The following is a 143,576-nucleotide window of genomic DNA, read 5'->3' on the forward strand; positions in this document are numbered from 1 at the left end:
CCTATTGTTGCTGAAACAAATTACAGCAACTTTACAGATTTAAAACGGTACACATTTGTTGTCTTATGGTTCTGTAGGTCAGAAATCTCACTAGGCTAAAATCGGGCTGTCTCTTGGGACTGTGTTTTCTTTTAGAGGCTCTAGGGGAGAATCCATTTCCTTTCTTTTCCAGCTTCTAAAGGCCACCTGCATTCTTTGGCTCCTTACTCCTTCATTGGCAAAACCAGCATTGTAGCATCTTCAAATCTCTGTCTCGCTTTCTGACCCTCTTGTCCCTCCTTGTAAAGACACTTGTGGTGATGTTGGGTCCACTCAGATAATCCGGGGTGATCTCCCCCTCTCAGGTTCTTAATTTAGTCACAACCTCAGAAGTCTTGTAACCCAGAAGTCCATGTAAAGTAGAATACTCACGGATTTGGGAAATATGACATGGGCATCTTTGAGAGACCGCGTGAGAGAAGATGGTGCCTTGGGATACTTCATTAGTGATGGAGGTGCTAACTGGTCCAGCCATGGATGCATTCCAAAGGTAGAAGTCTCATTGATCAGATGCGGGGTGTGAGAAAGATTAGTCAAGAACTATTGATTGCAAAGTTGGAATCATCATTTGGAAAGAGGATTCTGGCAATGTGATTCAGTTCAGTTCAGTCGCTCAGTCATGTCCGACTCTTTGTGACCCCATGAATCGCAGCACCCTAGGCCTCCTGGTCCATCACCAACTCCCGGAGTTCACTCAAACTCACGTCCATCGAGTCAGTGATGCCATCCAGCCATCTCATCCTCTGTCGTCCCCTTCTCCTCCTGCCCCCAATCCCTCCCAGCATCAGAGTCTTTTCCAATGAGTCAACTCTTCGCATGAGGTGGCAAAGTACTGGAGTTTCAGCTTCAGCATCATTCCTTCCAAAGAAATCCCAGGGCTGATCTCCTTCAGAATGGACTGGTTGGATCTCCTTGCAGTACAAGGGACTCTCAAGAGTCTTCTCCAACACCACAATTCAAAAGCATCAATTCTTCGGCGCTCAGCTTTCTTCACAGTCCAACTCTCCCATCCATACATGACCACTGGAAAAACCATGTGATTAATGACTGCTAATTTCTTAATTAGGTTTTGCAGTTTTGTTTCTTAATTTGCAATGTCTCATGTAGTAATTTTGCAAGATTTGGGATGGTATTTTCAATTGATTTTGAAATCTCTGAGGGCAGTGATCGTTTCTGGTTTTGCCCTCTGCTTTATCCCTGATGCTTGTCATTATGGTAATCCTTCCGTAAATATTTACTGAATGAGTAGAAGAATGGTAAACCGGAATGTGCTTATTGTATTTACTATGTGTAATGTTGTTTGCAAAACTCTTAATATATATTTATGTAAATAAAATGTATTCATATATGGGTAAGTGGCAGTACTGCACACAATCCGTTATGTTTACATGAACCAACGCGCAGGAGTAGAAATTTTCCTCCTGCTATGCTTACACGATAAGGTCCATAACATCTCTTTATGAAGTCAACAGTGTTTCAGTGTTAATATTTTTCAGTTGCATAAAAAAGTTGTCTTTTACTTTAAAACTAGAATAATTTCCTTAAAACAGCGATACTCACAATTTCAGGTTGTCAGCTGTCTCTGATGGCTCTTCAAAGAGAATACTGACAGGGCTTTATTTTCAACAGAATGGATTAGATCACATTTTTATTCTCTAACCACATTATTGATCAGCCTGGAAGGCAAACCGATATGTATTTAAGACTATCAGATTTTGTCTGTTAAGCATATTTTCTTAGTCATTTATTAATCCATCAGAGTATCAGGGATGCATAGATCCCAGATTGAATTTTATTGTCCAGCAGTTTCTTAGGGTAGGAACTGTACAAGCATCCTTAGCTACCGCTTTTGGTGTTAACCTTGTGTTGACGTGGTTTCTGGGTAAGTAGTTTCCGCGCTCGTAACTTCAGAGCATTAGAAGGAGCCTTCGAGGTCAGCTGTCTACTCTGGAGCCTCTCAGACTTTCAAAACCTGGTTTTAGTAAGCGGCTTGGCCACCCCGTCTCTTCCTGTGACTCCCGGCCCATTTAGGGCATTGAAGATGACCTCCTTTTATATTTGGAAGGAAATGGTGCATATCTATTATGTTTGGGAATTATGAAATATTATAATGCTTAGAGAACTGAGCTTTTAGTAATTTTTGTTTGTAAATATGAGTATATATAAATAAGTGTGAGAACAGTTTCCTTGTACGTCATGAGAGTCCCTGCCATCATGATCATGCATAAAAAATGAAGTGTTTTTGTGTGTATTTAATGTTACTCATTCAGAATCTTACCTTAGATGTTAATTTTTTTGAAGGATTCATACTTTTAAGGAATGAATTTTATAGCGGCATGGTTGATATGCTGCTGCTGCTGCTGCTAAGTCGCTTCAGTTGTGCGACTGCGACCCCATAGACGGCAGCCCACCAGGCTCCCCCGTCCCTGGGATTCTCCAGGCAAGAACACTGGGGTGGGTTGCCATTTCCTTCTCCAATTCATCAAAGTGAAAAGTGAAAGTGAAGTCGCTCAGTCCTGTCCGACTCTTAGCGACCCCACCAGTTTCAGGTGTACAACAGTGATTTGCAGTTTTAAATTATATTTGGCTATATTCCCTGTGCTGTATAGTGTAGCCTTATGACTTATTTATTTTACACACAGTAGCTTGTGCCTCAGAATTCATATTTTTTATCTGATGGTAAAGCAGGGCACTGATCTTCGGGTTTATGTAGTGTTATTGTTTTCCACGTGAAGACAACTAAGAACCTAGAACGTCTCAGGTGTGTTTTAAGGAATCACACTCTCATCTTTGTTTTTCTTTTGGTGGTATAAAATATTTATCATGGTCTGTTCTGTTTTCTTTCTTTCCTAAAAAACCTTAAAATCCTTATCTAGTGTTTGAATTACCTCATTTTCAGTTCCTTTTGTTGTTTGCCCTTAATGAAGTTTCCTCTGAGGTATTGAAATAACTAACTCCTGCAATTTCTTATACACAAATACAAAATAATGCATATTTTTAACATACTTTATCTGCCAGTCACAAGGGATTAAAGTACACTTTTAAAGCAGATAATTAAGACTACTTCCAAAGAGTCTCAGGAATATTTGACTTCTGGATTTCTCAGGAGTCTGTCGATTTCAGCATTTTTTCAGTTTTCTACAGTCCCTAGCACTCGTACCCGCCTCCCTTTCACAGAGTCTATTGTTGGTAATCATTGGTTTTTTTGTTTTTCTCTTAAAACAGCAGCTTCCCTCAACTACAGTACGTACCTACTCTTTTAAAGCACTTGAACTTTTTTTGAAGGTTGGCATAGTCTGTGGTAATGGGGGACTTTTCTGGTTGAACAGTATAGGGAGAAGAAGTGAGGATTGGTATTTACAAATTCTATGGGGCTGAGATATTTTGGAGGAAGGGAAGTAACAATAGAAAACAGTAGAAAAATCAGAATTGAGATTCCAACGGCAACCTTTTCTGACAACAGAATTAGTTTGTGCTGCCATCACTTTCTTGTTCTCTTCTCTCATAGTTAGGTGGCAACTTTCTTTAAATTTTAACTATTATTATTTTTAATAATTCTCACTTGGCATGCAAATCCCATTAAAAAAATTTATTTGGCTGCACCAGCTCTTAGTTGCAGTATGTGGGATCTTTAGTTGTGGTGTGTGGGTTCTAGTTCCCTGACCTGGGATCAAACCCAGGGCTCCTGCATTGGGAACACAGAGTCTTCACCACTAGACCACCAGGGAAGTCCCAAATTTTAACTAATATTAAAAACCCTTTGAAGGAAAGATTCAGTAGTATAACTTACAGAAGACCACAATATGGAGAGAGGGTAGAATCCTATGATAAAGGAAATGACATTAATCACAAATTCAGAAGGATCTGTAGAAAACCTTTTAATATAGGCCATAGCTGCTGACATAGGTGTTACCACACCATAGATGATTAGTGTTACACCAAACCCTGCCCTTATAAAGACAGACTGAGAATTTTTCTGTTGCAAGTACTCTGAAACTGAAAGTCCCCTAAGAGAAGTGGTTCTCCTGGTTCTCCTGGAAGTAGGTGATAAATATTCTTGGGAAGATTTCTCAGAAAGATTGCGAGCATGCCACCTAAGTTATATCACTTAAGTGATGATTATTTATCTACTGGTAAAATGTAACATCTCTGGAAATGAGCACTGTGTTATTACTGTACTATAATAATAGTAGCTTTAAAATATTTCATGTGATTCGCATTGTGGCTGACTTGGGTTATACATAGTTGTAGACTTTGACAATCTATGACAAAGGAAAGAATATATACAATGGAGGGAAAAAAAGTTTCTTCCGTAAGTGGTGCTGGGAAAACTGGACAGTTGCATATAATAGAGTGAAATTAAAACATTCCCTAACACAGTATACAAAAATAAACTCTAAACAGACTAAAGATGCAAGATTGAAAACTATAAAACTCGTAGAAAACATAGGCAGAACGCTCTGACATAAATTTTAGCAATGTTTGTTTGAATCTGTTTCCTAAGGCAAAGGAAACAAGAGCAAACATAAACAAATGGCACCTGTTTAAATCTGAAAGATTCTGCTCAGCAAAGAAAACCACGGACAAAATGAAAACAATGCACTGAATGGGAGAAAATATTTGCAAATAATATGACTGATAAGGGTTAATATCCAAAATACAACAATTCATTATCAAAAAACCCAAACAATCCAATGTAAAAATGAGTGACGGATCTGAATAGACAGTTTTTCAAAGAAGACATACAGGTGGCCAATAGGCACATGAAAAGATGCTCAGCTTTTCTCATTCATCGTCAGAGAAATGCGAATCAGAACCCCAGTGAGAGAGCACCTCTTACCTGTCTGCATGGCTGTCTCCAGGAGGTCTCCGAAGAGCATGTGCTGCTGAGGAACTGGAGAAAAGAGGGCCCTCCTACACCGCTGATGGGAAGGTAAATTGGTGCAGCCTCTGTGGAGAACAGCCTAGCGGCTTCTCAAAGAACTAAGGACTAGCAAATGAGCCAGCATTGCCACTCCTGGGTTTACAGCCTAAGAAAACAAAACCACGCATTTGAAAAGGTACATGCGCCACAACGTTCACTGCAGCGTTATTTACAACAGCCGAAATACGGAAGCAACCAAAGCGGTCACCCACAGGTGGATGGATAAAGTAGACACGGTATGCGCACACACGATGGGATATTACTCAGCCATAAAAAGAATGGCATTTTGCCGTTTACCACAACACGGGTGGACCTGGAGCGTATGAGACGAGGACAAATACTGTATGTTACCACTTACACGTGGCATTAAAAAAAAAAACAGACTAGTGAGTATAACAGGAAAGACGTGAACTCACAGATCCAGACGGCAAGCTAGTGGTTGCCATGGGGAGAAGGAAGCGGGAGGGGGCGATGCAGGAGGAGGGGATTAAGAGGAACAACTGTTATACAACTCACATAAATACAATCTAAAAGGATATATTGTACAGTACAGGGAATATAGCCAAGTTAATAGTAACTGTTAATGGAGTATAATCCATAAACATTTCGAATCACTTTCTACACTCGGAACTAATATTGGAAATCAGTTAAGTGCCTTGTGCGTGCCCGGTTGTCTGACTCTGCAGCCCTGTGGACTATAGCCTGCCAGGCTCTTTGCGTGGAATTCCCCAGGCAAGAATACCACAGAGGGATCTTCCTGACTCGGATTGAACCCTCATCTCTCGTGTCTCCTACATTGTCAGGTGGATTCCTTACCACGAGTGCCACTTGGGAAACCCCAAGGAAATCAGCTATACCTCAGTTTAAAAGAATCACAGACTGAGAAAGTAGAGAAGGCTGAAGGAAAGTTCTTTCTTGCTTAGTGTTTTAGATCGTGGTTAAAAACGAGTGCTGTGGGACATGCGCATACAGAAAGCTGTTCGCGGGTCTCTCCGCGGATGCTTATTTGAACATTTTTGCTGTTTTCTGCCTTGAAGGAGTTGTGGCATGCCTTTTAAGTCAGAGTTACCGCATGTTCCACGCTTCTGTTTTAGTCACTCAGTCATGTCCAACTCTTGTGACCCCGTGGACTTTATCCCTCTAGGTTTCTCTGTCCGTGGGATTTCCCAGGCAGGGACACTGGAGTAGGTTGCATTTCCTGCTCCAGGGGATCTTCCCAACCCAGGGACTGAACCCACGTCTCCTAGGGTGGCAAGTGGGTTCTTTAGCACGGAGCCCCCCGGGAAGCCCCTCCACACTTCTAGGTGAGAGAGTTGGAGGACGCGATGTTTAAGATTTGTGTTGGAAGGTGACAAAAGGCAGTGTGGGAGTCTGAATCCTCTCAGCAGGCTATTTTGATGTAGTTAATGAGTCTTTTTTCTGTTTCTGCCTTGTCTTCTGTTACCTTGCCTTCTGGAAAATTAAAAAAAAAAAAAAAACAAAAAACAACCTTGAGGAAAATTCAATAAAATGTTACCTGATCTCTCTCTTCCTTGGATATTTGAGGCAGCAAAGAGGAATGAGTTTTCCTTTTATTTCAGTTTAAAGTGCCTGAGCAATTTTTCTAGCATAAAGAACCGTGACTCAGAAAGAATTGTGACTAAGACAGCCCCAAATCCAGTGTCTCACTCTCCTGAGAAAAGACTAATGTTGGCATTGATAGTGTTAATGCTTCTTTTAAAAAATGATGTCCATTCTCTATCCAAATTTTTATCTTCATGGCTCCTTAAAGTTTTACTTAAATGCTTGTTTCTCCAGGTAGACATTGATGAGCAGGCAGTCTTTCAAGGACTGGATTCACCTAGGATTCTGTTTGGATTGCTGTAGACTTTAATACATACTGAAATAGTCTTTATATGTCTCTATTCTTTTTGAAACAAGCGTGTTTATGCATGTATTCTCGCGTTTCTCTAGGTCACCTCTGCAGGGATATTTATGGAACCATAGCGCTGATTGCTCTAAGGGGGCATGTGGGAACCAGGGAATGGGGTTTGGAAGAACAAACTTTATTTATTTTTTATGCTTGCAATACCCAGTACCCCTCTGTGTACATATTACTAATTACACTTAAACATAGAAACAGGAAAGGGCTTTTTTCTTTGAAAGGCCTTCTCTTCTCTTCACAGCCGTCTCTGAAGAGAAGATGGGGAAAGGCTGCAAGGTGGTGGTCTGTGGCTTGCTGTCTGTGGGGAAGACGGCAATCTTGGAGCAGCTCCTTTATGGGAACCATACTGTTGGTAAGATTTTTTTCTCTAGTTTCTCTGTAGGCTCTGGGAACTGGTTGGGATCTTTGGTTGGCCGTGATGGCCTAGAGATGGGTGAGGTGTTGTCTAGAGGGGCCGGGAGGGTTGGAGAAGTCGACAGAGACGGAAGGGGGATGTTGGGGCAAGGAGAAAACGGTTCTATATTGTCGACATTCAAGAGTGCTCACACTTACTCTGTTAGAACAGGAGTTATAACAGGCAAGACAATGTTGTCTGTGGTTTCCAGTAGATTATTTACATCATGAATAGCAGTCTTGGAGTCACAGACCCACTGACTTCAGGATACATTGATCTCTCATTCTCATTTCATACACAACTTTCCAATACCGCTGAATGGGTTTTAAGAATGGAAGAGACAGCTGTTTGCTGCAGTATGACCTACTTTTTGAATTGGACTATCTCATTCATTTATCCATTCATTGAGTTAAAAATGTTCTGTACTTCCCCTGTGATCCAGGCTATGATGAGGCCTCTCTGGCTTTAAGGAGGTCACAGACAGAATGAAAGGAGGCTTCTCTTAGGTAGACTCATGGATCTTTGAAATGTTTGTCAGTGGCAAGAACTCTGGAGCACATTTCTATCTTATTTTTATTAACCATTTTGATGAGCTCTGATTCTCTTCTACCCTCCCAAAATAATATTTAACAACTTTAGTTAACTCCACATTCAGTTTTTTTACGATGTCTGTTTCAGAAATTCCGAAAACTTTTTGATTTCCCCAAAACCATAGCTCCTGTCATAAATGCTGCATTAATAGTTGTGAAATTTTTACCCTCAGATTCTAATTTGTACAAAAAAACAAATTATGCCCAAGGGGGAAAAAAGAAGCCCTTTATCCTGTCAAAACCCCCACAGCTTTTGTTTATGTAGGCTGTCTTGTGACATTTTTATTACATTAGAAATTAAAACTGAGGAAAATTTTAAATGTACTACTTAAAGAACAATAAATTTATTACATGCTAAGGGAACACATTTTTATGACAAATAATTATATTTTCAAAAACAATTTAGTGAGATGATTGTTGATTTACGTTTCTGAAAATCGAATGTCCAGCCTAGTAGAAGGCGGCTGGATTATCATGAACGATTGTGTCTGCATTCAGCCTGCTGTCATGTGTTGTTTTAGTTGAAATACATGAAGAACATCTGGCCTCACCCAAGTATGTGGTTGAAAAAGATAGCTTTGCAGATAGTTCAGGATTTGCTTTGGTATTTCACCAAAACTCGGTCATTGATGGTTACGCAGTGTGAACCCTGAAACCACATCAGTGAGCTTGTATTACATTAAAATCACATTGATCTGTCTTGCACATCAAATGGGTTTTTTACCCAAGCATGGTTTTTTATCATGAATGGGTCATTTGGAAAATACTGATTTTCCGAATAACATTTGTTAATGTCATCACCAGTGTCCTTGCTGTTGGGAGGCTATCAAGTTTATGCCAATGGATAGAATTCTCCTTTTTGCTTGAAAGCTCACAAATTTTATCATTAACCACACATACTGTCAGTTATTTTCCTTGGAACGATAGACTCTGCTTATTCATCTTTGAGAAAATGTCTGTCAGATACCCAAAAACCCATGGCTTTTTGTATGTCATTTCTTTAAAAAAAGAAGCCTAGTTCAGCTTGCAGCTCGGACACAAGAACTTTCCCTCCAGTCACATCAGCGATTAAGCGAAATACTTAATGCAGACTTCCCATTAATCACGTAGAATACTGAAAAGATAAAGATACATGCTCAAAGATTGAGATTTAATAAATTGGGTAATTTTTGCTGCTTTATCAAGGATATTCTTAAATGAAATCGACTTTTTCTATTTAAACTGCAGTAGGAGGTGGTGAGGAATGCAGCCACTAACACTGTAGATGCCCCTGCCTGAATTTGTACTAAGCCAACGCTGGTTTTACCCACCGTTACTTTTGCATCATCAGCAAATGTCAACATAGTGCAAAAGGTGAACGCCTTAGTATTGTTGTGAAAGAGGCTTTGCCCGTGTTGTTGTGTTTGGTTGCTCACTCGTGTCTGACCCCTGGCCCGTGTGGGTTCCCTGGAAGGAGGCCTCGAGGGGTCTCTGGCAGACCCCACCTGGAGCTGCTGGCACCGTGGGTGTTCTCAGCTGAGCAGTGTCATGCCCGTGTCTCCTTCCTCTCTCTCTCTTTATGGAGGCTGACGTCTGCCCTGTCGGTCATTTCTTTAGTTTTGTTTATACCTTTCCCTAACTCTTATGCGTGTCCAGATGTTTCTGTTTTCTGTGAGGTCTGCTGTATCAGATAACCCCCCACCACACGCGCACACACATGCACACTTTTTGCTGAGACCTTCTGGGACCCGGCGTCCTCTGGGCCTGTTGCACAGCTATCACCGCAGGACTTCTCTTGGCTTCTTCTCTCTGGGTTTCAGTTCCTGTTTCTAGACCTTTTGTTATCTTTTGTTTACACCCTTCGTCTGCTGGAGCATATCTTCCAGTCCTTTCTTTGGGTGAAAAATGGTTCATGATGAAATGGGGCCTTGGGCGATGACAGCCTCAGACAGCCCTCTGTGCCTGGGCATAGTCGTAACCCTGGGGCATCCAAACTGTTTACTCCTGTCCCTGTGATTCTCTATGCTGGAGACGAGGCTTTGATCCCCGGGTCGGGAAGATCCCCTGGAGAGGGAAATGGCAACGCACCCCAGTGCTCTGGTCTGGAGAATCCCATGGACAGAGGAGCCCCGAGGGCTTCAGTCCATGGGGTCGCAGGGTCACACACGACTGAGCACACACATGCTGAGGTGGTCTTCCTGTGATCACACGCTGTTTTCAAATGCTTTGGCCACACCGCATGGCGTGTGGGGTCTTAGTTCCTGACCAGGGATCGAACCCTCGCCCCCTGCGTTGCAAGCGCTGAGTCTTAAGCCACGGGACCTCCATGGAAGTCCCAGAACTCTTTTTTGGATGCTGGATCTTTTGGACGAACCCACTGATGTTTAAAATTTCTCCTCTCCTGTTTTCTGTCTCTCAGTGTTTGGTTCTGCTTTATGGGAATTTTCCTCACTTTTATTTTTTAGCCCTTATATTCAGTTTTCATTTCTTAGTATCTTGTTCTTATTTCATGAATGCACTCTCTAAGTATAATATTTGGTAGTTTTTGATTTGTTTTCTCCTCTTTGCATAGTCTCTTTCTTTCCAGGCGCTCTTTCCTGCTTTTTGGTTTCTTTCTCAGTGGTCTGGTAACCCTTGGTTGTCTGCTTAGTAATTAACAATGGCGAACTGAAAAGCTAATTTAAAGCTCTGAGCCCGTGGGTAGGATTCGTGACTTTGCTTCATTATAAGGTGACCTGGGTGGGGTGTTTGTCATTAATAGTTAACCTGAGAGGTTAGCATATTTAGGATTTTCAACTTTTTCGGTGGTCAGATTCCCCAGATTCCTCTGCCTAGAGGGTGAAGAGCTGGCCCCAAGTTGAGAGCAGGCTACTGGCTTGCCTGTTTCCACTCTGCCCTCTGTTTGCCATCCTAGCAGCCTCTATTCTGTCCTTTCCAGGAGTGCAGTTTGGTCTCCCGCTGGGACAGGGCAGCGTGGAGTGGGAGTGGGAGAGGCGATCCGGAGAGCTGGCGAGGAGTCTGACTTCACACGGTTTATAGGATGAGAAAATCTCAAAAGGTCTAAGCTTAATGGGAGGAAGGGAAGCAGACTGGCTTTTGGTGGAGAAAACGTTCACCGTGACCAAAGTCTTGGTAGTTTTTGTTTTAACATTTTTTTGTAATCAAAGCCCTGCCAAATTTGTGTCTTCATGGACTTCCTGTCACACTAGTCATGGAAATTCAGAGTGTTCATCTTCTCATCTTAATCTCCTTGTCAGCAAACCGTTGTTGAATACTTGCCATGTACACTGAATGGGTGTTTCTCTCAAGGAAGTGACGGATGAGTTGCAGAGACAAAATGCACACGGATGGAGCAGAGTAAGATGCCTGTAAGGCTGATCATTCCCGGGAGCAGGGGGTTGAAACTGGGGCGCCAGGCGTGAGCTCACTCACTCACTCATTCATTCCACTCAGATGATCTCTGAGGACTTTCTACGTCTGTTAAGTCGATTTGTTGGTCCTCAGAACTAGAGAGAGATTAGCCACAGTCCTGGCTCTGGAGGAGTTTACCCTCCACTTTCTGAGGGGACAGATATGAAAAGATGGACTGGTGAAATGGTCTTACTTGTGTAAGACACAGGAAGCGCAGGATGGAGAATAGAGGATAATCCAAAGAAAACCTACAGAGCTGACATTTCAGCAGAGTCTGGAGAGGATGAGCTGTTGGTAGTGGTTCAGGAGAAGGGCACAAGGCAGGGGAGTGGGAGCAGGTGGTGGGCTGAGCAGAGACCGTAGCAGTCAAGGGGCTGGTTTGGGAGCATATTCACCCATACTTCCATCCGTGTGCACCAGGCTCCCCTGGAGGCCCAGTCGGTAAAGAGTCTACCTGCAATGCGGGAGACCTGGGTTTGATCCCTGGGCTGGGAAGATCCGCTGGAGGAGGAAATGGCAGCCCATTCCAGAATTCTTGCCTGGAGAATCCCATGGACAGAGGAGCCTGGTGGGCTACAGCCCATGGGGTCACACAGAGTCGGACATGACTGAGTGACTAACTTTCACCCATACTTCCTTCATTGAGAGAGAATGCTTGGCACTGAACCGATGGATGGCAATCACCGGACAAATCAGGGAGGAGGTACAGGTGTGGGCGGAAGGGTAACAAGTCTTTGTTAGTGTGAAGGACATGGAAGACGTCACACAAAAGTGCACAGTAGGTACTTGGGAACTAAGGCCTGGTGCTTAGACGCAGACTGGGCATGCACAGTTTTGAGTCCTTTAAGCAGACCCTGGAAATAGTGGAAGTTGTGCAGAGAAAAATCAAGATTACCCAAGTCCTGTCCTTGACTCTGATGAAGGAAACAGGGCCGCTTAGCTGTTGAAACTACTTTAAAAACCAGACTTTAATTACCATTTTAGATGTTAAGTTCTCTGCCTCTTGTAAGTTACTTTTTAAAAACAAGTAATAGTAAACCTCATTGCCAAATTTTTATCTTTTATTCCTATATAGAAATATGTATTATACATATATATATATCTTTTTATCTTTTATTCCTAAGTATTCCTATATGGAAAAAAGAATCTTAACTACTTTTCATTTTAAATAAGTTAGTAAGTGGAAATATGATTCTTTGGTATAGTGAATAAGGAACCTAGAAAGCCAACTTGTATACAACAACAAAATACTCAAAAATTGGTAGAGTTGTCCAAAAACTAATAGCTTTTTTAAAAAATGGAGGTAAAGTTGAGACACCGTTCTTCGTTCCAGATGACTAACGCAGCGATTTCATATTGGTATATACAAAAGTAATTTCCGGGGACTTCCCTGGTGGTCCGGCGGTTGTGACTCCACCTTCTGGCGCAGGGGCTGCGAGTTCCGTCCCTGGCCAGGGAGCTGAGCTTCTGTGCGCTAGGCAGCCGAAAAGCAGAGGCAGTGTGGTAACAGGTGCAGGAAAGGCTTAAAAGAGAATGACTGGCCTCTCGCCCAGGACTGGGGGACTGCGAGACGCTGGAGGACGTGTACATGGCGTCGGTGGAAACGGACCGGGGCGTCAAGGAGCAGCTGCACCTGTACGACACCCGAGGCCTGCAGGAAGGCGTGGAGCTGCCGAAGCACTATTTCTCATTTGCAGACGGCTTTGTTCTTGTGTACAGTGTGAATAACCTTGAATCCTTTCAAAGAGTGGAGCTTCTGAAGAAGGAAATTGATAAGTTCAAAGATAAAAAAGAGGTAAGTGGGGCTGTTAAAAAAAAAAAGCAACTGTGAATTCTGTTTAAATTGTAGCATGGACTTCCGGGCAATTAAAATGTTTTAAAAGCATTCAGTTGTATTCATAATATCTGTAATCGTCATGACTTTTTTTTCTTAGCCCAGGAAATACAGGATTGACTGGGTTCAACCAGGACCAGCACTTGGCTCTGCCTTTGCTTGTTTCCATGTAAAATTGAACTTTAATGACTCCATGTCTCACATACATAGTTCATTTCACATCATTTGGGACCAGTGTTTCCTAGGGCTTTTTATTGTTTCCTTGGATAAATAGGATTGTCTTCAGCCTTGGGAAAAAAAAGGAAAGAAATGGAAAAAATGAATAATTACTGGGTTCTATTGATGTACCACTTGAAAATAAGCTCTTCCTATGGTCTGTGGAGCCCTTGGTGATCTGGCCCGTGTCCGTTCCTCTGTCCCTGTACCCCAGGGCCGCGCCAGGGGCCTGCTTTCTGCACACTTCTTCAGTGGGATGGTCCTGTCCCCTTGGCAGTCCTCCTCAGCCACTGGCTCCCCGCCTGGAGCTCTCTTGTTGCAGGCTTTCTCCTGGTCAAGCACCTTTTCAGTGCTTAGGGAACCATGTCATGAACCTGTTAACACCACTGGATGGTCTTAACCTAATTTTTACATATTTTTGCATGTCAGACTTTTAATTTTGAGATGATTATTGATTCACATGCAATTTTAAGAAACAGCAGAGATCTCTCACCAGTTTCCCCCAGTGCTGGTAACACCCTGCAAAACTATTGTAGAACAGGGCCTCCTGCTGGCTCAGTGGTCAAGAATCTGCCTGAAATGGCAGGAGACACGGGTTTGATCCCTGAGTCGGGAAGATCCCCTGAAGAAGGAAACGGTAAGCCACTCCAGTATTCTCGCCTGCAGAATTTCGTGGAGAGCCTGGTGGGCTGCAAATAACGGGGTCAGAGAGTCAGAAACGACTTAGTGACTAAACGCCAGCAGCAGCATGGTAGATGACACAGCCGAGACCCTGACGCTGACACAGCTGGGGGCCTTCCCAGCACTGCAGGGGTCCCTCAGGAGAAGGAGACGGCAACCCACTCCAGTGCTCTTGCCTAGAGAATCCCAGGGACAGAGGAGCCTGGTGGGCTGCCGTCTGCGGGGTCGCAGACTTAGCATGACGCGACTTAGCATGCATGCAGGCACTGGGGAAGGCGATGGCACACCGCTCCAGTGCTCTTGCCTGGAAAATCCCATGGACGGAGGAGCCTGGTAGGCTGCAGTCCATGGGGACACTGAGGGTCGGACACGCCTGAGCGACTTCACTTTCACTTTTCACTTTAATGCATTGGAGAAGGACATGGCAACCCACTCCAGTGTTCTTGCCTGCAGAATCCCAAGGATGGGGGAGCCTGGTGGGCTGCCGTCTCTGGGGTCGCACAGTCGGAGACGACTGAAGCGACTTGGCAGCAGCGGCAGGACCTCTTGTGTCCACACGCATTCCCTGCCCAGCCCTCCCTCCTTAGTCAGTGGCTCACCTGTTCTCCATTTCTGTAACCTTGTCATTTCAAGAATGCTGACATAGGTGGGACTGTAGTGTGTCACACACTGCTGTGCGGCGGGACCCTGTTTCTCCGATCTGACCCCGCCCCCGCGCCCCGCCGACTCCACTGACCGCCGCAGGTCTGTTCCCCGAGTCTCCTCCTGTGTCAGGTCAGCTGTGTCATACTTTAGATTTCACATGTAAGTGATTTCCTGTGGTATGTGTCTTCTTCAGACTGCAGTTCTAGGTGCATCCATGTTGCTACGGATGGCATTACTTTGTTCTTTTTTATCGTTTATTCCTGCCCGCGCTGGGCCTTGCTGCTGCCGGGTGGCTGTAGTCGCCGCGAGCCGAGCCGCTCTGCAGCTGCGGCGCGCGGCCTGCTCACTGCGCTTCTCCTGCGGAGCCGGCTCGGGCGCGCGGGCGTAGCTGCTCTGTGGCGGGTGGGATTTGCCTGGGTCGGGGGTGGGACGCTTGTCTCCTGCGTGGCAGGCGGGCTGTACCGCCGAGCCGCCAGGGAAGCCCGTCTACAGACTTCTTAGTGACAGCCCTTCTGCCTGGGCGAGGTGGTAGCTCCGTGTAGACGAGTTTGGACAGTTTCCCGGGCTGTGGGCGGCACTGTTCTGGTGAGGGGCTGGGGACACAGGAGACAATGGAAGTCCCTGCTCCCACAGAGCTGCTGGTGGGAGGCGGGCGGCCACGCGGGAAGGCCTCCCTGCGGGGACTGCTCGCTGAGATCCGGGACGTGAGGGGCGCCAGGCCGGCCTCCAGAGGGGCTGCTCCGGGATGCGGGGATGGGGGGTGCTGGCGGGCGGGCGGGAGGCGAGGGTAGCGGCAAAGGGAGGGCAGGGTGTAGCCTGGGTTAGATGACTTATTTTCATGTTTGTTTTTAAGAAAATGAATGTTTGCGCATGGTTCATAAATAAAAAGTGTACATCAAAAGGACTCCAGTGAACTCTGGTTCCCACCTGTCCTCAGCCATCCATTTCTGGCACCCAAGTGTGTTTTTTAATATTTTCCCACCTTCCTAGTCGAGGGGCACCCTTGCAGTCTCTGCATATAAATACAAGCAAATAGAAATGCACATATTTTTTCTTAGTCTTCTCTGTTATGCCTGAGGTGGCTTATTGTTCTACGCCTTGCATTTTTCATGTAATACACCTTGGAGTCCTTCCCTAGGAGGACTCAGGATTCCTTTTTTTTTTTTTAAGCTTGCCTCGTATTCATTGTGTGACTATAGATGTATCATATGTAATTAGCCTCCGGTGGATGGACACGGGTTATCTCGGGTCATGTGCTATTATGAACCATGCTACAGTGAATAATCTTAGACTTTTATTATTTTGTACATACATTTTAGCAGATAGTTGAAGACCCACCAGCACAAGTTAGGAGCTTGAGTCCAGGGTGAAGACGGTGCAGAGTTGCCCGCTGTAGGGAGACAGTGAAAGCGCCCGTTGTGCAGTCTTGACAACCCTGTGCCTAAATGTCTGGATTTCGTGCCTCTTCTAGGTGAAGGGTGTTTTCGTAGCTTCGTTCTTCCTTCATGTGAAGGAAGTTGAACTTCCTTTTGACTTAGTTTTAAACTGACCGCTCTATGCTGACTCTGACCGTGGGGGACAAGGTGCGAAGCCGCGTTTAGTCCCATAGCTCGCTCTCAAGCACACTGACCTTTAGTGGTTAGCACTGAGACCGCGGCGGAGGAGTCTGCACAGGAAGTGGCCTCTGAAGCTGGAGCAAGACAAGGGATGAGGGCTGAGAGACCGGAAGGCAAGTGAAGTCGGCGCTTGAAAAAGGAGGGAGTGACCAGGCTGTTAGATGCTGAAGGCAGATCAACAAAGTCAAGTCGTGTTTAAACGCGGAGCACCTCAAAGTCTGCTGGACCGGCTGTGAGGGAGCTGAGCACAGCAAACAGCTCTTCAAGAGCCTGGAGTCAGAGGGTAGGTGTCCTGTCCCATAGACGGGGCAGGGCTTCCCAGGGGTGCAAGAACCTGGTCAAGAACCCGCCTGCCAGTGCAGGAGACCCGGGTTCGATCCCTGGGTGGGGAAGATCCCCTGGAGAAGGACATGGCAGCCCTCTGCAGCATTCTTGCCTGGAGAACCCCATGGACAGAGGAGCCTGGCAGGCTACCGTCCGTGGGGTCGCAAGAGAGTCAGGACTGAAACGACTTGGCACACAGCGCAGAGGGAGTTGGGGGCTGGAGAAGGATGTTGGGAGGGTTTCTCAGGTGAGACAGTTGTTTGTGTGCGGGATGGCGCAGCGGAGGGGTGCAGCAGCGAGGGGACGGTTGGTGGAGCGACACCTGATCCAGAGGGTGCACGTGGGCTTAGAGGATGCGGAGGGCTGTTAGGTGCGGTGGTGGAAGTACACGGAAGTTCCCTTCCCGTTGCTTCTGGCTTCTGAAGCGTGCCGACGGGTCATCCGCCCGACTGAAGGCATCCCGCCGGGGGGGGGGGGTGGTGGGGGGGGTGGGGCGCGTGGGGTGACCAGGGGCCGCAGAGCGGCGGGGACGGGGCAGGGGCGGCGCGCAGCCGAGGGGACCCCCTCCCCGCCGGCACCGCAGGGCAGGGCCTGTCCCACTGGCCGCAGGGGAGGCCTCTGTGCAGACGCCGGCCGCGGGGGCGTCTGCGGGCAAAGCGCGCCGCCTCTGCAGTCGGGAAGAGCGGGCGACAAGGATCGGCGCAGGTGAAGCTGGGCGGGGGTAGCAGCGGCCGGGAGGGCGGCTCCTGCTGAGAAGCAGGCGTCACAGGCCGGCCAGAGCGCCTCTGAAGGCGGGGCGGCCCAGGGCTCCGGGCTGTGGCCCCGCCGCCTCCCCACCTCCGGCTTGAGTCAGCTTGGCGGGCCTCTCAACACCCGGATGCCGTTTCCTCCCCGCGGCTTTGGCTGCCCTGTGACTGCTGCCTGCGTCGGCCGAGTGTGCCCAGCGTGGCGAGTGTTCCACTGAGAGAAGGCTCGCTCGCCCTGCCTTTAACGCAGTGTTCCCGTCGGGGCACGCGCTCAGCAGGTACTTCAGTGCCTGCCTCAGGCGCTTTGCTGTGATTTGAACGTGAGTGGAGTCAGCTCCCCCGGGTGCAGACCTCTCCTGGCTCCGGGCGCCCTGTTGTGTTTTCAAGGACATCTCACCCATTTCCCAGACAGCAGGTAAGAGCTAAAGTGAAACGCGGGCACGCTCCAGTCAGACTGTTATCTGTACCCCAGGCAGCAATTTCCCGTCTCCCTTCCATTCACACCCCAGGTTATTTCACAGGTTACAGCGTCTCACAGCAGCCGGTTGAGCATTCCTGTTTTTAACAAAATGCACAAAGAAAGCAGTGAGGTGCTGCCCTGCCGTCTTACCACGCAGGTCACGTCTGAGAAGCAGCTCAGATAAAGCGGCTTGTTACACGGCACAGTCTTCCTTCTCCGTTTGGTCTAGGAGCTGACGCTGCAGTGTGTGACCTTTCCCTCCGTCCCTCCTCCAGGTGGCGATCGTTGTTCTAGGGAACAAAATCGACCTTTCGGAGCAGAGACAGGTGGACGCCGAGGTGGCCCAGCAGTGGGCCAGGAGCGAGAAGGTGCGCCTGTGGGAGGTGACAGTCACCGACCGCAAGACCCTCATCGAGCCCTTCACCCTGCTGGCCAGCAAGCTCTCGCAGCCCCAGAGCAAATCCAGCTTCCCTCTGCCCGGCAGGAAGAGCAAAGGCAACTCCAGCTCGGAGAACTAGAGCTTGAGGCGCGCCAGCGCCCTTCAGTCGGGACTGTCTCTAGGTGTCTGTGAACATGTTCAAGCCAGGCCGTTTGCGTCTGCCTTGGTTCCTAGGAAACCTCTGATGCACTTTCACTTATCATCAAGTTACTCGGGCCAAGTTGTATTGCCTGATTTGAAATCATGCATTTGCACCCTCCTTGTTTGAAACTTGTCCCTGAATCGAGCACCTGTGCTATTTACATCACATTGTACTTGAATAAAGCCCGGCTGTATGCAGGTGACTGAGTAGCTCTACTCACCTTTAACCTTTCTCAGAAGCGGTCATCCTGTGTCACTTTATGCAGACTTCTAGTCGTCTCATGTCTAGGACTCTAAAATGACACCTCACATGTGTCCAGATTGGATCACAAACAGTAAACTACTGGAGTACTGAGTTAAGCTAAACTTCATCTGGTGGAGATCTTGCTAAAACAGAACAAAGTGTATGATTTAACTTTGTTGAGGTTGTTTAGCGTGAATTGAGTAGGTGGTGTAAATACGTTCAAACTGGTTCTTCCTTCTTTAGGAAGCTGCTAAACACTAGTAAAGCTTCCACTGTGAACAAGTCACAGTTACCTAACTACTTGGAAGTAAGCAGCAAGCCAGTCAGTCATTTCAACCACGAAAGCAGTTAACTATTGGTTTTAAATGTGAGATAAGTGGCCCAACAACAACAAAATAGTAATTTAAAAGGTCTAGTAAACAGTAGTTATCTTGAATACTTTCAAGATGATGAACTTCAGTGAATTTAAACTCAGTTGGCTGTTAAGTGACTGCAAGGCAAGAACTACGGCATATAAGATACAAAACTTCCATGCTGGCAGCACTGGCCGATTTATAATTAATATTTCTCATCACCTTTTTTTGGTTAAAGAACTATCACTCAGACGGTTAAATCATTCCCTGCCTTCTCTCGTAGTTACTGAGTGTTGAACCTGTAGGGTTTTTTTTTTTTTCCCAACACAGATAAATACTTTTACAATTACTTTAAGCTGAGATGGTAAAGAACCCACCTGTAATGTGGGAGACCTGGGTTCAATCCCTGGATCGGAAAGATCCCCTGGAGACTGGAAAGGCTACCCACTGCAGTATTATTCTTGCCTGGAGAATCCCACAGACAGAGGAGCCTGATGGGACACAGCTCATGGGTCACAGAGAATCAAACTGAGCAACTAAGCACAGCACACAGTATTTATAAGGAATATATGGGGGTGGGGGGCTTTCCCTGGTGGTCCAGTGGTTAAGACTCCATGCTCCTCCATGCAGGGGGCAAGGTTCAAGTTCAGGAACTAAGATCCCTCGTGCCACAGTGTGGCAGAGAGACCCACAAATAACCGTCCTGCAGTTTGCTCCTCTGCTGAACTCAGCCTGGCTCTCTCAGTACGTAACAGGACTGTGTTCCTTCTGAACATGCGGTGAACAGATGCGAACCTCCCCCCTGGCCCCTACAGCTCCTCCTACCCTGGCGGTGGTTGCTTCTCCGTGAGAGCCAATTCTCACGTGGCAATGCTGCGTTGATGCAAATGGAATTCGGACTTGTCACCCCAACAAAACAATGAGCTCTTTGAGGGCAGTGACTATCTTAAATCATTATATATATGGCTTTATATTCTCCCTAAAGAGGGGAGGGGCGTCCCAGGTGGCCCAGTGGCTAAGACTCTGCTCCCGATACATGGGGGATCTGGGTTTGATCCCTGGTCGGGGAACTAGCTCCCATGTAGAACTAAAAGATCCAGAGCAAATGAATATCAAAAAAGTGGATGCTGTCAGTATGGGGACAAACTGACAGGGTGCCTTGAGGACAGCATCACCTCAGGGTATTCCTGCTAAAGGTACACAACCTGAATCAAGTCACAAGGCAACATGAGACAGACTCACATCAAGAGAAAAGTTACCAAAAAACCCAGATCTAGGCTCTTCAGAAATGCCAATGTCAGCAAAGACCACACACAGAGAAAGAACAAAGGAGCTATCGATGATTATCACGCTAAGTGGAGTAAGTCAGAGACCAGCGTGTCACAGACGAACTTACTCACAAAACAGAAACAGGCTCTCAGACTCACAGGCTCTCAGACTCAGAAAACAAACCATGGTTACCAGAGGGGAAAGGTGGGGAAGGAGAAATTAAAAGTTTAGGGTGAACAGATACTCCTACCTATAAAATAGGTAACCAACAAGGACCTACTCTCTTGCACAGGGAATTGTATTCAATACCTTGTATGAGGTTGGTGCCAATGTAACTGTGGTTTTGGACCATGAATTTCAAATCATTATAACTATTCTCAAATACATCTTTATTAATCAAAATAGGAACCAGTACAATCAACACAATTTTGCCCACAAAAAATAACTTTGTTTATTCCCCAGAGCCTAAAAATCTGTGCTTTGGAATTCCGTGAACTCTGGGAAAGCATTTTCTGCCTCCTGCTGGTTGTGAAAGAGTTTTCCCTGCAAAAAGTTGTCAAGATGCTTGAAGTGGTAGTCGGGTGGTGAGAGTTCAGGTGAATATGGCGGAAGAGGCAAGAGTGTGGGCCAGTTTGTTCTACGCGCAGTGAGTATTGGATGGAGAGAATCGGGCCCTCTCTGAGGACCAATGCCAGCTGCAGGCACTGCGGCTTTCAGTGCATCTCACCGATGTGCTGAGCGTACTTCTCAGATGGAGTGGTTTCACCAGGATTCAGAAAGCTGTCGTGGCCAGGCCGGCAGGAGACCGCCGAGCAGTGACCAGGGCCTTTTCTGGTGCAAGTGTGGCTCTGGAAGTGCTCTGCAGCTTCTCCGTCCGGCCACTGAGCTGGTCGCCAGCTGTTGCGTAAAATCCAGTTTTGATGCACGTCACTGTTGCACGGGATTGAGGAATGGTTAGTTTTTGTTTGCAGTCAGCTCACGAGGCACCCACTTACAGAGCCTGTTCACCTTTCCAGTTTGTTTCAAGTGCCGAATCACCACAGGAAGGCTGACGTTGAGTTCTTCGGCAACTTCTTGTGCAGCTGTGAGAGCATCAGCCTTGGCGATCCTCCCAGTTGGCCGTGGTCAGCCCCCGCCGGCCACCCACCATGCTCGTCGTCTTCAAGGCCCTAGTCTCCTTTCTAAGACTTCTTGATCTGCCCTTGCGCTGTGTGTTAGCAGTTCCTGGGCCAGGTGTGTTGTTGATGTTGCAAGTTATCTCTGCTGCTTACAACCCATTTTGAAATCGAGTAAGAAAAATGATTTTATTTTTTGTCTAACATCATTTTGTGAACTTCCTGATGTTCAAGCTGGTTTTAGAAAAGGCAGAGGAACCAGAGATCAAACTGCCAACATCCACTGGATCATGGAAAAAGCAAGAGAGTTCCAGAAAAACATGTATTTCTGCTTTATTGACTATGCCAAAGCCTTTGACTGTGTGGATCACAATAAACTGTGGAAAATTCTGAAGGAGATGGGAATACCAGACCACCTGACCTGCCTCTTGAGAAATCTGTATGCAGGTCAGGAAGCAACAGTTAGAACTGGACATGGAACAACAGACTGGTTCCAAATAGGAAAAGGAGTACGTCAAGGCTGTATATTGTGACTCTGCTTGTTTAACTTCTATGCAGAGTGCATCATGAGAAACGCTGGACTGGAAGAAACACAAGCTAGAATCAAGACTGCCGGGAGAAATATCAATAACCTCAGATATGCAGATGACACCACCCTTATGGCAGAAAGTGAAGAGGAACTAAAAAGCCTCTTGATGAAAGTGAAAGAGGAGAATGAAAAGTTGGCCTAAAGCTCAACATTCAGAAAACGGAGATCATGGCATCTGGTCCCATCACTTCATGGGAAATAGATGGGGAAACAGTGGAAACAGTGTCAGACTTTATTTTTCTGGTCTCCAAAATCACTGCAGATGGTGACTGCAGCCATCAAATTAAAAGACGCTTACTCCTTGGAAGAAAAGTTATGACCAACCTAGATAGCATATTCAAAAGCAGAGACATTACTTTGCCGACTAAGGTCCATCTAGTCAAGGCTATGGTTTTCCCAGTGGTCATGTATGGATGTGAGAGTTGGACTGTGAAGAAGGCTGAGCGCCGAAGAATTGATGCTTTTGAACTGTGGTGTTGGAGAAGACTCTTGATAGTCCCTTGGACTGCAAGGAGATCCAACCAGTCCATTCTGAAGGAGATCAACCCTGGGATTTCTTTGGAAGGAATGATGCTGAAGGTGAAACTCCAGTACTTTGGCCACCTCACGCGAAGAGTTGACTCATTGGAAAAGACTCTGATGCTGGGAGGGATTTGGGGGCAGGAGGAGAAGGGGACGACAGAGGATGAGATGGCTGGATGGCATCACGGACTCGATGGACATGAGTCTGAGTGAACTCCGTGAGTTGGTGATGGGCAGGGAGGCCTGGCGTGCTGTGATTCATGGGGTCGCATACAGTTGGACACGACTGAGTGAACTGAACTGAACATCATTTTGTTAGCAAGTAATAAGTCATTAGCAAACAAAAAAGTAAATTGAGACATGCACATTAGAATGATGTATATAACATAACCACATTTAAGAATGTATCCAGTATCAAATGGCAGAGAACACTGCAAAACCACAGTTATTTCTGCACCAATCGAATTCTACCACCGCATCTACAAATTAGAGAATTCTTTTAAAAGATGGAGCAGAACTCTTATCTTTGGAAGAAAATGACTTAGATTATCTAACCTTTTCTAAGGCACCTCAGTATTTATCCTGCAAGGCTGTTGGATAAATTAAGAGCAACATACCAAGCCCAGTTGGTGCTCGGTAAATGAAACCAAGGTGTTCAGTCTGCATTACCTGTAATTGTTTTAATAGTAAAGATCTAGCAAGAAGAAAAACTACCAAAAAAGGCAAAAGAAAGTCGTGAATGCAGCAGTGTTGGAGGTTGTTTTAATATTGTTTATTAGCACAGTAACAAATGCAGACTTCAGTAGTCCACAACATAGAACCAATCCACTGAGCAACCCTACTCCACGCCGGACAGCTAACAGCTTAAGGTATTTTACTACAGGTTTTCAGAAGTCCTGATTCAAACCTCTCTCTCTCCACAATAAAGTAGATTGGCATATAAAATAAAATACATAACTACTCATTTTCTATATTGGTGTCTTATAGCCACGTGTCCATTTTATGTATGAGATGACAGTCTCTAAAAGCTGTTAAATATCAATGTTCCCTTTCAAGCAGGGAAAACAATTTCCAATTTTTCAAGACAAAAAAGTGTGTAGTCTTGGAAGGACTTTACATAAATGTCCATGTGTAACCTGTACGAAATTAAGCTGTTTTAAATTTACAGTCTACAAGCGACTGTACCCAAATGCCTAGTCCTCTCTGTGCTGCACCTCAGCTAACACTGCAGAGCTAATGACAGGTTTAGAAGTTGCTATTACCAATTCTGTCTACCGCAGCAAGATACCTTAAGTGACAACAAAATCTTAGGAAATAAGACTGAATAATATCTGTTATAGAAATACCCTACTCTTTACCAACTCCCACCCTCCCCCACCCCTTCAAAATCATAAGCAGCTCTCTCTGTGACAGACAATGCTGTGAAGGACTGTGGAGCCCAGTTTACGTGGCATATCTCTTGGTCCACTGTCTGGCCATCCTGTCGTGCTCTGCCCTGTTGGTCATATACTGAGTGGCGATACTTCCCACCAAGGGGTCGGCTGGAAGAGAAGACCGCATGTTACTCCGAGGGAAGGAAAAGGACGTTTCCGTCTTAGCCAGTAGGTCAGTGGCAGCCTGGGAGAATGTGGACAGGTGGCTGTCATCAAGCCCCTCCACCATTCCGGATGCCTCTCCTTCCAGACTCGCCCCTCCCCCCACTGCAGGGTTCGCCCCTCCGTGGCAGGGTTCAGCAGGGTCCGGGAGGCTCGAGGCCCCGACCACCGTCAACACCCAGCTCTGTGCACAGGACCACCCTGTGCTCAGTGGCGCCCAGTCTTGACACTGAGCACAGCGAGGCCCTCGAGGCTCCTGCAGCATCAAACCATTGGCCTCTCCACTATACCCAGAAACGGCCAGAGCTGCCAGGTGGAAACCTGCACTTTCAGTTAAGCAATGCTTCTCTGAAACCTAAACAGAATCTTTAGTAATTCAATTTGTATTTGGCTTATCTAGAAAAAAATTTAGTAACAGGAAATGAAGGTTCAGAAAGCACCACAGTCTGGCCATCACTAAGTATACAGCAGGGAGCCACTGTTCGGTTAGGGGCAGCTGCACAGTGGGCCTGCAGGCAGTGGGCAGGTCAGAGGCAGACACAAGCGTGTCGTTTCAGGAGAACTGTGCGGGAAATATGCGAAGGCGGAACAGAAACACATGAAGGCGGGAATATGACTAAAGATGTGAACCCACGGCAATCTGACGGGAACTCCGCAGATTAAAACTCCTTATTCCCAGAGCACATCAGCTAATGGTGAGTCGGCTGTGTTTCTCAACTAGTAGACAACTGTTGACTAGAAATTCCTCTGAAAAACGATACGTTTTTCTCCTTTGAAAGCGTGTACAAAAATAAAATCTGACCTTTAGAAAATCTTAGTTTAAATGGAAAAAACCACTATTTCCCAGGTGAGGAGGAATAAACCAAGGTAAACAGCCATAAGCTTACCAGGATTACAGTCTGTGAGAAGTGAGCAGATAGAAAGAAGGACTTTAGAAATGGTTAGTGCTGGGCTCCAATTATCTTTCAAAATGTCCAAGCAAATAACTCCTTGACTGTTAATATTACAGTGATAGATTCTTGTCCGAAATGTAACCTAAAAAATAAGGTAGTGTTAAATGAAATTTAAACAGCAAACAATGAAACTTTTTACTATAAAACCTTTTCAATTAAATGGCTCTAATTAAACCTTTTAAAGAAATAGATATTGGTTAAAAAAAAAAAAAGTAACAGCTTAACTTAACAAAGCCAGTAAGTGTTAAGAGACTAATAAAATTGAGATTAGAAAGTATTCACGGATACAATCTCAGGTATTTTCAATCTCATTTAAAAAGTAATCACCAACAAAAAGCAAGGTAACTTCAATTTTTCCTTTTTTTCCTCTTGAACTATAGTTGATTTACAATTTGTGTTAATTTCTGCTTTTCAGCAGTGACTCAATTTTACACACACACACACAAACATATAAACAGTCTTTTTAAAAAAATATTCTTTTCCATTATGTTTTACCCCAGGAAGCTGGATATAGTTCCCTGTATGTTTCTTGAATTCATCTTTAGCAGTTTTAATGTAAATATTTTTGGATAACTACTCGTTTGCTGACCTCTTGTGTTAGCTGGTAGAACTACATGGTCTCAAAGCAAACTTCAGCACCTAATTCAAACGTCGTAGTGGGTACATGAGAGAAGGCAATGGCACCCCACTCCAGTACTCTTGCCTGGAAAATCCCATGGACGGAGGAGCCTGGTGGGCTGTAGTCCCTGGGGTCGCGACTGAGCGACTTCACTTTCACTTTTCACTTTCATGCATTGGAGAAGGAAACAGCAACCCGCTCCAGTGTTCTCGCCTGGAGAATCCCAGGGACGGGGGAGCCTGGTGGGCTGCCCTCTATGGGGTCGCACAGAGTCGGACACGACAGAGGCGACTTAGCAGCAGCAGCAGTGGGTACGTGGAGACAAGCTGCTTAGCAAACACTGATCACACCCCCAAAAGGCTGAAAAGTAGATCCGCAGATGCGGCCTGTTTCTGCTCATTCTGACCTTTACATCAGATCCTGCAGCTGCCTTGCCGGCCTACATCACAGAATCCACTCTAACAGTTTCCGGGGGTGGAGCCAGAAACGCCCAAGGGCCACAGCAGCAAGACAGAGCAGCGTCAGCCGCTCGAGCCTGGGCTGTTTTCTCTCGACTCTAGTTTTCACTGTGAAATACGCCGCATCATCCACAGTGAGCATAACCTGTAACCGTGCCGCTTTCTTAGAGTGACAGGGCTGTCCGTCGAGCCCTTGCGGCTGCAACCGCACCTTTACCCGGCAGCACTCCCCGCCCGGAGGCGGCTCTGCTTCGTACTCTGAAGAGGCCCTTAGCCTCCCAGCGGACAGTGACCGGCAGCCCCCACCTGGGAGGAGAGCCTGCCGGGGTCCGAAGGGCCCGAGGCTCTGTCGGCAGGAGCGTCTCCAGCTGCCGTGCTCTAAACTCGGAGCACTTCGGGGATCTGCATGTCACCCGCGCCCTACAGCCAGGCCAACTGTCCCTGTCCTAGCCCGCGTGTGGAGACTGCGACACTGTTTCCATTGGTTAGAAACTCTTCCTGATGAGTGGGAAACAGGAGATTACCTATGGGCAGATGTGCAGGACTTTAAGCCCCGTGGAAACACACTTACTTAGAAATGCCCTTTGCCAGAAGAGGCAGTCAACCCACAGACGTGTTTTATGTATGTTCAAATGTGCCTAAGAGATTTGTCAGGATCTGCTTTTAGTTGTTAAAACCCCCACTTCAAAAGCCGGATTCATCTTTCACAGGAATATCTGAACTTCAGCGTCAATCGGGGGAGCACCTTACCTTCGGAGGCTTGAAGGGGTACTCCGGTGTGAAGGTGATATCGAGGAAGAACACGCCGCCCTCGTACACGGAGCCTGGGGGCCCGAGGATGGTGGACCTCCACTCGTAGATGTTGTCGCCTTTGGGGCCAGCGCTGCGGACAACACACCGCGGTGAGAGGGCGCCGGCGCTCGGCTCCAGCGGCGCAGCCCGGGAGGGCACGCCGCTGCGCCCGCTCCCGGTAACGTGGGCGCTCCCGGCCTCCCGGCCCCCCCGGTAACGTGGGGCGCTCCCGGCCTCCCCGGTAACGTGGGGCGCTCTCCGCATCCCCGGTAACGTGGACGCTCCTGGCCTTCCCGGTAACGTGGGGCGCTCTCCGCCTCCCCGGTAACATGGGGCGCTCTCCGCCTCCCCGGTAAGGTGGGGCGCTCCCGGCCTCCCCGGTAACGTGGGTGCTCTGCAGAGCACAGCCCTCCGTCCTCCAGACCCGCAGGTGCGGGCCTCCAACAGGCCTCTGCCCAGGAACACCGGGAGGGGTGCCGAAGCCCCGACACCGGCCCGGCTAGGAAGGAGCCAGAAATCCTCTCCTCCATGCACCGCAGGAAACGCAAACCACACTTAAAAGGGAGAAACACCTCTCAGCACACAGAGCTCTGCAGGGCCGTGTCACCTCTGCTGAAAGCATCATTTCTGACCCTCTGACGGGGGCTCTTCGTTTCTCCATAACCTTAAACAGAAAGGAGTCCCACAGATCGCAGTTCTCGGAACAGCGTCAACCATGCACGGGTGGGCGGGGGGCACAACGACCCAGTTACAAGTCATTCGGTTTCGTCTCAGCATGAATCCAATTCCACCAGCGGCTCTCTACATGCCAGATCACTGCTGCTTACACTGTTGGTTACATGCAGTCACGCCGGGATACCTTCTCCACGGACGGCCCTGTCTGATCAGCATCTCTGAATAAAGGCATGTTAATGAAAAGGTAACCAAGACCTCCGAAAGCTTAACACACTAGTCCAAACAGTAAGTGTAACATTCTAGTATTCAGAAAAGAGAAAATACCAGGAGTTTGGGAGTCAGTCTTGGTTCCTGATGTAGAAAGACCTTCCCACAGCATGGGGATGACATGGGAGACGCTGTGGAGGGGTTAACTCGCGTGTTTTCATTTCAGATTCCCAAACCTAACTAACTGCTGCTTTGAGGACAGTAAAGTGTGTTAGCCAAACACAGAAAAAGATCTTCCCTTCGAGACTTGCAGATCCAGTCAACACCCAAAAGACTTTCTACAGAGCAGGCAAATCTCTCTTAAACAAGCGTTCTGCGTGAACTGGACTCGCTCGCTCGCACACGTGCTGAGAGCCCGCGCACCAGGCAGACGCTGAATGCAGGGGGTTCCCATAATGAACAAGACAAGAACTGCTGGTCTTCATCTTGCCCGCTGGTAACTGGTTCGAGGCGGGGCTCAATTCCTTTTAAGAGAAAGAGATGAAGAGGAAGGGAGATGAGAAGAAAAGGAAAAGTCAAAGCCGTCTTGTGGCCCCATACTTTACCCAAACCCACTGGAGACTTTTTCTTTCAGTCTGGAGTTTGGAGAAGGAACCACAGCAACAGAAGCTAGGGGAACAAGCTAAGTTAGGGGAAAAGAAAAGAGAGAAGCTGAGGAAGAAAGCACGGCGCGGCCGGAAAGGAAGGAGAAAACACGGGCAAAGAACAGGGGCCGCGGGGGCGCCAGGGCCCACCCGGTCAGGAGGCAGAGGGGGGGCGCCAGGGCCCACCCGGTCAGGAGGCAGAGGGGGGGGCGCCAGGGCCCACCCGGTCAGGAGGCAGAGAGAGCCCAGACCCCGGACGGAGCGCTGCCGAGCCGTGTGACCTGGAGCAAGTCGCCAGCTTCTCACGGCAACAGTCCGAGAACTAAACACCATCGGGAAGGAGGTGCTGGTGACCACCTCTGCAGAGCAACAAGTCCACAGGGATCGCTCTTTAAACGGCAGCAGTCACCTCTGTTACTAATGACCTGAGTATAACCACTGGCTCACACAGGACGGCCCCTTCATACCTCCTTGGGATGGATAGTCCCAAGAACTATTAAAAACCTGTTTTACGATGGACATGCATGGAAAGAGAGATTGTTTAACACCATCTCTAAGATTAAGTCACACATATGCAGACACCATCTTTGAGTTTTAAAAAGACAACTCTCGACTCTGCAAGACGTCTGACCACAGCTATCACAAGCCGGGATGCAAGGAGTGCCCTTGGCCAGCGCGCTCTCCGGAGACACGGTAACCCCTCCACGTGGAGGGATACGACTCTGCTGCTTCATCTCCTGAGATGAGCACTGGTCCTCAGGCGTCCTGAGTGCCGCCCTGCCTGTAGGTTTGCAGAAAGTCTACAGATCGGGCTGGCGCAGCTGGGACTCCTGTCTAAGCAGATGGAAGGACACCGACACAGAGGCGGCAGCTAAGAAGACGCACCGTCCCCTCCTATCGCGTTCACAATACCTAAGGCTCGAAGGCAAAAGGCTGGCATTCGCGCTAAACCCCCTTCTTCTGTCCAAAACACGACCACACCAACCGCTGTTCACTCAGTTGCATCCCACTCGCTGTGACCCCATGGACTGCAGCCCGCCAAGCTCCTCCGTGCAAGGGATTCCCAGGCAAGAACCCTGGAGGGGGAATTTCCTTCTCCAGGTGCGTAGGGAGCCATGCTGTTTTCCTCACAGTCAGCTTAGCGGTGCTAAGAGACTGAGAAAAAAATAACGGTCAAGTCAGTTTGTCCCACCCTGGTGGGGAAATGCTGGCAAAGGCCCAATCCTGGGGGCCCTTAATACAGAAAAAAGATAGCAGCACAGTGGTCTAACAACATGCCACTACAAGCAGATTTTATGGTGGTTTCTCAATTTCATCACCAAAATCATCTGTGAAACTTTAAAAATGACAGATTCCTGACCTTCATGCCAGGGGTACTACTGAGCTTAGCCCATCCAGAAGGGGAACCAAGACTCCACATATTTAAAAAGCTCTTCTGGCGACCTCAGAGCAGGTGCTTTGCATCTGGGCCCCCTGTACAGGTTACTGGGAGGAGGACAACCGTCCAGAACCTAAGTGTCAATAGTTCACAGCTTGTCACCTGTGATACAGCTAGAAATTCAAATCGAGACTGCTGCCTATTTGTGAGCAGCTTCCAGTTCGGTGTGAACTTTCTGAAAGTTCAGGGAAACGTCTGGAGAGAGAGTTTGAGGGCTTCCCTGGTGGTCCAGTGGCTAAGACTCCAGTCTCTCCAGGCAGGGGACCTAGGTTCGATCCCTGGTCAGGGAACTAGATCCCACATGCTGCAACTCAGACTGGAGCAGCCTAATCAATCAATCAACATTAGAGAGAGAGAGAGTTACAAGCATGTAACATAAACTGGAAGTCCATGGGAAGAGAACTGTTTAATTAACACCGTGTCTATACTAAGAAAATGAAGAATGAAGGTAGGTTATAAGAAAAACTGTCTAAGTGAGGTAGGATCAAAAGTAGTTGAAATCATGAAGCATAAACAAGAGCTGTGGAAAAGAGCAACACAGATCCGTAACCTGTGGGTCCTGAACCAGCGGGCTTGGAAACTACCGTGAAGCATCTGAGAATCTACTGCAAAGACCAAGGACTGCTGCCTGTTACTGCGTGAAGTCACCCAGCTTTCTGTCGTACGCATCTTCCTGATCACAGAACAAAGATTATGGTAAGGGACCTGCAATACTTTTGCCTTTTCCCCCTCTTTCTAATTCTCACTGGAAAAAGTCAGGATCCTACTGGCCTAGAAGGTGCTAGACAGACTCATGGCAAAATTTGAGGGCAGAAGCTTCCAGCTCTCAGAAAGTGAGACTGTTCTGGGGAAGTGTGTCCCAACACCCCACCCTCTTCCTCCATAAAACGACCAACTGGTTTGCCTGCTCAGTCAGCACACACCTTCACCAGCCTCCCGTCCCCTCCCTGCAACAGAAGATACTTTCGGTTGTACAATAAGAAATGTAACTCCAGTTTTAAACACCAATTCAAGTACATGAATCAGTCTAAGGCCTTAGAAGGGATGGAAAGTTCTGAATTGGGAAATGGGAGGTTGAATTTAAGGAATTAAGGGAAGATGGGACCACCACCACCACACGTCCCTGCTCGGTGACTGCAATCTCCGAAAGTGGCTGAGACTCTGCCTTCCAGATTCTGTTCAATTCAGGTTTACTGTAACACAAACACTTTTCAAAATAAAAGCGCACGGTAATTCCCTGGCGGTCCAGTGGTCAGGACCCCTCGACGTCACTGCCAAGGGCCCAGTTTCGCGCTCTGATCGCGGCACTGAGGCCCTGCAGCCACGCAGCGTGGCCAGGGGACACAGAGTGTAATAAACTCTTACCAAGGCCAAAGGAAAGAACTGTGACCTAAATTCTGCTTTTTTCTCTTTGGTCAAAATACACACAGCTTTAGGGCTTCCCTGGTGGGTCGGTGGTAAAGAATCCACCTGTCGGTGCAGGAGACATGGGTTCAATCCCTGATTCAGGAAGACCCCACAAGCTGCGGAGCAACCAAGCCTGAGGCCCAGCCGAGGCACTGCACCGCACGGAGCCCGCGCCCCGCACCCCGGCACGCCGTGCAGCACCAAGGACCCGGCACGCAAACAGAAGCAGAGAGAAAACAAACACAGCTTCAGCAAACACTGCAAGAAAAGCAAGAGGAACCTCTCCTTGTGATGCAGCTTTCTCATTTCTGTAGTAGTTTCTGAGGTCACTCGGATCCAGTGGGGCAGGGGCAGTAAGGACCCCAGCCTTCCCAGAGCGTGTGGGGCAGGGCGGCCACAGGCCCCACGTCTCACCAGCGCTGACCTGGGAGGCACACAGCAAAAGCTATCAGTCGGCGTAACTTCTGTGTAACACTTGGGGTCCTAGTGCGAACAGGACAGAACCTAACTAATGCAACTCATTTACGGTATAATCCTAGGAAATTAATAAAACCAATCTTTAAAACCTGTCATCAGAGCAGCCTTACTATAGAATCTGACGTGCTCTCTGGATTGACTTTTCCAAGAAAACCACACATGTGAATGTTTAAACTTCATTCCAAATGAAACAAAATTTTATTTTCACTTAAAGATGTTTTTCTCCTCCTCACCCATGCCCACACTCAGTATCAATTTGTTAGACTATTCTCCCACGACAACAGTTAAGAAACCAACGTTGCCCTTCAGTTTTCAAAAGCTATATTAGTTTCTTAAAAACAACACCCTGAAAGCAAGGCAAATATTACAATCAATTTTTAAAATTTTTATTGGGAGAGATGATCCCTGCTTACAAACACAGAAATCCCTAACTGAGATGCTATTTTAGACATAATCCTAAAAGACTTAGTTATCTGGTCTCACACCCTAAAAACAGCGAGGGAGCCGAGGCTGGGGGACAGAAAGCCAACAAGCGTGCCGCAGCTGGGGAGCAGGGCGTGGGGGCCACGGGGCAGGCCAGCAGGGGCTCAGGTCAGCCGGCATGGCTCCTTCTTCCCAAAGCCCCCACAGACCCGTGGTGTCGCCCCACAGGACAGTGACCCGTGTTTCAGGAGGACGGGCGCCTGGAGGCAACCACATGCCAGCGAAACTTAAGACTGGACGGGTTGGTCCCCACCTCCCCTCTGCCCCACAGAAGGCATGTGACAGCAACGAGCGAGCATACGGGGCACCGCTGCCGTCACAGCCGCGGAGCCCACGCCCGACGGGAGCCGAGCCCAAGAGCCGCGCTCGGTGTGGGCGACGCCGTCTGAGCAGGGTTCTGCGGGTCGCAGCCAGGACGGGGGCGTCCGCGGGCAGCCCCACGCGCTGTCAGACGCCGCCGCCGTTCCGGACCGCGGGTCTGCTGCTCAGTGCCCGGTACAGAGAGAGCGGGCGCAACGCGGTCCAGGCGGTTATCAATCACAGGTGGGTTTGCAGGAGTTCCTGGCGGTCTAGTGGTTAGGATTTGGGGCTTTCACTGACATGGCCTGGGTTCCACTCCTGGTTGGAAAACTGAGATCCCCCAAAATGAGATTTGCACACGCCCCAGTGTTCTATAGACCCCGACTACTCAAAATGTGGTCCCTGAACAAAAGCAACGTCAGCATCCCCCGGGTGTCTGTTAGAAAAGCAGACTCTGAGGCCCCAGACCTACGGCATCAGAATCTATATCTTAACAGTCCCCAAACGACGCCTGAGCACATCAGAGTCTGAGAAGGTGGCTGTGGGGGAAAACAAACGGCAACGAATTTCAACTCCACTTTCCAATGTTCTGTAACCGATTCAAACGACCTGTCGTGTTATCTAGGTCTCTCCTTCTCCATCTGTACTTCTTTGCAGTAAAAAAAAAAAAAGATCAACCCTGGTGATGCTTAGCTCTGTTCAGTCTGTAAGATCAATAACCAAACACAGAACTGAGAAAGTGCTTACAGGAAGAGACCTGCTATCAAATCTATGTTCCCTACAAACATATGGCTCAAAGTCCATTCTTAACTTACTCTCCTTTTGCTAAGAAATTCAAGATGAATATGAGAGAATAGCAGGAATCTTTTCTCAAGTGACCACAGGGACTCCTCATCCCCCACGATCACTGCCCAAAAGACGTCGGTCCAGGGAATGAGAGCGACCTTCTTGGTGACAGCTACTGAACACACCCAGAGGAATTTTATAAAAACAGACCCTGAAACCATGCTGTTCTGGCGCCCCTCCGGAAAACAGTGACCATCCAGACGCGGGCTCACATGGCGGGGCTGCCTGGGATGCCCTTCAGCACTGTCCCTTGGGAGGAACTTCCAGACCAAGGGCCTACCTAAAGGACTGCCCAGGAGAGCCGGGGTCCATGCAGGAGCTCAAGTCTGTGTACCCAGGCAGCTGCTCTGTAACAGTGAGTCCAAGCAGGGGGCACACTGTCCTACACAGGAAGGAGAACTCACTCAAACAAACATACATGGAAAACAGCACAGGCCACGTCCACCAGGGGAGGGGCCTTCCTGCAAAGCCCCCACGGCTGGCCGCGCCCACACTGAGGACAGAGACCTCCATCTTCCGCAGGAGAGAGCGGACAGCCTCTCAGAGGCACTCGTGACACACTCTTCACGGAGCAGGGGGCTCATCTGGGGCCTGCGGAAGCGGCAGAGCTCATTTTTGAAACGTGTTTCCAATCAGGAAAGACTTGTCTGTGGATTACTTAAACCGCTACAAGCTACGTGGGTGCACAAACTCTCTCACATCAGACTCTTAGGTCTTCTAGAGAGTAATTTCCCACACACCGTACAGGTCTGCAGGCCTGATAGTGATGAACACTGAATTAGCTGGTCAAAATATGTACCACTGTTCAGGATTATATGACAATGCTTCCAAGTCAGGTGAAATAACAAAACCCCACAAAAGCTCCATCTTGCCCAACTGGCCGTCAGCTGCAGTTTTATCTCACAGGCTACTGCTTTAGGAAAAAGCAACATCCAGTCCTTCCGGAAATTCACATTCCAAATTGAAAAAAATCAGACACACACGGAGTAAGGACACAAAGAAAATGATTTTAAGACAAGACTCCAGCAGGGACACTGAAAGAGCTGCAGGCCTCAGAAACCATCGCCCTCAGAGGTCCCTTCCTCTCAATGAGGGGTGGCTGAGTTTTTAGAGCTTTTAGTTAACTGAGCCCAGAATCGGGCTTTAACCTCTGAACTACTGAGTAAAGAGTGGGGGCAGGCATCGAGCATGTGAAATGACGAACTAGCCCCAAACGAAGGGCCTAAAAAAAATCAGACTGCGGAGGATGGGGAGGACAACACACTGGAAGGATTACAGAGAATTAGAAGATCAGCACACCCCGTGTATCAGAGGCTGTGTTCCTATACGGTGTTAAACAGGTAGCTATTCAGAATTAAGGTAGACCAGACAATAGCTCTTTTCTGCAGGAACCAGACAAGCATGACTTAGAACAATTCTGATTTGTTTTGTGTTTCCCAGAGAAATGGTCTGAGCAAGTCAGGCTCTCAGGCCGTTACCCCTCTATTCCCACTGAAGCAGCCGGAGCCAGGGTACCAGCCTTGGAGCCCCGAGTTTTCAGGTGCGGTGTTCACACCAACATCTGTAAAACTGCTATTCGAGTGAGGACTCCTGACCCCTGAACAACACAAATTTCAACTGTGGGGGTCCACTTATGCCCAGAGTTTTTTCAATAGATACATTGGGAAACTTTGGGAGGATCGCTAACAATCTGAAAAACCTCATAGCCTAATTGCATAGCCTAGAAATATCAAAAAAAAGGAACAGGTATGTCACGAAGGCATAAAGCAAATGCAGGTACACATACAATGGGCTTCCTGGGTGGCGCTAGTGGTAAGAACCCCCCTGTCAACACTGGAAGACGTAAGGGACATGGGTGCAATCCCTGGATCAGGAAGATCCCCTGGAGGAGGCAATAGCAACCCACTCCAGTGTTCTTGTCTGGAGAACCCCGTGGACAGAGGAGCCTGGCGGGCTACAGTCCGGAGGGTCGCGAGAGTCAGACACGACTGAGCCCCTTGCACGTGTGTATGTAGTGAGCGCACGAGTGAGCACGCATACAATATACAAACTGTGCTGATCGGCGGTGCTACTGGTGAGGCGTGCTGTCAACAGCAGGCTGTTAGAAGTTCTGGGAGGAATCCAAAGTTGTACTTGGGACCCCCGATCCCTGCACTGTTCAGGGGCTACTGTAACTAGAAACCAGCAATTACTTGGGCTCTCCCTGGGGCAGCGGTGCACAGCCAGCTTGTCCACGGAGACGATAACCGTCCTGCGGGTCAGTGAGAGGCAGCCGGTGGAGCAGAGCCTCCTGTTTACTCTCGGGAGGTGGGGTGGGGGTGAGGCACACCTGTTAATGCTGCGCCCTCCGCACATTCAGTGCTGACCCTTAGCAGCAACAGGGCCACAAGGAGAAGCCACTTACTTACAGGACACCACTATCCTCAAAAAAGAACCTCCCAGGCTCTCCTCGGTTCCAAGAGAAGACTCCAGAACATACCTCTGGCTACAGAGCCCTCACTGAGGTTTCCCACCACTCACACTGGCCGTCTGTGCCACCTCCAAGCTGCAGGCATGCGAGCAGGAAGCTGTGGGCAGGGGGCGTGAGGCCCAGCCTTGCCCTTCCAGAGTCAGAGGAGGACCTGCCTCAACTGGATCACAGCAGCGGACTTTCTGGGTCACTTATTATGTGGTGTGAATTCTACAATTAATTTCATTGTTTAATAAAGCTTTTATTTAATAATTAAGAATTTTCACTGCCCTTGAAAGTACTCCAGTTTGGCTCATCTGTGGTTAATCCACACAGAGGGGATCTGAGACCGCATGCTCGCACCAGGCTGGGGCTGGCCGGCCAGGCTCCCGATTCTTCCCGCACCCCTCAACCCAGGCTCTGAGCAAACGCCCCATGCAGGTGCTGGGCGTCCTCGGTCCAGCCCCTACCGCTTCCCTCAGCACAGCCCCAGGGGGATTTGGAGGATACACGCACCTTCAGCTAGAGCTGGCTCTGACACCATCAGGCAAGAGAGAAGACGGGCAGTATCCTGGGTCCCCTGCGGCAGTCCACAGGCCAGAGCTACCCACAGCCCTGAGCCACCATCTGCCTCTTCCCCTCCGCAGCTCCTGCATTTGCACTGTCGAGCTTTCCTGACAGCAGGATCTGAGGACAGTCAGTGCAGAAGCAGAGAGAGTAACACAGCTGTTGCCTTAAGTCTGACACTGAAGGAATATGCAAATACGTAAAATAGTGCCCCTCATCTAGGCTTTTTGGATTTGGAAAATCAGAGTTGCATGTTAACATGTCCTGGGTTACTTCTAAGTGAACTATTTTTTTTAATGTTTCAGCTCTAATATTGAATGGGATAAAAATCTGTAATCATTAACCACATGAACAAAAGCTCTTGCTTATAATTATTTTTAAAGGTATAACGGGGTCCTGAAACGTCTTTAAAAACTTGAGAACTGCTGGGGAAATTATTTTAAGATCATATTAACACAACTGGCTAACCATTAAAACAAGTGTTTGATCCTTAATTTCATCAGCTATTTAAAACAAACAAAACCGTAGAAGTTTGAACAGGAACTGGAAGAATATATGGTGAGGATTTTCTACCTGAGGGTGGGGCCACATCACGCCAAGCCCTGCACAGAGGCCGCCGGCGCCTCCAGGCGGCCCTCAAGCCTCCTCTCGGTAGGCTCCAAGCGCCCTGCGGTGCCTGAGCGCGGTTCCTCGTGACTGTCACAGGCAGGAGGTATGGCCGGACGCTCCCTGCAGCGAGCTCATCGCACAATCCACAGACCCCGACACTCTTCCCCCAGGCGTCTGGTTCCCACCACTCTGAATGTGGACCAGGGGCAGCCTGCGGGCCTCCCCAAGCTAGCGCCTTTTTAGAGGAGGGGGTCCTGCCCTCCCCCGCTGCCGTCTGACCCCCGCAGAGGCCCTGTGCGGGGGTGGGGGGGGAACCTGGGCAGAGACCGCACAGCAGGCGCAGGGCAGGGGAGGGGGACCCCTGTGCAGAGACCGCATGGCAGGCAGGCGCAAGGGGGGGCAGGGAAACCTGGGCAGAAACCACACAGCAGGCGCGGGGCGGGGAGGGGGGGACCGGACCCCTGGGCAGAGGCAGCACGGCAGGCGGGGAGGTGGGGTGGGGCAGGCAGAGACCGCACGGCAGGCGCGGGGCAGGGGAGGGGGGACCCCTGTGCAGAGACCGCACGGCAGGCACGGGGGGCGGTGGGGGGGGGGGGGCCTGGGCAGAGACCACACGGCAGGCGCAGGCGGCCCGGGCAGCCCCGGCGTGCCGCCCGCCCTCGGTCCCCGACGGGTGGTGGCAGGGAGCCTCAGACGACTCCAGCCCCAGACACACTGCGTGGCGGAGGGGGTTTTGTACCGTTTAGGGTGTTCCTGTCAGGCAGGGATAAACTGCGGGCACACCCTCCAACAGCTGCCTCACCACCGGCTGACGGCTGGGTGGGCTGTGACCCCGGCGCGGCCGAGGCTCTCGCCTGGTGGGCTCTGGCCAGGAGGTGTCCTTCGTGGACAGCCCTTCCTTCCCTGGCTGACTCCCGCCTCTCCTTCCGTTCCTAACACTACAGAAACAGCTTGCGTTCCAATTCTCGAGGGTCTCCTTCTCGGGAACCAAAGCTGAGACGCCAACGAAGGTACACAGGGAAAGACGTGCCTGTGCCGAGAGCAACGCTGAAGGCCTTTCAGAGGAAGAAGCCGCGAGCAGTCTACCCAGGGCGGCGCAGAGGCCGCACTGGACAGGGCTAGGGGCTCGACTCCGGAAAAACGCTCAAAGCACACAGGCACTTCTCAAAAGAAACCCGTGAGGCCAATAAACAGATTCTCAGTCTTATTTAGACTCAAGGAAATGCAAATTCAACATGAGGCACATTCAACCTGTAAGGGCTGGCAAAGATTCAAATGACTCACAGTCTCCGGTGTTAACTGCAGGAGGAACAGGCGCTCTCCTCCACTGTTGTGAACAGTGAGTTAGCAGTCTGCGATCAGATGCAACATATTTAGGATACCCTCTGACACAGAAATTCTGCTTCTCAGAAATTAACCTAAGGTAATGAATGGACACGTGCACATAGGATATTTATAAGGACCTTATGTATGATAGAAAAATATTTGTAATGAACTAAATTATCACTAGGAGAGAGGATAGAGAGACCACAGTACAACCGTGTAAAGGCACACTCCACAGCTCTTCAACGAGATGAAGCAGGCATCCTGCGTCAGATTTAAAGAAACCCACAGTGCAGTGTTAACTGCAAAAGCAGGTTCTGTAAGGGTATGTAAAGCAATCTCGTTTTTGTAAGACATACCATACAGCCAAACCATAACAGTGGTTATACCTGAAGGATGAGGCAGGGGATTTCCCTTCTCCTTCAAACAGATCTAAATTACTGGGATTTAAAACAATCATGTGTGCAACTTTCGCAATAACCTGTGTTTCCATTTTAGAAAGAGTAGACGAAATGGAATTGAACCCACCGATAAGAGAGAAAGTATCAGAGAAGGTGAGTAATGTGGTGGTCCTGGGTAAACAGGGTTTCTGAGCAGAAAACCAGTAGTTTAAGGGTTTCGGGGATGGGGGTACTCAATCTGGGCTACAGAAGCCCAGTTTTCATAGACTGTGGTTTAGAACAGAGTCACCAAGGGGTGGAGAGGAGATTTTGACAAGTTCATTCCTGTGCCAAAACCCAAATACACTTTCCTTGGGGACCTCCTGACTCGCTGCATCTTTGGGTGACGGAACAGGAAGTGACTGGCCGCTACCACCTCCGGCCCTGTGATGAGGCCTCCTGACTCTCAACACGGAGCCTGGGGAAGCCTGGGACTCTCCCCCCTCAGCCAGGGGCTCCTTCGCGCTCCCTTCCCCACCCTGCCCCCTGTGTGGAGTGGAGAGAAGGCTCAGTGCCAACCAAGGAAGCTCCAAGAGCAGGAAGCGAATCCTTTTCAAATCAAGGCCAGGGACTGGACAGGCCACTCAGCAGACATGTTAAAAAGGTCAGCTAAGATAATCTGCTCACATCACCGAAATACTTATCTAACACTCAATTCAGCTGAAGAGTCAAAACATGGAAGACCTGGAAGTGGGTAAATTTAATTTTATGTAATGTTATGCCTCAATAAATTAGATAAAGACTTATCCAAGTATTATAAGCAAAATAAAGTTTGAATTCAGTTCCCCAGGATTTATTAGGTATCAGTTTGTTCTGACCTAACATAGGCACATTTAAAATATCGTTCCAAGAACCAACAGAAATCAAAGCAGAACAATACCCAACATTTGCAGCGGAACGTATCATTTCATAAACTTTGAATTCTCTGATCTTCACCCAAACCTTTTGGATCAGGCAAAGTCACATTATCCCCATTTTAAAGATGGGGAAACAGATTCCAGACGTGAAGCAATGTGCCTGAATGACGAAGTCCTAAAGGGGAAAGTCCCAGCTCTGGAAAATGTTACCTAGGCTTTCCTACTAACATATGTTTCCTACCATGTATTTTCTTTCTGCTATAATCCATGGAGCTTCTAATGAAATCACCTGCCTCCGGACTCAACCACTTTCATTTAATCACACTCACCAGCCTGCCTGCGCTACCTAATTATCTCATTTCTCTTCCACATTGGGATGGAGGCTGGAATCAAACAAGAACAAGAAACTCTTGTCATCTGCTAAGAGGTGTTATTAAAATTTCTTAAAAAACTGATTCACTTTACTTGCAGAAATGAATTAACTGAAAATACATACACCCCACACAGCGCATACTTAGTGAGAAGGACAGGGGGTTTTGCTAACAATGTGACAACTCAAAAAATGGTAAGAATCCCCAGTTTAATGAAAACCGAAGATGGTTTTGAGAAATGAGCATCAGTTCAACCGGGTAACAGTCTAAATGTTATGCTCCTCAACTGCAAAGAGAAAAAAGAAACACAATTCTTCAGGTGGAAATAGAAAAAAAAAACAACCCCAAAACTAAAAAGCAGGTGTGTTAGAACATGACACCTATTTCTGCAGCTGAGAAGCGAGTTGGGTCCCAGGAGGTCAGATCCACTCTGGCTTCCGGTGGCCCCGGGGGGCTGGCAAGCGCTGAACTGACCTGTGATGAAACGCAGGGCAGCCCTGCCTGGGGCACAATATCCGCCCTGCGCAGCGCTCTGGGAAGCCGGGCCTCTAAGGCCTTCTGTCCCCTCCGTCTCCATCGCCACGCGGAGCCACCAGGAAATCACAGGTCAGGAGGTGAGCGGAGCTATGTACTGCACCGGGGAGTCGCTGGCTTCTTTCTCAGGGGGAACAGGGGACGGCTGCCGCTGTCTGCACAGGGCTGAGAGACTGAACAGACGGGGCTGGGGGGCCTCCGGCGCCTCTCTCGCTGCCCAGCCTCATCGCCAGGTCCGTCCTGCCGTGCACACGCCCTCCCGGCTGAGCACAGAGGCAGCAGCTTCCTCAGGCTCAGGAGCTGCAGCAGCTGCTGCGGAGGCCCAGGCGTGGCGTCCACATGTGACGTTTCACAGCCGCCAGAGGCGCGCGGCCAGCGCTGGGGCAGGCGACAGATACCCAGGGCTCTCCCCCAGGACCACGGGCCAGCCACCATTCTGGCTCCCAAATCGCCACAAGCCGCACACACACACACACCTCAGGCTAACATCAGTCGCCTCCGAAGGACTCTGATCGTTCAACACTGAGACACATTCTCCCCGAACAGAAAAGGGTCCTAACAAAAATGGCGGCTGGTGACTTGCAACTGTACATGGGATAAACTTTCAGAAAACTAACTACTGAAGGACATGCCTATTCAGGATAAAGTTTTAGAGAAAAGATCAAAAGGCAAGAGAAGTTCTGATGACGAGCACAGGAGACGCCTGCCGCAGGCCCAAGGCTCAGAGCACAAGGCAGCCGAGAGCCCAGTGTGCGGCTGGAGAGGAGGCTAAAAGAGAGACAGACGCGAAAAATGAAGGAGACAGTTTCAATTTTCTCACTTTTCAGGAAAAACAGAAAACCCAAACCTAACGTGAACACTGGACCACAGGACGGAAACAACCGTCTGGGAGCGCGGGCACGGAGACGGCAGTGTGAGCGCGGGCACCGGGAAGGCAGTGTGGGCGGGGATGGCGGTGTGAGCGCGGGCGCCAGAGGCTGCTCCTCCTCCAGGCACCACCTGCCTAAGAGTAAGTGGTGTCCCAAACAGCCAAATCTACAAAGATGGAACAAACAGGAGAGCAGACGACACCAAGGGGGAGCTGGGAGGCGAGCAGACCAGCGGTCAAGGATGTGCCGTCCAGGATGATCCCTACGCGGCCACCACAAGAGGGTTCATACCGCGCCCAGCGACCCCAGAGAGGCAGGCCATCAGACCACGTCCACTCCCTGAAGACCCGGAGTCTGCGCCTGGGGCAGTGCCAGGCGAGGCGGGAAGGGCTGGCTCAGAGTACACCCACGGGAGCCCCATCCCAGGGCCATCTGTGCCCGGACAGTCACCCCACAGGGTCAGGCCACGTGTGCCCAGCACCCGAGACCAAGGCTCAGCCAACCCGCGGGGCAGGAGCCCCACTCTCCCCGTGCCTCTGAGTCAGAAGAGAACCGGGCCTGGACCGTGGCCTCCAGAGCCCAGCAGCCCCCTCACCACAGAACAAGCGCGTACTCTTCTGGGCTGCTGACACACCAGACAGAAACCCCACCAGCTGGGGGTTTGCATTCTGGAGAGGTTAAAACTGAGGGTGCTCTAAAGCCGGGTCCTAGCCTAGCCGACAGCACCCGCACGCCCTGGGCACCCCCAACACCCCAGCCTTCCTCCCTGGCACCAGGGGAGCACGGATGGTCCAGGAGGACCCCTGATCAGTGACCCCAGGGCTTGCCCGAGGAACTATGACCGAGGGGTAGGCTCCTCCAACACAGCCAACAAACAGCAAGACAGACGGGAAGAGGGCCAACCAGAGAACACGAAGATCACAGAGAAGCCCAGAGTAAGCTCACCATCAACATCCAGAGACACAGAAGAGGCCGCACCCAGCAAAGAGGAACATGGCTCAGACGCCGCTGCTGGGAGAAGACCGGGCGGTGGGGGGGGGCACACACGGGTCACGGTGGTCAGGCAGCATGGACCTCAACGGGCAGCAGGGCGACCGCAGGCACCAGCCCCGCATGCCTGAGAGCCGCTGGGAGAGCAGCCTCCGAAGGCTCTCAGCCCGCTCTGTACGGCGGCGGACGCTACCTAAACCCAGCGTGGGGACCATCACGCAGTGGACACGTCTACCTGTCCAAGCTGGAGGCCTGGGTTCCATCCCTGCTGGGGAAGATCCCCTGGAGAAGGAAACGGCAACCAGCTCTAGTCTTCTTTGCCCAGAGAATATCCGTGGACAGAGGAACCTGGTGGGCTACAGTCCACAGGGTTGCAAAGAGACTCGATTTACCAACTAAACAGCAACCTAAAAACAGGGAGATAAACAGCAAAACAACTAACTCAAAAAAGCGCGGGTAGCTGCCTCTGGGGGCTCCGAGCAGCGAGGAGTCTGCCTGCCTAGGCAGGAGACCCGGGTCTGACCCCTGGTGGGGGAGACCCTGGAGGAGGCACGGCAACCCACCCCAGCGTTCTTGCCTGTGAATCTCATGGACAGAGGAGCCCCGAGGGCTGTAGTCCACGGGCTCACCCGGAGACGACAGGACCGAGCCCGTAGGCAGGTGCCTCTGCAGAGCAAAACGTGGGGAAAGTTGCGGGAACAGTCGTTCCTTTGAAACAAACCTTAAAGAAATATTAGATCCTTTAAACTACGCTGGTGTATAATTGTTTTTTTTTTTTAATTAAGGGAACTAATTTATTTGTATTTTTCTGAAAACATTAGGAACTATCAAAAAACAAAGCTGAATATCTGGCCATATCAAAAGCAAAATACAAGTAAAAACAACATTCAGAAATCATATTTAATCATAGAGAAATGTTTTAAAGTATCAAATTTAACACATTCCTCCATAAAGCAAAACAAGTTTACTAAACCACCACACTGAAGTGGAGTTTAACTGATTTTTTAAAATAAAAATTGAAAGAGAAAAAGCACTCCATTTCCAACCTGGAATCCCATCATATATAAAATAATATGCTCAAAAAAAAATAATATGCTCAAAAGTTAGTGGAAATAAACAATCGGTAAACTTGAAAATAAATCTTTCAATGAATGAACTCAGATTCCAACAGAACACAGTCCTGCCTTGTACTTGCAAAAGCTTTTGTCACACTTCAATTCAGCTCAGTCGCTCAGTCGTGTCCAACTCTTTGCAACCCCATGAATCGCAGCACGCTAGGCCTCCCTGTCCATCACCAACTCCCGGAGTTCACTCAGACTCGCGTCCATTGAGTCGGTGATGCCATCCAGCCATCTCATCCTCGGTCGTCCCCTTCTCCTCCTGCCCCCAACCCCTCCCAGCATCAGAGTCTTTTCCAATGAGTCAACTCTTCGCATGAGGTGGCCAAAGTACTAGAGCTTCAGCTTTAGCATCATCCCTTCCAATGAACACTCAGGACTGATCTCCTTCAGAATGGACTGGTTGGATCTCCTTGCAGTCCAAGGGTCTCTCAAGAGTCTTCTCCAACACCACAGTTCAAAAGCATCAATTCTCTGGCGCTCAGCCTTCTTCACAGTCCAACTCTCACATCCATACGTGACCACAGGAAAAGCCATAGCTTTGACTAGATGGACCTTAGTCGGCAAAGTAATGTCTCTGCTTTTGAATATACTATCTAGGTTGGTCATAACTTTTCTTCCAAGGAATAAGCATCTTTTCATTTCATGGCTGCAATCACCATCTACAGTGATTTTGGAGGCCCCCAAAATGAAGTCTGACACTGTTTCCACTGTTTCCCCATCTATTTCCCATGAAGTGATGGGACCGGATGCCATGATCTTAGTTTTCTGAATGTTGAGCTTTAAGCCAACTTTTTCACTCTCCACTTTCACTTTCATCAAGAGGGCCTTACCAAATACAAATATAAAAGGGGATTAAAACAAACTACTAAACAAAACCTTTATATAGAGTAGCAGCTTTCACAGAATAACACGAACCTAGTTCCATACAACTGTATACATACAGCCAATTTTATTCCCAGAGTCCCAGAGTCTTGCACTATCAAAATAAAAGTATCTTTGTCTTGGAAAAAGTCTGATGAAGGCACCAAAATCCTATTATTCACGTTCCTCCAATGATACTCAGAATGTTCTTATCGTCCTTTCAAAATAACTTCAACTTATTAAGAGTTAACATTCTAAAAATATATAAGCAAGTGCCAGCCTCATCTGCATTAGCAAGGTCCTTTCTATTCACATAGCATGGGCTGGGCTTTCATTCACCTCTGACTCTTCGCAACCCCATGGACTGTAGCCCACCAGGCTCCCCAGTCCACAGAATTCTCCAGGCAAGAATACTGGAGTGGTTTGCCATTTCCTTCTCCATGGTGTATAGTTTTAATGAAAACAAAAACCAAGCAAAGATGGAAAGAGAAAACAAAGCTAACGTTTTAAAACCATGTGACACAAGCCTGTCTTTGCCAATCCAGCTCCTCCAAGTACAAGACAGCGTGTGTCAGCTGTTTCTCCAAGGGGTCACCCACTGAGCTCCCAGAAAACAGGCGTGAGACGCTGGCCCAAGAGCGTGCACTGTAGTGTGGTGCACACTGCGCCGCTTTAGTGCCGCACAAACTGGCTACGGAGCGCGAGCCGGAGCAGACGTGGAGCAGAAGCTCGTCCCGGAGTAAAACGGGAAGGCTGTAGTGACGCGCCATCCAAGTCGTGTCTGGAGGGCCAACAGGCTTTTTCCAGGGGAAGGGGTGACTGAACACAGATGCGATGTGCGTGTGATGGGCGTCTCCTGCAGGAATATAGCTGAAAATGTAACTGGAGAAACAAGGAGAAGAGGTCACAGAGAACCTTACATGCCTAGCGAGCTGTTTAGACTTTAATGGCTTTGTACTACCTACCGGAGTGCAGTGAAGACACAGGCACAGTTTTAAGAAGTGGAAAACCTCAAACAGGGAAAACATCAACCCACTCAGAAGCTGGAAGCCACACCTTCAACCTTCAGTGAACAGAGCAGCGCGCCTAGTCAAGAGGCGATGGGACCGAACCACCTGGATTAGGGCAGGCACAGGGAGGACAGCACTGTCCTGGGAAAGTCACAGCCACTTCATGGCAGCAACCCCAAAGGGTCAGCAGTGAAGCAGAGAGCCTCGGATACACCAACATCCACAATCACAGACCCAAGCTGTCCCCCCAGCGTGCCCAGGCTCTTCCAGCACAAACCCCAAGCGCCTGCCCCAGCACTGCCCAGGCACATGCAGGCGCATCATTACTTTATCTGCAAAAAAATGAAACGCTGAGCTTATGTATATAATCTAGCATGCTTCAGACAGTAACATTTCAGAAAACTATATACCCTGATTTTAGCTCAGAAAATGTCATTAGGTATATGCTTGATTTGTTTGCTATTTATGCAATAGTTATAAACATGTTATTTTCTGTGTTTATTTCAAGAAGTTAAAAATATCAGGTTTTGATTCATGTTGACGTTTGACAAAACAGCAAGATTCTGTAAAACAATTATCCTTCAATTAAAAATAAATTAATTTTAAAAAACACATCAGGTTTAACATTTTTTTAGAAAAATACTTATTTAAATGGGTTTATGCCTTACAGCAGGTAAAGCAATACTGGAAGGAAACACTTTTGAGCAAAATGGATCCTTTTAATCAGTTTATCTGGCAGCATGGTTTGGCTGGACTGGGCCTTGATGAAGAACCAAGACAGCAGGTGTAGGAGACCCACAGACAGGCACAGTCCACACCACGTATGCAGAGACACCACGGAGGCTCCGCCGCGCAGCGACCCACGCACCCCAGCGGCTGGGAAAGTGGAGGCAGTCAGGGCGCTCGGCTGGCTCAGCCAGGGCGAGGTGCAGTGGCAGCCCCGGAGCACCAAGCTGCCCTCAGAAACTCGACCAGGACGGCCGCTGGGGCCGCTGGAGTGGAGGGCGCCCGAGCCTGCGCCACCAGAGCCACCCTCCTCCCTCTTCAGGGGACGGCACGCCCGAGCAGAGCCCGCTCAGAGGCCGCGGCCTAGGAGGGCGGCTGACTTCTCCGGGAGGAAGGAGAGTTTAGCGGCAGCAGGGGCTGCTCAGCACGGGGCAGGGGAGCCTGACAAGATAAACCCCAGTGTGCTCACATATCAGCCACTTAGAAACTACCTATTTAGACAGGCGTATCTGTTCAAAATTCTTACAAGATTCACAAAAGTGTCAGAGTGGGGGCCTGCTCCCATGACAGTGCCAGCCAAGAGAAGGGCCAAGAACCAATAATTAAAACACAAGGCTGGGCCTCCGCGGGGGCCAGGGCTGAGGACCCCGCGCTCCCACCGCAGGGGGCACAGGCTCCAGCCTCGGTCCTGGTCGGGGGAATGAAGATCCCACAAGCTGCGAGGCACAGCCAAAGGAAAAAAATCCTGTTCAAACTTCCCCTGAGAAAGAAAAACAACTCTTTGGACAAAGGCTGAGACAGTCCCCCGCGAGCTACAGTGCAGCGCTCTCCTCTCCTTAGTGCCAACTTCTGATCCTGCCCTCCCCACACTCACCCTCCTGCCCGAGATGCAACCCTGCCTCCTAAACCCTCTTAAAGGTGAGCAACGGCCTGCCAGTCTCAAAACTTAAGGGTGCGTCTCACTTTCTTCCTCTTGCCCATCACAACGTGATTTTTCTGTTCTCCTCTGACCTCTGAACTCCCCGCCGCCCTTTCCAAAGCCCTGTCCCTGCTAATCTGTGGGGGCCCTGGGGCCCAGCCAGCAGGAGCTCCTGGGCAATGGTCTAATAAATTGGCGGTGCGCCTCGGGAAGGGCTTGCATCTATGAGGTGCAGAGCGGCTTCAGTGGGCATCAACGGAAAGAGAAGGGAGAAGGCAGCTCAGAATCTGGTACAAACTCAGTTAAGAAGCCCCAGCCTGCCGTCCTACAACAGCGAGCCAGCGGGCCTCGGTGACTCACCGGAAACACCTCCTGCAGGCAGCGGTGGTCACACTGTACCTCAAGAGGAGAGGAGGCGTCACTGTTCTAAGTGATTTACTTCCCTGAAATCTGTCTCAAGAAAGGGTTACGCTGCTTTCAAAAGCTTCACAAATACACTTCACAGTACGATACAACCAAACACTCAAGGAATCTGAAAATCAGAACCGCCTGCGAATCCCAGTTCAGCCCTCATCTGGAGTGTGTGGCTGATGACACGGGCCTGAACTGAGCCTTGAGGAGAAAAGGAAAACTATATCAAGGGGCTCTGGGCCTTTAAGCACGCCCGAACCCACACAAGTATTTAAAAAGCAGTAAGTGATCAAATTTCCACAGAAATACTGGCTGCTTACTTGCTTACCTGAGTATCAGTAACGGCTGCCATAAAAATCTAAAGCTACATTTTGGCTTCCCAATAATCAAGTTAATCTTTTCACTTCAAAGGTCAAAATTATAGTAAAATCCCGCATAATTCATGAAGACATTATATTGAAATCAAATAAATAAAAGCTACCTTCAGTTCAGTCACTCAGTCGTGTCTGACTCTTTGCGACCCCAAAATTGCAGCACGCCAGGCCTCCCTGTCCATCACCAACTCCCCGAATTTACTCAAACTCAAGTCCATCACGTTGGTGATGCCATCCAGCCATCTCATCCTGTCGTCCCCTTCTCCTCCTGCCCCCAACCCCTCCCAGCATCAGGGTCTTTTCCAATGAGTCAGCTCTTCGCGTGAGGTGGCCAAGGTATTGGAGTTTCAGCTTTAGCATCAGTCCTTCCAATGAACACCCAGGACTGATCTCCTTTAGGATGGACTGGCTGGATCTCCTTGCAGTCCAAGGGACTCTCAAGAGTCTTCTCCAACACCACAGTTCAAAAGCATCAATTCTTTGGCACTCAGCTTTCTTTATAGTCCAACTCTCACATCCATATGTGACCACAGGAAAAACCATAGCCTTGACTACCTCACACTGATTATTAAGATATGCACCAATTCAATAAAATTTAAAATAAGACTAAGTAGTAAGAACATGGAACTGAGTCCTACAGAGAGGGCTACATATCACACCCTTTAGCTACCCAAACACAGAAAAGGAGATGGTTCAGAGATCGACCTTTTTAAGCCCAAAGACTACTTTAAGCATGTTTGATTTTTACCAACACATAATGATCCTGTGAAAGTGCTGCATTCAATATGCCAGCAAATTTGGAAAACTCAGCAGTGCCTACAGGACTGGAAAGGTCAGTTTTCATTCGAATCCCAAAGAAAGGCAGTGCCAAAGAATGTCCAAACTACTGCACAACTGCACTCATCTCACACGCTAGTAAAGCAATGCTCAAAATTTTCTAAGACCGGCTTCAACAGTACGTGAACCGTGAACTTCCAGATGTTCAAGCTAGATTTAGAGAACGCAGAGGAACCAGAGATCAAATTGCCAACATCTGATGGATTATCGAAAAAGCGAAAGCTCCAGAAAAAAATCTACTTCTGCTTTACTGACTATGCCAAAGCCTTTGACTGTGGATCACAACAAACTGGAAAATTCTTCAAGACACGCGAATACTAGACCACCTTACCTGCCTCCTGAGAAATCTGTATGCAAGTCAAGAATCAACAGTTAGAACTGGACATGGAACAACAGACTGGTTCCAAACTGGGAAAGGAGTACGTCAAGGCTGTATATTGTCACTGTGCTTATTTAACTTATACGCAGAGTACATCATGAGAAACGCTGGGCTGATGAAGTACAAAGTGGAACCAAGATTTCTGGGAGAAATATCAATAACCTCAGCTATGCAGATGACACCGCCCTTATAGCAGAAAGCCAAGAACTAAAGAGGCTGTTCATGAAAGTGAAAGAGGAGAGTGAAAAAGTTGGCTTGAAACTCAACATTCAGAAAACTAAGATCATGGCATTTGGTCCTGTCACTTCATGGCAAACAGATGGGGAAACAATGGAAACAGTGAGAGACTTTATTTTCTTGGGCTCCAAAATCACTGCAGATAGTGACTGCAGCCATGAAATTAAAAGACGCAAAGAATTACATAAATAAATAAAAGACGCTTACTCCTTGGAAGGAAAGCCATGACCAACCTAGATAGCATATTCAAAAGCAGAGACATTACTTTGTCCACAAAGGTCCGTCTAGTCAAAGCTACGGTTTTCCAGTGGTCATGCATGGATGTGAGAGTTGGACCATAAAGAAAGCTGAGCACCGAAGAATTGATGCTTTTGAAGTGTGGTGTTGGAGAAGACTCTTGAGAGTCCCTTGGACTGCAAGGAGATCCAACCAGTCCATCCTAAAGAAAATCAGTCATGAATATTCATTGCAAGGACTGATGCTGAAGCTCCAATACTTTGGCCACCTGATGGGAAGAACTGACTCATTGGAAAAGGCCCTGATGCTGGGAAAGATTGAAGGCAGGAGGAGAAGGGGACGACAGAGGATGAGATGGTTGGATGGCATCACCGACTCAATGGACATGGGTTTGAGTAAACTCCAGGAGTTGGTGATGGACAGGGAGGCCTGGTGTGCTACAGTCCATGGTGTCGCAAAGAGTCAGACACAACTGAGCGACTGAACTGAATGAACGCTCCAATCATGCACTAGCTACATATCCCCGATAACTGCTCTGTGAATCTGTAAGTTGAAAGAGAGTATTCCTCATTTTAATTTCAAGCTATTATCTCACAAAATAATTAAAGTAGTAAAAATTACACTCAAAAACTCTAACCTGTTCAGCGAACACTGCTTTCATAAATGTGAAGCATCTATCAAGCATTTAACTCTCCCATAAAATACCATCAAGAGGTTGCTCAAATGAACAATTAACCCATACATTCATTAAAAGCAGGTACTTAAAAGATGTACTTCTCAGTTTATTCTCATTTAACCTTGGGACTTAACTCAGTCTTCCACAAAAGCAGTATCACAAGTCTAGGTATGTAACAGGCTTCGTAGCTTTTGAAAAAGCCACCAGCACACACATGGTTACAGTTCCTCTGCGGCGACTCTGCTGTTCAGTCGCTTAAGTCATGTCCAGCTCTTTGTGACCCCATGGACTGTGGCCCACCGTGGGGTTCTCCAGGCAAGGATACTGGAGCAGGCTGCCATTTCCTTCTCCATGGCATCTTCCGGACCTAGGGGTCAAACCCACGGCTCTCGCTTCTGCTTTATACTATGGGGAAGAACTGAATAGTTTTAACAGAGCCTCCAAGTCCTAAAATAATCACCATTTATTTGAATCTTTACTTTAAGTTTTGCCACCACTGCGCTGAGGCTTTCAGAAAAAAGGCAGATCCTTTCCACTCCACATACTGAGACACAGGAAGGGAGACATGGCGAAGAGAGGAATACTCCTTTTAAACAGCCACCACAAGCAATTCTGCTGTAGACCTTGCATTATTCGGAAGGCTGATCTGGACTGTTCCTCCTCAGGTGCTCAGAGCTTCCAGGCTCAGAGCCGCGCAGGACGGCAGGACTGAGCCCCCTGCTGCGCACCGGGCCGCACTCCGCCACCCGGCCCTCCCCCAAGGGTCCTGCCGTGCACCCCACCTGTCATCGGAGCCTGAGGCAAAGAGCGGTCCACGACCCTGAACATTTTAATTCCATGTGATAAACTTATTTCATTTCACCTTAAGGTCTGTTGCTTTTGAACATGTGCTGAAAAGGTGCTTCCTGGCCTGCGGGTCACCCGTTCTCCCCTGGCTCTGCAGTTCAGCTTCCCAGCGCAGGCCTTTAATCCACCCAGAGCTCTTCACACATGGTGCTGGGTAGGAGCCCACTTTTATTTGCCTCCACAGGGTGAGTCAGTCTCCCCCACATCATCTATCAGACCAATCCACTGTTTCTCCCACTGTTTTCCTCTGTCGCTGTAACATATATTAAAATGCTATATACACACGGCTCTTCTACTTATTTATTGATTTTCTGGCTGTACCATGTGGCATGCAGGACCTTAAGTTTCTGCTGCTGCTGCTAAGTCGCTTCAGTGTCTGACCAGGGACCAAACCTGTGCTCCCTGCACTGAAGCGCGGAGTCTTAACTACTGGGCCACCAGCGAAGTTCCCGCCCGTCTCTCTCTCTCTAAGCACCCTAAATCCGCTTCATTTCCTTACCTTACCGCACGGCCAGGGCAATAAAACAGTTTAATACTGGGGCATGCCTTCACCTCTGGCAAAACAACAATTCCTGCCCTCCACCCAACATCTTTTTTTTTTCTAAGACTGACCTAGCTGCCTGGATATAGTTCCCATGTGTAAGTTTACAGTAAGTTCACAGGGTTACCTTACGATGTTTGAGACAGACTTAAAACTTATAATGGGGAAGAACAGATATAAGAGATATACTGTATCATAAAGTTAACAGTGGTCAGAGAGAAAACATTTGCCAAGTCTGGAACAAAGCTTTAATATCTAAGGTATCAAAGAGCACTTCAGTAGAAAAGTGGACAAATGCTGGTCAGACAGCATACGGCAGAGGACACACAGGAATCTGACGAGGATGGGCCAAGAGGCCAACAAGCGGCCTAACCCGAGAAACACACGCCAAGCTGCAGACACCACCTTCTGCTTGCAGACTGGCAAAATCCAGAACCCCAGCACTGCCACAGGGACGTGTGGGCGTGCAGACCCCCACGCCCTGCGCCAGGGGCGTGGAGAGGGCTTAGCCGTTCTGCAGTACTCCTGGCACAACTGAAATTTAAGCGACCCCCACGACCCCCACAGTCTCGCTCAACTCTTACAGAGGCCATCGGCAGGCAGACACGTACTGGAACGCTGGCGGGGCTCGGCCGGTCATGACGGAGCCGCAGGGAGGCTGTGCCTGTGCAGGCAGAGGGGGCATGCCCCAAGGTGGAGCGCCACGCAGCAGACCAAGTCAAGGACTAGAGCTGAAAGCACTCCAGAAAGATGGAGGGAGGGGCATTTACGCAAGCAAGAGCTATAAAGAAACTGAGCACCTGGTAAGAGCACGCACTGATGACAGTGAGACGCCAGGATGGGCGCTCTGGGCGTCAACAGAGGGGAAACTGGGGCTAAGACAAGCGAGAAGGGAAGAGGGGAAAAGGAGCCTAGTTTACACAAACTCCTGACTTCGGGGGGCGTTGGGAGTGGAGGGAATGCTCACGCACACCACACTGGCTACTGCAGCAGAGCCCGGAGCGCCCGCCCAAGCACAGCACACGTGCTCACACGCAGCCCGGGCGATGTCTTCGCGCACTCCAGTTTACATCTGAAAGACCTTTGATGGAGGAGTCTGAGCACAAGAAATCATAAAGGAAAAAAAAGAAGAAGAAGAGATCATAAAAAGGGCAACAACATCGAAAGGACACCTCACACTGGCACTGGAACAGCCAGCAGGCAGCGTGAGGACGGCAGCCCCGCTAAGCTGGGCAAACGCACGACACCACGGAGAGCGAAGGGACGCACGACACCACGGAGAGCGAAGGGAGCGTGGAGGGGCAGCCGGGGAAGTGGCGTCTGCCACGTGTCGCTGCCCGGTTCCAATGCTCGGCTGAAAGCACTACCTCCAGAGGGCAGTCCAGGATGGTTGGACACGGATTCTGAGACTCACCTGGGTGCGCCGCTGTTCTAGCTGCCGCAGTTATTAGAGATGGCCACAGCACAGAGGACACGCGGGGGGCTAACGCCACGGACGCTCTGGGGGCACGGAGAGGTGCGAGGCGAGGCAGGGAGTGGATAGCTACAGCTCTCATTTACTCAATAAAAGCTAAGTTCATGTGCCATTATATTCTACTTTAACAGCAGAAGGCACTGAAAGATGTAAGGAATCTCTGCAAACAGAGAACTGAGAAGACCTGCAGTGTCTTGACGTGAATGGTGCTCCACAGAGGCGTGCGGTCCAGTGCCCTGACGTTCCTGCAGTAGCAGCAAGCACCACGAAACGTGCAGTGCCAGTCAGTAAACATCCCACATCCACTGCGTGGTAGGCAGGCTGTCCTGGTGGCTCAGTGGTAAAGAATGCGCCTGCAATGCCAGAGACCCAGGTCCCATCCCTGGTCAGGAAGATCCCCTGGAGGATGAGGGCATGGGAACCCACTCCAGTATTCTTGCCTGGAGAATCCCATGGACAGAGAAGCCTGGCGGGCTACAGTCCACAGGGTCACAAGAGCCAGACACGATGGAGCGACTCAGCACACGCACACGTGCTCGACAGCCTGTTAGGGATCATAGCTGACAAGACTGGCATTAGCCTCACAAGCCCACAGACTAAGTCACAGTGTCATGAAAAGCCCTCTGGTCCCTCTCCCCGCCCGCAACAAAGCCTCCCCTGAGGTGACAGAAAGAAAATCAATTTCCGTCTCAGAAATCTGAAGAAAGTTGTCCTCAAAGCCAGAGAAAGAGCTTCACGCCGCACTCTACATTTTAATAAAACAGCTTGAAATCTAGATACTCACGCGCAGCACACACACCATGGCATATGAGAGCAGTGAGCACCGTGCCACGTGTTTCTATTACTGGACACACACCGCGTCGCACTGATGCACGGCACACTTCACCGCTGATTCACTGCAAGCACAGCATCAGAAGGGCTGTTCAGTAAAACAAGCCCCTGCTCTCCTCAGAGGTCGCAACTACCAAGTATGGGAGACAAAAGCTTCGAGCACCCATCCCAGAAGCGTAAGCTGTAGGCGTCTGTCCCATTCAGCCCTCTGCGGTATGGGATCTTCCTTCCCTCAAAAAGTATAAATCTTACACATGACTTTAAGAACCAAAATTCTGAAAATGTAAACTATATACAATGGAATATACTACTCAGCCATCAAAAGCATGAAATAATGCCATCTGCAGCAACATCGACGGACCGAGCGGCAATCACACTGAGTGAGGTCAGTCAGACAGAGAAGCAGATATACTTTATGACATCCCTTACATGCAGAATTTAAAGAGACGTGGAACAAACGAGCTTATTCTCAGAACAGAAACAGACTGACAGGCTTAGAGAAATTTATGGTTGCCAGATCAGGGGGGCATGGGAGAAGGACAGTCAGGGAGGCTGGACGGACACACACACACTGCTGTGTCCACAATGGATCGCCAGCAAGGACCCACTCTACGCACAGGGGACTCTGCTCACTGTTAGGCGGCAGCCTGGATGGGAGGGAGTTGGGGAGAGAATGGATACACGCATGTGAATAGCTGAGTCCCTTCACTGTTCACCTGAAACTATCCTAACACTAACCAGCTATACTCCAGCATAAAATGAAAAGTTCGAAATACAAGTAAAAATATACTTACAGTTTTTTCAACTTCATGTCATAAAAACTGCTATTCACCTCAAACCAACAAAAACCCCCAATGAGCCATAAAAGGTGACCACAAAAGGAAATCCAGAATGAGCTCCCAAAAGGAGCGCGGATTCATTTTCTCACCTGATCCTAGAAACACAGAGCCTAGAACATCTGAGATCTACCGCCTGTTACAGCCAGACTGTTACAGTCACACCCTCCTCACTTCTATCTAGTTACCCGTTCCAAGGTGAACTAACCTTCTGGTCCAGTGTAACAATCTCGAGAGTAACCACAGCATGAAGTTGTCCTTTTTGCCCCGACAGCAGCTCCCCCTCAAAATGCCCTCAGCCCTCTCCTACCAGAACCCCAAACCACCACCCACAAACACACTGCCACCAAACAAGCAGATCGAGGACGGTGATATAAAACTGGGACTCTTGGCTCCATGCGGCTCTTTCACTCACCAGCCCACAGGATTTCAAGTCTGAGTCAGAAGAGTACAGCGCACCGCTGTGCTCAAAGCAGAAGTTGCGCGGGCTTCGGGGCTGATGGTGACCACAGAGGAGCTCCAGAAGCCCATGCTGAAGGGCACTGGCTCAGAAGAGGCAAATGTTAGAAATGAAAGAAGCCAAGAGCTGAGTATCTGACATTTACATCTCCTATCGGATTCAGAACACTTCATCTGCAAATCCAACAGAAATTCCTGGAAAAGAGAACTGTAATCTCTAACAATTTACAATGTCTTATTATAATCAACACATCTTCCTGATGTGATCTGACCTACAATCATATTAGAATTAGTATACACTCAAAGCACACTTAATCCTAAGTCAGTAAAAGTAGGAGTAAAAGAGACCAACAGTCCAAAATAACTAAAAATTCTCCAAGTGCAATGTGCAGCTGATCCACCAGAACCAGTACTAGTCTCCAAACATCAAGATAAAGTTTAAATATAATCTTTTATTCATTTATAGCAGATGAAATGTGAACCACAAGCCACGTAAGATGAACTTAATTCCCGTCCCTCCATCATTGCAACAAGAATCCAGTAACTTTATATCTTTTCGAAACGGTTCACCTACATTTCTTAAAGTATTACTATAATAAATGTATAAAAACTGGAACAACATAAAAAGTACTGCTTTGTAATGACTTTTATTCATGAAAAAAATATCCTGGCCTTTTTATGTCACTTCAACTTCTGGTCAACATGGATAAAACAGGGACCAAATTTTCCCAAACACTGTAAACAACAGAGGGAAAAAATACATGAAACAAGGATTTTTAAACACTGGACATCAGGCAGTTCAGGGCAGTATTTCCTGAGAAAGAAACACACACACACAGACACTCAGTGTTTCCTATGGTGCAGACCCAGAATTAACGAATGCACGCACGCACACACACACACACACACCCGTGTTCCCTGCGGGGCAGACCCAGAACGCACGCGCGCACACACACACCAGTGTTCCCTACGGTACAGACCCAGAACGCACGCACGCACGCACGCGCACACACACACCCGTGTTCCCTATGGTGCAGACCCAGAACGCACGCACGCACATGCACGCACACGCACACACACACCAGTGTTCCCTACGGTACAGACCCAGAACGCACGCACGCACGCACGCACACACACACACACACCCGTGTTCCCTGCGGGGCAGACCCAGAACGCACGCGCGCACACACACACCAGTGTTCCCTACGGTACAGACCCAGAACGCACGCACGCACGCACGCACGCACGCACACACCCGTGTTCCCTGCGGTGCAGACCCAGAACGCGAGCGTGCACACACACACTGTGTTCCCTATGGTGCAGACCCTGAACGCGCGCACACACGCACTCACACGCACGCACACACGCACGCACACGCACACCCGTGTTCCCTATGGAACAGACCCAGAAAGAACAAATGCACGCACACACGCACACACACACACCCATGTTCCCTACGGTGCAGACCCTGAACGCGCGCACGCATGCACACACACACACCCGTGTTCCCTATGGTGCAGAGACAGAACTCAGGTGGCCAGGGCACACGAGTGCTAGAAGGCAGAGAGCTGCCCGGGAGAACCCGGAGGTCTGGCGCACGCACCAGAGGCGCCGCCTTACAACACCAGGGAGAGCACGCACACAGGGAACGAGGGGACAGCCCAGGGCTCCCTCAAGGCTAAGAGGAGTCTACGTTTCCACTTGTCAGAGAAGAAGAATCTCCTAGTCCCCAGGGCACTCAGAACGGTACTGCCTCTGCAGAGGCGACAGAAAGTTAAACCTTCAGCTATTCTTATCACTTTAAACAAAGTTTGAAAGGATCAGATTATTTCCAAGTAACTTAATTGTACCTCAACATAAAGCTCAAAATATATTTAAGGGCTTTCTGAGTGTCCCAGTGGTTAAGGATCCATGTGCCAAGACAGGGGACGTAGGTTCGATCCCTGGTCCAGAAGGTTCCACGTGCCGTGGGGAACTGAGGCTGTGAGCCACAGCTGCTGAGCACACACGCCCAAGCCGAGCGCTGCAGCAGGCACTGCAACGAGAAGCCGCAGCACGGCTAGGGGAGTCCGCACGCGGCAGCGAAGGCTAGAGACGGCCAGAAATACAGCCTTGAGGAAGAGACCCAGACCAGCTTACAGTCCAACACACCCAGCACCCAAAACGGCAGATTCACAATGTCTGGCATTGTGAAAACTACCAGATACAGAAAAGTCTGAAAATGCAAGGAGAGAAACCAATCACCAGGAACAAACCCAGCAACGACCGACAGCAAAGCTGAGAGGCCGTGCGCTGTCGCAACCACCCTCCAAGCGGAGCGACTGCCGCTCAGCACCGAGCGCGCGCTGGGGGAGGCGTGGGGTGGCTCACGAGGACGCCGGCGGCCCGCTCAGGAGACAGAGCCAGCCGGAAGCAGGAGAGCCAGTGTGATGTGCGAAGAGAAGACTTTCCCACAGAGCTCCACACCCAGCAAGCGTGCCAAGAACAAAGGCAAAACAAAGCTTTTTTTCAGATATACAAAAGCTGAAAGAATTCATCACCAGCAAACCTGATTGCAAGAAATGTTAAAAGGCAATCTCTCAGCTGGAAGGAAATGATAATAGGTGTGTACCTGCAATTATAAAAAAGAATAAACACCACCAGAATCAGTAATATATTTGGAAAACATAAATTTTTAATTTCTTAAATCAATTCAAAGGGTAAAGTGGAAATAGTACCAAAGTATTACGGGGTTTATCACCTGCAGAAATAAAATTCATGATAACAACAGTGTATCCACAGAAGGAATAAATGCTGAAGGGCTCTGTGCCATGAAGGGCATGATTTCACCTGAAGGCAGACCGAAACATGCCAGAGACGTGGCTCAGAAGCTCTGAGCGAATGCGAGCGTGAAGTCGCTCAGTCGCGCTGACTCTGTGAACTGCAGCCCACCAGGCTCCTCCGTCAGTGGGATTTTCCAAGCAAGAGTACTAGTGGGTTGCCATTTTCTTCTCCAAGGGATCTTCCCCACCCAGTGATCGAACTCAAGTCTCCAGAATTGCGGGCAGCCTCTTTACCCTCTGAGCCACAAGGGAATCCTATACACTCTAAAACAACCACTAAGAAAACAAAAAAAGTTACAGCCAGTAACCCAACAAAGCATATGTTATCACTGAAAGATAAACTGAACCTAAAAGATGGCATAAAAAAGGAAATAGGCAATGAAGAACAGATGGGAGAAATTGAAAACAAATAGTAAGACAATAGATTTTAAACCCAATCACATCAACAATAACACTAAATGTAAATGGGCTAAACATTCCAATTTAAACACAAAGATTGTCAGATTAGAAAAGAAATCGCCACTCCGCCCTGCTTGAAGGGAACCCTTGAAAAGTGGAAGCTAGTCCCTCCGTCGTGTCCAGCTCTTTGTGAGTCCATGTACTGCAGCCCACCAGGCTCCTCTGTCCAGAAGAACACTGGAGTGGGCAGCCATTTCCTTCTCCAGGGAATCTTCCCAACCCAGGGATGAAACCCAGGTCTTCCGCACACGGGCAGACTCTACTGACTGAGCTGCCGGGGAAGCCAAGGCTGCTGAAAAGAAACCCTTATTCAGTTTTGAGAGTCACGCACCAGCTACCGCTTATGTGCTAACAGTATGAACACTTCACCTGCAGAGACCTGAAAACATCAATGTGCCGTATAAAGCAACAGCGATTAATGGGTAGGTGGAAAGGGAGGGAAATTTACAGGAGATGGACAAAGATTTATAATTTTCAATTTTCCACATTATCAGAGTCTGTTTTCTATTGAAAGTACGTACCATATACTATTAACATTTAATCCTCAAGTCAAAAGTTCCTCAAAAAATAAATGCTATTTATCAAATAAACCATTCTCACTCAAATCATATGTAGGCGATCCTATTAAAAAACAAAACAAAAGCCAAAACCAAAACCAACCAACCAAATACTTCCCTGGTATTGGCAGTGAGTCTGGAACACACTGGCCTAGGTCTACACAGAGAGCACTTGGTTAGATTCCCAGTCTGTAAGTCCTGGCTCCCCAAGTTCCCAGCGGTGTGATCAGGGGCAAGTTATCTACCTTCACGCTTCAACTTCTTCTTCTGCAAACTGGAGGAAAACCAGAAGAGTATAACTTTCTGAAGAGAATGCTTTCATTAGCTATCTATTTAAGGTCTATTTATAGTACAGGGAACTCTGCTCAACACTCTAATGACGTATCTGGGAAGAGTCTAGAGGAGTGGATGTATGCAAACGGGAAACTGATTCACTTTCTTGGCCATCTGAAACACAACAATGTAAAATCAACTATGCTCTGATAAAATTTTTTTTTTAATTAAAAAAGAAAGAAAACAGTGGAGACGTCCCTGGTGGTCCAGCGGTTGAGAATCTGCCTTGCAATGCAGGGGACACGGGTTCAGATTCCTGGTCAAGGAACAAAACTCCCACGTGCCACGAGATAAGGAAGCCCAAGTCTGCCCACCCCCAAACCTGGTGCACTACCACCAGAGCTCCTGTACCTCACCAAAAGGTCCCACATGACACAGCCAAGTAAAGAAATATCGAAGACAAAAGATCCCACGTGACAGAGGCAAATAAAGAAATATTTTTTTAAGTGGATATATGTGCGTGATTAACTCACTCTGCTGTATACCGAAAATTAACACAGCACTGAAAATCATCTATACTCCAATGAAAATTTTTTTAAATAATGCATTTTTAGTATCAGTAGCTATTGCATATTAAGGGCTCACTATGAATAGAGCTCTGTTACAACTGTTTTATGTACAATATGTACTCAAATCCTAAAAACCTGTGAGGTCGTAAGCACTTTTATCTCCATTTGACAAATAAGGAAACTGAGGTGCAGAGATTTATGTTTCTCCCAAATTTACAGATCTACTAAGTGGGGAACTACAATTTTAATCTGATCTAATTCAGAACCTGTCATCTTAATCCACATGCTAAACGAATACCTGCTCCATAAACCTGCTTTCAAAGTTGCCAGTCTCTCACTCTGGACTATGAACTGTTTAATGCTAAGAGCTTTGCCTTCTTTCTGAGTAAACTGAGACACCAGCACACAGGGAGCGTGAAGCCCGTCAGCAGAAGGTGCTGATGGACCTGGCGTGCACGGTTCGGTCTGTCACTGACTAGGGCATGGGGAGCAAACAGAAGCCTGGTGCTCTCTGCCAAACACACCAGCCCTCAGCTCTGCCACTGCAGGAAGGTCACGTCACCTCCCCAGATCTAAGTGTTCTCATTCATAAAGTGAGGAACTGGACTAGAAAAACTGAGCTCTAAAAACTCCAAGAAAAGCCTGTATCACTCTTTGGAAGAAAGAACCAGAGTTGCCTCTGACCAGGAGAATCGTAACAGCTTAGTTTTCAGCGTAAAATTTACAGCCCTTTTGTTTCTTGTTTAAAATTGCTTGCTCCTCCAGACTAAGACCTTCAACAGGGCCTCGGCCTAGCCTGTGTCACTTACTTGTGTTACAGGGACAGCATCTGATGTTCAATGAGTGAATGCATTATCAGTGAAAATTTATGAGCAATAAATGAAATGAAAAAGTACTTTTATGGAGAACTCTAAATCAGCTGTTTCCAAAATTTTTTTGAATGGCTACTTTTATTAGCTGAATGTTCACTTTAAATATATCTATTTAAGTTATAAAAACTGCTCTAAAAACTTGTTCACAAGACTTTAAAATGCTTCAGTTCTTGCTGTTTCAATGTATTTCAACTACATCTAAGCAATTTTGTTCCAAAAGGCCCATGGAACAGAAAACGTAGTCTTATAACATCAGTAGTAAACTCTCAGAAACTTTTTCCTGAGATACACATATCTTGTCTAAGCCTAGACTAGGCCACGAAAGCAGCGGCAGAAGTCATCAGACACAGCTCAGGACGCAGGGCGAACAGGTACTGAACCGCTCTGCCCACCTTCCGCCGGATGCCTTTGGATACAAAGCTGCTACAAGCTGAAATAAACCGTTTACTTTGTGGATTGTTTCTGCTGATTATGCAGAGAACCACACACTGAAATTTAACACAGTCTCAATTCACCAGGGTTCAATTATTTATGAACTGATTAAAGCTATACACATCGTTACCCTGAGGTTTTCTTTCTAAAAGTTCAAAAAGTAAAGAAAAAACCGTTTCCCAAACTGACCAACTATCTTTTTATTTTGTTTAGTAATTTATGATTATGCCATGAAAACAGAAATTAGGACCCAAACTATACTACAGGCAACATATACACTATATGCCTTCTGGCAACTGGCCTGTGCACAGTCTTAATGCAAGTGTCTGAACACTCCTCTGGCAATGAGTCGCTGAGTGGCTTCTGAATATTTTTTAAAATGTTACATATAACTGAGAAAACAGTTCAAGAACCACGGCACTAAACATACACCCCTCGGGCCTTCCTGGGTGGCCCAGCGCAGAGCACCCGAGCTCAAGCCCTGCTCAGGGAACTAGGCCCTGCATGCCTCAATTAAGCCCCAGCAGAGCCAAATAAATGAATATTAAAATAAAACACACACTTAATGCTCACTTGCTTTAAGCAAGTAATTAACTCAGCGTCTTCTAAATTTTAAGTATTATTGATTCAAACACTGATTCCTCATACTGATTTGTATGTATTCCAGGAAATACCACAAGTCCTAAAACAAAATTCAATATAAATTTACTTTAATTTTTAAAAGAAATTCCTCAACGTAAAAGAAGGGGAAAGGGAACCCTGTAGCTCCTTTTCAAAGCTCCAAGATATGGCAAATGTCAATAGCTTTAGTAAACCCAAAGCCAACTAATGACATCTACCATAATTACCCTCCTAAAATTAAGTTTCTGAAACATGTCCTCCTCAAACATTACAAAGTTAGAAAAAGGTTCCAGCCTTGGTCTGTCTTTTCCGCTTACCTATCAGGTAACTCAAAAGGGCCCGGTGACTCAGCAGTGAAGATTCCGCCTGCAACACAGGAGATGCACCCAGATGTGGGTTCGATCCCCGGGTCCAGGAGACCCCCTGGAGGAGGGCATGGCACCCCACTGCAGTGTTCTGGCCTAGAGGATCCCCTGGACAGAGGAGCCTGGAGAGCTCCAGAGAGGGTCCACAGAGTCGCAGAGCTGCGGGGCTCCGGGCACTGCGTGCAGTGCGCACCCAGGGCGCATCGGGACTGCAGGACTGACCCGAGGCGGATTCTCCATCATGAAGACAGCGCAAGGAAAGTGTAGGAAAACCCACAGTCCAGTTTCTCATCTCAACGGGACCAGCAGACTAGGGGAGGGAGGTCAGGAGCAGCCTCAGAGGGGCGGCTTGAGACGGGCCTGAGGCTCCCGAAGGGGAGAGGAAGGGCTCCGCATGAGAGAGTGAAGCGACTTGACACGTTTTAGAAAAACTGCCCTAAACGGTGACGAATGCTTGCCCTCCGCAGAACTTGGTAGGGGTTATTATCTGCAGTTCACAGATGAGAAAGTTGTAAGGGGCTAGGTGGTCTGCCCAGGTTAGAGCGCTAAGGGGCAGAGTTAAGATGTGAATCACATTTTGTGAGACTAGAAAGCCAGCTCTCCTCAGAGCAAAAACAGGCTGGCTTTGTAATAACGAAGCAGTGCAGGTCTTGCCCCAAGACATCGCAAAACCCATCTGCACACAACAAGAGTCAAGCTGTTAAGTGGCCAATACCAAAAGCTGACACTGTCTGATGTAAAACTTTCGGTATCTTGAGGCAGCCTTCTTCACTCAAGCCGGCAATTTCTTCCCATGGGCAGCAAAGTCTGCGGCTGAACACAGAAGCTCACCCTCCCGCCAGCTTCGCTGACGCTGCCGTGGCTCTGCAGCGCCCTTCTCTACGGCTGACACTTCGTTCTTGAGCCGCTGCTTCAGGACGGCTTTCAGACCGCCGGCGCTGCCTGAATCACTGTCAATCATCTAAAGATGGGGAAAACAAAGGTTCTCGAAAATAAGAAGTCAAATTAAAGTAATTTATGTATCACATGTAATTAATTAACGTAGTTGCTTCCAAAGGTGTCTCAGAAACAAATTCTCCCCCTGGGATAGCCTACTAAATTCTTACGTCTTAACATATGGCTATCAATGGTTCATTTCCAAGGGAGGCACACTCACGACTCTTTTTTCGCTTAGGACAGCAGCACAGAACTTCTCTTCAAATAGTACAGAATAAAAAATAAACATCTCCACTTTACACTAGGCAGTCCTGAGACAGAAACTGAGGGAGAAGAGAGGAAGGGAAAGACGGCAGTGCTGCAGTCAGAACGCGCGCTCCCGGCCCAGGAGCAGCAGCCCTGCTCCCCGCTGAGCGCGCTCCAGCAGGCGGTTTGCGTCTACGGCACTCCCTGGACGCCATCAGAAAACTGAAGTCTATTTTTAGACGTGCTCCTTTTTCAGGAAGATCATTCACTTATTCCTTTCCCCACTTGGTAAACATCTGAGCACCGACCATTTCCCAGACACTGCGGCTGGGTGGCTGGCACGGTCCCATCCTCAGGGGGCGCAGAGTGCCCAGGAACCTCAACAGCCGGTTATTAGGAACCAAATGGACGGACTCCTTCCATTTTCTTAAATTAACCATCAACACTGGTGTTATTTGGACCAGTGACCAAACTAGCTGGTTGGTCCAGGAGTCAATCAAATAGCACTAACTGGGCCCTCACCCAGAAGTTTTGGAACTGGACCAAAAAAAAAAAGGCAGCTTCTCCCTGAGTCCCTACAGTGCCGTTGCTGCAGGCAGGGGGTCAGGCAGCAGCGACCTGCGGTGTGAGAAAGACGAGGCCCGTGCGCAGGGAGCAGCACAGACGGGACGGAGGGCGAGGACCTGCCTCCGCTGTCGCCCAGAACGTCCCAGGTCAGACTGAGGACGTCACACACCTGCGTGTCCTTATAGCAACCCCTTTCTATTTGAATGCATTAAAACTGAACTCTCGTTACCTGCAACACAGACAGTCTCAGGCAGTAACAAAGCGGAAGGGTGGAGAACATGGGCCCTGAGCCGGAGGGCCTGGGCTCCTCCTCAGCCCCCCGCTCACTCACCACCTAGGACCCGTGCGTTCACTCTATCGTCTGTAGAATGGGCCTGACAGTGCCCACCAATACAGACGCTTTAAATTTTGGATGATTTCTCTACATTTGAAGCAAAGCTTGCCCCACGGCAACCGCCTCACAGGAGCTCCTGCTTCTGCTGCTCCAGTGGCACAGCCCAGGGGCAGCCCGCGCTCCAACCGAGGCCTGCGCCACACACCCCTGCCGCTCTCGGGGCGGGGGAGGAGGGCAGCACACACCCCTGCCGCTCTTGGGGGGGGAGGCACACACACCCCTGCCGCTCTCAGGGAGGGGGGGCAGCACACACCCCTGCCGCTCTTGGGGGAGGAGGGCAGCACACACCCCTGCCGCTCTCAGGGAGCGGGGGGCATGGGGGCAGCACACACCCCTGCTGCTCTCAGTGGGGGGGGGCATGGGGGCAGCACACACCCCTGCCGCTCTGGGTTGGGGAGAGGGGGACAGCACACACCCCTGCCGCTCTCAGGGAGGTTGGGGCAGCACACACCCCTGCTGCTCTTGGCAGGGGGGGGCATGGGGGCAGCACACACCCCTGCTGCTCTTGGGGGGGGAGGTGGGGGCAGCACACACCCCTTTGGCAGGGCCACCCTCACGAGGGGCAGGTTCCACACTGGTGGATGGAGCGGAGCGGAGCAGTGAGGGTGCCCACAGCCCAGACACCACACGACCAGAACCTGAACGTCCCACCCCAACGTTCAGTCACACAGCCCTTCCTTACGTTCTGTCCATTTTCTAAACCTGAAGATTTCAGCACGTTTTCAGACTCAACAGATGATTTCAGCTTGCCAGAAACAAAGCATCCCCGACTGGTGTAAACGTCACTTCGTTATTTGTGATTTTATTTTTGCATGTGTAACGGGAATTGGGCAGTTAAGACTACTGACATCTGTGGATCGTGAATCCATTTACAGTGTCTGACGGCTGAGACGCTACACCCACCCGCGGTCCTGTCAAGGGGATATCAGAAGGCCTGACACACAGAGCTGAGAATAAAACTGAAGACCATCCTGCAGGGCTCACTGAGCTAGACTGAAGCGTGGCCCAGGCATGGTCCAGAGAGCAAGCGTCTAAGAAATCGATGGCGCTAATAAATAAGCAGCTAATACAACTCAGGACCCAAAAAAACCGCTACGAAACAGTGAGCAGGAGACCTGCGCAGAAACGTTTCCAAAGACACACAGACGGCCAACGGGACACCAGAAGACGCCCAACATTACCAGCCATCAGAGAAGCGCAAACCAGACCCACGACGCGACAGCACCGCACACCCATCAGAACGGCCATCCGCAGAAAGTCTACAAGTGCTGGTGAGGGTGTGGAGGAAGGCGGTGCTCAGGCACCGTGAGTGGGCGTAAAGCGGGGCAGCCACTGCGGAGAGCAGGGTGGAGAGTCCCTGAGAAACTAAGAACCACTGCAGGACCCAGCAACCCCGCTCCCGGGCGCAGACCTGGAGAAAGCCATAACTCAAAAAGATACATGTACCCCACCGTTCCCTGCAGCATTATTTACAAGAGTCAAGATATGGAAGCAACGTTAGTGTCCATCAACAGAGGGGATAAAGATGGACAGTACACAGTGTAATTATTACTGAGCCATGAAAAAGAATGAAATTCTGCCATCTGCAACAACATGGGCAGACCACAGGGTATCATGCTTAGTGAAATAAGTCAGACAGGAAAAAGGCAAATATTCCAGTTATCACTTTCATGTGGAATCTAAAAAAAAAAGAACGCATGTAACAAAACAGAAATAGACAGACACAGAGAGCAAGTGAGGGGCTCCCAGCTGGGAGGGGGACATGGGGGGAGTTAGGGTATGGGGTCAAGACACAGAGAGCAAGTGAGGGGCTCCCAGCTGGGAGGGGGGCATGGGGGGAGTTAGGGTATGGGGTCAAGACACAGAGAGCAAGTGAGGGGCTCCCAGCTGGGAGGGGGACATGGGGGGAGTTAGGGTATGGGGTCAAGACACAGAGAGCAAGTGAGGGGCTCCCAGCTGGGAGGGGGGCATGGGGGGAGTTAGGGTGTGGGGTCAAGACACAGATCACCATGTATACAGGAGATAAGCAACAAGGATGCACTGGGCCGCACAGGAAACAAGCCATTACATGTGGTAACTTTCAACGCAACATAATTCACAAAGATACTGAATCACTATGCTGTATGCCTGGAACGTAGTGTTGTGAATGACCAGACTCCAATTTAAAAAAGAAGAGGGTTCCACCTTGTGCGCCGTTGGTGGGAAGGAAAACAGTTGTTGAAGATGGAACTTCCTCAAAAAACTAAACACCGAACTACCCTCTGACCTGGGAATCCCACTTCTGGGACTGTCTGAATACACCCCAGGTCCACTGCGGCACTCTTCACGACAGCCAGGGTACAGAAGCCGCCCACGTGCCCCCTTGAGCGAGGCACGAAGAGGCGCCAGCACACACACAGAGCAGTACTACTCTGCCACGGAAAGCCTGCAGTGAGCTGCCGGCAGTGATGTGAGTGGACCTGAGCACACGATGCTGAGCCAAGTCAGCCAGAGACAGACAGACGGCGCGTGATCTCACTGACACGTGGAACCCAACACCCACCACCAAGCTCACAGACAGAGCAGACTGGGTGAAGGGCAGCAGAAAACACAAGTTCTCGGTAAGAAGGCACGGGGGCCACAGACAGCGCGGAGGCTGCACTCAGCACCACCGCGTGCGGAAAGCTGCCGGCAGAGAGGATCTCAGTGGAGAAGGCAATGGCACCCCACTCCAGTGCTCTTGCCTGGAGAATCCCAGGGACGGGGGAGCCTGGTGGGCCGCGTCTGTGGGGTCCCACAGAGTCAGACACGCCTGAAGTGACTTAGCAGCAGCAGCAGCAGCAGAGGGTATCTCAGAAGTTCTCATCACAAGGAAAATCATCTGGAGTTACGTATGGTAACACATTAGCTGGACTTGCTGTGGCGATCATTTCAGAACACACACGAACACCCAGTCCCTGCGCCGTCTTCCTGAAGGCAATGTGCTGCGTGTCAATCACGCCCCAGAAAGAAATCAGGAAGAGAGACCGAGAGCGGGGAGAGGAAGGAAGGCGCAGAAAACAAAGGTTTCTCAAGGGTCAGAGAACGAGTTTCACAAAGCATACATACACGATTTTCCCAAAGATATTTTCTTGGCAAAACTGTTTTCAAAATTACTCTAGAGCCCAAAGCCCCGGCGGGCCACCGCAGAGGCAGCGCAGGGGAGGGCAGGCCAGGCGTGTCTGGAGTGATGGCAAAGTCCGGGCGCCTCTTCCCGGAACCCAGCTCCGGGTTTCTCCTACGCCTTTTTCTGCTTCTCTTTCAGATGGATCTCATTTATACAAAAGAGCACATGTAGGGATGTAATGCAGCCTGTGGGGAGAACAAGCGAGGCCCCATTTCTAACCTTGAGAAATAGGTCAGCCCTCTTCAGACCCTTTCCCTTCTCAGGGCAGAGCCTTCCAGAGCCCCAGCCCCCCTCCATGGAGGCCCCCAGCCCGTGAACCCTCCACACCCCCATCCTCCCTGTCAGCCCCTAGCAGCGAGGCTGGGGCTGCCCCTCAGGCCGCCGGCCACCCCCATCTGCCCCGCTCAGGCTGTGGGACTGCTGGGGTTCTTCCCTCCTCTCCACCCTCAGCTCTGAAGGCGGGCTTGGGCTCCCCAGCCCCCGGGTGTGCTTGGTCAGAGGCACGACGGGGAATCACTGCCGTCACAGGACAGAAAGCTTGGATGGAAGGAAGGTATGATGAAGAGAAAACACTGAACAGTCCTGTCCTATGAACCTTAGTATACAGTGTCCAGCTCAGGACCTGCTTTATGCCATTTTATGCTGAGAACATCTATCTCCAAACAATCTAACTCAGTGCTATACATACAGAGACACATATAAATGCTCAGTTTACAATTTTAGTCAAGTAACTTTCAGGACTTCGCTGGGGCACAGTGGTTAAGAATCTACCTGCCAAAGCAGAGGACACAGATGGGATCCCCCCGTGCCACGGGGCGACTGAGGCCGCGCCCCACACTGAGCCCGCAGGCCGCAGCTGCTGAAGTGCACACCCCGAGAAGCCACCGCTCAGCAGCCAAGACGGGCCTCCACTCGGCCAACTGGAGAAAGCCCACACAGAAGCAACGAAGACGCAGCACAGCCAAGGACGCGCCATTCCTGATTCTTTTCCTGACGGTGCCTGCTACTCTTAGCATGTTATTGCAAAGTCATTCATATCCACCTCTTTTAACAGAATGCAGCGACTTCCACGCCTTCACCCGCCAATGCTTCGACCAGCACTGCTAAGCACCCAAGTCACAATCCCATTTTCTCCTTCTGATCTGAATTTTCAATCACTGGATACACTGTCTATTTTCTTAAAAACCAAACCTATATTTAAAATCTTAGAGATATGTATTACATTTATGCAAAGTAGCAGAAATAGTCCTATTTCTATCCATGAAAGATTAAAACTGACTGTGGTTTCATCACTTCAACTTGACTATAATTTCTTCAGTGACTAAAGAAACATCTATACAATTACTGCTAATCAGTATTTTGTTTCAGAATCAAACCTTTTAGGCGTCTCCTGGTGTTGGGCTCACGAAATAAAAAGTGCGTGTGTGTTCAGCCATACCCTACTCTTAGCAACCTCGTGGACTATCGCCCTCCTCCAGGGGGTCTTCCCAACTCGGGGATCAAACCCTCATCTCTTGTGTCTCCCACACTGGCAGGGGGATTCTTCACCACTGCGCCACCTGAGGAGCCCGAGAAATAAAGCAATCAGGTCTTAAAGAAAACATAAACAGCGGTAACCGAGTGTGATCAATGCTGTAAAGAGGAGACTATGAAGTGCCACAGGGCACGGATGAGAGCGCTGCGAGGGATGAATCACCTCCGTCTGGGCTGTAAGAACAGTAAGGATGGAAACTGGAGCGGGAATGCACCGGGGAGTGAGAGGAATGTGGCCAAGTTACAGAGGGGGAGTAACGAACAGGAGCCAGGCCTCCTGGAGTCAGCCTGTGAGGGATTTCTATACAGCTCAGTCGGTAAAGAATCTGCCTGCAAAGCAGGAGACCCAGGCTCCATCCCTGGGCCGGGAAGATCCCCTGGAGGAGGAAATGACAACCCACTCCAGTATTCCTGCCTGGAGAATCCCACAGAAAGAGGAGCCTGGCAGACTGCAGCACGACTTGGCAACTAAACCACGCCACGCACCACACCCGCGGAGCCGGGCGCTGCAGAGCCGCGCTCGGAAACAGAGACAGCCACACGACGCAACAAAGAGCCGGCTCGGCCCTCAGAAAGAATGGCGGCGCTGAATCCGAAGGGCAGCCCGAGTCTTTCAGGCTCTTCAAGAGGAATGCACTGGTGATTAAACTATGCTGGAGAACACACAGAGGGGTAAACGGCCAGCCTGATGAAACAAAGTCAGTGGCTAACTTGTGAATAGCCCCGTCTTTTTAAATCTACACAGTTTAGCTGAGTAAAAACTGAATGGGCAGTATCGTGAAGTGAGGTCTAACTCAGAGGATGGTTAGGGAGGAGGCTCTAATGGGCCAGGGCCTAAACACCAGCTCCCCCAGTTAAGAGCCAAGTGATCTTGGACTAGCTACCTGACCATTTTAAGTTTCTCTTTCCTCATCTTTACAATGGGAATAAAAATCATACTGACGTGTTAGCTGCTATCATCACTAAATTTTAAGCTATTTTAAAAATCTCCACAGCACAGAGTATGAGGCAGAAAGAAGCTGAACAAGATATGATACGTATGTGAACTCTAAAGAGTTGTCCAGGGGACTTCTCCTGGTGGTCCAGTGGCTGAGACCCTGCACTCCCCAATGCAGGGGGCCTGGGGTCCGATTCCTGAACAGGATAGCTAGATCCCACATGCCACAACTAAAACCAGGCACAGTCAAAAACACAAATATTTTTTAAAAAGAGCTGTCCAGAGTATCATAAATCAGGCTTTCTCACACTGTTCCTTCATTATTTTGCATAAAGTGAATACCCAGAATATTGGACACATCCATTCATTTTATAGTATAATTACCACAGTTCATTTAAAAGTCAAAAAACTTGAAGCGTTTTTGTATCGATTATTTTGTATTATCGGTGTAGCTTCCCTTCGAGCAAAATACCCATGTTTCATTTGCACTGAAATTGTGCCCCTTTTAAAAATTTTGGATGACATGCATAAATTCTAAGTGTGTAATTTTTTCTATAACGGTAAATAAGTGAAAATTTCCTAGAGGCCTCCTAACTTAGCTGTTATTAGGTCAGTCGAAAAAAATCACGAGGACCATTTCTTCAGTAAGAAAACCTACTCTTCTGTAAGAAATTATGTAATTTCTTATCAATGCAACTCCAAACCTCCTGGAATCATTTATTAAATAGGCTGGAATTACATTTTACAGGTCATTTCTATAACATCAGAATTTCAGTAGCTAAAGTTTCAAACACACACCTGAGAATGATTAGAACAGTAACCAATTTGTTAGTAATACTACCTGTGTTTGGCCTACATGTCCCTTTTAGTTCCAGTATTTCCACTTTCACTAACTAAAAGGTAGGGCAAACTATCACTCCACCGAAGAGTCTACCAAGCCAAGGACGCTGCCCCACAGTCCATGGCACAGACGTGGCGCTTCCGGCTGCGAGAGCCAGCCTGGAAGGGCCGCGGGAACTGAGGCGGGCCTGGGAGACCAGCAGGCTGTGCCCAGCCCACCGGGGCTGCACTGCCTGCCGGCCCAGCTCTGTCTGCGGCCCCTGCTCTGCTGGGGAGAGAGGCCGAGGTCCTGAGGCTTCCCCCCAGAAGCCCCACGCCACCTACCCTTCAGCTGGAAGCTGGGCAAGCAGGAGAGACCCAACCAAGAAGCCGCTTCTGTCAGCTATGCAGATGCCACAGGGCAGTCACTCTCACCCACCCGGTGCATCAGAAAGGCGAGCGGAGCGCCGTGACACGGCCCCTCGCGGGTTCAGACACAGACTCTGGGCGGCACATCTCTCACTGTTACGAAATTTCCAGATGTAAGATGTCCAGACACAGCAGGCATGACAGAGCTACCCACACAGCAGGCACGACAGAGCTACTCCATCCAGATACAACAGAAAGCTACATGAAGAAATGCCCGTGAATCTGTTCACAAGGCAAAAAACCCAAAAAACAACAGGGGTATTTACAAAGAGTAACTCCATAAGCTCTCTTTTTATGAGCTGGAAATTTTGTGTGAGACTACTAGGCCAATCATTGGAGAAGGCGTTGGCACCCCACTCCAGTCCTCTCGCCTTGAGAATCCCATGGACGGAGGAGCCTGGTGGGCTGCAGTCCCTGCGGTAGCAAAGAGTCGAACACGACTGAGCGACTTTACTTTCCCTTTCCACCTTCATGCATTGGAGAAGGAAATGGCAACCCACTCCAGTGTTCTTGCCTGGAGAATCCCAGCGACAGGGGCCTGGTGGGCTGCCGTCTATGGGGTTGCACAGAGTCAGACACGACTGAAGCAGCAGCAGGCCGATCACGGTGGTATAGACCATTCCTCTATTTAAAACTTTCCAATGGCCTTCTACTGAAATCAATACAATCTGACGGCTGCCCACCTCACCTCCTACTCCTCTAGACCCTCATGCATAATGTCTAGGCTTCTATTTGTTGTCTTTGGGCTTAAAAATGTCCTCTCGTGGCTGGCTCCTTGTCATCACTCAGGGCCATCTCTCCCAACCGGCATCAACCAATGCTCCCACTGGCCCTGTCACTCACTACTCTTAATTAAGCCATTACTCTTAATTTCTCAGTACTGCTACCTAAAATTGCTTTTTTGTACACTTTCCTTCCAGTTTCATTGAAAAGTAATAGGCATACAGCACTGCATAAGTTTAAGGTGTACAGCGTAACGTTCTGACTTATGAATACATCACGAAGTGATGATCACAGTAAGTGAATATCCATCATCTCATACTGGACACAAAATTAAAGAAACAGAAAACCTTGTTTTTCTTGTGATGAGAACGGTTTCATACGTTTTTAACTTGTTCCTCCTCCGCATGCACGTAAGCTCCACGAGCACTGTCCCACGGCTCTATCTCATGTACCTGGCGCAACATGAAGTGCCCAGATATGTTAGGACGAGCAACTGAGTGTGGGGTGGAACAGCCTAACACAGCTGCGTTTTAACTCAAAGGGCCGCCGGCTGGAGGACGCTGCGGCAGACTCGGCGCAGAGACTTGCAGACCGCTCCACGGGCCCCAGGGACACAGGCAGGCGGGGGCACCCCGCGCACCCCAGCTCGGCACTGACAGCTGTGCCAGGCAGGCGGGGGCACCCCGCACACCCCAGCTCGGCACTGACAACCGTGCCAGGCCTCAAGACACTTGCAAAGCTAGTGGTAAGATTGAACTGGAACAAACAAAAATCTGTCATTATCGCAGACAATTCTTCTGATGCAAATCACGTGTATTCAGGGTGTCACATGCTGTAAAAAGTCATTCAAGGAACATAACTCACTAACCTACTGGGCCTGGTGAACATCTGCTGGGGAACGAACCACACTTTCACAGTTCAGCCGACAGCGACTCACACTTACGTCTTTTCCTCACAAGTCCAGCGTCACAAACCTTTCTGAGTCAAGTGAACATGTTCAGAACAAACAGAAAACTTCCCCCAACTGGCTAACTTTTTTGTTCTGAAGGGACGGGGGGGAGGGAGGGTGCACAGCAAGGACTAAGGAAGCCAGAAATGCCAGAGCAAAGCTGTGAAGATTTCAGCCCGAAAGGAAGTGGCAGACTAAGCCCGCATTATGTCATTAAGACTCAAGATTTGACTTAGCCCTTTAAACAACAAGACAGCATTTCTTTTCCTGCACCTCCAGGTCAGCCGACAAGTGTTATCATCGCACTGCATGGGCTGGCCCGACCTTAGAGAAGCTTCAGAACTGGAGGGGCTTCCTACCAGGTTCCAAAGTTTAACCTCTGGAAAGCTACGAGAGTTGGACTATGACCTCTAACTGTAGAAAGGTTTCAAGAGGAGCCCTGGAAAAAGACAAACGTAGTACTTGTCACCTGTGAATGAAACGTCACTCATCCCACAGTGAACAGGCCACAGAAAGAGAGAAGGGGACATCCAATCCTCCAAGCCCCAGAGTCCCCGTCACGACAACTGACCTGGGTAACTTCTCAGGGCTTCTTCCATAACCACGCATTCTAACTTGCGAGCACTGTAAGACAGGAGTTCCTCCCAGTCTGTCTGAAGGCAGTCAGAGCACACGGCAGTAACAGAAATTCTTACATCCACACAGCGCCCAGCAGCTATGGCCGGGAAGAACAAGAACCGACTTCAAACTTCGGTTCTAACGAGAACTGCGCCCTAGTGTGTGGTGTAAGACTGGCCCAGATTATTTGCCAAGCTGCTGGTCAGTTACTGTATCTGACTCTACCACCCCGTGCCTCCCTGGCGGCTCAGACGGTAAAGCGTCTGCCTGCAAGGCGGGAGGCCTTGGTTTGATCCCTGGGTCAGGAAGATCCCCTGGAGAAGGAAATGGCAACCCACTCCAGTATTCTTGCCTAGAGAATCCCCCGGACGGAGGAGTCTGACAGGCTACAGCCCACCTGGTCGCAAAGAGTCGGACACGACTGAGCGATTTCACTTTCACTTTCTTTCACTACGACCCCACGGACTGCAGGCCAGGCTCCTCTGTCCACGTGATTCTCCAGGGAACAGGTTGTCACTTCCTTCTCCTGAGAATCTTCCCTACCCAGGCATCAAGCCCATTATCTCCTGCAATGGCAGGTGAATTCTTTACCACTGAGCCACCTGTGAACCCCTTGGCAATGTTTACTATATAAGAAATACATTTTGGATGTGAAAACATCTCAGTATTCTGAGCTACAAAGCAGCGGCTGTTTCTGGGGGCCTGCCAATCAGGCTGAAAAATAAATGTATGCACTCTGAGGACTTTCCTTAAAAGGGTCACTCAGGAAAGGACTGAGGCCAAAGCAGAACCGCATCCTATCAGCAATATAAGGCGCTGCTGCCTTTCCTGCCAGTCTCTGCTCACACATCACTATCAGCACGTAAGGCACATTTGCCCAACTGGTTACGCAGGTTAGAGGAAAAGCTCGCTCTCATGTTTATGTGTGTGTGTGTGTGTATATATAAAATCCTCCTGGGTGCTTGTTATACAACAAACATTTTCTTTCAGAATCTTTGATGGTTACCACTTTAACCATCTTCTTTTCTTTAGGATCAATGTGTTCTAGCAGACTCAGCTAAGAGAAAAAATTTTACAAAGCCAATCCCAGTAACCTTCCTGACACTGACGTACATCTCCATAAAGGAGGAAGGGTTATGAGTGGCGGCAGGAGAAATTTAAGTTACTGGGGGAGCAAAGTAACCAAAACCCTTGTGGTTTCACAGTTACTGTCTGTCTTCCTCTGCCAGTACCTAATGCTTCTGTGACGCCAACAAATACTCTGAACAAGTTGAATGTCGTCTCCCAGCCCAGAAAAGTTCTTTATTCTGTCGTCGACCCCCAGACCTTTGCTCTCACTCTTCCAGGTGGTCTAAGCCACTAACTTACCCAATCGACCCCATCTACTGGAGGCCAGACTCCTCTGCCCATGTGATTCTCCAGAGAAGAACACTGGAACGGGTTGTCATTTCCTTCTCAGGTTCGACCCAGAGATGGAACGGAGGCCTCCCGCCTTGCGGGCAGACGCTTTACCATCCGAGCCACCAGGGAGGCACGGGGTCGTAGAGTCAGACACTGCTGAGGAACTGACCGGCAGACCGACAAACGACCTGAGCCAGTCTTAAATCAGACGCCTCGCCGCACGCACCAGGCGAGCCCGCACCGGGACACAAGGCAGAAGCTCCCCACCGTACAAGTGAAGGCAGGCTCTGTGTCGTCAGTTTTACCTTACACATTTGTCAAAATTATTTGAATAAGAGAGATCATAAATAATTTCTCCTCCAAATACTCATTTACTATAATGACCTCTGCCAGTTTTAAAAAGTGAAAAATATCAATCATAATCCAAAATCCCACTTTTCAACAAAGTGGAACAATGTCAATGAAATACAGTGTATTTTGGAGCTAGTGCTTTGACTGACAACTTTAGTGAGGTGAGTAAACAGACAACAACCAGACGCCTTAGGACAGCTGTGCAATCCCCCACCCCTGCTCCAACTCGGAATGGGAACCTGGCGTCTGTTTCTCTGCGTAACTGCTGTTTAAACATGGGGCTCTGATGGGGAGAACCAGGGAAGACCAACGTTTGCACTGTCTTATATGAAACTATTACCCACGCGCAGCGGTGACTCCAGGTGTCTTACTGCCCGTGGCTTATGGTGTGCAATTTACAAGTATGTGTCTTGAGAATCAACCTCAGAAAAAGGGTCACTTTCAATTCCCAAGTGACACAGCCCCAAGAGTGCCTGGGATAATCTGAAACAAATTAATAAAATAGGACTGGAAGATGATTGGAAAGGTGATGCTTGTAAGATCTTTGGAGTTCCAGGTACATTCCATGTAAGACAACGTAACAGTCAGCCTTAAAAGGCTGAAAAAACAATCGACTATGGTGAATAACTTCCGCTGTGTTAAAAGTAAACACATAAACCCATTTATTCTAGGGCATCCACAGGTATGAAGAGCACGAACCACTGCAAATCAAAGCAGGTAAGGAAGTTTAAGGATGGCAGCAGCAATTCACTGATTTTCCAATTTACCCACTACCTAGTATTTTCAAACCAAGTCCACCAGAAGGGATTTATCAAAACACAACATCTGAACCTCTGCACTGTTTACATGTGGCATCCACGCCACAGGTGTTAGCCGCAACGATCACAACAGCCTCGAATCTAGGAAAGCGGGAACTTTTCTCGTGGAGGGAGGGAAAAGGACCCCCCTCATCCTGAGAATTCACTGAAAATGGCAGACCCCCTCCCAAGAGAAATAACAGACACAATGTCAAGAACAATCACACTAGTGCAGACATCTGGCAACACTGACCCACTTCCCTGGATGAACACGATGAAACCTGCTAGTTGGGAAGAGCAACACAAATAAGCACCTTCTCCTTCTCGACAGTCAGCCCCACTACTGGCTCTGCCTCGTGAAGGTGCATAAAACCCGACAGACACCTGCCGGTCGCCGCTTCTCCCACGCAGCGGCACTGCTCAGAGCTGACGGCCACGCCACCCAGAACTCTTCCCCCTCGCTGCTTCCTGACCCCCGTCTCTTCCTTTTCCTTCTTTCTCTCTGTCTCCTCCTCTGGCTTCTCCTCCTGCCTCCACCACCTCTGTCTAGAAGGCGTCCGAGTCTTCAGCCTGACCCTCTTCTCGCGCCTTCCTCTCCAGGTGAGCTGGAGGCTTCCGAGAGCCTCTACAAGCTGGCTTCTCCCAAGCGCACACACCTCAACTCTCTGTCTCGAGTCCATGCTCCTCCTCAGGAAAAGGAAAGGGAAGTCGCTCAGTCGTGTCCGACTCTTTGTGACCCCTCCATCCATGGGATTTTCCAAGCAGGATACTGGAATGGGTTGCCATTTCCTTCTCCAGGGGAACCTTCCAGACCCAGGGATCGAACCCGGGTCTCCCACGTTGCAGGCAGACGCTTTACCATCTGAGCCACCAGGGAAGGTGACTGATGCGCCAAAATACCAAAAAAGCAGCTTAGGCCTGGCCCAGGAGAGCTCTGCACCCCCTGTAATTACAGTATTAGCGAACAGTATGCTGCCCAGGTAACAGAACCCAGTGATAACTTACAGTCACGCAAAGTCAACAGGGCCCTCCTGACGGAGACATCACCTTGGCCTCCTGCAAGTTTATCATAAGCTATGTAGTGTGGCACAGGGCTTCCCTGGCGGCTCAGTGGTAAAGAGTCCACCCAGAATGCAGGAGACGTGGGTTCGATTCCCTGGTCAGGAAGATCCCCTGGAGAAGAAAATGGCAACCCACTCCAGTATGCTTACCTAGAGAATCCCATGGACAGAGGAGCCTGGTGGGCTACAGTCCACAGAGTCACAAGCAGTGGGACATGACTCCGCGATTCAACAATGAAGTGTGGCAGGGCCTCTGCAACAACCCACCGTCACTGGCACGTTTCCAGCAAGGAGCTGTCCGCACCGGGCGGCTCCCGGATAGCAGCTCTCCAGCAAGGAGCCCTGCGGAGAGCCTCGCCTCTGCAGAAGGGGGTTTCCGGGGGGAGGAGCACTCCCTGACAGCGTTACCGGGCCTGCTGCTTCACTCAGGGCACGACTGCACGGGAGGGGCAGAGCAAGCACGGGCTCACTGCGCAGCCCCGCCTCACTCGCTGGTGCTAGGGGCTCCGTCAGAGGCCTCCGGCGTTGCCCGCACCTGCACACACCCCACTCAGGAAAGGCTCTGGGCACAGGGAGCCGCTCGGGGAAGCCCAATTTACTCAGCACCCCTAAACCCATGCTCACTTCTTGGCAAACAGTAATCTTTTGAAGTCAAAACCCATGAACAAAGGTACTAGCATTTTCTGCATACATCTTCCCACACAAGCCACAGCACTGGCTTTCGTCCCCGCCCCTCCCCCCCCCCCCCCCCCCCGGAGTTCCTCTGTAATGCTGGGAAGGTGAAAATTGCCAAGACAGATGGATGCCACCTCGGAAAGACTGCCAGCAATGGATAGCTGTAAACTGCGACGGCCGTCTCTCCAGCTCTTTCCAGTACTTTCTGAAGAGGGTAATGAGGGCATCCCATTAAACCATCAGACTCAAGTTGGGGTTCTGTGTTTGTGTTTTAATTTAACAAATGTGTACTGTTTACTCTCTCTCGGACAATGTAGGGATGCAAAGACGTAATCCCTGCTCTCAAGGACCTTCAAGTCTCCCAGGAAAGAACGGAAGAACACGGGGCGGGTACTGCCTTTCCAGCAGCTGGAGTGCTCCCCGAGGGCCACGAAGGCATCAGTGCTCTAGACACGGCCCCTCCACCATCAGGTTCGGGCCAGCAGCCTTCCAAAACACACGCTTTTCCACTGCCCTCCTCCCAGGTGGTGCTAGTGGCAAAGAGCCCGCCGCCCACGCAGTGACAGGAGAGACAGGGGTTTGGTCCCTGGTCCCTGGAGCCCCTAGAGGCGGGCATGGCCACCCACCCCAGTGTGGGTGTCTGGAGAAGCCCGTGGACAGGAGGGCCTGGCAGGCGACAGTCCACGGGGCTCAAAGGGTTGGGCGCGACGGCAGTGGCCTAGCGCTCACTTTCCCGTCTCAGGTCCGATCCTACTGTCTTCCCTACAAACTGTGCTCACCCCGCCGCTGCCTCTCCTGCCTTCTCACGCTTCCATTCTCCGGCTACAGAGCGCGCGCTCGTGCCTCAAGTCCACAGGAAGAACCTCCCTGCCCTCCCCTACGGCTCGGAGCTCTCCCCTACTTGGCATCTGTGTTGACCAGGGCCTCGCTGCTCCCCCATCCCTCAGAGCGCAAATCTCAACTCTCCTCCTCCCGGGCGATCGGGCGCACCTCATCCCCCACCTTCGCATCTCCGGGAGACGCCCACAGCCAGCCCCAGCCCCAGCACCCCGCCAGCCCACCGCAAACTCAATGCACAGAACCCCACACACAGGCGTCCCAACGCCCACAGCTCACTTCCAAACTGTTCTGCAAAGTAGAGACGAGACGGAGGCAAAGCACAGGCAGAAGTCTGACAGCTGATGCGCGCGGGTGAGCGCTGGTGCTCCCTGTAACACCCCTTCAGCTCTTCTGTAGTTTCCAAGTTTCCAGATTTAAAAAATTGGGGCAAAAAAATATGTAGGCTCAGAATAAAAACAGGAATCGTGGCTGCTGTTCTCTGGGCAGTTTGTAAGTGTAGCTTGCCTAATCTCAATAGGTGAGGAAGATCTGAGAGCTCGACAGCTGATGATAACAAGCCTAAGTGTACCATCAGCATGCAAGTCCTGGCTGACGCCCGGCAGGGAGCAGCAGGGCGCTCGGCGCTGTGTGTACGCTGTGTGTACGGGGTCCACAAGCACTCTTCCCGGGAGCGGGAGCCATCTCCTGGCCTCCCCGGCCTGTGCTCACGGCACCGCCGTCCTCCCGGACCCCTGAGCCCTCTCAAGCTGCCCACACCTCCATCAGGGGCCAAGGTCTGTGCTTCCAGTACTCTCCGCTGCTCTCCCCTCTCCACTGAGGCCACCACCTGTCCCCCTCCCAGGCCCACCTGCCCTCCCACCTGGACCCTGCGGCAGAAGTTCCACGCAGCCCTTGCTTCTCTGTCTGGATGCTCAGCTCTAACTGGACCATACTTCTGGTCTGAAGGGTTTCTGGCAACCCTCCAGCACCAGGAAGTCACACCGAAGCCTCGGGGCGACCCTGAGGAGCACGCGTCTCGTCGCCGCTTCTCCCACCCCTTCCCACTGCCTCGTTTGCTGTTGTGTAGTTGTCAAGTTGCGTCCAACGCTTTGCAACCCTGTGGACCACAGCCCACCAGGCTCCTCTGTCCATGGGCTCTCCCAGGCAAGAATACTGGAGCGGGTTGCCATTTCCTCCTCCAGGGGATCTTCCCCACCCAGGGATGGAACCCATGGCTCCCACTCATCGGGAAGGTTCTTCCCCACAGAGCCCCCCGGGAAGCCCCTGGCCACACGCTGGCTCCCTGGCGCCCAGCAGCGCCCTGGCTGCTTTCCTGTGTGACCCCATGGGCCTGCACAGGCGCCCCTTCTCCCCCAACAGGCTCCCTCACTCTCCCCACTCACTTCTGCTCTCCTGCACGGCCCCAGACACAAACCCTCACACCAGGAAATAGCGCACTCCTCTGAACCTTTAAAATAATGTCACATGCACATACTACTTTCCAAGCACTACTGACACTTCCAAGTACAACCCCAAATCTGTATGTGCGCCTCTCACCAAGATTCCTAAAGAATGAAGTCCCTGAAGGCAATGACTTTCCACATGTGACAGGCACTCAAGGTTTATGACAGGAACCTAACTTTCCTTTACACAAATCCAAAAAAACTGTAGTGCTGCCTCCTAAACCGCCGGCAATTTTCCCTTAAGATGCCAACGACATTTTAACAGCAGTATAGTCTTTTTTTTCCCTCTTTTAGTGTGGTAAAATATATAACACAAAATTTGCCATTTTAAACCACTTGAAAGTGTAAAATTCAGTGCCACTAATTACAATGACAACACCATGCAACTATCACCACTATCCGTTGGCCAAATTTTCATCACCCCAAACAGAAACTGCCCCTGTTAAGAAATAACTACCTATTCTCCCTTCCTCCTGCCCCTGGGAACCCTCCAATCTGCCTGTTCTAATTATTTCATCATGTAATTGGAATCATGTAATAATGTTTGTCCTTCTGTCTAGCTTATTTTCCAGCTCATTCATGGTGTATAGCACAAATCAGAACTTCATTCCACGGGGCTTCCTTGGCAGTCCAATGGCTGACTCTCACTTCCACTGAGGGGGGTGAGGGTTCGATCACCCCTCACTTCCCCGGGAGAACTAAGATCCCATGTGCTGTGCAGTGCAGCAGCGGGTGGGGACAGCTTTTCGGGGCTGAAAAATGTTCCATTATACGAATAGGCCACATTTTGTTTATCCACTTATCTGCTGATGGACACTTGGTTATGTGCACGTTTTGACTACTATGAGCAGCTATGAACACCGACTCAATGCAGAGTCCCTGCTTTCAATCCTTTTGGGACAACACTTAGGAGCAGAATTGCTGGGTCACACAGGAATTCTTTTCCGCTTTATAGGGAACAACAGCGGTATAGTTTTACAACTTACACATGCGGTCTTTTGGGAAGCACAACACCCACAAGAGTTCCTACTCATTTAGGAAACAATTCACTTTTAGACAGGTAACAGATAAATGAAAGATACATACAAGGAAGGCTATTTTTCAGCAGGTAAGGTGAGACAGGGTTTTGGTACAGGAAGACTTCTATTGAACCTGTTTCTTAAACCCAAGCAAGCACACAAAACATGCTTGGGCAAAATGACCGGCCTTTACTGCTGTAAGAAGAGGGTCATCTCTTTTCAGTGCAAGCTTAGCAGTCTGGGACTTCTAAGCTGACATCTCACCACTATCACCACCAACGCCAGGAGACTCTACAGAACCAGCAGAATACGGACATGTGAAGTCACAGACACCATCGGTGCTGACCCAGAGCGCCTCTGTAAGGGCAAGGGCAGAGGAGGCCACCAGGAGCGTCTTCCACTCTTCACTCCACAACTTCTGCCTCTCAGCCTCTCAAAAACATCCATTCTTACAGTCAAGTGACAGCCTAAAGCTGTGCTTAGAATACAAGCTACAAAACGCAACGTTAGGAAAAAAGATGAGCTAGTAAAGGGGGCTCAGTGGGCAGCTCCAACAGCGTCAGCGCAGAACGCAATCAGGAAGCCCTCAATCTCACATGGACTGTACGACACCCTGAGGCAGGCTGGTCAGGGGCCCAGCCCTTTCAGTGACCGAGGAAAAGAGGGCTGAGAACACTGCTTTATGGTTAACGCTCCTGACATTAGCCTTTGTATCATATTAAAAAAAGGGTAAGTGTAGCCGTAAAACTTTAAAACCACTGTATCTGATTTCATTCTAGATCTCCCCCCAAAATAAAAAGCACTGACTTCGTTGGGTTTATATACTTAGAAAAATAATGCTCAAAATGTAATAAAGTCATCTCATATAAAATGAAATTTTATTTTTATTATTCATACATGCCTGAAATGTTTAATGACTTCTCTAAGACACTTTGTCCTAGATAGCACCCTGCCTCAAATCTTAATTTTTAGGTTTTGAGGCACTAAATGAGTATTTACTTAAAATTCTGATATATCTAATAAGAGAAATCTGAAGTTTAAAGGACTTGCACAAAATGTGTCATTTATTATGTGCAGACATACAGGCCACAGACATTTATGGCTACAGGTTAGTTATGTAGCTATAACTAGTCAGTTTAGCAAAGCTTGAGCCTCAGGCTGAACGTAACAGCTACAAAACTGACTCTGGGGGCCCAGAGTTCACCAGCTATCTAAAAGGCATCATTTTACAATCCAATGCTTTAGGAAATCATTACAGTAGTTAAGACTGCATTCTTCTTCTAAATGAGTGAGAGCCAAAATGTAGGGGCAAAAGCCTCACCAAAAGCACAGTACATGAACTGGGAGACGAGTTATGACCGTATTTATACGTACAAACGTAATCGTTCAGAGATACCAAGGAATTTCATTTAAATGGCAATACACAGTAATTTTAAAAATACAGTTTAAAATACTTTTGAGGTCACTGAATGTATTAAAGAAGGGAACAAAAAAGCTGGCTTAAAACTCAACATTCAAAAAACTAAGATCGTGGCATCCCATCCCATCACTTCATGGCAAATAGATGGTGAAAAAGTGGCAACAGTGACGTTTCATTTTCTCGGGCTCCAAAATCACTGCAGACGGTTCCTGCAGCCATGAAACTAGAAAACGCTTGCTCCTTGGAAGAAAAACTGTAACACATCTAGACAGCATTTTAAAAACCTGAGACAGAGGTCCATCTAGTCGAAGCTATCTATGGTTCTCCCGGTAGTCACATACAGACGTGAGAGCCAAACCATAAAGAAGGCTGAGCGCTAAAGAACTGATGCCTTCGAACTGTGGTGCAAGAGAAGACTCTTGAGAGTTCCTTGGACAGCAAGATCAAACCAGTCAATCCTAAAGGAAATCAACCCCGAATATTCACTGGAAAGACTGATGCTGAAGCTCCAATACTTTGGCTACCAAATGCGAAAAGCTGACTCACTGGCAAAGACCCTGGTGGTGGGAATGACTGAGGGCAGGAGAAGGAGGTGACAGGATTAGATGGCTGGACGGCATCACCGACTCAATGAGCATGAATGTGAACAAACTCAGGGAGACGGTGAAGGACTAGAAGCTGGGGCGCCGCAGTCCACGGGGTCGCACAGCAGCACACAAACCAACACCACCGATCGAATACAGCCCTCATTCCGTTCTTCAACATAAAACGCTGAGGGCTTAGCTTGATGTGCTCAGTCATAACTTTGTTAGAAACTGCATTTCACACAGGTTTGGAAGCTCAGTAAGTTCACATGTATTTGTCAAGTGCTGAAAGTACTCAACACATCCAGTGCACCTTCAGGAGAAGCAATTCTCCCACTGATTTGCAATAATCAATGGTTGACTGAAAGGTTATTATGTGTCAACTACTATACTTTAATAAAGTAATGTAGGTAATTTTAAAGCCACACACTCAATAGTGTCTGAAAAAAGGAAGTTCTACAAAAGCTTAATATACATTAATTGAAAGCTAATTATTTAACTCAAAATGCAGTTTACAATTGTCGAAATTAAAAATTTTTAAGAATCAAGCTATCAAGTTTTCATGCTGAGTAACATTAAGAACATTATAAAGAAATAAACATCCATACATTCACTTTATCACTTAATTCAGACATTTTAATTGGAAGCTAGCTTCCCTGGTCGGAGAAGGCGATGGCACCCCACTCCAGTACTCTTGCCTGGAAAATCCCATGGACAGAGGAGCCTGGTGGGCTACAGTCCATGGGGTCCCGAAGAGTCGGACACGACTGAGCGACTTCCCTTTCACTTTTCACTTTCATGCACTGGAGAAGGAAATGGCAACCCACTCCAGTGTTCTTGCCTGGAGAATCCCAGGGACAGGGGAGCCTGGTGGGCTGCCGTCTATGGGGTCACACAGAGTCAGACACGATTGAAGCGGCTTCGCAGCAGCAGCAGCTTCCCTGGTGGCTCTGAAGGTAAAGAATCTGCCTGCAATGTGGGAGACCTGGTTTGAATCCCTGGGTGGGGAAGATCCCCTGGAGAAGGGAAAGGCTACCCACTGCAGTATTCTTGCCTGGAGAATCTCATGGACAGAGGAGCCTGGTGAGCTACAGTCCATGGGATCACAAAGAGTTGAACATGAACTTCAAAAAGTAGCTTTAAATTATCCATTTCCATCTCAAATAACAATGTACATTAAAATAGTAAATGATTCAATCCCATAACGTACCAACACAAAACCTAAAACCAAACTCGTTTATGTTAGCTGACTGTTGGGGTATTGTATAACATTCTGTCAGTAACACTAGTAAACCAACCAAAAGTAGAAATCACAGTTCATGGTACTTAAACAGCCCTACTGGAAAACACCTTCAGAAAAATAAGGCAGTGTTTACTTTTGAAAGACAACATAATACACATGTCCCTCCCAAAATAAAAATGTCTTGTGTTTTCTCTGAAACTGAAGAGAAATTCTTTCAAAATGTTTAAGCATGTAAAAGCTGGTGTCCCCACCACCCACAACCCAACATCCATCCAGTTTGGGGCTTCCCCTCGTGCCCAAGTGATTAATGGTCAGAGGTTTCACCTTGAAAGGTCCTTAGGAAGGTTTTCCAAGGATAAGAAGTTCTACATGTTGAGCAACACAAATCTCTCACACGGGAACTCAGCTAAAATGGTTGGAAACTAAAGTGTACTGAGAACTGATTTTTTAAAGAAAATGACTAATCCCATGAAAACCTTCAAACTGTTTACAATTTTAAACTGTAAATTTAATAAAGCAGTTTATGCCTTGATAAACATTATTAGTTTTGAAGTCATGCTTTAAAAGCTTGGTACCTAAATCAGCTAAAGCTGTCTGAACGCACAAGACACGCATGGAAGAGATGTGATATCAGATGTGTGGGTGATAAGGACGGGAGAAGACGTACCTTGAGCCACAGGCCTCCAGCCCAACGAGGCTGCCACCAAGATGAAAGAGGAAAATATCCCAGGCCTAAGCCTGGCCCATTTCTCAACTGCGCAGAAAGACAGTCTGAAAAGATTCTTAAAAGCCAAGAGAGAAATCCTCCAGAACGATTAACTGGCTACAAACTATAGTTTAAGGGCATTTTAAACTCAGAAAACAGGACAAGATTTTACCAAGCAACACCCCACACCTGACCGACTGTAAGAACATGTTAGGAAAATGGCAGTATTAGAGCTTTCCCCACTTAATCTATTAACCATAGCTTAGAAAGCTCAGTGTTCATAAGCAAAACATTCCCTTTAGTTTTTCAACCTGAATATTTCCACAGGCGCATTTTAAATTCTGTGTTTATCACCACTGTTATCTGCTAGTAACAACTTCCTCCTATGCTATGTAAGTTTAGTACACTTCTAAAACACCACATCCTATTCCAATTATCAATCCTGAGAACTAAGAATCAGCTTCACTGTTAGTTAATTTTCAGACTGTGGGAGTAACAGAATTGAATAATTAATCTCTAGTACCTAAGTCCTTCGTCGCAGAAGGCGATGGCACCCCACTCCAGTGCTCTTGCCTGGAAAATCCCACGGACAGAGGAGCCTGGTGGGCTGCAGTCCCCGGGGTCGCTGAGGGTGGGACACCACTGAGCGACTTCCCTGTCACGTTTCACTTTCACGCACTGGAGAAGGCAATGGCAACCCGCTCCCGAGTTCTTGCCTGGAGAATCCCAGGGACGGGGCAGCCTGGTGGGCTGCCGTCTATGGGGTCGCACAGAGTCAGACACGACTGGGGCGACTTCGCAGCAGCAGCAAGTCCTCCGTCACTTCACGCTGATTTAGTAAAATCATCCAGTCTTCCACCTCGACCCAACAAAAGCCAAGCGGCCATTTTAAATCAAGTCATCACCAAATCCTTCAAAAGCGTGTATCAAATTGTTTTGAAACTGAAACACGCATTACATACAGAGTAATGCAATTTTGAGGAAAAACATCTCTACGGAAGAGTTAAAATCTATGAAATAAAGTAAAAACCTCTTTATCAAAGCCACAAACTACATCCTGAATCGCTCAGCCCAAAGTCCAACACAAAAATGCATACAACCTAACTTGTGAAGATGCGGCTCCATCAGCTTGAAGAACAAAGCCGGCAGCTTTCTGAACTGAAATGTCCCTACGCGTCCAGGTCTCACCGCCCCTCGGGAGCCATGAGGGGGTCCCCTCGGACGACCCGGCGCGCGGCGGCGCGGACTCGGCCCCGGCCGGCTTCCGGGGGGAGCTCGGGGTCGGCGCCCCACAACCGCCGGCCAAGGGACAAAAGCAGCAGTCTGCAACAGGGAGCGGAGACCTACCGCTCAGAGCGGGGACCGGGGAGAGGCGCTCACCTGCAGTTGGGCGGAGGGTCTAGAGTGATGTCCGCCAGCTCCTTCTGAATCCTGGATCGGGAGGCGAGGGGAGAGAAAGACAGCGCGTCAGGGCGGCCGCGCGCAGGGCTGACACCCCCCGCCCGGGTTCGAGGCCCGCCTCGCGCACCGCCCCTCGGCTCCCGCTCGGCGCCGCCGCCGCGACCCTTCTGGAGCGCCTCGCCCGCGGCCGGCTTCCCGCAGCAGCCCGCCCGCCGCCCGCCGCCCCGCGCCGCCCCCGCCCCGCACGGCGCCCCCCTCCGGCCGCCCGCGGCCCCGGGACGCAGCCAACATGGCCGCTCCCCGCGCGGCCCCGCGGGCGCTGACCGCCCCGCCGCCGGGCCGTCGGGCGGGGGCGGCGCAGGCCGCGCGGCGCCCCCGGAGGGCCCCGCCCGCGGCGCACACAGCAGCGGCCCGGCCGCGGCCCCCCGCGCCCCGCCCGGACACGCCGCCCGCGGCCCGCAAGGTGCACCGGCCCCCGGCCCCCGGCCCGCCCCGCTGGCCCGCACTCCCGCACCCGCACGGGTTCTGAACCCGGGACCCCCCACCCCCCTCCGCCCCCGGGCTCCCGTCCCCCCTTCCCCGCAGCGCCCCGCCACTGCACGGAGCCCATCCCCCGCCCCGGGCCGACGCCGCCCGGCCTTTACTCCGGGCCGGCCTTTGTCTTCGGCCTACCTAGGCGCCCAGAGCATCAGTTCAGACCAAAGTTTGTGGCCGTGAAGCCTCCGCCACCTTCCAGACCCAGCCTGCTGTCTTTACCACCTTTCCCGCCCCTATCGTATCAAGCCCTAAAGGGCTATGCTACAATTTAAAAATCCCACATAGGCAATACAGGAGTAAAAAACACACAGTCTAAAAGCAATCAATCCTAATGGATGCTCTGCTCTTCCCAAAGGTGTTGAGGGTAGGATGACAGGACTAGCTAGCTGCGATTGCAAAAGGTTTATGAAGGCAGTTTTTTTCATTTATAAGTCAAGAGAAATTTACTTCGGATTGGGGTGGTGATTAGGGAAGTTCCGTAAACTTTCCCGAGTGGAGGACATTTGTCCCCTGCAAATCTGGCTCACTGTAGAAAGGGCTTTGCTATCTCTGGTATCTACTTATCTGTGTCCTGCTCAATTCTTTTGCTGTCGATCATCTATCAGCTCTGGGCCCTTGGCATCCCTGGTGTTTGACTCATTATTGTATGTCAGGCAAAGCTGGGATCCTGGGATTCCCGCTTCTTTACCTGCATCTACTACAATGGCTGTGTACGTTAAGGCCTATGTACAGGGGCAAAAATCACCTCCCCCTAAGCACAACTGGTATAAATTTTCCTTGTCAATCCAATCTCTCTGATAAAATATTCACCGAAAAGGGAGCTGTTTCTTTAATACCTAAAAAAGATACCAGACAGCTTTATCCACTTCATTTCTACAACAAACATTCATACTACTTCTAGAATACTGGGAAAAGATTTCTAAGAGTAATCCACACATGTTCCACGGAGTATTTCTTATCCAGTCCACCAGCAGTGGGGGCTTTTCCTTCAGCTGTGGACTAAAAACCAACAGCTTCCTTCTAATATGCAGTTCAGTAACCTTCTGTCAGCCAACTCAGGCTTCTTTCTTTCCATCTCCTAGTATATGTGCCCATCCCAATTCTATTCCTACCTTCCAAATCAATTTCCCAGACCAGCAGCTACAGGGTCCCAGTGACCTCTTTTCCCCTTGTTCTTCTGTGGATATGAGGCCTCCTCTGTTTTTTCACCTTTACTATTAACCACAGCTCTGCTTTATGGTAACAGCCACTCTTTCAGCAAGATTCCCAGGGAGCTAAAGCTGATGTTAATTTGATAAAATTACTGTTGGAAGCGTCCCACCTTTCATTTATTTTACACCTACCATCTCTTTCCCAGGCATTTCCAAATGAGTTTTTAACTCCCGTAGCATAAATGGACAAATTGTGTCTAATGAAGAAAAAAAACTGTCTCTAATTTGCTTACATAAAGCAGACAATTTTATATTTGACACCTGTGCCTTTATCCCCAAATATATTCCTGGACACTAGGGTAATCCAGCAAAATATAAAAGTGCTAATGAACTAACGCAAATATTCTGCCTTAGGTCAGGCCAAAAGCTGCCCTCAGCTTGGATCAGAGAGCCCAGAAAAAGGGAGGGGGAATGAAGAGAAGGGTCCATCCAAAGCAGGCAGGGGAGATGCCAGGCTTGGGGAGAACCAGCACAGGGCTGATAGCGGAGGGCCGCTCAGGACTCCTGGGAAGCTGAGATGCGATCAAACAACCTCGCTGAAAATGAGAATCTTGCCAAGGCACCTTGCCACGTAACTCTACACATATACACTGTTTACAGTAAGCCAGAGTCTTTTCTTCATCTCCTGTGCTTAGGTCACCAAAGCATTTTATCAACTTTCCAAATTTCAGGGAAAATGACAGGACAAACTTTCTAACTAAAAGTTTCGGCTCACTACTCAGTGGAGAGACTTAAAGCCTCCTGTTCCATTTTTTTAACGATCTTTTAAGACAGACATCTTTACCTAAGCTACCATTTCAATTCCTTACTATCTTCCTGGTTTGCCACTTTAAAGTTTAATGACTGTACACTGGACAACCAGATTTATGAAAAGGAATGGAGGCTCCAAGGAATCTGCTGTAGACTAAGGCTCGTGAGGATCAGAGGATACTACTGAAGGATGATGGAGATTAAAAGTAACTTCTATCAGAGACAGGGAGAGAAAAAAGAAAAAGAGCTACTGCTTGAATTCAACTTGTGTTGACAAAAGTGTTTTTGTTTTGTTTACAGCATAAAAGAAAACAGCATGAAAAAAAATTTGAGCTTCCCGGAAATTTAAGTGGAGGTTCTCAAAAAAACACAAAGAATCCCCAAAACAGCCTAGAATAACTAATTTACATCACTTATTGACTCATTAATTTGCCTCAACTCTCTAAATCAGAAAAATCTCTTTAAATCCCATCTGAAAACATCCATCTCCATCTATTAAATTTTTCACTCTGCTAACGTGAGTTAGTTATTCCTTACGCCATGTGTGGAGAAAGCACTATTCAAAGAGAGATCCTATGTGCAACAGGTGAGAAGGCAGTAAGACAGAGATAGAAATCGTCGTGATAGAGCTGTCCGGGCAGGTATTAATAATTAAGTGGGATGACAGTCTTGGGGAGGGTCACAGATTAGTGATTAACAGGACAAATAATTTGAAATCAGATTTGGAGGTCACTAGTAACACTCATGCGGATTCTTACAAACTGCAGCAAGATACGGGGAAGGCAAGCCACAACAGCTGCATGGAGACAATGATCAGAAGTGACAACAGAAGCAGCAACAGAGAGAAATAATTCGGGCTTTCAAGGTCCTTTTTTCCCTTTTTATGAACACATAAGCCCTGAGGAGCGTGTAAGCTACTCTCACTGGAAGCGGGCCCAATGCAACCGGAGGCCGTGCGGGCAATAGGAAGCCTGCTTTGGGGGGCGGGGGTGGGGTTTGGGTACCTCTTGGCGCTGGTGGAGAGGAGTTTGGAGTTTTTGCTCATGCTGACTTTGCTCTCCTTCTTCTTGGGGGTGTTTGCTTCTTTCTCAGTTTGCTGGTTGGAGGACGAAGACGAGGAGGAGCTGGTGCTGGCCCTCGAATCGTCATCCGACATAGCGAACCCCCCGCCCCACCCCGCAAACAGCCCCTGCAGGAGGAGGGAGACAAAACAGAAAGGCCGGTGTAGACACGGAACTCGGGCGCTGTCAGGAGGGCTCGGGCCCCGGCCGCCCCCCCGCCCTCCACGCGCTTTCCCAAATCTCCAGGCCCATCACGGCCTCCGCGAGTCGGACGCGGGCTGTTTGTCTATATTCCTGGCCCCGAGTGGGGGCCGCGGCGGGGACCGGCCGGGAGCGCGGCGCGCCGCCCCTCCGCCGCCCTCGAGGCTCCCCTCCGGGCGGGGGCCGGGCCGGCCGGCCTCGATTGGTGTGCGGCGGGCCCCGGGGGTCGCGGGGGCCGGGAACGGAGTTCGGCGGGGCGGGGAGGCCGGGGAGGGGCGAGGGAGGAAGCCGAAAGGGGGGACGGGGACGGGGAGCGGGCGCCGGTGGGTGGTGGGGAGCGGGCGGCGGGCGGGGGCGCCGAGGCCAGGCCCCCCCACCCAGTCCCGGGCCGGCGCCCGGGGGCGCGGCCGGGCGGGGGTCCCAGCACTGGCAAGGGCGCCGCCGGGGTCGGGGTACGGGGCCTCCCCGGCGGAGGGGTAACAATGAGCGCGGCCGCCCTGGGGAGCTAGCCCCGCGGGCCCCCGCCTCGGGGACACGGGGCGCCCCTCCCCTCCCCCTCCACGGGCCTCGGCGGCCCCGGGAGCCCCCCGTGGCCGCGCTGACAGTTCGAGCCCCGGCAGCCCCCCCCGCCCCCGCCGCGGGCGGCCCTCGCGCCCCACGCGGCCCGGGGTCCCCGCCCATCCCCCCGCGGGCGGGCCCGGCCCCCCGCCGTCCCCCAGCCCCGGCCCCGCGCCCGGCGGCCGCCCGGGCGGCTAGGGGCGGCCCCGAGGCCCGGCGGCGCGGCCGGGGGCCGGCGGGCGGCGCGGGGGATCCCCGTACCTCTCTTTGTGTCTGGCTGCTCCGTGCCGCCGCGGCGGCTGCTGCTGCGGCTGCGGCTGGGCCTGGCCACTCGTGTCTCTCTCTCGCCGGGAGAGAAGCGGAAGTGCAGCAGCAGCAACTATTAAACAGGCAATGGCTTCCCCCGCCACACACGCTCGCCCGCGCCCCGCCCCGCCCCGCGCAGGCCCCGCCCCGCGCAGGCCCCGCCCCCGCCCGCGCAGGCCCCGCCCCGCGCCCCTCCCCCCGCACGCGCGCCCTCCCCCCAGCGCGCACCTCAGCACCTCGGGCGCGGGGCGGGGGGCCGAGGTCTCGCGTGGCCTGGGGACCCCGCCCCCGCCCGCGCTGGGAGTGGATGGGGGTGCCGAGAACTGCTCCGAGTGGGGAGGTGACCTGAGGAAGTCCTCCCGCAAAGGGCTTTTGCCAGGGAGACTCGAGGGTGGCCGACTGGTTTAAAAAAAAAACAACAGGTGATCCGGTAGCCAGGACTTTGGACGAGAGAATGGCCCCGGGAACTGCTCCTAAAAGTGATCAGCCTAAGGGGAAATGAGAAATCCCACGACAGGCTTTCCTATGGGCTGACCTGGCTTCTCCCTCTGACGGTTTACCTGCTAGGAGCAGAAGTAGGTGCAGGCTCGCCTGTGAGGAACGGGACTTTTCTGCCCAGACACGTGCCGTTTTACAATTTTAGGTATTTCCAGTCATTTTTATAGACAGAGGTGGTGTTTTCTAAAAGTGATACAAAGAATTTCGTGACAGGAAAAACCAACCAACGTGTGACAGTCTCACGAATGTGAGAAATCAATGGGAATACACTCTGTACTACTGCATTAGACTGGATTTAGAATTTTTGGTGTCAGAATTTGGATTAAAAGTTTGGGGGACCGCTGTACATTCTTCAGCTACAATACAAACGCCATTCAAATAATCATACAATTTTTCTAAAAGTCCCTCTAATTCTGAATTGTTCATTTAGTATTCTTAACAAGATTACTTTTTTCAAGCCATCAAATTGATTATGTTTCACATTTATTCCTCATTTCAATTGAAGGAAATTGAAGAAATAGGTATGATGTTACAGGTAGGAAGTGTAGTACATTAAACGACTGTCCAGTCAGATTTCCATGGGCCACTAAATTATCTCATCCAAATTGCCATCCTTTTCCATGGCAGCAGTGTGGCTGCAGTTACCACAGTACAACACAATTAATAAAGCCCGAGGCGTATCCGCTAACCAGGAAAACAAGCGTTCTTACCACCCACCTAAACCCCTCCGAGCCCTCAACATGAAACTCCAACTTTATTAAGACTCATAAAGTAATTGTGAGGGACCAGGAAACATGTACCTACCAAGAATTGTCATGGAATCAAGGGGTCTAAAAGCTGAGAAAGAAAATACATATAGGTCATCATTTCAGCCTCCTATCTCCAGACAGAGCAATCCCTCAGTCACTCAGATGCTTAGAAATTTTGAAAAGATCCCAGATGTGTGTTTGATTTCAGGAGTCCTAGTAGAGCATATAAAAATAATAACATTCTCTGCTGTATGTTATATGAAAACAATCCAAAAGAATCTGCTAAAACCAGGCTGTATACATGTACTTTGGATGTAAAAGATATAAATTTAAGGGAAAACAGTAAACAAACATGAACTCAGTAGGGATGAAAAAATCTGAAGATAGTTCTTAAAACTGAGACTTCCTCTTAACAAAAATTTGGGTTCCTGATTCTTTGAAATACGTATCTACACTGTCAGTGTCATCGACTCGACGGACATGTGTTTGACCAATTTCCAAGAGTTTTGGTAATGGACGTGGAAGCCTGGCGCTCTGTAGTCCACGGGGTCACAGAGTCAGACACGACTGAGCGGCTGAACTGAACTGAACAGGGTGAGTACAACCAGTGAAAAATGCAGGAAAAGAAAAGGTTTGAATTGCTCACATGACTAGGATGGTGGCTGAGTTTTTTCTTTAATTTTGGTTTGCGTAAATCATATGTTTTGATACTAACTATAATAATATTTTTTTTAAAAAAACCTAACATGGTATTTTGTGTTTCATTGATGCTTAGATTAGACTGGGCCCTGGGGAAATAAATCATGAAATGGAAGGGCCCCTCCATAGGGGAGTGCCTTCCCAACCGCCAGTCTGGAGGGACACTAGCTCTCTTTTGTGTCTTTCTTATCTCTAACCCTGGTTAGTGCTTTACGGGTTCAGGAATGACCTGCCTGCCGTAGGGGGAATAAAAACCTCAAAATGTTAAGAAAAGAATCTGCTGCTCTCGGAAGACTATTTTTTATGTCAGATTATTTTAAATCGACAGTTGTCTCTGTCATAAAAAAATAATAATAATTCATTTATAACCTTCTAGCTCTTCTGCTAATTAGCTGCAAGGCCTAAGGAGCCAAACTGACTTCTCTAAGCCTCCCTTTCCTCATCTGTGAAGGTCCATACCTGTGCCATAGTGACTGGTAAGTTGTAAGAAAGAACAAATATGTATCTATAATTAGATGGTTTATTAACTGTTGCTCAAAGTGCTCATAATCCCACCCTGATCCTACTTCTCAGGAATTTTGTTAGGACACAGGGTCTTTATGACTCGAAATTGATGATAGTATAAGAAACCTCCTCAGGAGAAAGATAACAGTGGAGGAATCAGAGGATTTTATTTACCAAATGGGGCCTAAGATATAATATCTTTGAGTTCAAACTCTTCATGTTGCAGATGAAGAAATTCAGGACAAGAAACCCAGTGTCTTATCCAAGGTCAAGCAGAAAGTCGGTGGCAGAATTACAGCTGTGGTCCATCGTGTCTACAGATGATCTTGTTTCTTCTGGCAATGTCTGGTAGGGGGAAGAAGGGAGAGTCTCAATTATGTTAAAGAACAATATATTAAATATATTTAATATATGAAGAACTCTGATAATATTTTAAAGAACATAAGCCATCAGCGTAGTTGGGAAGGTGGAAAGAAATGGAAGCAAGTGAAGGGAATCTCTGAATTTATAACATGTATTGTACTTGAACCAATTAATAATCACTATTGAAGTTCCCTGCTCCCTACTCAGAATAATCCTTATTGTGTCTTTATTTCATATTGATTGGCATATTTTAAGTAGGTACTACATTCTCATGCTATATTATCCTGAAGAAACCAAAGGGTATGCCAGGAAAATCTCCCTCCACCCCTCCCCCCAACTCTGAAAGTCAAGGGCAGGCAAATGCACATATATATAGTGGCTGCTTTGATAAGAAGGCTCAATCTACATTTAAAAGATGCATTCAGCCAAAAGGCCCACGTGGTGCAGCACTCTGCCGTCCCTGGGCTTTGAAAAATTGGGCTCCGGTTTAGTAATGCCTCTTTCTGATTCTCAAAATGATCCAATTCTCTTCCTCAAGCCATCTTTAGCGTATCGAGTATCTTTAAGTAGAAGCACTTGAAGTGCAATGTATTGACTGATCCCTAGGAGGTGAAATGACATAGTTGATTCAAAAGAAAGAGACCCCATCTAACTTTCGAGCACTGCTGTTTTTGGTTTGTTGCTTGCACGGAACTTCAAATGTTTCATGAAGCTGATTGTTCTCTTTGGCCAATGTCACATGCAAAGAATTGTCAAACAAATTAACATTAGTTACTATGACTTTTTAAAGCTACCTTATGACTGGATAGAAAGACTCTTTTTTTTTTTTTTTTTTGGTCAAAAGGAAAAAGCTCTCATGTTGGGAATATAAAAAGAATTTCTATAAAGCTTTTCCGAAAAGATAGACTCACTGCAGATTTCATTCAACTTGTATTATTTTATGTTGCTCCTTTGCTTGAAAAAGTCATTCCTTATACAGAAGGATAGAAGGATAAAGAAGGTTTGCAAAGAAGATCAGTTCCATGAGGCCTAATACGATCTGGGGTTTTTATCTTCAATTTGGGTTGTTTTTTCCACAGGCTTGTTTTTTTTTTTTTTCCCCCAAAAAGACACTAATTCCTTTCAAGGACTCTAAGCATTGTCTGACTCAGTCCTGAAGGTTGCTATCACAAAGCTAGGACAGAGCTAAATTATTTTTTCTACCACATGGAGGCATTGAACAACCATGTGATTTTCAAATTTTACCAAGATTTGGTAAGAGTTGAAAGGTTTCTCAGGCAACAGCAAAAAGGTGGGTTTGATGTCGACAAATGACTGGCACTTAGTATGGAAGCATTCTTCCAGTTTATAATTTAGCATCTCCTCTGAGGAACCTGTTCTCTAAACACACTAGCCTTCAGCCTCCTACACGTTGATAACATAAGGACACACTGTATTCGAACATACTGGATTGCAGCTTGAGCAGGTTGGTCCATTAGTTTCTGAAACCTTTTCTTGAACAGAACACATTGTCAGTTTCCTGAAATTTGGAGGGATGAAAAGAGTACGGGAAAATTATTTCACGCTCTTAAGTAGCTGTTGTGAAACTTTTTTAAAAAGATCAACTTCCCCTCGGTTCCCTGGTGTGGCAAATCACGAGTCAAGGATCCAGTTTTGAATCCAAGTTACCTCAGTAACTGCAAGGCCCAGAAGCAGTTGGCAGCAAAGACACCAATGTGGACTTGCTAAGCCTACTTGATGACTTCTGTCTTTGCAGCAGACAGGACTCAAGGCTCAGCCCCAAATCAATTAAACAGCAAATACGTATTAACTGCCCTGTGTGTGCTGAGCACAGCGCCTGGTGTTGCGGTAGAAATAAAGTCTGAGAGGCATTCTCTGTGTGCTTCAGCTGCATTGCCTCTTTGGGATACCTTGCAGTTTAGCTCGCCAGGCTCTTCTGCTCCTGGGATTCTTTCTCCAGGCAAGAACACTGGAGTGGTTGCCATTTCCTCCTCTAGGGGATCTTCCCGACCCAGGGATCAAACCCCAGTCTCCCGCTTAGCAGGCGGAATCTTTACCAGTGAGCCACCTGAGAAGCCCGTGCCGCCTTTTAGTATGTTGTAAAAGTCAAACCATTATATCTTTAAATAATAAAAACAATATATGGAGGCAGAAAAACTCCGGAAGTTACTGGAGAGACCACAAGTAGACAAATTTGTTCAAAAGAAGTGAGTGGTGGCTGGAAGGGTGAAAAGAAGTCGCCTGGCATTTGCAGAGCGTTCCACGGTGAGCTGAGAAGCCCAGACTTCATTACAGGATCAAAGTACAAGAGAAAGACAGTAGAGGCATTTTAGCCTAAGGGGTGTCGTAAGAAGATTAGTTTGATAGGAAAGCCAGGAAGAAGAGGAAGAAGTCTGCAAACCAGGAGGAAGACACTGGGGGAGACTGGGCTTAGGGAACCTGCTCATGAGTCCTAATTCTCTGCGCTCATTTTAATTAATCACGTTTAATGCTGAAGCTCTGGGAATTTAAAGCCCGAGATAGCTGAGAACATGTCTCCTTAGAAGTATTCTAGAACAGTGCCTTGCACTTGGTAGGCACGCAGTACACAGCCATAGGAGACGGGGACTACAGAGGATGAGGTGGTTGGATGGCATCATTGACTCGATGGACATGAGTGTGAGCGCGCTCCAGGAGCTGGCGATGGGCAGGGAGGCCTGGCGTGCTGCAGCCCATGGGGTTGCAAAGAGTCGGACACGACTAGCAACTGGACTCAACTGACACAGTCTTAGAAGGCAGGGGATGGACATCATCCTTGGCGTGGATAGTGTCCTCTTTCCCTTCCCCTACCTCTTCCAGTGGCCCATGGTTCACAGGCGTGGGATGATGCTATCAAGCTCTCAGTAAGGGGCATGTTGGGTCTGTGTTGCTTTTCCCAGGAAAGCATGCGTGGCCCCAAGGTGAGGCCTGAAACGACGCCTTGCCACCCCCCAGAAATGCTGGATGAGTTTTCTAAGGTCAGGCAACTGGTTAGCCACAGAACTTTCCCTTGAAGGAATCCAAGTGGACTGTGGGGACTGGTGGCTTCCACATGGCTGCGCCTCAAACTTGGGGTGCCCGTGGGGACGCTCGCAGCCAGAGGGAACCTCCAAGGGCTGAGTGCACCGCCGTCCTAGCCAGCCGGCACTGCTCTCTGTAGACTGGGCTGGGTCATCCACTTCACAGACCCTCTGCCGCAGACATCAGGCCAGGCACAGACTCACCTCTCCAGCGTGTGTGCGTACCCATGCACACCCCTTGCTTCCTGAATTACACTCACGGAATGGAAGACAATCTTTAATCTCACAGTGGAGTGGGGATGGATGTTGGCCCCACGTGACTGTGAAGGTAGAAGCAAATATCCTGGCTTGCCCTTCCTCATCCCTGACTTCAGTCTCCTTGAAAAGTCTCTTTAGGAACAGACTTGTGGTTGCCAAGAGGGATGGAGTGGGAAGTTGGGGTCAGCAAATGGAAGTTTTAAAGTGTAAGATGGATGGACAACAAGATCCGCTGGATAGCACGGAGAATCTTCAAAGTCCTATGCGTGTATTAGTCGCTCAGTCATCTCCAACTTGTTGTGACCCCATGGACTGTAGCCCGCCAGGCCCCTCTGACCATGGGATTCTCCAGGCAAGAATACTGGAGTGGGTTGCCATGCCTCCTCCAGGGGATCTTCCTGACCCAGGCATCGAACCCAGGTCTCCTGCATTGCAGGCAGACTCTACCATCTGAGCCACGAGGGAAGTCCTATGATAAACCGTCATAGAAAAGAATATATTTCTTTAAAAAAAGGAATGTGTATGTATGAATATCTGAATACTGTTCTGTACAGCAGTAATGAACGCAGCATTGTAAATCAGCCATGCCAGGTTTTCCCATGACCCCGACCTTCCCCACGACTCCATCCCAGGGAGGAACACAGTTAAGGAACAAGCAGGCCTCTTCCCAGACCCACACTCCCTCTGACGGACAGTGACGTCTGGAAAGTTCTTCAGCCTGCCCAACTTTTGCTGCTGCCTAGGTAAAACTGGGTTAATAAACCTGATTTCTTTCTTTCTTTTTTTTTTTTTTTCATTTTTTATAGAAGTATAGTTGATGATTAGGAAAGACCCTGATGCTGGGAAAGATTGAGGGCAGGAGGAGAAGGGGATGAGATGGTTGAATGGCATCACCGACTCAATGGACATGAGCTTGAGCAAGCTCCGGGAGATGGTGAAGGACAGGGAAGCCTGGTGTACTGTAGTCCATGGGGTCGCAAAGAGATGGACACGACGGAGTGAGTGAGCAATACCGTAGTTGATTTATAATGGGTTACTTTCTGCTGTTCAGCAAAGTGATTCAGATATACACATTCTTTTTCATCATGGTTTATCATAGTATCTTGAATATGGCTCCCCTGTGCTATACAGTAGGACCTTGTTGCTTATCCATATGTTTTTTTTTTTAAGGTTAAATAAGAAACATCTATAAACTGCTTAGTCCAGGGCCTGGAATGACCAGAGCTATCATCGCTGACTCTAACACATTATTCTGGTCTAATTAGTATTTTTCAGGACTTAATCCAGCAACCTCGACTTCCTTTGGCTGTCCCAGAGTTAACAAATTAAAAGCACATACAGCCAACCCTGTACTTGTACACTGTTTTGCTTGCTTCTTGTCACCAGGAGGCACTGCCTTGAGGGACCTCTGCCCCATTCTAGCTTGAGCCCAAGGCCACATCCAGGGAGCTGCATGGCCACCTGCTGAGTGGAGGGCATCGTAGCGCGAGTCTGAGAGGCTGAACAAACAGGTAAGTCAGAAATCGTCTGAGTTTGCCCAGAAGCGCTCCTCTCTCTCAGTGAGTGAGTGAGAACGGCCGAGTATGTGACGCTTTCGCTTCAGTTGTTTGGAGAACTGTCAGGTGAAGGGTCATTCCAGAGGATTTGTGTCTCTTGTACGGAATTCATTCTCTTTCTCTGTAGATGGCAGGTTAGTCCGGCCTCTTCAAAGTGTTAAATCAAGAGGTCTGAAAGGAAACGCGGTGGGCAAGCTGGGGTTTTCAAAGATGCTTGAAACGCAAGGAAGTGTCTCTGGACAGTTTGAGGATCACAGTGTGGTCGAGCGTGGAAAATGGTGGTGGAACCGTCTCACTGCCTACATGCTTCTCTGCTGCCAGATTTGCACACTGGATTCCCAAAAGCAACTACACCATCAGCAGCAGCAGTTCGGGTTTGTAAAGGTCTTTTTTTGCACCGTCTATGAGCTATTTAGGTTCCATCTGTTCTAAGACAGAGATTTAGAACTGGGTAACTGGGGGGAATATTTGTCCTCTTAGAGTTCTAAATTTTTACTACATTATGGAGTTGAGAACGTAACATTTTTTGAAAACAGATTTTTTTTTTCATATAATTGTATAGAAATTTGTATTCGGAAACCCTTCAACAGTGGAAAAGCTCATTACTCACAACTCTGGGTCACCCCTCGGCACTGCTTTGTCCTTCAGCAACAGAGGTGGGAAAACGAGAAGGATCCTTTCTAAGCCTGAGATTTATGTTCCGATATTTAGAGTTTATTTAGTTCTAGTTGTGTCTTAGCTAAAAATAAATCCTTGGGATGGTGGTTGGTCTAAAGAGGTATGTATTTAAGATGTTATTTTTGGAAGCTGCTAGAGAATGAAATGAAAACTTGTGATTTTCCTTGAACTTGGCTTGAGAGTAAGATCAAGATTTTATGAACTTGGAGGTGCATACATTTACTCTGCTCAGAATTTCTAACTTGTAAACGAATGGCTCAGAGCAGAGCCCAGAATAGGGAGCTCAAATTATATAGAGGTTTTCTTAGTTCTGTCCCCATTTATGGATCCATCGTTACCAAAATTGTCCCTCATCCTCTTATTTTAAAAAATAAGTATTGGTACTCCAATATATTTGCATCATAAACACATATTATTGATACCATCCCATTGTTTATTTATTGCACATAAATGCTACACAGATAATTTAGGTTTGGCCCTTTATAGGAATGGCTGGACAGGTTTTCCTTAGGAGCACAGGGTGTTTTAGTTTAGTTTTTTAAATGGGACTTCTGTGTCCTCTTCTTATGAAACCTTCCCTGGGTCGGGAAGATCCCCTGGGGAAGGGAATGGCAACCCACTCCAGTCTTCTTGCCTGGAGAGTTCCACGGACAGAGGAGGCTGGCGGGTTACAGTCCATGGGGTCGCACAGAGTCGGACAGGACTGAGTGAGCAGCACGCGTGGAATGTGCGTGATGTGAAAGATGTGAAGGCAGAGCTGTGCGTGCGCACCATCGCCGAGCGTGCACACCTGGTCTTGTGTGGCGCTAGGCCCTCTCTGCAACATCTTTAACACATAGCTTCTGCTTTCTAGAAAAGTCTTTTTCTGTCTGTTTCATTCGTTTCCTTTTTATTATGAAAAACTTGAAACATTCATAAAAGTAGAAGGCATAGTACAAGGATCCCCCTACACTCACCTCAACACTTACATTGAAGAACTGATATTTGTCATATTTGTCTTTTAATTTACTAAAACAGTTTAAAGTAAACCTATGTCAAGACAATTTACCCTAAATTCTTCAACCTGCTTCTTCTTCAAAACACAAACAAAAAACACATGCCATCATTATACTTACCCAGTAGCTCAGCTGGTAAAGAATCCGCCTGCAATGCAGGAGATCCCAGTTCGATTCCTAGGTCGGGAAGATCCGCTGGAGAAGGGATAGGCTACCCACTCCAGTATTCTTGGGCTTCCCTGGTGGGTCAGCTGGTAAAGAATCTGCCTGCAATGCAGGAGACCTGGGTTCGATCCCTGGGTTGGGAAGATCCCCTGGAGAAGGGAAAGGCTACCCACGCAAGTATTCTGGCCTGGAGGATTCCATGGACTCTACAGTCCATGGGGTCAGAAAGAATTGAATTCGACTGAACCTTTTTTACTTTCATTATTGAGTTAAATTCAGTTCAGTTGCTCAGTCATGTCTGACTCTTTGCGACCCCATGAATCACAGCACACCAGGCCTCCTGTCCATCACCAACTCCTGGAGTTCACTCAGACTCACATCCATCAAGTCAGTGATGCCCTCCAGCCATCTCATCCTCTATCATCCCCTTCTCCTCCTGCCCCCAATCCCTCCTATCATCAGACTCTTTTCCAATGAGTCAACTCTTTGCATGAGGTGGCCAAAGTACTGGAGTTTCAGCTTTAGCATCATTCCTTCCAAAGAAATCCCAGGGCTGATCTCCTTTAGAATGGACTGCTTGGATTTCCTCGAAGTCCATGAAATGATGGGACCAGATGCCATGATCTTTATTTTCTGAATGTTGGGCTTTAAGCCAACTTTTTCACTCTCCTCTTTCACTTTCATCAAGAGGCTTTTTAGTTCCTCTTCACTTTCTGCCATAAGGGTGGTATTATCTGCATATCTGAGGTTATTGATACTTCTCCTGGCAATCTTGATTCCAGCTTTTGCTTCTTTCAGCCCAGTGTTTCTCCTGATGTACTCTGCATATAAGTTAAATAAGCAGGGTGACAATATATAGCCTTGACCCTAGTTTTGTCTAAATATTCTGTATATATTCAATTCTCTGATTTCCCTTTAGGATCAAATCAAAGTCCTATTCAAGACCACACGTTCTGGGTTTATTTCGTCTCTTTTAACCCAGAGCCACGCCCAGCTGTTCCACCTCTCCTGCCTTCCCTCAACCGTAGCATTGGCTTGTTGAAAAGACTCGGCCAGTTTGTTTTGCAGAATGTTCCATGGTTTAGATTTGCTTGACTGTTTTCCTTGTGGTACTGTTTACATGACCCCTTTATCTCTTCTGTATCTTGTAAACCTGAGTTTCCCTAGAAAGGTGTGATTCATTCCAGTTAAACATGGGGAGCGAGACAGTCCAGACCTGGGTGACACCAGATCCTTCCTGCTGTGTGACATTAGGAGGCGAAGATTTCTTCCTTCAAAGGCATCTCTGGAGCAGCTGAAACACGTACCATTTCTCATGTGTCTTAAAAAACACCTCTGGACCTGAATTCAGAGCTGTGAAGGTCATTTAGCCTCTCTGATCTTCAGTTTTCTTGCAAGAGATAAAACCAATACATTTGGCACTCGGTGGCACTTGGTATGGCTGGGGGATTGGTCCCCCACTGATGCCAAAATCCAAGGATGCTCAAGTCTCTATGTAAAATGACATAGTATATAAGTATAATCTATACATCCTCTCGTACACTTGAAATCATCTCTGGATTACTTGCAATACCTAATGCAATGTAAAGGCTATATAAATAATAAATAAACGCTACATAATTGTAAATGCAATGTAAATGCTATGTAAATAATTTCCAGGATACAGCAAATTCAAGTTTTTAAAAACTTTTTTTTTATTTTAAAAATTTTCACCTAATATTTAGGCTTTTTTAAAAATTAACTTTTATTAGAGTGTAGTTGCTTTACAATGTTGTGGTAGTTTCAGGTGTACAGCAAAATGAATTGGCAATGCATATATACATATCCCGGAGAAGGCAATGGCACCCCATTCCAGTACTCCTGCCTGGAAAATCCCATGGACGGAGGAGCCTGGAAGGCTGCAGTCCATGGGGTTGCTGAGGGTCAGACACGACTGAGCGACTTCACTTTCCCTTTTCCCTTTCACCCGCTGGAGAAGGAAATGGCAACCCACTCCAGTGTTCTTGCCTGGAGAATCCCAAGGGATGGAGGAGCCTGGTGGGCTGCCGTCTCTGGGGTCGCACAGAGTCGGACACGACTGAAGCGACTTAGCAGCAGCAGCAGCAGACTCCTATCCCCTCTTTTCTGAACTTCCTTCTCCTTCAGGTCACCACCGAGCATCGAGTAGAGTCCCCTGTGCTATGCAGCAGGTTCTCATCAGGCATCTAGTTCATACATAATATCAATCGTGTGTGTATATAAGTCAACCCCAACCTTCCAGCTCATCCTCCCGCCCCTCCCTCACTTCCTTGGTGTCCATCCATCAGGTTTTGCTTTTTGGCATTTTTTCCCCCCAGTATTTCTATTCTGCACTTGGTTGAATCCCCTGATTCAAAACCCAAGAGGTACTATTCTTATCATCTCCGTTGTATAGCTGAGAAACTGAGGCACAAAAAAGTTTAAGCCATTTCAGTTCAGTCGCTCAGTCGTGTCTGACTCTGCAACCCCGTAGACTGCAGCACGCCAGGCTTCCCTGTTCATCATCAACTCCCGGAGCTTGCTCAAACTCAGTTTAGCCACCGTCAAACTGCTGGTGAGAAGGGGAGATGAGTGTAAACTCAACCCGCCTGACTGCAAGGCCCGGGCGGGAAGTCACCATATGCGTGTACCATATAATAGCAAAGCAGTGACCAGAAATACCACTGGGTGTTGCGTTAGCAGATGGAGAAGGTGTTTTTCTGTTTCTGTTCTTTTCTCTTTTTTTTCAGCCTTTCACTGATGTTATCCTATTACTTGTATAACCGCAGTATGAATAGGCATTTACAGAGGAAGACATACAGCATGGATATAAAATAACCATCAGAATCATTTGCTACTTACCTGCACTCTGCTCGTGGTACAGAAAATGGAATAAAAAGAATCACATCAACAATAATAAAGAAACTTTGCCTAGAGGAAAATAGACATATTAAGTGATGCCATAAACAGACACTCTATTTTCTTCTTTGCAATTCAGTTCCTTTTGTCCTTTCTCATTTGACATATGGCTCACTTCATAAAAACGTTTAAATATTGATTTCCAAATAGCTTCACGTGGTCCTAAAACAATATTGACACACCATGTGGGTTTTTGGAAGGATCTGTTCTGCTGTTTCTATAAAAGATGTTTAGGTTCCTCTTCCCCAGGATTTTTGAGTCAAGAGAGTTCGTTGGTCAATTATACCCAAACACGATGACCATGCAATTTCTCTTTTAAAGGCTGTGGTTGAGTCAGTTTTAAAAGGCACGGCTGTCAGTGGGTCCTCTGGGTTAAACCTCTCAGATGAGCATCTGTCCTCTCCAAGGTATGAAATCATACTTGGCAAAAGGCATCGCAACCCCCAGAACCCTCAGTCAGAGCCGTCGCGTTTTTCATCCACACACAGTAAAGATAGCTGTGAAAACTCTGTGCAGTCTTCACCAGATTTCTGCCACTGAAATCGCTAGTAGGTTTTTTTCCTGCCCTTTTCATTCTGCTACAAATATCAGGAATAACAGTATGTTTACTTTGATAACTGTAATAATCCCAATCCTGGAAATATTTACTGTAACTTGTATAAACACCAATAAGATATTTGAGGGCTTGCAGGTGGCGCTAGTGGTAAAGCACCCGCCTGCCAGTGCAGGAGACACAAGAGACGAGGGTTCGATCCCTGGGTCAGGAAGATCCCCTGGAGGAGGGCATGGCAGCCCATTCCAGTATTCCCACCTGGGGAATCCCATGGACAGAGGAGCCTGGTGGGCTACAGTCCATGGGGTCGCAAAGAGTCAGACACAACTGAGCAACTTAGCACACACACACTCAGGATACTTGGAACAGATTTAAAATGTGTAGACATCAGCCTAATATGGGAGAGAGACAAGATCTCAGCAAGCTGTGGTTAAGATAACTATGTCACGAAATTGAAAGAGGATCTTTTGTCATGCCTGGTTGTTTCCAAAAAGAAAAGTTTCCTGAAATTTCACATAGCCTATTTCCACTCTAAAGCTACTAAAAATGATCATTTGGGGATTTCCCTGATGGTCCAGTGGTTAAGAATCCGCCTGCCGATGCAGGAAACACAGGTTCAATCCCTGGTCCAAGAAGACTCTACATGCCTCAGGGCAACTAAGCCCATGAGCCACAACTACTGAGCCTGCCTGCCAGGCCCCTCTGTCCATGGGGCTTCTCCAGACAAGAACACTGCCACGCCCTCCTCCAGGGGATCTTCCTGACCCAGGGACCGAACCCAGGTATCCTCACTGCAGGCTGATTTGTTACCGTCTGAAGACCAGAGTATAGATTTAACTAAACTTCATATGAAGTCGGGCAACATTAATTTATTCTTCATTAGATATCGTATTATTTACTCACATTGCATACTTGGCTGCCTCAATGTTACTCTTTTTAAATTTCATTTATTTATCGGCTGCGCTGGGTCTTCGTTGCTGAACGACTTTCCCCAGTTGGTGAGTGAGGGCTACTCCCTAGTCGCCGCGTGCGGGCTTCTCGCTGTGGTGACTCCTCTCATTTTGGAGCACAGGCTCAAGGGCGCTCAGGTTTCAGGCCTTGTGGCTGGTGGGCTCAGTATTTCTCCCGGGCTCCAAAGCGCTGGCTCAGTAGTTGTGATGCCTAAGCTTAGTAGCTCCGCGGCACGTGGGACCTTCCCTGACCAGGGATCGAACCAGTGTCCCTTGCATTGCAAGCTGGATTCTTAACCACTGGACCTCGAGAGAAGCCCTCTTTGTTATTCTGTACTTTACTTTCTGTGTGACTTAATCTCTCCTCCTTGTTTTCTTATAAAATTATGATTATTGTTTTTTAAAATATTTTCTCGGCTGTACCACATGGCTTGTGGGATCTTAGCTCCCTGACCAGGGATCGAACTCTCGCCCCTTGCATTGGAAGCTGAGTCTTAACCATTGGACTGCCAGGGAGGTCCCCTAAAATGATGTTATTCAGTTATCCTTCCCCAAAATTAAAAAAACAAACAAACCCTGCTTTAAAAAAATGTACATTGTCATATTAAAAATATCTGGAATCATAAATACCTAGATAATGATGTTATTGTCTTTGATAACTGTGACTTATTTACTTTTTATCTGTATCTCCAATATTTCCATAATAATATAAAAAAAGCAAATAAACCATGTATGATAGAAAAAAGTTATCCTCCCCAGACTGCCCCGGTGGTCCCGTGAGGGCACGTGGGCCGGTGCGCCGATGCTGCCTGTCCTGTGTTCCCTGCAACCCCCCCACCACCACCAGCCCCCGCTCTCTGCGGCCTTTGTGCTTTCAGTGGAGGTGGGCGACCTGTCTGCCCGGGGGCGGTGCCTCGGAGAGAATTCAGGGCTCCCTGATGCCATTTACCAGAGCAAAACTAACGGGCCAGACTAGGACATCCCTGAAGCCAGGCCCTGCGTGTGCGTCCAGGAGCAGAGGAGGCCAGCAGCCTGCTCCCACCTGGAGGAGGCCCAGGAAACAGCGCCTGGACGCCTCAGAGACCTCCAGAGGCCCCTTGCTCTTCCTCATCTCCGTCTCAGCCTTCGCCACCCTCGCTGTCTAGACGGAGCCAACAACCTGACTGTGTAATTAAGCCGTGCGGTCACCCTGGAGACAGCAAGGGCTGAGAGACACGCTGGGCTCCAGCCCAGCACCTGGCCAGGTGGGCGGTCCAGGAGCCACGAGGAGGCAGCGCCCCACCTTTCCCTCCCCATCCAGCCTTTTTTTTTTTTAAATGTATTCAATTAACATAGTTTAATTGGAGGATAATTACTTTACAATACTGTGATGGTTTCTGCCGTTCATCGACACGAATCAGCCACGGGTATACATGTGTCCCCCCTCCCCCGCCCTGTCCTGGACCCCCTCCCACCTCCCTCCCCACCCCATCCCTCTGGGCTGACCCGTGCACTCTCTTTGGGGGCCCTGCTTCATGCATCGAACTTGCACTGGCCATCTATTTCACCTAGGGCAATTCCATCCCTATAGAGCAAAAGGGGGAAAATAAGACGCAGATGGCTCCCATTCTAAGATGCTTTCCTCCTTGCTGGGTTTCCCCGAGCACGTGTGACCCCCAGCCTCGGCTCTGACCGGCAGGCCTTAGAGAAAGGACCGCCCAGGGAGCGGGGAGCTTGCGTATAAATGATGCCTCTCCCTTGGGTCTTCCTTACCCCTCCCTGCACCCCGTCCCCGCCCGTGCTCCCTGTCACCACCCTCTGCTTCCATCTGTGTCAGAGGAAACCCCTTGAAGCATCTGCGAAACAAACAAAAAACCCACAAGGCTGTCTTCTTCCTCCAAGGTTCCTGGCACTCCTTTTCAAGACTGAAATTGTCACAGAAAATGATTTTGGTGGGTTCAGGAACATAAGTTTTAATTCTCAGCCTCCAAGCAAACATTTCAACCAAAGATTCCCCTTACCTTTAAAAAAAAAAGTGCCAAGTAAGTTTCTGCAGCAAAGAAAGACCTAGTATTTTCCCAAGCTTTCTTGCAAACAGAGGCCCCTTAGACAATATTTACATCTACGTGTGGGTGAGTGGAGACTGTGCTCCGGGCACTTTAAATAAGAGAGGCTTTGAGAGCTTCCAGTAAGGCTGGTGGGCATTGAGGCGTGAGGATGCTGTAACCCAGGGAGCAAGCCCTGAGTCGTGAGAAAGATCTCACAGTGGTGGAGTGTGCGCGAGGACCACGCCCTGTGCCAAGCGCCCTGTGTGCGCGCGTGTGCTCGGGCGTTCAGTCCTGTCCGACTCTGCGACCCTGTGGACTGCAGCCCGCCAGGCTCCTCTGTCCTTGGGATTCTCCAGGCAAGAATACCAGACTGGGTTGCCATTTCCTGCTCCAGGGGATCTTCTCGACTCAGGGATCAATTCTTCCTCTCCTGTGTCTCCTGCATTGGCAGGCGGGTTCTTTACCACTGCAGTCTGGGAAGCCCATAGACATGAGCTTCCTGTTTGACCTTCATAACCACCCCATGAGGCAGAAACGAATCTTCCTGATCTACAGGTGAGGAAACCGAGACACAGTCTTAGAGCGGGGGTCCTGACATGGGTCTCTGCCCCCAGGCCCTGCTTCTCCTGTGTGGTCCTGCCTCAGCCGTATTTGCAATCTGTGTTTTCACAAGCCCCCCAGGGCGATCCGTCTACACCTTCCCCTCTGGCACTGAGCCCAGTTCTTATCCTGACCCTCTGGGGTTCTCAGAAAGCTCAGTTGCTTATCCCTAACATGAAGATGGGCTCACGATTGTCGTGGAGAATTCAGTGGGACTTAGCAGCCGCTTTCTAAAGGTTTCTGTGCAGCATTTTTGAAGTTTGAGTAAACAGCACTATGCAAATAGCAGCAATAATTAAAACCTGATTTTCAAAAAGCTACATTTGAATGACAATAGAAGTAATACGCACTCAGTATAGGAGATTTGGAAAATAAAGATGGAGAAAACAAAGTTTTCCCGTAAATCCACAATCCTGAGATAACCAAGGAAACATTTAGTTGACTTTCTTCCCAGTATTTTCTCTCCATGTATATGTTTATGATTAAATATATTATTTTTCCCAAATAGGGATCATTCTATATGTATACATTCATATCCTGAATTTATTTCTCTTCACATTTACATGATGAGCACTTAAAAATTACTTTAAGCTCGTGAATACAAAAACTGCCTTCCAGGGCCCAGACTCTGGGTCAGAAAGTTCTTTCCACCTAGTTTTGTTTGTTTTTGTAAATTTTATTGAAGTGCAGTTGATTTACAATGTTGTGTTAATTTTCACTGTATAGAAATATATATGCTTTTTCATATGCACAGGATATTGTATCATATTATGGACTACTCTTAATTTTGGTTAAGTGTACACAAAGTATGGCAAAATACTAACAACTCGTAAATCAAGATGGAATATTCTAGGCTTTTAACATTCTTGGATGCCTGAAAACTTTTGTAAGAAAATGTCAAGGAAAAACAAAAGCAAATGATTTACTCCAGCGCTTCTCACAAGTCAGATGGGCTGAACCATCATCACCTGAAAAAAAAAATTTTTTATTAAAATTCTGAGTACTAAAAAGAAAAGAATTAAATCCATCAATTTAAGAATTAAAATTGAGACTGCCCTGTGCTTGAGTATTTCAGAGATAAATCCATGGTTTAGAGTGAAAAGCTCATGAAAAGGGGGTGGGGGGGCTGGAGGCAGGTCAGGGAGACTGTAGGACCCTGTGGGAGCCCACCTTTTTCTGGGCGTCGCAGCCCCTCCACCTGTGGGGTGAGGAATGAGATCTGGGGCTCCAACTGTGCGAACTCCTTCCAAGCAGGAACTGTCTGGTTTCTGCTTTTAAGTCTCCGTGTCCCAGTGCTCAGCACATGCCCGGCACGTGGTAGGGATGGAATAAATCTGACGGGTGAATGGATGGGTCAGTACATGAGCTGGTGAATGGATAAAGGAGGGAAGTGGAGAAGGCGGGCCGCTGCCTAAGGGTATACACAAGGCATCTCTTCTGCCCTCCCTTGGCCCTGTGCGGGGGGGGGGCTTTCCAGATGGTTCAGTGGTAAGGAATCTGCCTGCAATGCAGGAGACCCGAGTTCCATCCCCAGATAGGAAAGATCCCCTGGAGGAGGAGATGTCAACCCACTCCAGTATTCTCGCCTGGAGAATCCCATGGAGACTGGTGGGCCTCCATCCATGTGGTCACTAAGAGTCAGACATAACTAAGTGCACACACCCGTTTGGCCTGTCTGTGCCTCAAGCTCCACCACGAGATTACTTCCTTGCAGCAGTCTTCAAGGGCCTGCTTTTACAACCGAGCACCCCTGGGAGGACTCCCGTTACATTTATCGGCCTTTGCAAATATGTTGATGTGGGATTTTAGGAAAAGGCTTTCCTCCCATTTGCCATAGTCAGCAATACTGTAGGTAAACCAGCTTCCTAAACTGAGTTCTCTGTTCTTTTGAATATTCATAAATTGTCTGCCCTTTAAGGGTATTGTCTCCAGGAGCAAGGAGACTTTGCCTTAGGAAGCTCGAGGAATGTCTGAAGCAGAGAGATCATAGAATCTTCGCACTGAAAGATCTTAGGGTGTGACATTTTGTTCCCTGGCAAGGATGGAATCATCTGGTGAGGGCCATGTGGCCCCTACAACCTGGAGACTGTGTGTGTGTGTGTGTGTGTGTGTGTGTGTGTGTGTGTCTGTGTGTGTGCCTGGAAATGGTATTTATTTATTTTAAAATTTTTTAAATGAATTTTTGTTGGCATATAGCTAACCTGGAGACTTTTGCTCTGGGAAGGGCTAGTGGCGAGCAGGACTGAGCGAAGACACGCCTGAATTGAGGTGGGGCTCAGGAACTTGAACTTGCCACTTGTCATCTTCGTGGGAGAATCTTAAATCTCTCAGCTGGCTCTTCAGTTGACAACCAAGAGGAAGCAAGACGGGGTGCAGCCCCCGCCGCCTCCCCGCCACCCCTGCAGCCAGCGGTCTTCGCTGCACCCCCATCATGAACCCCTCTGCTTCCACCCGCAGCCTCTGCCCGTTTGCGCCTACAGATTCCCAGTGATCAGGTGGCGGCTCCGCCCCAAGCCCTGCAGTGGCCTCCCGGCTCTGAGCAGAATCTGACCCGACATCGACGCGGCCCCGTGTGACGTGGCATTCTCTGCCAGCCTTCTGACCCATCTCCTGCTTCTCTGCCCCTGCTGTCTCTACTCCTGCTGCTCTGTCCCCACCCCAGGCTCCGCCCGCCTCACTCCCGCACTCCTCTGCTCAGATATCTTACCTGGTCCACCCAAAAGCAGGAACCTTGCCCACACCCTGCCCCACTTTCTACCCCCATGCATGCATATGTGCTAAGCCGCTTCAGTCGTGCCTGACTCTTTGTGACCCCGTGGACTGTAGCCCACCAGGCTCTTCTGTCCATGGGATTCTCCAGGCGTGAATACTGGAGTGGGTTGCTGTACCCTCCTCCAGGGGGTCTTCCTGACCCAGGGATCGAACCTGCTGTCTTAGTCTCTTGCACTGGCAGGCGGGTTCTTTACCACGAGTGCCACCTGGGAAGCCCTCTCTACCCCCAAACCTGCGCTATTGTTCTGCATTGCATCTTTCACCACACGACACTTGATATATTTGTTTCTTTGTCTTTTCCCAACTAGAAAAGAAGCTCCCTGAGAACAAGGATGCTTGCTCAGTTTACTGCTGTGGTCCAGGGCCTAGAACCTTGCCTGCATTCTAATTTTTTTTTAAGTGAATATTGAATGAATCTTAAAGAACAGCAATGGTATGATTTTATTTTATTTTCATACCATTTTTGTACCATTACCATTTTTCCAATTCAATGTTCCTATTATTTTTTATTACAGTGTTTTTTATTTCAAAGGAAAATCCAGACTCAGAAGGAGTAGGCAGTTGTAAATCGATTCTGAAATGTCATAAAACATGAAATGAGTCTTTTCCATTTGCTCCACAAACAAGGCTCAGGAACAGTGGCCATCTGACTCTGCCTGTGCGCCTGGGTTTACTGGGTTATTTAAGGAAGGCCAGAGAGCCGGAGGTTGGGAGGGCTTCTGGCATTGTTTTCCATATTTAGCTGCGGGACTGTAGGGCCAGGTATGAGGCCTGAAGTTTAAATGCAAAGGTTCAAAACATTCAGGGGGTGCGAGATGACTTTCCTCAACCTGATTTAAAGGAAAAACTTTTTGAAAATTCACAAATTCGTGCAAAACTCAGTATAACAGATAGCTTGTGTTTGGTTTTCGTGCGTGCTAAGTCGCTTCAGTCGTGTCTGACTCTTTGAGACCCTACGGACCATAGCCCACCCAAGTCCTCTGTCCATGGGATTCTCCAGGCATGGATACTGGAGTGGGTTGCCGGGCCCTTCCCCAGAGGGTCTTCCCGCCCCAAGGATTAAACCTGTGGCTCTGTGGCTCTCCTGCATTGGCAGGCGGGTTCTTTACCACTTGCGTCACCTGGAAAGCCCGAGTTTCGGTTTAGCCTATTAAAAAACCTTGTCTAGAACTTCCCTGGTGGCCCAGTGGCTGAGACTCCAAGCTCCCAATGCAGGGGGCCGGGGTTCGATCCCCGGTCAGGGAACTAGATCCCACGTGCTGCAGCTAACACCCAGTGCAGTCAGATAAGTAAGTAAAAATAAATGCATTTAAAAAATTGTCTAAGTTCACTGACAATGTGTGGGGCCCTACGTGGGAAACCTTAAAAAAGGGCTAGCTTTGCGGTTTAGCACTAAGATGGCGCCTGGCGGTCGAGATGAGGGCGTGGCCTAAGTTTGTTAAAACTTTTGATTGGCTCTCTTGATTTCCGTGCACGTGGATAGCACGTGATCACCATAGACTCGTTACAATGAAGCGTATGACGACTTGACCTTTAACGTGATTGGTGCAACTATGTTATATTAAGATTTGACCTTTAATGTGATTGGTGCAACTACGGCATATTACAATTTGACCTTTAACGTGATTGGCCCAACCCTCGCAAAACCCCCCCCCCCCCTTGCTTGCCTATATAAACCAAGAGCTTGAGACAATAAAGTGGAACGGTTTAGACAGAATCATTGTTGTGTCTGACTGTCTCTTGTTCGCCGAGGGGCTGGGTTGGCGGACAGCAGGCTCACCTCTCCTTGGGACCCCTCGGCTTTGCTGAGGGAAGTTCCACTGCTCCTCTTTCTGCGGAGCGCCCCCCCCCGCCCCCCTCAACAACGCACCGGCCTGACAACTTCCTTTCCATCTTTGTATGTACCAAGTCTACTGTTTAATTTCATGACTGGCATTTGTCAAGCCAGAAGCCCAGGAGAAACGGAGCGTGTTTATTTCACGAGTGGACGTTATGTCTCTGAAATGACCCTTCACAACCTCAGTCAAGCTCCTAGGTCAATATTTCTCAAAACTTTATGAGGTGGAAAAAATCACCTAGGGAGTCCTGTTCAGTGTGTGTGGATTCCTGGGCGCCACGCAGCGAGATCTGGATCCCCCTGAGAGGGGGCTGGCAAAGCCGGTACCCTGGAGTGAGGTGCAGCGGAGCTCCCAGAGAGCCGGGATCCCCTCGAGGCGAGGACCGCGCCACCGAATGCCACAGACTCCATCCAGGGCCTCCTTAGAGGTTCTGAGGCTGAGACAGCTCTTCTGGAATGTTCTCCGGGAACCAACTGAGGGATCTCCCTAGAAAGGAGGGCAGACAAGGGGCTGAGAAGAAACAAACACCCCAAGATACAGCACTTAATAGAGACTGACTCGGAAGCCTCCGACATTTTGCAAACTCTCTCTGGCAATTATCAAAAGATAATTCTCGTTAATCCTGTCAAGACAAGCTTTCAGATGACAGAGTGATAAGGATACCTCCTTTTAACACTCGAGACTGTCTTGAACTCACCGTGTCAGTTATAGCGGCCTCTCTGAACCCGCTCTGGTTTCTTACTGCTCGTTTCTGACTCTAGAAGTGTGACCTGGAGCTGAGCCCGGCTCCTCCATCAGAGACGCCAAGGGGCTGAGCTCAGGGGGTCTGGGGAAACGGCCTGCAAACCGCACACCCTGAGAGCTACTATAGCCTGTGATAAGTCTTCAGTTAATAGTTGCGATGGGAGTGAAAGAAAGGAAAGTATTAGTCCCTCCGTTGTATCCAACTCTTTGCTTCCCTATAGACTGTAGCCCGCTAGGCTCCTCTGTCCATGGGATTCTCCAGGCAAGAATACTGGAATGGGTTGCCATGCCCTCCTCCAGGGGAGCTTCCTGACCCAGGGATCGAACCTGGGTCTCCTGCACTGCAGGCAGATTCTTTATCGGATGGCGGTGGTAGAGACTTTATGTTGGCTTTCTCCCCATGAATCCTGTCTTCTGTTTCCATTGTTTTAAAAATGCTCATATCATGCACAGACATTTCTTGTTCAAACAAACAAAACACAAGCATGTAAGTCAAAACAGAAGAGCCCCACAACCCCTTGCCTGGCCTAGATCCACACCCAGAGCCCCACGCTTCTAGGTTGGGTCATGTCATTCCAGACCATTTTTGAAGAGTTGAAAAAAAATGTCCTTTAGGCCACAGGGAAAGGGACAGATGTTCACTTGGCTCCCCTGGGCTTCCCTGGCGGCTCAGCTGGTAAAGAATCCGCCTGCAATGCGGGAGACCTGGGTTCCATCCCTGGGTTGGGAAGATCCCCTGGGGAAGGGAAAGGCTACCCACTCCAGTATTCTGGCCTGGAGAACTCCATGGGGTTGCAAAGAGTCAGACACAACTGAGCGACTTTCACTTTCACTTTGCTCCCCAGGGCTTTGGCAGAACCAACCTGCCTCCTTTCTCTTAAGACCTGAATGGCTTTGGACTGTCAGGACAGCGTCACTCCGCTCCGTGGCATCTCTCCACACAGCCGTCAACCTGCTGCCTTCCTGCTGCACTCGATACACCAAGGATCTACTCTCTCAGCTTCCTCTCCGTCTGACTCCCGTCTCTATTCTGGGTCATTTCAACACACATCAGGGTCTCTTAGTTCCCTGACCTGTCAGTAACTTGTTCCCCATCCCCAGCATCCATCTCCCATCACAGCTTTGTCTTGGCAGCACCAGTCACGGTACCCAACCCAACCACAGACACTGCTCTCAGACCAACACCTCTCTCCCACTCTCCCAGCTGCCTTTTGCTCGGTTGCTTGTTTCTCTTGCTTGGACATACAAGCCCTTTTCCTTTTCCAGGTGTTTGCTCTTGCTTTTCTTCAATCTAAGTGGGTCGTCTTATAGCTCCTCACTTTGCTGGACGATTCTCTGGTTCTGTGTCTCCTAAAGATGTCCCCGCTCCTGGGAAGCCTTCCCTTCCTCACTCTCTCTAACACCCTCTTGTCTCTTTCACAGATCTCATCAAAGTCTCTAGTTGTCTGAGAACTCTTAGGGTTTTCTCTCTCAACAACACAGTGAAGTTTTCTTAACTTAAAAAAATCCCAACAATGCAAATGAACTTCTTTATAAAAAAGAAATACACTCACAGACATAAAAAACCAGCTTATGTTTATCAAAGGGGAGAGGGGGAGGATAAATTAGGAGTTTGGGATTAACATACACACACTGCTATATATAAAACAGGTAAACAACAAGGACCTCCTTTATAGCACAGGGAACTCTACTCAATGTCTTATAATAAACTATAATGGAAGATAATGTAAAAATGAACACATGTGGCTACGTGTATATGTATCAGGGCTTCCCTGTGGCTCAGTTGGTAAAGAATCTGCCTGCAATGCAGGAGACCCAGGTTTGATCCCTGGGTCAGAAGATCCCCTGGAGAAGGAAAAGGCTACCCACTCCAGTGTTCTTGCCTAGAGAATTCCATGGACTATACAGAGCTGTACATGACTGAGCGACTTTCACTTCACTTCACCCACTCCAGGATTCTTGCCTGGAGAATTCCAGGAACTTAAGAGCCTATGGGCTACAGTCCATGGGATTGCAAAGAGTTGGACACGACTGAGTGACTAACAGCTTCACTTTTTCATTTACGTATAAATGAGTCATTTTGCTATACATCTGAAGCCAGCACAACATTGTAAATCAACTGTATTTCAATTAAAAATTTTTTTAAACCACTGGAAAAAAAAATTTCAGCTTCAGGATTCAAATGAAAATACTTAGTGGGAATTCCTGGTGGTCCATTTCTGACACAGAGGTCCCACCCAAAGCCTCCCTACACAGAGGTCCTCTCAGCCTCACCCTGGGCTTCCAGAGCCCGGGAAGTGCTGACGGGGCTACCTGGATTAAAGATTCCATCCCGCAAACGGACCCAGAATTTCTGAGGCCTGAGCTCCCTGAGGAGTTTTGTAGAATGGCTGTTGGGAGCAGAGGAGGCAGGCATGTCCCAGGGAGGCCTCATGTTTCCACGTCCACAGAATCTGCAGAGTGCCTGGCACCGAACAGGCAACACAAACACCTCTCAAATTTGGCAGCTGGATTTATGCCCACGTTTGCAGATTTGTGAGCACAATAAAAGTTATTCTAAGAAACTGTTTTATGGTCGTTTTTATGCAGTCTTACACATCGAGACCAGATATATTGAGGTTCCATGGGCCTCACAGTCACTCGGGAGAAAACAGGTCTCACAGGGAGAAAAATGGGGTGGTGGGGAGGGATTCCTGGGCCCCAGAGGAGGGACTGGGAGCTGCCAGAGACGCAGGTACCAGCGGGCAGGGCAGCCTGGTTCTGCGCCGGGCAAACAGGTGCACGAGGTGCCGAGGGCAGGTTGACAAAGGGAGAGGGGCCCATTCAGGCTCATAGAGCCGGGGAAGCAGTGAGTCACTTACCTCCAGTGGAGAGGTTCTGCCTGGTCCATTGCTATCAGAATCGCCAGCATTTATTAACCCTTTTGTATGTGCCAGCCACCTGAGAGTCCTTTGCAAACACGCTCTCTAATCCTTGCACTCTATGAGTAGGAGTTATTTTTTCTCTTTTACTTCAGTTGTAGGGAAACCGCCTAGGAGACTTGAAACAGCCTGCCAGAGGTCACGGAAATCGGAAGTGGCAAAATCAGGGCTCAAACAGGACCCTGTTCAGTGAGCAAACCACTGTTGCTGCTGATCCCATGACCGCCACTATCAGCTCTGAGCCTCAGTCCCCTCCCTGTTCGATGCGAGTGGTGCTGGCTCTCGCCCGCGGAGAGGAGAAATAAAATAAGGCTCGTTAGACCAAGGCTGTCTGGTATGACAGCCGCTATCCACACGCGGCTGGTCTGAACCGGGACCAGCCGGCTCAGACCATACCAGATTTCAGAGTCTCTGTGAAAAAAAGATGACCGTGGCCGTTAAGCCCGTGGAACCTGAACATATCTGGTCTTGTTGTGTATGACTGCAGAAAAATGACTTAGAACTTAGTGAAAAAAAGATGGTAAATGGTCTCAATAATTTTTATATTGATTCCAAGTTGAAGTTATAATAGTGGGCTAAAAACATGCCATTAAGGTGGATTTTACCTGCTCCTTTTTACTTTTTAAAATGCGGCTGCTAGACAATCTATCATAGCCGTGGGTTGCATTGTCTCCTGTAGACGGCTCTGAGCTAACCCCCTCCGGCGGGGCCGTTAAGGGGCGGCCGAGACGTCTCAGCCCGTCGCAGCCCGCGTCACAACCTTGCAGTTCTACCGTTTCTCTTCCCTCCTCGGATTGGATGCTTTTGCTCTATAAACCTCGCTGAATCCTCACAAGATACATTCTGTAATTTGATGATGGTTAAAAAAAAGAATCTTTCCCGTGTTTGTGGGTCTTCCTCCTCATGTACCTGCCTGCAATCTGTGATGTCAGCTCGCTGTGAAAAGGGCCCGTGGGCTTTTCCAAAGGGCCACAAGCAGGGGGCGGCTGGGAGGACAGGGTTAGGCTGCAGAGACTAGGCTGCTTCCGAGAGTGGGAGAGCGCATGCACGCTGGAAGTGGCGGGAAGGGGCCTGCCTTCCAGGCCGTGTGCGGCGTGGGCTCTGCGGGGAGCAAGGCCTGAGCGCCTGCTGCTGAAGGTTAGCCTGAAGGGGTCGGTGCAGGTGCCCAGTGGCTGGTGGCACCTGCTGGCCTCTGCGAGGAGGGCTGCTTCCTGCCCACCTGGGGATTGCGTGCGTGTCTGACTCTCTGAGACCCCACTGACTGTAGCCTGCCAGGCTCCTCCGTCTGTGGGATTCTCCAGGCAAGAAAACTGGAGTGGGTTGCCGTTTCCCACTTCAGGGGATCTTCCTGTCCCAGGGATCGAACCCGAGTCTCTTGTGTCTCCTGCACTGGCAGGCGGGTTCTCTGTGGAGGGCTGCCTACTGCTCCACGCGGACCTGGGTCCTTCCTGCAAATCCAGAGCCCCCGGGTGCTGCCGTCAGAGTTGCTGCAACAGACTTCAAAGCATGCCCCATGCGAAAGCAGATTTTAATGTAAAATAGAGATGTGTACCTAAAATGGATCTTCCCACAATCTGAGATAGTAATAACGTTCTGAAAACCTGGAACCCCTTTTTCTTCCTCTTTCAAAGAATCCTGCAGAGTTGGGTGCCTTCTGTGTTGTGATACGAGGGGACACTGCTCCGGTATATGTTTAAGGTACTGCCTCTAACTCTGTCACTCGGAGAACAAAGCAGACTTTTCTGGACTGAGTCATGCCTTAGAGGAAAAAAGTCACATGCGTTCCTTGGGAACCTTGCAAGCTCACCCCCAGTCCCAGAGGGACAGAGGATAATGATTTCGTGTTGTTGGCTTGCTCTGAAACACGGGTTTTCCTTTGAAAGGAAAGATGCCTCTTTTTTTTTTTCCCCCCTAAAAGCCGTCACATGGCTCTCCATGGCATGGTTTGGCCCTGGCACCCACCACAAAGACATCTGTGTGTCCTTTGGGGCTGTGTGCCAGGCCCAGAGACTGCCCAGACTCTCTGCCCATCTTCCGTACGGAGGGCAAAGCCCCAGCTTCTGCCAGCCCAAGGCCACCGGAAGGCTGTCTGGGAACAGAGACAGCCTTGCTGCTGCTGCTGCAGCAGGCCCGGGCCTGGGTGTGACCTGAGGCCTCCACGCCCTCTGGCTGCCTGGCTCCCAGCGTCAGGTACCACGAGGTTGGAAAGGCCTGGACAGGCAGCTTCGTTTGACAGACAAAGGGGCCACGTGTGGCCTGCCAAGTGTGTGGTCAGGGCTAACCAGCAGTGTCTCCTTTGCTGGGAGAGCCTTGAAGATGGTGACTGCTTTTTTTCTTTTTCCAAATGTTTGCTTCTTTGGCTTTGCCAGGTCTTAGCTGCAGCATGTGTCTCTCTCTCTACCTGCAGCATGTGGGATCCAGTTCCCTGACCAGGGGTCGAACCCGGGACCCCTGGACTGGGAGCACGGAGGCTTAGACCATCCTAGGCCAGCGCTGGAGCTGGGGAGTCCAGTCGGAACAGTCCCTATTTGTATACTGGGAATCGAGGGCAGGGAAAGATGCCCTTGCTCCCTGACTGGGCCTCCGAGGACCTGCATGAGTTCTGGCGGGAGAAGGGTGGAAGGGTGGAGAGATGAGCTTTCATTTTTCATGGGTTTTGCACACACGCACGTGTCTTTCACATAGAAAGAGAACACAACGCGCCTTAAAAGTTTCACACCTGCAATCATTTCTATGAGATTATTTCTGGTCCCCCCCCCCCCCGCTGGCCCCGCCCCGCCCCTCGCACCATGTGGCCTGCGGGATCTTAGCTCCCCAAGCAGCGATTCTGGGGTCCTAACCCCTGGACCGCTGTGGGAGTCCCTAAGAGATGATTTCTGGATGGGAACGGTGAGTGATTTCTTTCTTTTATTGTGCTGTATTCTACGTTTTCTACGGTGAGTATATAGGACTTAAATAGTACAAAATAAGAGCTGCTTTTAAAATGACATCAAAGCTGACGGATTTAGAAATGTAACCAGACCTATGCAAAGGCAGGTTGAGAGCAAATAAGCATTTTTTACATTTGAAAGGTGGTGACTTGAAATGCCCATTGACCCCTCCCTTCCCTGGGCTGTTTACTTGTCTCTGTTGTCAGGTACGAGGTGGTGGTTGTGCCCTTTTCTAGAAAAAGTCATGGAAAACCTGACCCTCCAGTGCATTTATTCCAAGCCGCTGTCCAATCGTTAGCCACTGAGCCTCCATTCTGTTAAGTGATTTATCTACATACGCGCACACATATATATATTATGCGGTAAAATAGGTAATTTTATAGTAAAATCGATCTGAAATTATGAAAATCAAGCAAATAATAGAGTGGGAACTCTCAAATATCTGAGCCATATATATATTGTTCTTTAACTGTACAAGGCATTATCACGTTTCTAGCCCTCAAAATGGACAAAGTGATGCAGCGTGAGAAGTACTTGCAAGCAGCACAAGACACGTGTTTTTGTCAGTGTGCTCTTTCCCCCTCCTTCAGACAATGCGCGTGGAAGACGAGAAAGATTAGTCACATGGGGGAAATGAACAGATGAAGACGAGTCTGTTTATAGGCACGTGGCAGCCCTTTAACCCACCTCTCGGTGGGACTCACTAGACTCTCAGTTCCTTTGAAGTTTTATTCCAACAGTTCAAAGAATCAGTCCACTAAAAATATTAAAGAAAAAGTATTGATCATTTTAAAAGCACACAATATTGAAACAGTTTTCCCGATAAAACTCGGTGCATTGGCCTGTTTAAGATTATTTCAGTTCTTTGCTCAGTCTAGTGGAATATTCTAAACCAAACAGTCCTACTGTTTGCAAGAGGTTCAGCAAGTACTTGGTTTGCATGACCATCCTGACTACACATCTGTCCTTGGTTTTCATACAGGTCTCTCTTGCTTTCAGCTTGTTGTTCAGTCGCTCAGTCGTGTCTGACTCTTTGTGACCCCACGGACTGCAGTACACCAGGCTTCCTGTTCTTCACCATCTGCCGGAGCTTGCTCAAACTCATGTCCATTGAGTTGGTGATGCCATCAACCACCTCACCCTCTGTCGTCCCTTTTCCTCCTGCCTTCAATCTTTCCCAGGATCAGGGCATTTTATGCCTTCAGCTATAAAACTGATAAAAGAAGTAGTTAATATAATGGACAGAATCACTCCTCTAGAATTTGGAGACTTTGAGACTTGTCACCCCAACAAAACAATGAGCTCTTTGAAGGCAGGTACTACCTTAAATCATTATATATATATATATATGGCTTTATATTCTCCCTAGACTAAACAGGGGGCTGCCCAGGTGGCTCAGTGGTGAAGGGTCCGCCTACTAAAGCAGGAGCCGCAGGAGACACGAGTCTGATGCTTGGGATCCCCTGGAGGAGGGCATGGCGCCCTGCTCCAGCACTCTTGCCTGGAGAATTCCGTGGATAGAGGAGACTGGCAGGCTGCAGTCCCTGGGGTCAGACATGACTGAGCAACTAAGCGTGCACACCTGCAGACGAAATAGAGACTGAATGAATGAATGGCAAAAACAGCACCTGGCACCAAAACCTGATTCTGTGAATTACTAGTTTTTCTAGGCCTTAAAAACACTATACACTATTATTAAATGCAAAGAGAAAATGGAAGCTTTAGCATGGAGAGAGCTGGCAGACAGTGCCTAAAACAAGTGATTAAAGTGAACATCAGGGACGTCCCAGGTGGCCCAGTGGCTGAGACTCTGTTCCCAATACCGGGGATCCGGGTTCGATCCCTGGTCGGAGAACTAGCTCCCACGTGGAACAACTAAAGATCCAGAGCAATCAAATAAATAAATATCAAAAAAGTAGATGCTGTCAGTAAGGGGACAAACTGACCTGGTGCCTTGAGAAGGACAGCATCACCTCAGGGTATTCCTGCCAAAGGTACACAACCTGAATCAAGTCACAAGGCAACGTGAGACAGACTCATATCAAGAGAAAAGCTACAAAAAAACCCAGATCTAGGCTCTTCAGAAATGGCGATGTCAGCAAAGACCACACACAGAGAAAAAGGGAGCTATCGATGATTATCACGCTAAGTGGAGTAAGTCAGAGACCAACATGTGAAGTCTCAACATGACACAGACGAACTTACTCACAAAACAGAAGCAGACCCTCAGACTCGCAGACTCAGAAAACAAACCATGGTTACCAGAGGGGAAACGTGGGGAGGGAGAAATTAAAAGTTTAGGGTGAACAGATACTTCTACCTATAAAATAGGTAACCAACAAGGACCTACTCTCTTGCACAGGGAATTGTATTCAATACCTTGTATGAGGTTGGTGCCAATGTAGCTGTGGTTTTGGACCGTGAATTTTAAATCATTATAACTAGGCTCAAACACATCTTTATTAATCAAAACAGGAACCAGTACAATCAACACATTTTTGCCCACAAAAAAATAACTTTGTTTATTCCCCAGAGCCTAAAAATCTGTGCTTCGGGATTCCGTGAACTCTTGGAAAGCATTTTCTGCCTCCTGCTGGTTGTGAGAGTTTTCCCTGCAAAAAGTTGTCGAGATGCTTGAAGAAGTGGTAGTCGGTTGGCGAGAGTTCAGGTGAATATGGCGGAAGAGGCAAGAGTGTGGGCCAATCTGTTCAACTTTTGAAGCGCTGGTTGTGCTACACGCAGTGAGTGTTGGATGGAGAGAACTGGGCCCTCTCTGAGGACCAGTACCGGCTATGGGCATTGCAGTTTTTGGTGCATCTCACCAATTTGCTGAGCGTACTTCTCAGATGGAATGGTTTCACCAGGATTCAGAAAGCTGTAGTGGGTCAGACCGGCAGGAGACCGCCGAGCAGTGACCAGGACCTTATTTTGGTGCAAGTTTGGCTTTGGAAGTGCTTTGCAGCCTCTTCTCAATCCAGCCACTGCGCTGGTCATTGCCAGTTGTGTAAAATCCACGTTCTGTCGCACATCACAATCCGATCGAAAAGTGGTTTGTAGTTGTTTTGTAGAATAAGAGAAGATGACACTTCAAAAGGATGATTTTTTGACTTGTGATCAGCTGAGGAGGCACCCACTTACTGAGCCTTTTCACCTTTCCAATTTGCTTCAAATGCTGAATGACTGTAGAAAGCTCAACACTGAGTTCCTTGGCAATTTCTCGTGTAGTTGTAAGAATATCAGCTTCGATGATCCTCTCAGTTGGTCACTGTGAGCTTCCCGTGGCGGTCACTGCCCTACTAGGCTTCAAGGCTCTTGTCTCCTTTGCAAAGCTTCCTGAAGCACATTTGGAAGCAGCTCCTGGGCCAAATGTGTTGATGCTGCAAGTTGTCTCCACTGCTTTACGACCCGTTTTGAACTCCAGTGAGAAAATCTCTCAATTTGCTTTTTGTCTAGCATCATTTCCCTAGTCTAAAATAAATATAAAATAAATAGCTAGTAATAAGTCATTAGCAAAAAAAAAGAATTGAGAAATGCACATTAAAATGAGGTATAACATAACCACATTTATTTAAGAATGTAATCCAATATCAAACAGCAGAGTTTAACAATGCAAAACCCTAATTACTTTTGCACGAACCTGGTAATAACCTATAATAGAAAAGAATCTGAGAAAGTATATATATATATATATATATATATGTTATTACTGAATCCTTTTGCTATACACCTGAAGCTAACAAAAAATTATAAATTTATACTTCAATAAAAGGCAAATTTATACTTTAATAAAAAGAAGTAATTTTTTAAAAAGATTTGAAGGTTGAGAGAGTGTTCCAGATTGAAGGAGAGCAAAGAGACTTGACAACTCATACATTACGTAATCCTGGATCCGGCACTGGGAGAAAAATTGCCGTAAATGACATCCTTGGGAAATTGGCAAAATTTGATTGTGGACTGTAGCTTAGGTATTAGTACGGCATAATATTAAATTTTCTGAATTTGATAATTTTACTGGAGTTATGTAAGCTGTTTTTGTTCTTAGGGGATACATGCTGAACTATTTAGTTGGCATAAACGGTTCAGAGAAAGAAAAAATAGAATCCCATAAATTTTAGCACAATTTTTAAAATTCGAGGTGAAATCCCAAGATAAAGTTGTCCATGTAAAAGTGCACAATTCGAGGACGTTTAATAGAGCCACGGGTCTGTGCACCCACCCCCTCTCATCAGTTGCGAGTCGCTTTCATCATCTCAAAAGACAACCTCCAGGACTGTCATCCAGTGGTTGAGACTCTTGAGACTCCGCTGCCGGGGTCTTGGGTTTGACCCCTGGTCAGGGAACTAAGTTCCCACATGGCAGGTGGTGTGGCCAAAAATTCAGAACGACAGCAACAACAACCAAAAAATCCCTGCTACCCATGAAGCAGTCCGTGTCCCTTTCCATCTTGCCTGCTTCGCTGGTGTTTATTTTCTACAGCTATGAATCTGCCTATTCCGGAGTTCCTGCGAATGGGATCAGACAATATGTGGGTTTATATGGTTTCTTTTTTTTTTTTACTTTCTTACTATTGTGTCTTTGAGGCTCATTCCCATTGCAGCATTTGTCGAACGTCAGTCCTTATCTTGGAGGACTAGTATCTGTGGTGCACAGAGACCGCATTTCGTTTATCCACTTGTCTGTTAGTGGATGCTTGTGCTGTTTTCCGCCTTTGGCTACTGTGAATAATGCTGCTACGTGTTCAAGTCGCTGTTTTCACTTGCGGAATATGCCTAGGAGTAGAACTGCCGGGTCCGACGGTAAATGGGGGCTTAACTTTTAAAAGGAGCTGCCAAAGCCTGTTTTCAAAGGGGCTGCGTCGTTTTACTATGTGTACTGCTCTTACAACTCTTCTCAGAGCTTGAAATTATTTCAAAGTAAAAAGTTAACAAATCTGTGTGTGCACCCAGGCAGAAGGGAAAGGCAACCAAAATTCGGGAAAGTGGGAAGGGCCGAGTGCTTAACCCCACCGAGCAGACCGTCGTGGAGACTGGGAGGGTGAGAGTGTCAGGTGGGGCAGCTCGAGATTCGGAGTGGAAACTTCTGTCAGGGGTGACACAGTCTGAAAGTGCTACCCCAGCACTTCCAGGACCAGAAACCCAGCCCTGGGAACGCGGAGGGCGCACGAGGCGCCCCACTGTCTGGGCGGAGGTTCACTACTACCCTGCGGCGCACGCAGGCGGAGTGAGCTTGCACCAATACTGCACTTTCATCCACGCATCCGTGGGCACCGCCGTTTCCCCTGCAGAAAGCTGCCTGGGTGTCGGGCTTCTGGGACCCTCGTGAGTAGAAAGAGGGTAAAGTTCCCCCCATGACTGCGCCGATACTGAAAGCAGACAGTGCGGGTCCTGGAAGGCGCTGACAAACCTTGAGGATTATGACTAAAGCCTGTAAATTCCATCCACATCCGGCTCGGTCAGTCCTCTTGCAGCTCAGCCTGTGGCTCCCTAACCAGCCCCACGGTGATACCCCAGGAGCTTGTGAGAAATGCAGACTCTCAGGCCCCCCCAGTTGGAGGAACCAGAATCTGCATTTCAACAAGATCCGCAGGTATTTGGCAAGCTCACTGGAGATTAAGGGCCTTCCCTGGGCAGAGGGTTAAGAGTTGGTCTGCAGTGCAGGAAACCCGGGTTCAATCCCTGGGTCAGGAAGATCCCCTGGAGGAGGGCGTGGGAACCCACTCCAGTATTCTTGCCTGGAGTATTCCATGGACAGAGGAGCCTGGCGGGCTACAGTCCATGGGGTCGAAAAAAGTCAGACACGACTGAGCAACTAACATTTCACTTAGAGCTTAAGAAGCACAGCTTCTGCACCCACTATATCAAACGTGACTTAGCAACTGAACAACAGCAAATATGTAAAATAGATAATCAGCAAGGCTCTCTTGTACAGCACAGGGGCCTCTACCCAGTAGTCTGTAATGACCCATATGGGAAAAGATGCTGGAAAAGAATATATATGCATATGTATACCTGCATCGCTTTGCGGTACTCTGAAACTAACACATCATTGTGAATCAACTATTTGTTGTCATCTAGTCGCTAACTTGTGTCTCTTTTGCCCCACCAGGCTGTAGCCCACCAGGCTCTTCTGGCCAAGAATGCTGGAGTGGGTTGCCATTTCCTTCTCCAGGGGTGAATCAACTATATACCATTATAAAATTAAAAACTTTTTAAAAAAGTGCTGCCTTAGTGCTGAGATTCCTAACTTTTTTTATTTGAACAACCATATGGAATTGCTTATAAAGAATTCAGATTCGTAGGCTAACCGGGGAGTAGAGGTTAATCCAGTGCACCCAGGGTGAGGCCCTGGAGTGGGCATCTGTACCAGGCCTCCCTGTGAGTCTTCGGCTCAGAGAACTCTGCTAAGCAATACTTGAAATGAATAGTTTTAAAGGCAAAGGGGGAAATCCCTGAGAGAGACTGTAAACGCCTCTCAGAGCAGCCTGGGCCCTGAGGCTTTCTGCCTGCTCACACAAGCCTCGCTGGACCTCTGAGCCCTGCTGAACAGAGTTCTGCCTTAATCCTAAAACCAGACAAGGAGCTTTCTAATCCCATTGCTCAGGAGGGGACGGAGGCTCTGAGAGGGTGGGTGGTGGCCCGAGGTCCCTCAGCCAGGAAGGAGAAGCAGGACCTGATTCAGACCAACTTCTTTCCAGTGGCCAGGGCGCCGGCACGTGTACCAATCCGATGAGTCAGCCTACCAGGACCTCTCCCTCTTTCCCTCCCCTCCTCTGCCCCAAGGGGTGGGAGCAGGGAACATGCCCAGCCTTGGGGCTGGAGGGCTTCCTCTGGCTTCCAGCCCTGGTTCCCTCTCTTCTCCAAACCTCCATCTCCTTACCTATGAAATGGGAATGGCATGAGGGCAGGGTTAAAGAAAAAGGCTTTCGGTGAGGGTTAAGGATAAAACACATTCCATTTCCCAGTACCTAGTGCATGCTTGGTGCATGGGAGCCATTTCTGTTATTTTCTTGCAGCTGCAGCAGGACGCAAAATTTAGGGATGAAAACTAAGGAGGTGTTTAGGGCATGGCTCCTCAAAGAGAAACTTTCCCTGAGTTCTGACACATCAGGTATAGTCAGATGGTTTTGGTTCACAAGGTGTATTAGTTTCCTGTGGCCTCTGGTACAGATCACCACAAACGTGGTGACTCAAAATAACAGAGATGTGTTACCGAAGGGGAAATGTGATGGGGTGGGGAGTACCAATAAGGACTTTGGGATTAACGCACACACACCACTATACATAAAGTAGGTGATCAACAGGCCCTATAGACAGCACCGGGAACTCTCCTCAGGATTCTCGAATGGGCTGTACGGGAAAAGAACCCGAAGGAAAAAAGGATTTTGTTGTTCAGCCGCGTCCGACTTGTTGTGACCCCGTGGACTGCAGCATGCCAGGCCTCCCTGTCCATCACCAGCTCCCGGAGCTTGCTAGCCTCTAGAACTGAGAGAACACACTTCTGTTTCTTTTTTTTTTTTTTATCATTAGGTTTTATTTTTCAATTTAATTTTCATTTTATGTTGGGAGTATAGTTCATTTGCAGTGTGTTAGTTTCAGCTGTAGGCTAAGTGATTCAGTTATATATATATCTATATATATGATTCACTTATATCAACTCTAGTCCAACCTGAGATAAAAACTAAATTAAAAAATAAAACTCAATGATAAAAAAAGGAAACAGAAATGTGTTCTCTCAGTTCCAGAGGCTAGAAGTCAGAAATGGACGTGTGGGCAGCCCTGGCCACCTCCAGGGGCTCGAGGTGGGCATCTCCCTGGCCTGCCCCCCAGCCTGGGAGGGGGATGCCCCAGGCCGCCCTGCCTCCTGGGGGCAGAATTCCAGGCCTTGCCTCCCCCACGTGTCTCTCTGTACATCTTCTTTTCTCTCCTAGAAAGACACTTGTCACTGGATTTAGGGTCCACCCATATGATCCAAGGTGATGTCACGGCCAGTTCCTTAATTATTAATCCATCACAAATAAGGTTGTGTTCACAGTTTCCAGGCATTAAGACACGGCCCTGTCTTCCCCGGAGCCCAGGTCAGCCACTGCCCCAGGCGTGGGGTGCACCTCCCCTCTCTACCCCGGGAGAAGGGCGCTCCGTGGCTGGGGACCAGCATGGGGAAAGGGGTTCAAGGACCGCTTGCCCAGTCTTCTTCCTCCGGATGCTCCCGGTTCCCACCATGCTCCCCGCACCCCTGCCCCCTGCTTCCCGACCCGCAGCTTTGGATCCCCTGCTTCACCCAGGGCCTTCAGGTTTCCCCTTCAGATTCCCAAGTGTTGACAGGCGCTGGCCAGCCCGGGACAGGCTGATCTTGGCTCAGGTGTGTTTCCTTGGACCAGTCACCTGGGGTCCTGTAGGGCGGGGATGGCAGAAACATGTGACTCTGAAAGGGTCCCCCAGGCCTGCTCCTCGAGGGGGTGGAGAGCATCTCCTTAAGCAGGGGGAGGGGAGGGGGTCGTGGTAGACAGCCTTGCATGGGCCCTTGGAGGAGAACACGGTGGAATCCTGGGTTCCACACTGTACCTGGGGCTGAGCTCCATTCACTGAAGTGCCAAACTCCTTTTTACAAGGAGACACGTTTTCGGGGAGACGTCAGCCGGAATCCTGGGGTCGCGTTATAAGGGAGGCTCTGGTAATGATGTAATCAGAGTGGTCCTTCACTGATTTATCATCCCTCTCATTTCTCATTGAAGTTTTGCAACAAAACTGCCCAGGAGTCCCCAGCCCTGCCCCAACCCCACGGAGCCATCAAGGACACGAGGCCTAGAGCCGCCAAATGACTTGCCCGAGGCCACCTGGCGGCCAAGTACAGAGCCAGACAAGCCCGCCGCCTTCTCAGCATCCCATCACCTTCTTTTCAGTAATGACTGCTTTTGTTAACGCCGCACACTAGTCACTCCCTTTGGAAATCACGTCGGCGTTAATAGCAAGCGTGGCTTGGGCGTCCCACGTGGCGCTAGTGGTAAAGAACCCGCCTGCCAATGCAGGAGATGCAGGAGATGCAGGTTCAGTCCCTGGGTCAGGAAGACCCCCTGGAGGAGGGCATGGCAACCCTCTCCAGTGTTCTTGCCTGGAGAATCCCACGGACAGAGGAGCCTGAGGGCCTACAATCCATGGGGTCACAAAGAGTCGGACCAGACTGAAGCTATGTAGCACGGGTGCACAAGGGTGCCGTGTTAGAAAAGACGCCTGAATTCTGCGGCACTCTGATCTGGCACCATCATAGGCCTGTGGAGGGGAGTGGGGGTGGAGGACGGGCCCTCCTGGAAGTGGGGGCTCCGCTGGCCCCAGCACAAGCTTGGGGACCTCAGCCTCTTTCCCTCCGTCTTTTCTTTCTCTTCTGGTATGGTCACTGAGGGCAGGATGCCTGTAAATCATGTGAAGGAAATAAATCAAAGTTATTTATCTTCCCCCAGCCAGGGATTAACGGTGGGGGACTCTAGCAGAGCACAAGAAGGACCCCTGGCAGCTCTGAGATTCCTATTTATGTTTGGAGATAAAACTACACAGCGTCAGATGCAGAGATGGGAAGGGGCACCTTTGCCAGGCAAGCGACAGGCTGACTGCCCGGGAAGGGGCTGGGGGACCCCCCCTGAGGTTTCATGGCGGAGTCTACCTCTCCTTCCTCCCAGGCAAGGTTCACAGTGGCCTTCAGGAAATGACGCTTGGGAAGACTTCTCTTTTCCCAATACCCCCCACCCATTCTTCATTTTCAGGAAAATAATTAATTTTGGAAAAAACAAGGTAACAATGAAATGAACTCCATTTTTGGTGGACCGCCCTCACCAGACACAGAAGCAGCAGGGCTGTGCACCCTGGGTCTCCATCACCTCTCTCTGGAGTCTGCACTTCTTCTTTTTTTTTTTTTTTATGCTTCAAATGCATCTTTGGCGAAGGATATGAACTCCACCCGTCCAACTCAGGACGTCATTACGGCCTCAGCGGCCCTGCTGGGCTCTGTGGCTGCGGGTGCTAAAAATAACCGGAGAGGTTAAAAAAAAAAAAATGTGGAAGCAGATTTAAGGGCTCTTCTGCAAAATGAAACCCAGAAGCTGAGCCCTGGGTGGTTCTATTTAAAGGCGATCACCATCTCACCGTTCCCGTGGAGCTACACGTGAAGCCTGTATTCCTGGCGCTGAGCCGGGGCGGGCGGGGACAGCTCCTCCCCCGCGCTCGGCGGGGCCGCCCCCGAGAGGGGCAGGCGGCGACCTCGGCTCAGCCCTTTCCTCCCACAGGCGGCCCTTTGAATTGAGGAAAGTGAAAATAAAGTTTCTGAGGCCAATGTCACAATTTTATCTTCTGTGAAAAGCAAAATCAACGAGGCTCTGAAAACTTACAAGCAGTTAGAAGATTTCCGTGTGGCCCTTGCCTTGGGCAGGGAAACAGAGACCCAGAAAGAGACAACAGACAGAGACGGAGAGACAGAGAGAGACGGAGAAAAAGAGAGAGACAGAGGAAATCGGGCTGCACTGTTCCAAGCAACAGCCAGCAGAAACCTTCTCTCTCTCTCTTTCCCCAGCTCACTGCCACCCTTTTATTTATTTATTTTTTTTTAACACATCTGGTCTCAATCTTTATACACCAGTGGACAAAAGCAATTAGACAGCTCTGCTTTCCACGTCAAATGAAAGTCATCTATTTTCCACGGTTGTCTCATTTGGTTACCCAGCTCTGCAGAAAGAGCTTAAATGGAATTTCAATTTCGGGCCTTTGCTTGACAGTCCTGTTAGTGACGTGAGAGGTCAGTGCGGCCGCCTCTCCCAGAACCAGGAGAAGGGCAGAGTGACAGGTGTGAGCTGCCGAGAGTCCACTGCCCAGTCCTCCTAACAAGCCGGGCGGGCCGGGTGCTTATGATCGGCTCAGGCTTGACCGACCCAGCGGAGGAGGCGACAGGAGCCTCCCTGGACGGTGAAACTCCGATGGTCGCTCCAGTGGCCGGTACTCTGCCGGAGGCAGAACGCAGTACAGCCCAGCCTAAGCACAGAAGAGAGTCGGTTCCTAGACCCGGGACGTTTGAGAGAGCGAATCTGGCCAGACAATTGATTCCGAAGCTCAAACAGTGCCATTCACTTTCTTTCTTCCCTTGACTCTGCCAAGAAGAACAATTCCAATGAAAGGGTTGCCTGGGATACTTCCTTTTTAAAAAAGATTTATTAAAAATTTTAAATTTTATTTATTTATTTTTGTAATTTTATTTATTTATTTCCTGCGCTGGGTCTTTATTACTGCTAGGGCTTCTCTCTAGTTTTGACGAGTGGGGGCCGGTCTCTAGCTGCGGTGTGTGGAGTTCTCACGGCAGTGGTGTCTCTTGTTGGGGCTCCAGGCTCTGGAGCACGGACTTCAGTGGCTGTGCCGTGTGGACCAGTACTCGGGGCCCCAGGCTCTGGAGCACAGACTTCAGTGGCTGTGCTGTGTGGACCAGTACTCAGGGCTCCAGGCTCTGGAGCACGGACTTCAGTGGTTGTGCTGCCCAGGCTTAGTTGCTCCTCGATATGTGGGATTTTCCAGGATCAGGGATCAAACCCACGTTCCCTGCCTTGGCAGGCAGATTCTTATTTACTGAGCCACTAGGAAAGCCCTACCAAGACTTCCAGCAATGATTCTGGAACGCATTCTCATTGAGTGAGGCGCCCAACCTTAAACTGATCACAGCTTTCAGTCCTTGGTCCATTCCTGGAGATGGGAATGCAGCCCACTCCACGAAACCAGGGGACTGAATTTAGGTTGGGGTTTCTGCAGAGAAAAAAACTTTCAGAAGGGGGAATGGCTGCAGAGCACTGTAGCTACCCTCTATGGGACCCCTTGTGAACCACAGCTGGGCACCCCCTCCAGGCTAATGCAGCTTGGTGCACCCACCGTTTAGGGGGCTGATGGCACCCAACTTCCTTTGGGCGGAAAGCCACTCCAGGTCCAGGACACAAGGCTGAGTGAGTGGCGATAAAGCCGGGAACCAGCCCACTTGCCTCTCAGCAGGACGCTCTTGCACAGTGCAACACCTGAACGACTGTATTTGGCCGCCCCGTTGGGTAGGCAGACGTCCTGACAACCGGCCAAGCCGTCTTAGAAGAGCCCCTTCCCCCGAGAGTTCTTGTCTGACAGGCTTAAGCTGTGGCTTCTGCATGAGCCCATATGCAGTATTCATTTGACAGCTTCATGTTTGCTCAGCCTTGAATGTGGGAGGTTAACCCGTGGTGGGGGTGTGCTGGAGACCGGGCCAGACCTGGCTTGGTTGCTGGCTCTGTCCTTAAGCATCTGGGCCTTCCTGTTCCTGTCCTGATGCTCTTCTGGGTCTCAACCTCCTCAGGGGGACGAGAAATGAAAGTGAAAGTGTCATAGCTCAATTGTGTCTGACTCTGTGCAACCCTGTGGACTGTAGCCCACCAGGCTCCTCTGTCCATGGGATTTCCCAGGCCAGAATACTGGGGTGGGTAGCCTTTCCCTCCTCCAGGGGATCTTCCTGACCCAGGGATCGAACCTGGGTCTCCTGCATGGCAGGCGATTCTTTACTGTCTGAGCCACCAGGGAGGCCCCTGCGGGACAGGAGGACCCTCCCCAACATTCCCCCCTCCCACCCAAAGCCCCGATTGGGAGGAGGTCTGGAGGTTCGGGGGTCCCTGCTTTCCTCCCAGCTTTCCAGAGCCAGTATCAGCAGAAGCAAGTCTTTCTTCTACCTGCTGGCCCCCGTCCCTCAGATGTGTGAACCTCGTGGTTTTACTGCCTTAGTCAGATCCCGCAGCTCCAGGGCGCCCTCGGGGTGTCACTTCCCTCCGCCTCTGCACTGATGACACAACCCCGCCTTTCTGCCTGTTAGGCAAATTGGCGCCCACTTACCAGTGGGGCCCTGCAAAGCTGGGGCCGGAAGAGGGAAAATGCAAAGCAGAGCGGTGGGACTTCTGTCCGGTGGGATCGGTCACTCGCTGGCTGGGCAGAGGGAGGCCCATGAAACAGGGGTGTCTGTAGGGGAGGGCGGGACACCGCACTGACACCCCAACTTCCCCTGCTGGCCCCGGGAGCCCCTGAGGGGCAGATGGATTCATACAGATCTCATAGGTGGGCATTTAACGCGCCTGTTTACATGTGATGATAGCAAATTCTAGTGCCAGTACAGAGCTCCACAAGGATCTTGATGACTCTCTTATCTGACAGAAACCAAACTTCCTGTTGGGTCCCTCTGCCTGGTCCTGCCCATCTCAGACCTGGGAAAGCCAAGGCACCGTGGCCAAGATTAGACCCCGAGGAGGGGCTCTGGGCAGGACTGGGGACTGCACAATGTCCTTCGGGGTGAGCTGGTCTGCTGCTACTTTACTGCCCACAGCCAAACGGTTCTTCCAAGGCTGATGGATTAGGGCCGTGGGTCTGGGTGGGGTTAAGCAATGCCTACGAGTGCCACTGGGTGCCACTAGTGGAGTATTTTGGGGGCTAAACAACCTGTCACACACGGAAGCATGACACCTATCACTCGACGCCTTCGGGGATCAGATCATACACAGGGAAGTGTAATAACCATGACGACCATGATGCCTATACTCAGGGAGCCTCGTTCAGTTCTCAGAGCCTCCCCCCTTCTTTTTGGCTGTGCTGTGAGCTTTGCAGGATCCTAGTTCCCTGACCAGGGGTTGAACCCAGGCCTTCGGCAGTGACAGCATGGAGTCCTAACCACTGGACCCCCAGGATATTAAAATTTTTTAATTATTTATTTTATTGAAGTGTAGTTGACTTTCAATAGTTAATTTCTGCTCTGCAGCCAAGTGACTCAGCGATGCACGTGGATATTCTTCCTCATGTGCTTTTCTGCTGCAGTTTACCCGGGAGAGTGAATGCGGTTCCCTGTACTATCCAGTAGGCCCTTGTTGTTTATGAATTCTTGATATAATATTCGGTAGTATGCATCTGCTAATTCCAGACTCCCAGCCCTTCCTCTCCCCACCACCACCCCTTGGCAACCACAGTCTAGAACCCTTTTATACAGAGAGGAAAGCCTTGCAGTTCAGAACTTGAGCTACTGGACTCAGATCTTCACTCTTCCAGTGAGGAAACCTCAATAAATTACCCTCCTGGAGCCTCTGTTTGCTTATCTGTAACCTCCAAGAGGATATGGCCTTTGACCTCACAGTTTCAGAGAAAGTTCATTGCAGTAATCCATGTGAGACTCTTGAAAGCTTCCCCAGGTGACTCAGTGGAAAATAATGCTCATGCCAACGCATTAGACACAGGTTCTATCCCTGGGTCAGGGAGATTCCCTTATAGAAGGAAACGGCAACCCTCTCCAGAATCCTTGCTTGGAGAGTCCCATGGACAGAGGAGCCTGACAGAATGCAGTCCATGGGGTTGGCAAAAAGGGGTCGGATGCGATTTAGTGACTGAGCTCGCACTCACATGCTTGTAAGTTCTTAGCTCGTGGTCAGATGTGGGATAAAGTTTCAATACAAGTTGGCGACTGCTGTTAGGATCTGTGAACTCATTTGACTGTAATAAACCCTTTGAAGTCATTTTCTTCTTTTGAAGATATTTTCTTCTTTGGCTGAAGGAGGAAAGTGAGACCAGAAAGGGAAAACACAAGCCTGGGGGCTGGGGAGGCCATGGAGCGAGAAAGGAGATTTGGGGTCAGGAGGGCTTCCCTGGTGGCGCAGGTGGTGAAGAGTCTGCCTGCAGGGCAGGAGACCCAGGTTTGATTCCTGGATCGGGAAGATCCCCTGGAGGACACGGCAACCCACTGCAGTACTCTTGCCTGGAGAATTCCATGAACAGAGGAGCCCGGTGGGCTACTGTCCCATGGGGTCATAAAGAGTTGGACATGACTGAGCGACTTCCACTTCACTTGGCCGGTGACACACGCCAGAAGCATTGTTGGGGCAGAGACTTGGGCGCTGGGCGAGGAGTCTGAGTCCCCTGCGGAGTGTGCAGGAGGGGCCACGGCCCAGAGAACTGGAACAGGGCATTAACGGGCCACTCAGGCAAGGGACCGAGACTTTACAGTGAAGAGGAACAGACTCGATTGGCATTTGATCTCGCCAAAGAAAAGAGGCAAGTCCCTCGTGGTCCAGTGGTTAGGACACCAAGTTTCACTCGCGGATCCCTCATTGGGAAACCAAGATCCTGCAAGCCTAGTGGTAGAGCCAAAAAAACCCACACCCAACAACAACAGAACACAAAAGTATGGAAACAGCTTTACCCTCTAACAAAATTGAGAGGATCGTCTCGGCCATGTGCTCATTCTGAGAACAACAAAATAATCTGAACCTTCTTCTCTGATAAAACTGTAGTCTGCTTCATTTTTGACTGGCATGTCACATTCATAAAGAGGAGTGCTTCCCTCCTCCCCCCACAAAAGTATTTGAAGGCCTGGTCAATTTTTAAGGTCTTTCCTGAATCCTTGTTATTTCTGCTATCTTGTCTTATTTCTGGGTTTTCTCTTTGGTGATTGTTACCTGGCCTCAGTCACGGGGGTCGTTCACAGGCCTGCTAAGTGACTTTCAGCGACTTCAGGAAACCCCGAGACTCTGCAAGATTTGCAATTTTACCTGGTGAACTGATTTGCATTGAATTTGAATTGTAATTTTGGATGTTGCTACAAACCACACAAGTGTCGATGTGATGGGTGGGGGTGGCCGCTGGTGTGAAACACGGAGAGACTGTGTTATGGTCCATTAGCACAGAGTTTCACCTTACGACAACTTTTGCTTTATAAGCAAGTCATTACTGTAGGCACTTGGGCAACAGATTCTCGAATAACAACCATATCCCATGTAGGCATGAGGCACATGGTTTTGATAAACACAGGGCTCCACGGCCAGAGATGCGGCTAAAAACTTCCTTATACAGGTGATTAGCATGGGATGAGAGAGGGCAGAAAAGCCACGAGAGTAACATTATGCATAACAGTGAATAAAACAGGAAACTACAAGTCCCTACTGGTATAAATAAATGAATGACTCAATGGAAAGTTTAATGAGAAATGAAGTATTTACATGGTTTCAATGGTGTCCACCGAATACCGATGAAAGAGGAGAGAATCACTTTTGAGGAGCCTGGGAAACACCATCAAAGAACTGAAAGACTGGCATATGGCTTGAATAAAATTGACAGCTAGCGGGAAGCTGCTGTATGAGGCAGGGCACTGGACTCAGAGTTCTGTGATGACCTAGATGCAGGAGGTAGGAAGGAGACTCAAGAGAGAGTGGGTAAGTGTATACTCACCGCTGATTGGCGGTATCTGCAGCAGAGGCTGACGTAATATTGTGAAGCAGTGATACTCCAGTGAAACAAACAAGCAACAAAAGAACACCGCCAGCACTGGGGCAGACTGAGGTCACGCCCCACACAGCAGGACGCAGAGAACGCAGCATTGCCTCTGCAACAGTCCAGCCAAGGGGCACTCTTCCTTCCTGAGTCTAGTCCCAGGGAAACCTCGAATCAAACCCAGAAGGAGGGACATTCTATACAGTCTGAACCGTCATCTTCAAAAGTGTCAAGGGCATAAAAAACAAGGGAAAAAATGAAGGGGCCAGGAGAGGCAGGATGACCTGGGCATGGGTGACTCTGAATTGGATCCCTCTGCTGGGAAAAGAATGTTTTCCAGCTAGTTAAGACTTGAATGGGGCTTGAGGATTACATGGCAGCAATGTATCAGGTTAATTTCCTAACTCTTCAAAGGGTTGGACTCCATGTAGGATGTCCCGTGGAAAAGTGTGCTGAAGCTGCAAGGCATTGGGTCTGCAGGGCGGTGGTTTAGTCACTAAGTCGAGTCTGACTCTCTGAGCCCTCCAGGCTCCTCTGTGCATGGGATTCTCCAGGCAAAGACACTGGAGTGGGTTGCCATTTCCTCCTCCAGGGGATCTTCCCGACCCAGGGATCAAACCCACCTCTCCTGCATTTGAAATCCTGGTGTGGCATTTTCACAGAGATGCCAGGAAGCAATTAGATATGATCTGGAAACGGGAAGAAGGATCTCAGTGAGCAACATGAATTTGGGGTATATCTGCTTGGAAGCCAAGAGAGCAACTGAGTTTAGTGAGGAGGGGGTGAGAGGGTGAACAGGGGGAGGGGAGGAGGAGTATGAGGGAGGGGAGGGGAGTATGGCAGAGGGGAAGAGAGTATGGGGAGGGGAGGGGAAGGAAGAGTATGGGGGAGGGAGGGGAAGTATGGGGAGAGGAGGAGGAGTATGGGGGAGGGGAGGGGAGGTGGAGTGTGGGGCAGAGGAGGGGTGTATAGGGGAGGGGAGGGGTGGGAGAGTAAGGGGAGGGGAGGAGAGTATGGGGGAGGGGACTATGGGGGAGGGGAGGAGAGTATAGGGGAGGGGAGGGGACAGTTTACCAGCCCTATGACGGTGGGACTTTATCCATCTGTGCCTCAGTTTCCCCGTCAGTTAAGTGGGGATCCTAGGATCACTATGGAAGTTAAAGCTGTTAAAGCTTTTTTTCCTCCCCCACCACTTAAAGATGCTGAAGCTTGATAACCATTTGGAACCACAGACAGCACTGTGTAAGTGTGTGCAGTTCAACACGTGTGAACCCCAACAGCAGTCCAGCCACAGACACATCCCTGCCCCTGCCGCAGCGGGAGTGATGTTTGCGTTACGCCCAGAGGCCAGTCTAGCCGTTTGTGTGTTGGCAGAGGGGAGAGCCTGTGCGATTGCTCACGAGGATCCACGACGGCTTTGGCACGTGTGGCCGTGGAGGTGACCGCAGAGGGGGGCTGCGGGTGGGGAGCAGAGAAGGCCTGAGCTTCTGCAGGCCTGCCCTGGACACGCTGTCCTCCCCGTCTCGGCCTAGCGCAGGAGAGCCGGCAGGTTCTTCCGCGACGTGGACGAGCCTCGAAGACCTGACGTCCCCAAAGGACAGAGAGTGCGTGCTTCTCTCTCTGGGGTCCCTGGGTGTCTAACTCATCACGCCATGAGGAGAATGGTGGTTGCCAGGGGCCGGGCAGGCAGGAACGGGGAGTCCGTTTTTAGCGTGGGCAGAGTCAGTTTTGCAAGATGAACAGAGTTCTGGAGGTGTGGCGGCAGCTGCACAGCCGTGTGAAAGGGCTTCATCTCACCGAGCTCTCCTGTTACTTTTTTGGCCTTGAGGCACGTGGGGAATCTTAGTTCCCTGTCCACCACCTGACCGTGTGGAAGCGGGAGTCCTGAGCACTGGACCACCAGGGAGGTCTCAATTACAGTCTCAGAAATCACCGAGAGGGAAGACTTTAGGTGTGTATTTTTACCACATTAAAAGTTCTTTAAAAAAAAAAATGCAGACTCTGGATTTCCCTGGTGGTCCAGTGGCTAGGAATCCGCCTGCCAGTGCAAGGGACACGGGTTCGATCCGTGGTCCAGGAAGACCCCACAGGACCCCACAGGACTCAGTGACCATGACTGCTGAGCCTGTGCGCCAAGAGCCCGTGCTCGGGGCCCAGAGCAGCCCGGGCACGACTGGAGAGCAGCCCTCCCCCCTCCAACGAGAGGAGCCGTGGCCGCGAGGACCAGGGTGGCCAGAACAATTCCTAAATGAATGAATACTGTTTAAGAATAGGCGGATTCTGATTCAGCACTTCAGGAGTGGGGCTTGAGATCTTGCATTTCTGTAAACCCCCCAGGGGAGGCAGATGACACATAACCAAACTCTGTGCCAAGAGCCCACTCTGAGCTCCAAGCTGCCACGCCGCTGAACCAGGCGCCTTTAGCTCCTCTTTAACAGCCCTGGCACCTGCTTCGCATTAAAGCTATAGGAACGGCTTGAGTGAAATGCAATTGGACTCTAAGCCCTTTGAGAGCTCTGGCCTCCTCATTCGGCACTCAGAGAAGCTGCCAAGAGAGCCTCCATCACAACGGACACAACCGCAGCAAAATACTTCTAGAGCCAGCCAGGGATATATTCTGATTCTCTTGGGCTGATCTGGTCTGTTTCTAGGGGAGCTCTTCCAACAGGTCTGAGCCTGCATCTTTCCTTTGGTTAGCCCCCCAACACAGGGACCACCCCTGTGATGTTACCTTCCCAGCACAGCAGCTGGTGCATCACAGGTGTTCAGTAAACGTGTACTGAAGGGGAATGGCTAACACACTGATAGTGCTTATAAAGCAGTGCTCTGACAGTTTTATACAGTGGGTTGCATTTTCCCAAAAAGGCCATAAAATATCTTCAATCCTGTATATTCTTCTTACACTGTGACCTGGGTGTTCTTCCTATTGAGAAATGGAGTTTCGGTCCCTCCGCTTGAACCTGGGAGGACTCAGTGTGGATCAAGCCTGCATGTGAATGCAGGACTCAGCACTGTTTGCACAAGTTTTCAAATGCTGTGTCTTTTTTCCCTAAGTTTTTATTTTTTTTAACGTGGGCCATTTTAAAAGTCTTTTAAAAAATATTTATTTATTTATGTTTGGCTGCGCTGGGGTCTTGGCTGCTGTGTGTGGGCTTTCCCGAGTTGCAGAGCGCGGGGGCTACTCTCTAGCTGCGGTGCGTGGACTCCGCATCGCAGTGCCGTCTCTCGCTGCAGAGCTTGAGATCTAGAGCGCAGGCTCCATAGTCACGGTGCACGGGCTGAGTTGATCAGACGCATGTGGGATTGTCCCAAACTGGGGATTGAATTCGTGTCGCCTACACTGGTAGGCAGATTCTTAACCACTAGACCACCAAGGAAGCCCCGTTTTTAAAATCTGTATTGAATTTGTTACAGGATCGTCTCTGTTTTAGGTTTGGGGTTTTTTGGCCATTAAGCATGGGATCTGAGCTCCCTGACCAGGCATCAACCTGGATGCCCTGCATTGGAAGGCGAAGTCTTAACCACTGGACCACCAGCGAAGTCCCAAATGCTGTATCTTTGAATTTAATGTTTCACTTTATTGGGGTTTTGTGGGATCTTAGTTCCCCAAGCAAGGATCACACTCAGGCCCTGTGAATGAAAGCAGTGAGTCCTAACTATTGGTCCACTAAGGAATTCCCTCCAATGCTGGATCTTTGGGGAAAAGATCTTTCTAGAATGGGAGCAGATCATCTTCCTCTATTAGCCAACAATGTCAGAAAAGGGCTGGATGATGAAACTCCCATCAGTAGGTGTGTGGTACGTTATTCCTAGGGATCTGTGGGTTTGCCGGGGGTGAGTTGAACCGGGCTGTGTTCAGCTGGAAGGAAGGTCTGGTTTGGCTGCACACATCTGCCATCCTTTTCTAGAACCAGGGGGCTCACGTAGGTTATTCTCAGGCAAAGGCATTGGCTCAAGAGAGCCACCCAAACCCTGCCAGTGCTTTTGAATCCCCTCCAGCATCTCATTTACTTGTATCCCTGTGGTCAAAACACACCTCACAGCTGAACCCACAGTCGAGGAAAGAAGGAGAGTGAATATTTTTAACAATAGCCACACACGTTCCAATGTTAACATATTTAGAAGTGTTCAGAGATCTTACGTATATGGTGACCACGCGCTCATTTTATTCAATACCCTGAACACACTATTTTCAGAGTCTACCTGGTAACCCATGCTATAAATGTGCTCCAGTGAATTTCATCACTCCCCAGTGGTTGAACATTTAGGTTGTTCTTTTTTATTGCTGCTATGATTAATATTACAACAGCCCATGAATCTTGGCTCACATTTCATGATGATTTTCTTAGAAATGAAATTTCTGATCAAAGCGACTCAAAATTTTAAGGCTGTGGACAGAGAGTTAATGGCAGAGAGCTTTGTTCAAACTTCCTCTTCAAAATATTGCACACAGACTGGACTCTGTAAGTGGAAACTCACTTACTAATTAGATTCTTCCTTGTAGAACGTGTGAGCCTCAAGTGAGTTTGGGCAGCGTAAGCCCATTTTGCCCAGGGTTGGTCACCCATGAAAATGGGAAATTTACATTTTACTGGGAGAAAAACTCAATGCTGAGACCCTTCGTCAGAGTCAGCACATTTATTTTGCAAAACACAGCGGAGGAACATAGAAGAACTGAACCACGCTTTCTGTGAAAAGTCTTTCTTTTCGGTTACAGAATTCGATTGCTATACCACACATGATGACCAAGATGTGTTACACTTTTTAAATTGAGTTCACGCTCTGGCCCCCGCCATCAAAGGTGGTGAAGAGTCCAGACCGGTCATTTTTGAGAGGACACACACGTGCACGCCCGCTACCCCCAGCCAGGGTTACTCTATATGCAGTAACAACCACGGGGGGGAGTTAGGCCATAGGCTGTGGCCCTTTCTGGAGTTGTAAAGTGACGCCCTCCACTCCCAGTTAGTTATGCAAGAACTGTGGGCCTTATGCTAGGCAGAGGTGAGACTTGAGGGAAGGGGCAGGGCACAGCCTTTAAAAGAATGCATAGCTGTTGAGGACCTAACAAATTGTTTAGAGCCGGCCCGGCCCAAGATGGCCAAAGATGCAAGTTCCAGTGGACCTTGAGCCTCCTTACACGCTCCTGGAAACTCAGCAGCCTCCGAGTGGCACACTCAGAGGCACCAGAGCCGTCTGAGGCCAACCAGGAAAGGCCAGAAAGCAGGTGGCGGCCCACTTCTTGGAAACTCCACCCCTTCCCCAGATAGTTGGAATAATCTTCCCACTCAGTACCCGATGAAATTTACCCAGCCCATAAACACTGACCACCCCATTCGGCGGGGCCTCTGGCTTTCTGCAACGGCCTGCGCCCAGTCTGTGGGGGGTGTGTCTCCCTGGATAAATCTGCTTTCCCTCCACTTCCGCTTGCTCTAGAATTCCTTCCTGCAGGGAGCCGAGGACCCTTGCCCGGCCTCCCGTCCCAGCGACTCTCCTGTGACTGGGATGTGCTCTTCCTCCTGCGCCGTTTTCTTCCTGCAACAGAAGCATGCCAGGCTTCTGTTTGATGCGACTCCTGCGTGCACGAAGTCTTGCGTGCGTGCTCAAGTTGTGTCCGACTCTGCGACCCCATGGACTGTAGCCCGCCAGCCTCCTCTGTTCATGGGATTTCCCAGGCAAGAATACTGGAGTGGGTTACACTTCCTCCTCCAGAGGATCTTCCTGACCCAGGGATGGAACCCGCACCTCTTATGTCTCCTGCATGGGCAGACAAGTTCTTTACCACTAGCGCCACCAAAATCTGGGCCTTAGAGAGCCTTGCCCACCTCTGTTTGAAGGTGGCTATCTCTGCAGGCAGCTCTGAGGGTGACTCCACTCTTTTGGGACCAAGCTCAGCCATGGGGATCTTCGCCGACACTCTCAAGGTGCAGTCAGGTATAGCTCAGTCCTCCTGGGCACCTGCCAGGCTATCTCTGTGCCTGGTCCTGCCCCTCAGGAAGGGCTGTTAGAACAGGCCCAGGTTTTAAGGCCTGCAGAGCCCCCATGCTCTCTTCCACTCTTGAAGCTCACAGCCACCATCTCCGTTGCCTCAAATCTTTCAGATTAATCCCCTTAGTGGGCCTAAGCATGGTACAAAAATGCAGACCCTCACCAAAACTGGCCCGTACATAAATGAAAGATGCAAGTGGCATTGTTACCCCCAAACTGGATGTGTGTCTCGGTGAGTGTGGAGCCAAAAGACACAACAAGCCGAAGATCCGGAGAAGGGAGGATTTATCACTTGCAGGGAGTGAGGAGAACACCAGGGGTCTTCCCCAAAACAGTGTCTCCAGGAACAACAAAGCTGGGGAAGTTGTAAACTATGAGCACATGCATATTCATGAGGGGGCTTGAGCAGGGGAGAATCCCCCCCCCCCCGCCCCCCGCACAGAACTGGGGCAAAGGTCGACAGACTCCAAGTTTCAGTTGATCGAAGTCACCAGCGTCGACATCATCACCTGCCCCCCTCTTGGGTGGGGCTCCTAGTTTCTGCAGAACTCAAAGGTGCTATTCTGTTTGATGTGATAATAATAATGCCTTCCTCCTGAGGAGGAATCAGGACTCGCTGTATCACTGCCCTGTGGTCGGACTGCCTCTTCTCTGTCCCTTCATTTCTTTGCTCTTTTAAGACCATTAATTACAGAGAACTGTTAAGGGATAAGCACTGTGACCAGGCCTAGGCCAAAATGGCTTCGTTCCCTTTCCCTGGGGACCCCTAACCTGTCTATTTGCAGTATGAGACCTCAGGGAGTGGTGGGATTACGGCAGGCCGGGGAACACACGACCTGTCTGAAGGGGAGCAATTTGACTTGGATTTTGCCCATTTTTGCTACGTGAATGTAGGGGGCCAGAGGTGCTCCATCTCTGTGTTTTCCAAGAGAACCCAGAAATTTAGATTTTCATAAGAAATCTCCCACCGTTTGAACATTGCATAAAATTCGTATTAAATTCATCAAGGCCAAATAAGGCCCCAGGAGGGCCTCTGATTTCAACTTGTGGCCTCAACCTCAGAAAACATAGGGGGAGGCCATTGCACCAAACAGCTTCCCTTTTTCCCACAGAAAACACAGGAAAAGGCTGTGTTCTTCCTCTGGGGCTCGGGGAAGTCAGAGTTCCAGGTTCAAAGGCTGGTTACCTTCTCGGCAGGGATGAAGGTGAAGAGGGTGGGGAAACACCTTTCATTCTTTCTGGGGGAGCCAAGGAGAAAGGAGTCCTTTCTCGGCCAAGATGGCTGATGGAGAACGTTACAGGCTTGAGTGTTTGGATGACTGCTAGTTGGAAAGCCAGACATAAATAACGTGTAATAATTACATTTATTTATTTAAAAATTAAAAATAATTATATTGGAGTATAGGTTTTTTAACCAGAATACTTATGTATTTGGCTGCACCGGGTCTTAGCCGCAGCACGTGGGATCATATCATCACAACTCTTAGTTGTGACATGCGGGATCTAGTTTCCTGACCGGGGACTGAACCCAGGTCCCCTGACTGGGAGCGTGGAGTCGTAGCCACTGGACCACCAGGGGTCCCCGAGTACACTTGGTTAACAGCATTGTGTTAGCGTCAGGTATACAGCAAAGCGCTCCAGCCGTACGTGTATTAATGCGTGCGTGCATGCATGCCAAGTCGCTTCAGTCATGTCTGACTCTTTGCGATCTTAAAAACTGTACCCTGCCAGGCTCCTCTGTCCGTCGGATTCTCCAGGCAAGAATGCTAGAGAGGGTTGCCATGCCCTCCTCCAGGGGATCTTCCTGACCTGGGATTGAACCTGTGTCTCTTACGTCTCCTTCATTGGCAGACATGTTCTTTACCACTAGCGCCACCTGGGAAGCCCTCATAATTAATACACCTATGTATCCTTTTTTCATTCTCCGGAAACGAAGGACCAGCGAAGGCTTTCTACCTGGTGTGACCAGGCCTGCAGTTTTGCAAGTCATGCTGCAGACGGGGGCCTGTGTCAGGGTGGATTAGGAGGCCAAAGGGGGTGGGTGTGGGCAGACTGGTCCATGGAAGGGCTGGTGCGGTGTGGGTGGAGAGAGAGGAAGGGGCTGTCACGGGCCCAGTGACACAAGAAGAATCGGCAGGAAGTGAGGCTCCGCGGAGGGGAAGCAATCAAGATCGCAATCTGGGTGGCTTCGCTCTCCCTTCCTCTCCTGGGTCCCTCAGGATGCTGCTGGGGAAAGTGACGGTTTCAGAGGAGGAGGTGATGCTCACCGTCAGCAAGGCTTGCAGCCTGAAGCCGCTCTTCCCCTTGCAACCCATGCAGCTCTGACTTGCACTGCAGTTTACATTTTAACATCTCTGCTGCTGCTGCTGTTGCTGCTGCTGCTAAGTCACTTCAGTCGTGCCCGACTCTGTGTGACCCCATAGATGGCAGCCACCAGGCTCCCCCGTCCCTGGGATTCTCCAGGCAAAAACACTGGAGTGGGATATATCACATGACCCACGGCATGCTGGAGTTTAACTGGTGTTTGTTATGGGCTAAACTATGTCCCACACAGTTCTTCTGTTTAAGCCCTAACCCCCAGCACCTCAGAATATGTC

The 143,576-nt window shown here is 49.1% G+C and overlaps 2 protein-coding genes and 2 long non-coding RNA genes across 5 annotated transcripts in view; 2 read left to right on the top strand and 2 right to left on the bottom strand.

Annotated features, from left to right (window-relative positions):
* Positions 1 to 18,561, top strand: part of NKIRAS1 (NFKB inhibitor interacting Ras like 1) — a 19,996-nt gene extending 1,435 nt beyond the window's left edge. For both annotated transcript variants that reach the window (XM_069572938.1, XM_069572939.1), the window contains exons 2-4: positions 7,129 to 7,239; positions 12,815 to 13,056; positions 18,059 to 18,561. In XM_069572938.1, the coding sequence (XP_069429039.1) occupies positions 7,146 to 7,239; positions 12,815 to 13,056; positions 18,059 to 18,301 (579 nt within the window). In that variant the 5' untranslated portion in view covers positions 7,129 to 7,145 and the 3' untranslated portion in view covers positions 18,302 to 18,561. The remainder of the gene's footprint in view (positions 1 to 7,128; positions 7,240 to 12,814; positions 13,057 to 18,058) is intronic.
* Positions 18,562 to 23,205: 4,644 nt separating this feature from the next.
* Positions 23,206 to 91,115, bottom strand: UBE2E1 (ubiquitin conjugating enzyme E2 E1). Its single transcript, XM_069572937.1, has 6 exons — positions 90,919 to 91,115; positions 89,842 to 90,026; positions 86,319 to 86,369; positions 26,831 to 26,963; positions 24,938 to 25,085; positions 23,206 to 23,996 (listed from the first exon to the last, which is right to left on the bottom strand). The coding sequence occupies exons 2-6, from the start codon at positions 89,991 to 89,993 to the stop codon at positions 23,899 to 23,901; spliced, it is 582 nt and encodes a 193-aa protein (XP_069429038.1). The 5' UTR covers positions 89,994 to 90,026; positions 90,919 to 91,115; the 3' UTR covers positions 23,206 to 23,898.
* A 132-nt stretch (positions 91,116 to 91,247) lies between these two features.
* LOC138430912 (uncharacterized) lies at positions 91,248 to 100,713 on the top strand. Its single transcript, XR_011253446.1, has 4 exons — positions 91,248 to 91,606; positions 92,672 to 92,804; positions 93,286 to 93,385; positions 98,459 to 100,713. It is a non-coding gene; the product is annotated as an uncharacterized lncRNA (long non-coding RNA).
* Positions 100,714 to 108,167: 7,454 nt separating this feature from the next.
* On the bottom strand, positions 108,168 to 116,154 carry LOC138430910 (uncharacterized). The gene is made up of 3 exons (XR_011253444.1): positions 115,728 to 116,154; positions 112,360 to 112,608; positions 108,168 to 108,480 (listed from the first exon to the last, which is right to left on the bottom strand). It is a non-coding gene; the product is annotated as an uncharacterized lncRNA (long non-coding RNA).
* Between the last annotated feature and the right edge of the window lie 27,422 nt (positions 116,155 to 143,576).

The sequence above is a fragment of the Ovis canadensis genome, chromosome 26 (genome assembly GCF_042477335.2).
Source record: "Ovis canadensis isolate MfBH-ARS-UI-01 breed Bighorn chromosome 26, ARS-UI_OviCan_v2, whole genome shotgun sequence".
Lineage (NCBI taxonomy): Eukaryota > Metazoa > Chordata > Mammalia > Artiodactyla > Bovidae > Ovis > Ovis canadensis.

What these genes read in the sequence shown, in the direction of transcription:
- UBE2E1 (XM_069572937.1), bottom strand. Translation starts at nt 89,993, where the DNA reads ATGTCGGATGACGATTCGAGGGCCAGCACCAGCTCCTCCTCGTCTTCG. An exon ending in CTCTCCACCAGCGCCAAGAG is followed by an intron (nt 86,370 to 89,841) that starts GTACCCAAACCC and finishes CTCCCGATCCAG; the next exon opens with GATTCAGAAGGAGCTGGCGG. An exon ending in ACCCCTTCAAGCCTCCGAAG is followed by an intron (nt 25,086 to 26,830) that starts GTAAGGTGCTCC and finishes CTTATTTTTTAG; the next exon opens with GTTACATTTCGGACAAGAAT.